We start from the raw sequence: 144,179 nt of genomic DNA, 5'->3' as shown, positions 1-144,179 counted from the left end.
CACGAAGAAGGCACTGCGTGAGTTCAACCCACAGAGTGTATAAAACATGGACACAGTCTCAGAGACATCATCCATTGGTTTCTGAAGGCATGTTATGATGAATAAAGATAGTGGGCCAAGGTGGCGATCCCAACATTGGATCTCTTGACTCCAGCTAACTTTTGGCTAAGCCAGACACTGCTAAAGAGGTGGACTTAAGGCCAAATCAAACCCAACCACCTGTCAGTCAAACCAGCCACACCCAAGATTATCCTCTATTTTCTCTAACTGTTAACCTTAATATAATACAAACAACTGAGTTATGACAAAATCATCCCAAGTAGAGTTGTAAAGAATAAAACAATCATTTATCAAGACTAAAACCATTTTTAGTACCAGGCTGTTAATAAGGTCTGGTCATGGGGTTTCTTTAACTTTTGGAGCCAGCCTCAAGTGGACGCTGGAGGAACTGCAGTTCTTTGCAAGGCTGCATTGGCTTCGTTGTCAACTCTAGAGTTTGGTGCTAGCTTAAACTAGTGATGTGCACATTTAGTCAGTTCCCCAGTTGGCACCAGAACTAGTAGATTTTCATTATTGAAGGCCCACATGCCGGTTATATGTTGTGTACAAGCTGTAGAAAAGGCCCTTGCCACTAGCCAGAGCTGTAGTTCCAGTTCATGCCTACTGCTTTAATACTATAATGCTCTATTACTCACTGACTGCATCTCGTAGCATGGCAAGGTTTGGCAGTATTTGATGTGGCTGCATCAGGTTAGACTTCCACTCAAACAGTCATGTGGACCTTATTCTGCAAAGAGGTCTGAAGGCTGGTTGCACTAGCCCTGCTAACGCTCACTCGCCACACTCAGCAAACTAATTTGACACAGTTCACCTGCAGACTGGGATCCCGTGTTTCGCTGTGTTAAATACTTTGTGGTCGACGTTTGACTGTTTTCAGAGTGCTCTCTTACCTTCAGACTGGTTTGTCTGCCGGAATTCAAATATCTGTTTCAACTACTAGCTTTAACTCCAGTTACATTTCCAACCGCTGTACTCTCCTTTTCTGATTATCAAATCTTGGCTTTATTTATTGTTTGCTTACGATTTTAGCTCCATTATCTTCATTTTACACTGATAAAATAGCCTCAGATGCAGCAGAAAATGAAACTGAAATACAGAAATTGACTTTAAGCTGCTGGTTTATAATTTGTACACACATTTCAACCACTGCCATTTATGTGCTCAGGGGAATTTTAGCAGGTATAGTTGCATATCTGTACTACTGTGCTACTGTTGTCAGAACATGCAATGGAAAGATAAAGATATGTTAGAAAGCTGGCAAAAAAAATAGGCCGGAAAGTGTCAGTCTCTGCAAAGATGAGGATAATGTTGCAGGAGTGGTTTAACAAGTTTTTTTGGACATTTTTGAGGACTTGTGTTCACCACTGGAATCCACATAGCTGCTGTGGATTCAGGCTCACTACAGCTGCAGTCTATTTCATGGAACAACCAGCAAACTTTCAGCTATCGCCTTGAATCAACTTGTTGATGTGAAATTGTAAACATTTCAAGTTAAAGACACAGTTTAACCTCTCTGGAGGACCCTTTCACCCTTCTCTGCCATCTCTAACAATTTGGCGGTCTCATCCTAAAACATCTAATTTAGCTTGCAAATGTACAGAGGAGGTGGAGGCGGGTTTGGGCCAAAGGACATAAAAAGGACAGGCGCAGCAGGATAAGAAGGAGGGAGCAAGCATATGTTGTAACAGATGTGTGGATTTGGGATGTGCATGTGAATCTTGTGGTACTCTGAGCCACTGGCATGCAGTTTGCATTTGGCTGTTAGCCTCAGAAAGACTCGACCCACCAACCAGCAATGATGTCAGGAAGGCTTTCAGAACTTGATACTATGAGCACTTAGATGTCACTGAGGGGTCACAACCTAATACAACTGAACACAAAAGGTGGACCATGTGTCTCCTTCTCCTCCTCCTGTTGCAAAAATACCCCCTTGGAAGGGCATTGGCATCTAGCTGGTGTCACTTTTTGTGACAGAATTCGTACTTTAATGATCAGCTGGTGGAGTTGTGATATTCTGAAGTCCTGTCCCTTATGCTAACCAAAGTCAGTTTTTGAAGTAGACACTCAGGCTTATAGAGCGACCTCTCTCACCATTCCTCCTCTGCTCCGTTAATCTGGAGCACACAGCATTTATCTGATTTACCACGAGATCATGTTGTTTTAACTTTTTTAATAGCATCAAATATGTTTTCAAAAATACACCTTTCAGACAATTGAACATTGGAAATTAATAAGCATGTCAAGAACGTATTACACTGACAGAAACCATGTTTGAAAAAAATTTATTTGCCATGTTGTTTGATTTTAAAGTTCAACCTGTGTCCCATATGTTAACATGGAGGAGGCGGGATTTATGACCTATACAGCAGGCAGTCGGGAAGGAGGAGCTCTGATTGTTTGGCTTCACTTTTGAGGACATGTTAAGTTGTCCTTCTTTTATACAGCCTATGGTAAATGGACTGTATGTTCAGACCACATTCACACCACATTCATACACTGATGTCAGGGACTGCTATGCAAAGCACTCATCAGTATTATTTAGTCCAACTCACACACCCTCATTCACAAATTGGGGATTAAGATTCTTGTTCATGTACACTTTGGCTTATGGACTGCAGAACCTGGGATCGAACCCCCAACCATCCGAGTGCACGGCGACCTGCACTACCAATGAGCCAAAGCCGCCAACTAGTTACAAAATAACAACTCCTACACAAAACAGTAAAGCTTTAACTTTATGTTTCCCAAATTTAAAAAAAATATACTAATGAATACATTTAGAGGGGATAGCTGTGGCTCAGTGACAAGAAACTTGACCCCAAAGTGTCCCTGGTGTCTGTGCCAGCAGTGTGTGGATACTGATGGGCTCTTTACATGGCAGCCTCTGCCATCAGTGTATGAGTGTGGTGTGAATGGGTTAATGTGTCATGTAATGTAAGCGCTTTGAGTGGTCAGAAGACTACAGTAAGTGCTTTATTATACAGTCCATTTAGAACACTTTATATTGTTACTTAACTAACTTGATACCCACTTTTAATGTAGTCATATTGTGTTTGTTTTTATTGGGGATGTTTTGTGTTTTAAGTGTGTTTATTGGTTTAAATGTGTCTTCTTGTGTAATGTGTTACGTCATGTTTTTAATGGCACATATTTGCACACGCAGGTCAAATACACATTTCTACATTTTGCATGCAAAAAGTAAACAACAGGTATTTTCTATTCTATTATCTGCTCTTCACTCCAGCTGCACATGAGCATTTCAAAGTTTGGAGACTGGTGAAATATGTCCTGTTTAATTGGAGCTACCGCTTGGAACGACCAGCCTTTGTATAAATATATAAATTATCAAAGTGGGAGTCTATCTCTGCAAGGTGCTACATCAAACAGTATCATCCGTGTTACACTAACATTTGGCACAGCCTGTGTGTTATGTTGCTGAGTACTGCCGTCATTACTTTTAAATATTTTCATAAAATCCAACCCCTGTGCACCCTGTTTGATTTACGCCCGCAGAGCACCCAAGGGGGAACACATCGAATACATCACAAGTCTAGCCGCATTTCATTGTGATGAAGCTAACTCTTTCAAGTAAAACTGTGTCACTCATCATGTCAGTGACTTTATCTCTCAATGCAAACAAAGTGGTGCTTTTAATAGTCTAGACATGAAAGCCAAACTGACAAACAACAGTAAGAGAAAGAGAAAGAATAACAGTGCAGATTTGTGCACGGAGGGGTGTGTCTCCTTGTTTCACTGCCAAGCCAGTGTTACTGTTTGTGTATGAATGTATGCGTGTGTCTTTCAGCGACAGTTGGTTGTTATCGCAACCAATGACTGAAGCATTATGGGAAAAACTTTGGGTTCACAAAAACACACCAGAAGTCTTGTGTGGAACCTCTGCACATTAAACAGAGATGGAGGGAGGAGGGAGATAAAGGGGAGTTAAGGGGGAAGGAAGGGGGGAGAGGAAAAGAAAAGAGAGATGTTTAAGATTAATAAGAAGCATGGAGGAAGAAGGTATCAGTCACAGCTGACCAGTCTAACAGGAAGCATGTTGTTAGACTTTGGAAAAAAGGGTGCGAGGAAGGAGACAGAGACAAATGAAGCTTTATGAAAAGTATAGAATTATTTAAAGTTAAATGTTAAACAAAAAGAGGCCAGAGAGGACGGTGACACAAAACAGATGGAGATGAGTGAAGAGAAAGAAAAGAGATGGAGGATCAGAGGAAGGAAGGAATACCTAGAAGAAGGGTGAAAGGGTACATTCTCAGATGGATGGATGAAAAGGAAAATGGGATATCAACGGAAGTACTGTTTTAGAAAATATACAAAGAAAGAGGTAGTTGATCCAAATAAGGTCAGAAAGGAATGAAGACTGGTGACAGATGATGGATGGGTCAAAAGGGAAAAGAGAGGAGCATGCCTCACTGTGCTAAACATGAGGAAACCTGCACAGAGGTCATCCAGAAAGGTTTAGCTTTGGTCAGTGATCGACTCGTTTAGCTAATGTTTTTGACCGAGTACAACACAGATGTGTGAGGACTGCATTTGAAAGTTTAACTTCAAAGTCTTCAAATACAGCAGTGAGGTCAACGGTCCAATAAGTCAAAACATGATGCAAGAAGTACTTCAAAAGAAGCTTGGCATTCATGCAGGGCACAAAAGTCATACGCTACAGCTTCAACTGACGGGGAGTCAAATGAATTTAATCATTGTTTCAAATCACTCACAAACCAAGAAGGCGGTCCATTTAACACATCTTCCCTCACAATGATCCTTGCCACACAAATGCTGCCCACACTTTGCTGCTGCTGATAGCAAAGCTTCCTCCTTTCCTCCTCTCTAATCTAATAGCCTAGTTTTTACCCTTGCAGGGGATTTTGCAATATGCTTCCTGGAAAGCCATCACATGCTGCTGTGTTAACCCTGACAGCATTTTAAAAAGCTGAACCTCTTGCACCAAACATCTGTATTTACTGTATTGGCTATAAAAGATCAAATCTATAACATAGTGTTCCTGACTGAACTCAGCACAATGAATTCATCAAAGCTGAACATGAGATCACATAGTCTGTGACTGTGAGAAAATCAAACTGGTTTTCTGAGTGTGGCTAACGTCAATGGAGCTAGCACCACCAGTTTTGGGTCCTCCTTGCTGGATGCAGGTTAACATCAACATATCTGTGCTGTGGTTGAGTTGTTATATTCCAGTTTTACCAGACACAGCCTACATACAACTTTAGATCCAAATACGGCACAACCGTGCTGGGCTGATAGATGTGCTTGTTTACATTCAGGTAGTAGAGCAATGTGGCATTATGGCAGGTGGCTGCACTACAGCTTAGACTTGGATACAACTTTTGTCAGGGCCTACAAACATAAAGATATTAAAAATTTGTTTAATCAACTAGTAATTCTGGTGACAACCAAAAATTGGTGAAGACCATTAGTCATATAGACGACTTAACACACAGACCTCCTTGTATGAAGACCTGGAAAGTCAACTTGGGGTAATATGTAAGAAATTAAATGGGTCAAACTTTTATAAAGGGTAGTAGAGTTGGCTTCCCATGTGAAACCAGTGGTCAAAATCAGCCTTTTGAAGTTTTGTTTTTTTTAGTTACTTAATGTACCGGTATTGGTATTCACATCAAGTATGTGTGTGTTAATTAAGTTGTAATGTGTGTTAGTTACATAATATATGTTATATGTGTATCACAGCTTTTCAAAACCACACCCATGATCCTAAACCTAGCCAAGTAGATCAGGTGTCTCAGTTTGACTAAACAACAAGGAAGCTTTCTCTTGATTATCTAAGCGATTTATAGGGATTTACTATCCCTTACCCTGAAAGATGGACTGTATTGTGCATAGGATTATCACTTTCTTGACCCTGAAGTCCTGCATGTGCCAAACTGAGGTAAGGCCGGTACCTAGATTGTCATATTTGGAAGCTTAGAACCACAAATCTATAAAGTCATGTGGAATTGCAGAGGAGGTTGAAGGTAGGTTGATTCCAACAGTCTACACTGGCCAATCAAAAACATCTGCTTTCAACTATAACTCTAGTGAGAAACTGGGTGAAGAGGAGAACGTGAAGTGCAAAAGCCACAAATCTAAAGGGTCCGAGCTTTTATGCATTTGAGTATCAGTGCTTAAAAAAAAATGTTTAAGCTGCATCCTTCACACCAAGGTACTGAAAGTGCTGATTTCTTAATATCATATTTCAATGTGAGCTTCATTTTCAAAAGTTCTTATTATGTTTTAAGGTTGTAAACTTGTAGATGTCCATACATGCACTGGCTGGCATTCTAAAAATATATTTACAAAGCATGATCCAGCACCAAGCACAGGTTACTTTCAGAAAGAGATTACAATCCATCATCACAATGAAAAGAATGCTCAGATATAAGTCCAGATGCTTTCCGTTTAAAACCCTCTATTGTTTGACATATTAAAAGCAGAGCAGCCAAAATAAAAACTGCACTAGAGATCAAATATTTTAGGTACCTCTATTCAGAGAAATGGGTTCCATCCAGAATACCCATGTCATCTGTGTAAAGGCGTATTAACTGTTCTCATTAATAATAGCTGGATATCTGTGTTGCAGTGTCCTCTTTCTTTGCAGCTCTGGTTGGAAATCTCCCGGGAAGCTACTTCATTGAAATAAAGCTTCAGTACAGCCACTCATTTTTCACGTTAAATGGGACTTCTGTACACTGCAATCCATTTCTAAACATTTTAGTAGATGTACTTTTGCATTAAAACAACACAGAGAAGCTACACTGGGATAAAGGGAGATCTGAGAGGTGGAAGAGGGTGTGTTTCTTGTTCAGGCCAGATTTTCTGAGAGCCAGAGAGAGTTAGACCGGCATAATTGTAGAAATTTAATACACAGAAAAGCTGAAGAAACAGACGTCACAGCACTGGCCACACACTTAAACGGACCAGTGATCTGTGGGAAAGTGCAGTTCAAAAGCACAAAAGCAGTAAAATTAAACATTGACTTACAAAGAAACCCTTAAAAGCAGCAATAAAGAACTTTTTTAACATCAAATCATTGTAAAAATTAAAGAAAAGTGAGCTCACTTACAAAGTTATTAGTGACCCTGGATCTTCATCCATATCTAAATACCCTCAATTCCCTGTAATTGGTCCGGATAGTCTGGATGTTTTGAGGCATATTTCATTTTTTGTGGCTGTGGCCAACAGCAAGCATCATTCCCGCTACTGCAGTTAGGATGCCGGCCACAATGCAGCACAACTGTGCCAAGATTAACAAAGATGAAAAGCTCTAAGTAAGTAATGAAAGAAAAGTCAAACACTGCGGCACATGAGGCAAATGAGGTGGCACCACTGCTGCTTTTTTTCTAGTGTGTCCAGGGAGGCTGCTGCAAGTTGCTTTGACTTGGGAATTGTTTGATGTGGTATTATGGAAATTAATAATTTGCATGGGCTGGATCCAAGAAAACAAACATCTCAAAGTCAGTTTTTGGAGTTGTTTCACCTGAATGTCTGCCTAAAGTCTCTCTCCACAGTTTTCAGTCATCTATCTTCTTTTCTCTCTTCTCCAAAAATTATGTAAGAGTTAAATAAACATTTCTGTTTTTTAGCTGTGGGTCATTCTGCAAAAGTTTGCCTTCATTCTACGGTTCAGTCTTATGATAATGATAATGATAAGATATGATGAGTGACAAGGCTAACTCCTCGTTAAACAGTGTCATAGTCGCACCTCAGGCGACAAATGGCCTATTATCTCCATACCCCACACACACACACACACACACACACACACACACACACACACACACACACACACACACACACACACACACACACACACACACACACACACACACACACACACACACACACACACACACACACACTTACGTTCATGTAGCAGGCACAAGGCATCAGGATAGAATGGGTATTTAAAGCCTTTGTCTGTTATGTGAGTGCATTTACTCATGCAGACACACGTGAAGACACGGAGGATGACGTGTACTCCGCCAAGATATATATCCAAACACACACACACACGCTTGAAACAGCACACACAAAGACCCAACGCAGTGATAATGTTGGCCATCAACTCGTCATTCCTTACATTCCTTTTGGATAGATAGATAGCCAGAAATAAAAAGGACAGTGTGTGTTTGTGTGTGAATGGAGACAGAGAGAGAGAGAAAGAAAACACAGATGAGAGATTTGGATGGGAGAGGTTGGGCGAGTTAATTGAGCTGCTCTGAAATGTCATTTGATCCATTTGGCCTCACAAAATGTTCTGAGCAGGCCATTATCATCACAGACACATATCTTCAGAGAGGGGATGGATGGATGAATGGAAGATAAGGAAAAGAGATGAATGATTGAGAGAAGAAAGAGGAACATTGGGCATTGTGTATACAGAATTTGTTTATGCAAATGTTGTATAAAGCCTATCAGATTAATATCCAATGATTATTTCAAAGTCAAATGTGAAATTATCCACATCTAGTATTAACTCAAAACATGGACAGATGATTGTGTCAGCTGATTGCCTAAAATCCCAAATGCTTCACTTGTAAGTGAAATAAATGGACAACTAAAAGGATGAAGACCACAGAGACAAAAAAGGGAAGGAAGAACAGAATTAGGGAAGAGATAAACAAGACCGAGACAAATTGATGAAACCCTTTTTGTCTGAACTAATGGACTAGATGAAACCACAATAACAGACACAGAGATGTGTGGTAGAGTTAAAGGAAATAAACAAGAAGCGTTTTATCCATATTGGCACTCATGTTGGTGCATTAAAAATCCATTGAGGTATTCTTTAAAGTGCCCATTTATGTCTGATTTTGCTTTGAGATAGGCAAAAGTCCACCTGGCCTACTATAAGATCAGCCAGTAAACCAGAGCTTGTGTGTGTGTGGTGTGTGTTGTGTGTGTTGTGTGTTGTGTGTGTGTAGTGTGTGTAGTGTGTGTGTGTGTGTGTGTGTGTGTGTGTGTGTGTGTGTGTGTGTGTCTCTCACCAGGTTGGAGCCTCCAGTCCAGTATAGGTAGAATCCATCTGGATCAACTTTTAGGGTTACCAGGGTAGGGTGTCCACTGTTGGGCTCCTAGACAGCAATAAAAATAAAGATGTTAGAAGGCCGAGCATACAAGAACAAAAGGGAGAGAGCATCATTCTTTAACCTGTAGCAGGGCTCTCAAGCTGCAGACAGACCGCGTCTTCTAATCTGTGGTCAGACTGCATTGGGCATGTGCATCCTTTTGTGTGGAACGTAACGTTGTTGCGTTGTTTTACCTGGATACAGTGATGCTATTTTTTGATTGGCTGTTGGGTAGCTATATTTCTTTCTTTCTTTTTGATTAGCTGGTGAGTGGTAAGCTCATACTCTGCGGGAAACCCACTTGATTCCTACCTGTTCCACAGTTTAAGGAAAACAACGCAACTTGGTGGATGTTGTCCTAGTAATTACTCTGCGTGAGAAATACAAAATGTGGCGTGTGAGCGTGTGAACAGGTTGAAATGTGTGTCTTATGCCCAATGCGTGAGACTTGAGAGCCCTGTTGTAACTAGCATGCTTGAACCCAATTATTCTTAAAAGCTTTATCATAATTTAAGTCATACTTCCACTGTTTATTGAAGATGTCTTGTAACACACAAACATTGTTAAAATGGCATCTGATTTTGCTTCATACACTCTCTCTGATAATCAGAGAGGGCTAATGTAAGCAGTTTAGAAATGTAAGCTAAATACATTTACTTAAAGGGTATAACTGAAAGTTAGAACAACTGAAATTGTCACTACAATCTCTCATTATGGGGGGAATAAAGAAAATATATGTACAAATCTGGGAGAGAAGACACCGAAGTCAGTCTGTAAACTCTTGTCACCTTGAGTTTGGGTTAGCATTTAGCTAAGCTAAAAACAATCTCATAGTACAAATGTTCTTTGTTTTCCAAGCCTTATGTTGTTTTTTTTCCTGAAAGCAGTTAAAAAGTTGAGTGCAATATAGTGTTGTCACATTTTTCAAAGATAAGAAACACTGTGTGCACTGTTGTTTCAGAAGTAGACAAGGCTGTACTGCTCCCTGTGCCAATGCTAACAGCTGCACTCAATTTCACACTGCTAAATTTAGAAGCAGGACACAAATTTTTTTTTAAATGAATGTAGATAAGTACATACAGGTTATTAAAGACTGTGTAAGTAAGTTTTAATAATGTAGCTGTTTGCAAATGTTTATAAAAAGCTGTTACTTGACAGTTTCGTTAGCTTGTCAGTTGAGAGGCTGAAGCACGTAAATAGTTAATTTCTGTATTCGTACAGACAGTAAGGGGGCAAATTATTTTTACAACTCATCAGTTTTGAAGATATTAAGGGTAGGATTGAATAATTAGGGCACGGCTGACTTGACAGACAGACAGACACTGTAGCTGTCAGCAAGGTGCTAAAAAGGCACGCCTCAAATATGCCTCTTCGCCTCAGGGTTAGGTTGACCGAGAATTAGGTTGAGTCAGCAATTCAAAAAGGGTAACCGCCAAACTCTGCTTAAGAACCAATGGATGATGTCATTGAGACTACATCCATTATTTCATGATGTCTTTATTTTAAGATGATCAATTATTATTTTGAGTGATTATTTTGAATAAGACGAGATACAAAAGCATTTGGCCAAATTTGTGAAGAGTTATGAAAATATGTAAGAGGCTGAACACATGGATACTCATTTTACAGTTGGGTTGAGACATGGCAACATGTTGGTTGGATTTGGTTCTGATTACATTTCTAGAATGGGCCAAAGTTATGATACTCCAAAGGAAGAGTACTGAAAAGCTATTAATGCTTTAGCTAGTCAAGCCTGAAAGCTTAAAATTAAACTCCTAATGAGTTGGTGACTTGTTTCTGCTTGATCAACTTGTAGAACATTTAACTGAAATTAAATGTTGACTTGTTGTTGCATCAAACAGACTCCTTCAGGGTGCATGAAGGGTACAGGCTCTATGATCTATGTTTCTCCATGCTTACTTTGACAAAACAGTTGCATATTGGCATTAAAAACTTAAACCTTTCTTTACAGGAGTCTAAAATATAAAAGGCAAAGCATAAAGACAATGCAAATGAAGTAGGTCAGTTATGGCAGTAATGGCTGGGGCTGCTGTTGCTTTCACTTTATTGGACTGTAGACCAACAGGAAACAGACAGTCATATTGTTTGTTTTGTCCCATGTAACAAAACAGCTGTTTTGATGCTGGGAACCATAAAACTTTGCGAGCATCAATAACTCGTTCATGAGCAGTATAGTGATGCCACAGGAGCCAGCCTCAATATGTCGTTAGCGTCATCACGTAGGGGTCAAATGCAAGATACTATGACAGCACACACACACACATAAGCACACAGCTATAGTGGATCTGTGATTTGTGGTAAGCACTCTGCTCCATCTGACAAACATATTGCCCAGACATCCAGGGGAACACTGATGATGATTTAGATTGTTTGTTATTACAGTGACAGTGAAGGATGACTCACACACACGTCATCAAGTGCACCAATATCAGCATCATAATTACCAGCAATTGGGAGTAGAGAAAGATCTGCCAGGCAACCCACAGAAAACTTTCTCACAAACATTCTATCAGAGGAAATGCAGTAAGATTTTAAAAATGCAACACATAAACAACTGAGCGGGGGACAACACATCTTTTAAAGTGGAGTGGAACAGCAGTATTAATCTGGCAAAGCATAAATATATATCTATATATGGTCACAGTTTTACATTTAACACACGCATCTACAAACAGACTGAGGGGTTGAATGTTTCGCTAGCTGAATGGATTCAAACTGCATATCAAATATGATCCAGCATAAAATAATTGATGCACTTTGAATTTCTCAATGATCTCAGTAGAGTAGGATCCTGAAGCAAAGACCAAGTGACACAGTTCTTAACACTTACTTAACTTATGTATATACTCACAGTAATAATGCTCGCCTTGAATAAGGGATCATTTTTGGCAGATTGGAAAAAACAGGTACAAAAAAGAAATCAATAATGTCTGAAAAATAAAGTTTGAAGAGCAAATACAAGTCTTACTGTTTTAAGCTAACCAGTCACATTTGAGTTAATGTGTACGCAGGGTTACACATCATACTTTCTTACCTACATAAACCAATAACTTGCAAGATAAAGGTCAGTTTATCATGGCACAAACGCTGAAGTGGGCATAGCTTGGCTCTGTTTGAATGTAACAGTACACGCTAACAACACTTACTAGCCCAACATACAAATATTTTGTTTGTTTTATCCAAACATAAAGGAGCCAAAAAATGTTTGAAAATCACCAAACCAAAAGACAACTGGCACACAGTCCTTAAATTTAAACTACACCTTGTGGTGTACCTTTAAACAGAGCCAGGCCACCTGTTTCCACATTGTTCACGCTAAAATAATATAGCTTGCGGTGAGTTTAGCAAGCTACCTCTTATCCATATTTCCTCAAAGCTGCTGTTGGTAGTCCTGGAATAAACATCAGTTCTGGGCAAGATTTCGAATGTAAACACTACCCCTCCACACCAGATCCACACCAGATCCCGTTAATAAGTACCGTTTTTTTCACCCCAATCCTACAAACTGCAGCTTTAAGAGATAAAATAATTATTATTTTACCTTAAAGCTGTCTCCTTGATTTATTTTGTCTCAGTCCCAGGAAATTTAAATTTCTAAACTAAACATACCTTAAGTTTAGGCTCCATGGTTGGCTAACAGGAGAAGGAATTAGAAGGAATGGTGCAGGTTTGAATTGGAAAAGGACAGAAGAGACAGGTAAAAAGATAGGGTTTCAGAAAGGAAAATATGTGAGGAAGATGGATAGGAGAGGGATGAGAAAAGAAAAGAAACAATATATCAGGAACAGAAAGAGAAAGCATACATGAAGAAACCTCAAGAAGCAGTAAAGGTTATGAGTAAAATTTGATAACACATGTCACTTCACTCTGTAGCACCAATCAAATGCAAAGATACCAAGTTTTAGTGCCTTACTTTCATAGAAATACCTATCAGTGCCAGGACAACTTGCTGTATAAAACTCTGACATATTTACTCACTGGAACCAGTGACAAAGTCCAATTTCATGCTTTGATTACCATCTTAAGGCTGTGACCTGATGTCAAATTCTCTTTTCAGCTGGAGATTTGATGCCGTGAAATGTCAACACAGAGCAACAGAGTGTAACTTCCAGGGATGCCTTAGACTGCAGCTTTTCTTTGTTTATCTTTTGTCTGGAGAACATGAGTTATTGCCAACATTTCCTTACGAAGAGCCAGATGTTACCAAGACACATAACCAACTTATTATAAGCGGGTACAAATGAATACACAACCCCATTTTATTAATCAGAATGACTGACATGGGGAATGAAAGCAAACAGGGTTTTGTTAGTGGTACTCTTCACTGTGGCTGTGCAACACACAGGAAGTTAGCCACATAATGCACCCATGTCAAATACTCATTTAATTTAGTTAAGATAATGCTCCAGACTACTATGAAAGTCAGAAAGATTATAGGTTTTTCCAAATTAGCAAATTATTATTGTTTAAAATGCGTCATGCATGTGGTTCCTTTGCATATTCACATACTAAATATGGCACAGATACTACCTACATCAAAGGCAACCAATATTATGAGGCTGCAGAGCCTGAGGCTGCAGTTTGATGACCACAATTCTGTCATCACCACACTTGTGTTGATGCAACAGTCAGGGTTAGAGTAAGACACTAAAAATGTTTATGTAGCCCACTAAAGTTTGACCCTTTGCAACTCAAGGCACCAGGATGTGCTGTCGCCAATAACAAGGGTCTGACAATTGCAGTCCCAGAAACACAGTCCTGAACCTGCAGCCTCTGGATCTGCAGACACGTACTACTCAGTGCAACAGTAGGAATAGATAATAATCCATCAAGGTCAGGAGATCATGTCAGCACTTGTGGTGCTTTAACAGCGGTCTAAAACTGTGTCGCTGCATACCTAGTAAACACTGCCAGCTCAAATGGCTCCCCTGATAAATCATGGGAGTTACTGTCACCTGTCTTTCAAGGGGGTGGGGATGCTAATACACACCATAGTAGCATATCAAAATATCCAATATATTGTTAAAGCAACTATTAGGATCCAACAGTCATCATGGTAGTGGATGTACCTTGGTGTCCTAAAGCGAATACAGTTAATCTCTGGTGTTTCTGAAACTTGATGTTCTAGAGGCATTCATTTTCATTTTCCATCAGAAACAGTCATATTTAAATATGTAATATGTAAATGGATCCAGAACTGGGTTATTTGGGGGGTGAAATTGATCAAAATCAAAACTGAAAAAAACCTCAAACAATTCAGCAGAAATGGGCAAAAAAAAGTATCCAGTGCATTCGTGCCTATTTTCATTTTTTGGTCAGATCAATTTATGTCCTGAATTCTCTTCTTACCATCTTTTGTTTCCCTCTTCTCTCAAGGGTACAGGTTATAAATAGACTGGAAACATCCAGGTTCAACTTACACTTCAAACAGGACAGGGATTTCCATTAGGAACAGAAACACAAACATGTATGCACAGTTACTCAGAGGAGTGGGATGTAAAGGCTCATGTGACCAGTGATATAACAGCATCTTCCATCTACTGTACCTGTCATGCCACACAGGCTGCACACACACACACACACACGCACACGCACACGCACACACACACACACACACACACACACACACACACACACACACACACACACACACACAGACAAGTGTGGTTGGAAATATTTGCATGTTATGCCTACAGAATTTTACATACCTAGCTGTAGTTCTGTAGCTTTCTAGTGCTTCACCATAGCACGCTCACACAGACAAATGCAAATACACAGACGCATAAAATAGGTCTCTTATTTGTTTCAATATTTGTGTGCTCTCTCATTATCTCCATGTGCATTCACAAATAGTCAACTTACGTTTTTCAAACCAGTAACTTTACATCGTTTCTGAATAAGGTAAATCATCTGGTTCCAGCTTTAAAAAATTTAAAAAGTTAAAGGATTCTCAGCTTTTTCCTTCATCTTGTTCATCTTGTTACAAATTGCAAACAAGTCATTCATCTTCTTCTTTGCACACATTCTCTTTGCTAGTCGTTGTAACAGCTCTGACAAGGGTCCACAACACTAAAAGGTTTGTTTAGTCCCAGCTGAAATGAGGAATAAATGTTCAAAGTTATCCAGGAAATCATTAGTGCATACCCTCCACACACACGCACACACACACCTTGAGTACCATGAACGAAAGTGTTTTTCTGTGTGGGAGACCAGTGTGTGTGGTATGTCTATAATTGGACCTCACCCCACTCCCTAATTAACCACCATATGTAGAAACCTTCTAAATTCTTCCCTCACTTCCTTCCTTTGTCAGCCTTTCATGTCTCACTTTCTCTCATTATCAATTACCCCTTCAGTTTGCCCTCTTCCCAACACTTGAATTGTGTTTTTCCTTCCTCATTAATGACATCCCCCTGTGCAGACCCCCTCCAGATGTCTTCACCCTCCAACAAATACCTTCATTACCTGACCATAATGTCAAACACACACAGAGTGGACGGACCACCCTCTGAGGCTGAGGTCTTATATGGACAGACACAATCTAATGAGCCCCTCTTTAAAAAGAAAACAACCTGATCTATAAACAGCATATACACATGTAGAAAGACAAACACACGGCTGCTCTGTCTCCCTACCAACACACTGTCCTCACCAAAAATTAATGTGTGTGTACACTTACAGTCAGGGGAGAGCCATTAGTGAGGTACTGATAAAAGTAGCTGCTCTGAATGCACCTTTGCTCTGCCGTATTGCGTGTGTGTGTGTGTGAGTGTGTGTGTTTGGCGACAGCTTAGGGGAGTGGTGTGAGAATGAGGGTCAGTGCACACTCAGAGTGAGCGTTGTGCTTTGGCAACATGGCAAAAGTTGATGACAGTCGGTAACCTTTGGACTCAAGAGAGAGGAGAGGAAAGAGGGAGGAGTGGGGCCATGAGGGTAAATGAGCCACAGATTACAAAACAGAAAGAGAGAAACTAGTGGCTTTGTCTAGTTAATATTGTTATATCTGGCATGTCAAATATAAGGAAGTTGATATCATCATTTACCGTAACATGAATCAATATTTAAGTGGTTCCTTTGGGTAAAACGTGCTTTTCCAGTTCATCCTCTTTCCTAAGTTGTGAGAAAACTGAAGTTTGGCCCAGCTTGTCAAAATGTGACACAGGAGGTTCTCCATTAGCGTCATATCTAGATACCATCTTTTTTTTTTTTTCCAGAGTAACTTCCGTGGTCTTTACTTTTATTGACAAGACAGCTGAAAGTATTAGAGAATGTGGCTAAGAGAGAGCTAAGAGAGAGTGGGGATGACATGCACCAAATGGTCTAAGTCGCAAGTGAAGCCAGTGACCGCTAGGTCAACGACGTTGCCTCTGTACACGGGGAAACTACAAAACCGGCTGAGTTAACCTAGATCTCTTGGATGATATCTTTGGCTTACTGTTGAAATGGTTTTAAAGTATGCTTTCAAAGCGTAAAATACTTGTCCACTTAGTGTGACAATCGCAGGCAATGGGTGGTTACACAAACACAGGACTTGTAGCGAGGAGATCTAGGTTTCTTTTTCATGCACAACCTAGGGAATTTCAACTTCTTTAAAACAATTACTGATATATAGATTTTTTTTTTAGATTTAAGGGTTCTTTATTGATAACACAGCTGAGGAAAGACATTAAATATAAGAAGGAGAGTGTAGGTTGCATTAGGAAGGAGCAGAGGTCAGAAGTCAAACTCTAATACAGCACAGTGTCGTCTGCATATGAAGGGTGCACACTCTAAACACTGAGCTACAACCACATCCTCATCATTGCTGTCTCATTGCCCATCTGTGTTTGATATATGATTCTGATCGGTACAAGCCTCATAAACATGGGTATCAATTCTGAACAGCTAAAGTGACATTAAGGACAACCTGATCACAAACATCTCTGAAAGATAAAAGTGGAGCAAGATACCATCTTGCAATCCAGGCGATGGCGGAAGAGTGGAAGAGTACATATCTAAGTTGCTGATTGTGACAAAGTAACATAAACCATAAGTGGTGGGATGACTGCAACAGCATTAAAAGTTTGGGCATTTGCGTAATTTATGTTCAAAGGTGGGTCAAATGCAATGGCCTTAAGAAGATGAGCTGATTGAGGAAAGGGATGTCAACGTAAATATCAAGTCCTGATCAAGCGGCAACCTCTGGTCTCAAAATATGAAGCCCATGCGAAAGTGTTATAAACTGGAATTGATCAAGCATCTGCTTGAAGCTGGCTGCAGAAACACCGGAAACCACATACACACCAATTCAAAAAAGCCGACCTTTACAGCATTAAGAAACATGTTTACAGCCTCGTTAAAAAAACAGCTTGGCTTTATGTAGCTAATTTCATTATTAGCACACACTGCACGGGGGTGAATTTTTTTTCTAACGCGATGGTTCAGAAGATATTCAGATTACAGGTTTTTGTCCAAATAAGGACATGACTGACTTGACTGACAGGCGGAGTCACATAGCTGTTGGCTAGGAGGCTCAAACCCCACCTCTTTACGTCACAATATGCCTGGTTGAGTTTTTTGAGCATTTCCAATATGGCTGCCACCGACGATTGGCTTCAAAACAGTGTTCAGGAACTGATAGGTGACGTCATGGATACTACGTCCATTTTTTATACAGTCTATGGTCCTGATATAAAAAGTCCTGTTCAGCTTATGTAATGCTACCTTGAATGGAAATTTTCAGTTTAATGTGAATAATAACAAATACGTGGGTATAACTTGACTGTCCATCAAAATGTTTAGTTTAATGTTAATTCGTCCCGAAAGGAGGCAAATCATTATACATTGCCAAGCACGAGTTACTAACCATCAAAGAATGGAGTGCCCATTTTTATAGCTGTATAAATAAATTATTTTTAAATCATTAAAATCATCTTTAAATCAATACTTTGTGTGGTCTCCTTCATGTCTACAGGCTGGGTAATCAGTGATACTGTATAGTGAGCGGGTGGAAACTTGTAGTCTAGCTCACCCTGTCAGGATTTTAATTTGCATAACCACTTGCTCACAATGCAATACCCCTTACTTGGATACAGAGCTTGAAAGTTGCAAGTGGGAGAGAAAGAGTGTATGTTTTTCTTATATTACCCTCATGACCTAACTGTATCCTGTTCTCAGTTGCTCCACCATCGAGTTCACTCACAGGATTCATTTAGACTTCATTATATCCAACATCTGACCAGTAAATTAACCTTGCAGTAGTTTGTGCCAAGATCAACTTTCTGAGTAACGCCCTAGTGTATTCAGGTTTTTTTTTCTTTTTTTAGATATCCTAGAGAATTCAAAGAAAGATATCTGCCTCCCTTGAATTTTAAGTATTTTGAGCATTACTGGACAGCATAATAAAACTGACTGAAAGCTCCTAATTAAAAGGAGAGGGAAAATTTAATGATTTGGGTTTTTCTGTCAGTCCTTTGTGTGCTGAGAAATCCTCCTTTCGTTTTCCTAAATGAACCATTAAAACCCTTAAGGCGTTGACAAATCTGAAAAGTAGGTTTTTAACCGTAATGAATGAAAAACTGAGGCTTTGGATCCTTTGTGTAAAAATGGAGGACCTTTCACTTCACATTGAGGAAGACAGAGGTTACAACGATGGACGAGATAAAGAGCAAGACAGAGAGGAAACGAAAACAAAAGAAGACAAGATACAAACCAAGACTAATGGAAGGAGGAAGAGAGAGTGAAAGAACGATGACAAAGAATGAATGAGGAAGAGATCACATGGTCAGATACAGAACCACAGAAATGATAGATGTGTAATGAGGGGACTGAAATTATGAAGAGGGTGAAAGAGGAGGAGGAGGAGGAGGGCTGGAGCAGTCCAGATGTCAGGCCCACACTTCACATGTGGCTGTGGTTGACCTTTCACCTCTCTCTCTCTCTCTCTCTCTCACTCTATCTCTCCATCCCTTGTTTCTCACCACTCCGTCAGGATGTCAGCAGTGTTTCTCAGCATGGCGTCAGACCTTCACACAAGCCTGCGCTCCCTCTTCTCACTCCATCTCTTAAATCAATCTAATAATGAAAAATTGTGGCTTTGATGCATCCATCTGATGCTGGACCAAGATAAACACTCTCTGAAAACAGGCAACAGAACAACTGGAATGAAACCTGAGTCTGTTGTAGGGTCACAATGACACAGCAGCTCTGCTTATAAAAGGGGTTTGTTTCCAAAGATAGAAACAATTCATTTTGATATATTGGCTGTCAAACCTTAGGTGTAAGGTACTTTCCCAGCAGTTATACAATCATCTCACTCTGGGTTTGAACTTTCAGCACATCATTTACAGTATCTCACAAAAGTGAGTACACCCCTCACATTTCTTCTAAATCTGATGCACAAGTAAGCCCGCAAACAGTTTGCTAAAGACAGCAGACTAAGGACATGGATTACTGGAACCATGTCTTGTGGTCTGATGAGACAGAGATAAACTTATTTGGTTCAGATGGTGTCAAGCGTGTGTGGCGGCGCCCAGGTGAGGAGTACAAAGAGTGTGTTACCTCCAGTCAAGCATGGTGGTGGGAGTGTCATGATCTGGGTCTGCATGAGTGCTACTGGCACTGAGGAGTTACAGTTCATTGAGGGAACCATGAATGCCAACATGTACTGTGACATACTGAAGCAGAGCATGTTCCCCTCCCTTCAAAAACTGGGCCACAGGGCAGTACTCCAACATGATATCGACCCCAAACACACCTCCAAGACGGCCCCTGCCTTGCTAAAGAAGCTGAGGGTAAAGGAGATGGAGTGGCCAAGCATGTCTGCAGACCTAAACCCTATTGAGCATCTGTGGGGCATCCTCAAATGGAAGGTGGAGGAGCACAAGGTCTCTAACATCCACCAGCTCCGTGATGTTGTCATGGAGGAGTGGAAGAGGATCCAGTGGCAACCTGTGAAGCTATGGTGAACTCCATGCCCAAAAGGGTTAAGGCAGTGCTGGAAAATAATGGTGGCCACAAAATATTGACACTTTTGGCCCAATTTGGACATTTTTACTTAGGGGTGTACTCACTTTTGTTGCCAGTGGTTTAGACATTAATGGCTGTATGTTAAGTTATTTTGAGGGGACAGTAAATTTACACTGTTATACAAGCTGTACACTGACTGTACACTGACTACTTTACATTGTATCGAAGTGTCATTTCTGCAGTTGTCCCATGAAAAGATACAATTAAATATTTGCAGAAATGTGAGGGGTGTACTCACTTTTGAGATACTGTATGTGGAAAGCGTCAGTTTGGACCTTCTGAAGATATTAATAACGTTCTTCTTTATCTTGAGAGCAAGGATCATTTAGGGCGGCTAACAGAGGATGATTATTATCAGTGCTGTGGCATCATAAAAACATTCCATGGCACCGTATGAAGTGACTGCTTACAAAAGACCAAAGCAGAATATATAAGGATCTGCTCAACAAGCCCCAACATGCATGAGTGCATGAGTACACAGCCTGATGCGTGGTCTCTGAAAAAGTGTTTTGAGTCCATTTTCTTACAAGTTTTTTTGAGGAGAGCCCAGGAGGAATATGTGGAAAAATACCAAACAATAACAATAATTTCATTTTAACTTTTCAGAATAAGATAGCCACACTGGGTGGTAGAAAATTGGTAGCAGTTCGCCATTTCTTTGATGAGCATTAACTGGTATCAAAAGGCAATCATTGATCCAGACCTCTAATGTAAAGAGGCCAACATGCGCCTGGGGTGTGCCCAGCGAGAGTGCCTGTGTGGCAGACACTCTTCTCAGAAAGTGCCCTTTCCTGTCTTTTTTCACTCTACACTTGCCTATGACTGAATCTGGCCTCAGAAAGGGGAAAAAAAACGTGTGATTTGTCATCTCTTGGTGATTTAATTTTTTGATACACTTAAGAGAGACAGAAAAGAAAAGTAATTTTGAAACTTCTCTGATCCCTGTATGACCATGAATAAGATAATGTCTTTTATCCAAAGACTGGAAAATGAAATATTTTATGTTTTTATTTCCCATTTCTGAAAGGACAATTAACTGACCAACAGAAACACTGATCAAAAATTCACTCATGGTCTGAGCAGCTGCCAGAAGAGATGGTCTTGACTCGGTTCATTAATTTATTACAGAGCTACTCGTGTATATTAAACATGGCACTCAAGTTATGCAATTTACTATTTTTAGAACAATTTTCAGTGGCTTGAACAGCAAATTATACTATGATTAAATAAAGTATTCAAGCCAACAGGTCCTTCTGTATGCCTCTTAATCATACAGTGAGTTTGTGTCGGGTGTAGAGCTGAGGTTTGATTTGAAGGCATCATTTGGGCGTGACTTTAGTATGCAGCGAGTATGGACATTAACATGAAATAATTCTGGACCTCACTCATTTCTGAACTCTGGTTACAGCACTGGTTATCATATATATCAGGGGTTCCCAAACTTTTCAGCCCATGGCCCCTCAAATAATGGTGCCACTGGTGCCACCAGCTGTCTCTCAGGGTGGATTACCATCGCTCAAAACCACTCGCTAGCAACAACAGACTAATCTACAAACAAACTCAAGAACAACACAAAAACAGGACAGCTAAACAACCATATTAGTTTGAATATAATTGAAAATAGGCCAGATGCAGAATAAAAAGATTATTTGCGTATAGGCTGTAGCAGTCATATCATTATTCAATTAATGATAATATATCAAACTAATATTTTTGCATCGATTTTTACAAAAAATGATAAAATAAGCAGTCTAAAATTATTTCTTTGTTTGTTTTTTGGAAGGTATCTTGCGATCCCTCTATCAGTATCTCTGATCCCCAAAGGGGTCCCAACCTGCACTTTGGGAACCACCCAATATATATCACATTTTCTTCTCATAGAAGAGAAAAGAGAGAGAAACGTAACATCAAATCCTCTGTATGTCTGTTGCATACTGCAGTTTTTGACAATAAAGAAGACTTTGAACTTTGAATATCATGCAGACCTACTTTTAGCATTGACTTTGTAGCAGACACTGATAAAAGCCTGAAATGCATTTGTTTCTTTGAGCTGCTGTCAATTTCTACAATAAAAGTTTTGAACTTATTGCGAGTGCTGACATTTTTTCAACTCGTTGTCCTTTTGGATCAGCACCGAATGACTTATTGAGTACTTTCGAGTGAGCACGCCATTGCTTTGTCCTACTTTTAGCATTCACAGTGAACTTCACAGAGCATAATAAAGCTGCATTAGTTTATTCAAGACGCTGAGGTCATACGCCCCAGCTGTAATCAGCTGACAGCCTGCTGATTAAATAATCATCCCTGATCAGTAACACCAATCACAGCACAATCACATAACAAGGCGGTCCTGTTAAATGCGACTTCCATCTCACTCATCCCCACTCCATACACAAAGATTTCCCTCCACTTTTCTAGTCTGAAGACTTTGGTCACTCCGTATACCAAAGGGGGGATTATATTTTGCTCCGTGCATAGCCTGCAGCATCAAGCATAAGTGTATTTCCATTTGGCAAAATGTTGTTGAATTTATCACAACAGTGTTCCAGACTGAAAGGTAGGTTAAATACAATTACATGCAACACAATATCAGCATCTACGCGCAAAGTGTCCTGCAAAATGTCCAGCATGTGTGCACTTAACAGAGTCTCTTTGAAGCAGATGAGGGAGGTGAAAACAGCAGGATCAAAAAATGCAAAGTCAGGATATTTTAGAAAAGAAGAACAAGTATCTGCTCTGAGTTTGGTTCAACAACACACGTACAGATAAACACTGAGGACAACAGCAGCTGAAAAGACTCTATGGTGTCCTTACTTGTTCCCATGATTATAGCTCTGAGCTCCTATAAGTGAAGTGCGGTGCGGCCTGCGAGCTCTGACAAAATAATCCCAACCTAACAACAACAACAAACTCCAAATGCAACATTTTGTGGCTCATTATGCTTCAGTCAAGTTACAGGCATTTAAACCAAATCCAATTTTCACATCTCATAACTCAGTCTCATTAAGAGCCACTCAGTCTGCCATGTAACTCAAATAAGCCCCGGTTTGTTTGTAACAAAAGGAGGAGATGTTGATGTCAGGCATAAATACAACTTTTTCATGAATTATATCAAGGCTATGACAGGAAACCAAGCTACTTAGTAGTCAAGCTGTCTGTCTCTGTTCGGTTAATTGGTTGTTTGGGAGGAATTTTAACTGAATTCCACTCGGAATTCTTCTAAATTGAATTGCGGCCGGGCTGCAGAGGGCGGAGCAGCAGCATGCGCAAGGAGGGAGAGAGGGAGGGACGGACGGAGGGGGTGTGAGAGGGAAAATGGCTTGGCTCTGGAGCCTCACAACAAGCTCCAACAGGAAGTCATTCAATGTGTATCACACAAATCCAGAACAAACAACACACACACACACACACACACACACACACACACACACACACACACACACACACACACACACACACACACACACACACACACACACACACACACACACACACACACACACACACACACACACACACACCCCTGCTACCACTGCTTTTTGCATGACTCAGAATGTGTGTGTCATCTGACTGGCTTACAGTAGATGACAGCAGCAACTCAGTGACAGATGAGGAAGGGATTAAGAAGTTAAGGGAAAAAAAGTTGAGAGGAAGGAGGAAAAAGATAGAAATGAGCCATGTAGAGGGAGGATGTAGAGATTGGGAAAGGGGTGAAATGAGAGGGATGGGGTCAAAAGTGTTGTTTTCAAGGAAACTGCACGGCACTGCCCTCAGGCATGCACTTCTGTGTGTGTGTGTGTGTGTGTGTGTGTGTGTGTGTGTGTGTGTGTGTGTGTGTGTGTGTGTGTGTGTGTGTGTGTGTGTGTGTGTGTGTGTGTGTGTGTGTGTGCGTGTGTCCCAATTCTTTCCTCAGCTTTGTCAATTCCTTAAAGGGATACAAAAGTTTTCAGGACGGTGGCGTATTGGTCAAGTTACTCATCGACAAAGATGGACTCCATAAACCTTGTGTCCTCAGTGGACAAGCACTTCTGAGCTTCATGTAAAGTTTTAAGGAAAGAACCTCTTTAACACGTCACATTAGTATCCTCGTATACCTTCTCAGTTATTCATGTGGCGCAATTTGGCTAGATTTCCGATGATTACTGTGCAAAAGAGCCAGATTGAGTCATGCTTAACTCCAAATGGATAACCACCAGTGTCCCCAGAGTCTGCTCAGAACCTGTGAACTTTTTCGAACTACACATCCTGGCTTTGGAATAATTTACCAGATTTGGAAACTCTGTCTTAATACCGGGCATTGAAATGTCTGGTAAGCTTTCTACTCTGTGGCATTGCTTCATGGGAACACTATGAACTTTCTTTATGTGACTCAGTATTGTGCTGCCTTACAAGCACTTCATTAATCACTCACGTAAGTCATTAAGTAATTGACTTTGGGATACAAGACTGTATGATTAAGAAAATAAGGTGATTGACCAAACTGACACTCCTAAGCTGCATACAGTGTTGACTCCAGGTTGCTCCATTCACATTGTGTATTTAGATTTGGCAAGAAATTAGTTAGACGACATGAGGGGGAAAAAAACATGCAAGACATTTTGTATCTTCAAGTTTTTGAAAGTTTAGGAAATGTGAAGAGGGCTTTGCACATCAACGTCATAGGACAGGTGCGTAGGAGAGGAGTGAGAGGCTTACAAAATTAGAATTACAACAATCCCGCACACTGTCCAACTTACAAAACTAAATGATTTTAATGGCAACGTTTCAGTTCTAGACCTCCATCAGGCAAAACAGGAAATGAAAGACATCTTTTTTGTGACAGCTCAAACTGGATTATCAGTGAAGCCTGTCTCATGTTGGTTGGATAACTGCAACTCTTTCAACAATTAACCCATCAGCCAGAAAACCATTCATCCCTGCAGCCATTAGGCTACATAACTCTCTAGCCAATGGGAGATGAGCTGACAGACACCTGAATTACTTGTTTTATGGGATTTTTATAATCTTATCTGCCAGACACCTGAATTTCCCTTCGGGGATTAATTAAGTACATTCTATTCTATCAAATCCAATCAAACTAGCACAGAGCTCAAGGTGTCATCTTTAAGTTGATTGGTTTGAGGGTCGCTAACTCACCTCACGAAAACCCACCCCCTCAGTCAAGTGATGTATCGTCTCACCATTCTCTCTCTCTCTCTCTCTCTCTCTCTCTCTCTCTCTCTCTCTCTCTCTCTCTCTCTCTCTCTCTCTCTCTCTCTCTCTCTCTCTCTCTCTCTCTCTCTCTCTCTCTCTCTCTCTCTCTCTCTCTCTCTCTCTCTCTCTCTCTCTCTCTCTCTCTCTCTCTCTCTCTCTATTTTCAACCTCAACCCAGTCGAGGCAGATGCGTGTCTAACATGAGTCTGGTCCTGCTGGAGGTTTCTACCTGTTAAAGGAAGTTTTTACTGCAAAGTGTTCTACTCATTGTGGATTAAGATGAGATAAGACAGTATCATATAAATTAGTGTTATTTTTAGAATTATATGAATGATTACAATAAAGCACATGCACATGCATAGATCAAAACACTTCATAAACAGCTGATTTAATAAAAGCCAAAGTAGTAATGAAGAGCTGTTTGGAAGCTGAATGAGTCACATCTCATTGCTGAGTTAAGCCAAATGAACTTGATCACTGAAAAGAGCCACAATTCCAATCAATACCTCAATCAGACTCAGTGATGAACCATCCTGCGACATGGCAGTGGGGGAAACAACATTAAAAGGAGTAATACAGTTTGTAGTTGACAGACGTCCCTATGATTAACCAAAGACGCAGTGGTCCATGGATATCGACAAATGACCAGACACAAGGTCTCCTGACAGTAAATGTGAACCTGATTTCAGAGCTGGGGGAGTAAAAAGTCCTGAAAGCTTACAAAGGCCACGATGCTTAGGCATATTGGCAAATTAAAGTAACTGAAGAAACAATAGTAATTCAAATTATCTTATTGAAACTTTTCAAATTATCTGGCTAACTGTATGCTTCAGCACCCCGTTATAAGAACACTTAGTTTGTCTTGGGTAGCCAACACTGTCTAAACACCCCCTCTATAGTCTGTACAGCAAAAGGATTATCATCCGATGGTTTATGATAATGCTGACAAAGGCTTTACAGTTACCTAAATAAACATGAGAGATGTTGCGTTATCAAATGAGTCAGTAAAGTACAACTTGAGGTACGATTTATCCCAAAAGTCAAACATTCCTACAACGAAAAAAGGCAAAAGCTAATTCCCATTTCAGCACCAGGTTTCCAGTTGTTTATCTGAGTTGCATTGTTTCATTTGCTCCTCTTTCCTTGTCTGAGGATTGTGTATTTCTATTGATTTCGATACCGTTATCGAGCCCTCTTTCCTATCAGAGTCTTTATTTAGTCCACTGTGGATACTTTTCTATCATTTGGTGGAAAGATGAGCAAACAATATGTTTTTACCAGAGCTGGTATTAATTTAAATATTTCTAACATTTTGTTTTCATAATAGTCATTTTACTGACTTTATCTTGAACACATAATGTAACTTCATGTCTCCTCCTTTAGTTGGTTAACTAGCTTTTATCCTGCTGATTTGAACACGGTCATATATTTTCTTGTAGGGAAGAGTTCCCTCACCCCAGCACAGGAACTCACAGGCACACACAAACAGAGGGAGATATAATGCATGGAAGATAGTTATGGCACACATTTCACAAGCGCGCCTTGACCGGTTCAATATTTAATTGACAATTGTTGCATAGCTACCTAGCGCTGACCCTGCTACTCAGTTGGTGACATCGCAGTGACTCCTTTCTACTGTAAGGTTACATGCATAGCCTCAAACTACAACAACTTTCAGTGATACATGGTACAGAAAGGTTTCAAATCCTTGTGAAGCTGGAACCAGATAATGTTTGCAATTTTACTTGGATAAGTACCTCAAAATATTTTTCGGATATTTAAAAAACATTTAATTTTCTGCACATCAAATACAATATTTCAGAAGTTACATTTATCTGCATAAAAGATACCAGAATCCAGATGTTTTGTCTCTGGATTCTGGCACATCAAGTCAGACTTCATGTGAAGATCTGATCGCATCCTGTGAAATGTGATGATAACATTTGTTGAATAACCTCTGTGAATAAATGCCTGCACTAGCTCCTCTTCAGGGAGGCATTGCTTCTTTTTATGTGTACGGATTCTGAAATTTGCCCAGTTTCATGCATCCTAATCGTTAGAATCTGAGCATCCCCAAAACACAAAAAAAACTAGTCTGGAAATCATTTCACAAACTGTCTTTTGGAAATCTGTCACTTTTCCCATCTCACCCACACTCCTCTTCCTGAATTGTGCTCTCTCTATCTGACTCTATTTATCCCTCATAATTCATGTGTTGATTTTCAGAGGGGAAATAGCAAATAGAGGAGAAGGGGGGATGAAAGATAGGATACAGCGTGCACATGTTTTTCAGTGTTCGCACACTAAATCACATCCATAAGTATTTCCTGGGAATTCCCTTTGAGAGAAAAGGAGAGGCAGAGACAGAGAGAGTTAGTGTGTGTGAAAGAGAGAGAAAGGAAATCAAAGGGACATGGTATTCACTGTTTGCGTGGCAAGAGCAGACACACAGGCACAAGATGCATTCAATACTTTAATATGTGTAGAGCTTTGTTGATGATCATTTAAGTTACTTTCAAACACAAATGCAGTGCGTTTTTCTGTGACTGTGTGTCAGCATGTTGGAACAAGTGTCAACACCACACCTGACCTCGTATCTGCAGGAGACACTGTGATAGCAGCTGCAGTGGAACTATGAACCCTCTCTAGCAAGATTTCAAAGATCGGCACACGCGCGCGCGCACGCACGCACACACACACACACACACACACACACACACACACACACACACACACACACACACACACACACACACACACACACACACATACACTTGCATGCAATTACATTGTAAATCCAAGACAGAGGTTTCCAAATGAGAGACTCAGACTTGCAGATCAGTCAGCTACTGAGTTAATCATTGATGGCTGCTCAGACACATGGACACACACACACACACACACACACACAGTTTTTCTCTGGAGACACACACACTTGCTTACAAACACACATATTTACATACACACAGACACACACACACACAGTATTATTGTTGTTAAGGTCAATGACACAGGCAGGCGCATGTCAGTAGTCCGAGGGAAATAATTTAAACTTTTGTTTTGACATGTTTTAAGGAGCAAAAGACAACAAAACCTACACAACTATGTCAGCTAAGTTTTGGCTAAACCTTTTATATAAGATTTAAGGTGTTATACGCAGCTAAGGTTGCACTTAAAGTTTCTTATTCCTAAAAAAGAAGCACTTCCCATTCAGACAGGTGCTTTGTCCTCTAATCCTGTGGAGAAAAGGGAGAGAAAGTACAGGAAGAAAAAGAAGCTAGAGGAATAGGATGAGAAAAGAGGGTGTTAAGACTGAACCTGAGCCTGAGCAAAACCGGCTTGACAAGAATTCAACACAACACACACATTCAAGCTGCCTGCTGGCAACTACAGGGGGATTTTCTACTCGAGTATCTGATTAAAACACTCAACCAACATAGTGGGCTCCTGTGTTTGGTGCAGGGTTAGGGGGCTACACACCTGCGGTTATACACACTGCCCGTGTCTCCATCTGTCACACACACACACAACAGTGGGCCTACTGTCAGAAGCAGGCTGTCAGCTCTCAAGTTGTCTTGTCTTACAAAGTTGATCACATCAGGAGAACTTCATGTTGTGATTCACAGCGACACATGTTTCAAAAGTCCTGTCAACAAACTTCTCACATGACATTCTCACCTCGTCCCATTTGATGAATTTCCCACCCTTCTTCAAGGTTTCGTGGACAGACACGGGTTTGAGCTGCAGCGCGTGGACTCCCGGCTTGGCCCCGGCCATGGCGAGGGACTCCCAGCCCGGGTGCCAACGCCTAAACCCCGGCTACGGCGAGCTGGACTCCTCGGAAGGAACAAAAAAAAACGCTCTTCCGTCCTTCTTCCAACCTCCACCCCGGAGCTTCTTCTACTTTCCGGGGAGAGGGTTAATTCAAAGCACGAGGCAAGGGGAAGTAAGGGGACACCGACCTTAAAAAGTTAGTGAACCTCAGCGAGAGTTTGAAGAACATGAGGAGTAAAATCCAGAGGACAGAAGTTTACAGCGCGCACCGCTGCTGTCTTGTCCGCGTCCACGCAACAACGCGGTGGCGCGCCTTCAACTCCCCTTCTTCTTTTGATTCATATATTTGTTTATTTATGCAGGATCCTTTAATCTCGCACTTGAGCCGACGGAGAGATCCCTTCCTTCCTTCCTCCCATCTGCTCGCCCCCTCTCCTCTCCTCTGATCCTTGTGCCCTCTCACTGCTCTACCAACTTTCTCCGCTTCCTCTCTCTCCTGTCGCCTCCGACGCGTTTCTTCTTCTCTCCTCCTCCTCCTCCTCTCCTCTCTGCATGTTTTCTGTGAAAAAAAAGAGAAGATTCCGCGAGGAGAGTGAGGGAGAAGGACAGCGTCAGATCGCGCTGAGTGAATGAGACATGAGAGAGGAGGGGGGAAGTCAGACTTCGTGCAAAAGGGGTGTGTGTTAATTCAGTTCCTCTGCTCTGTGTGCATGTTTCTATCAAATTTACAGCCTCTCTCAGTCTTTCCTTTATTTGTTGTCTTTTCAAAGTTGACATCGAAAATGTTGACATCCTTCTCACTTCACCACTCCATCTCCAGATGCATTCAACACTTCCAGTTAAAACTTAAAGGCGCACTGAGAGGTGATTTTGTGTTGACTTCTATGAAGCTCTAAAACTTGTTTAAGGCAGATTTAAAAAGAATAATTATCAAAATCAAAGTAGAAGAAGTAGAGATATTGATTCGTTTTGGAGAAATGCTAGCTCCTACGATACCCACAATGCAACTCTAAAGTGTCAGTTCTCCAACTATCATCTTTTCGTACCAAGCGGCAACCTCCGGTCTCAAACTATGAAGCCCATGCAGAAAAACTGTAATTCATCGAGAATCCTCTTGAGGCTGGATGCATTAACACCGGAAACCACATACACACTAATTCAAAAAGGACAATCTTTACAGCATTAATAAACATGTTTACAGACTGGTGCAAAAAACAGCTTGGCTCTACGTAGGTATTTTGTCTATCGGCACACACTGTACAGGGGTCAGTTTTTTTCTAACATGACAGTTCAGAGAATTTAAGATTACAAGTTTTGCCCAAATAAGGACATGACTGACTTGACTCCCGGACCGGAACACATTACTGTGGCTAGGAGGCTCAAACCCCACCTCCTTACGTCAAACTATACCTGGTTGAGTTCCTTATTTCCAATATGGCTACTGCCAACGATTGGCTTCAAACAGCTCTCAGGAACAGATGGGTGAGGTCACGGATACTACGTCCATTATTTATACAGTCTATGGCATTAACGTATTAATTAGAAACAATTAAAGTCAGAAATAAGCTGTTTTTTTAAATAGTGTGCTATTTTGTCCCTTTCAGCACACTGTAGTGGAGCCGCTGGATCTTCCTGCTTCCTGCTGCCACAGTTACAGGAAATACTGTCTACATTGCACCTTTAATCAGCACATTTCACTTTAAATACTCCCAGGTGGCTCAGTTGACAAGTCAGAAGATTATCACTTAAGTACTTTATGCCAAACAGAATTAAAATATCACCAAAGTTCTTCCAGTTTGAGTGACCACCTGCGAGCTAAGCAAACAGTTGCACTTAAACAGACTGATGCCAGCAGGTTATTGCACTAAATCAAAGAAGGTCACGGTGCTATCTCACTTACTTTAACTGTCCCTGTCCCATTAAAGTTACTAACCATAGACCTTTCTGGAGTCCCTGAGCTCCCTTGCCGCGTAGGTTCCTCTGAGTCGCTGCTGTAGACATCCTGCTGTTGTGGACGTTCCAGACTCCAGCTCTGCTACTATTCGTCTCATCACTATCATCTCTCTCTCTCTCTCTCTCATTCTCCTCTATCCCTCTCTACAACACCAACTCAGTCGAGGCAGATGTCTATCTAACATGAGGCTGGTTCTGCTCAAGGTTTCTGCCTGTCAAAAAGAAGTTTGTCCTTGCCACCTGTAACTAGCTAAATACTGCTAGATGCAATGCTCATGATGGATTAAGATGAGATAAGATCGAGTCCTGCCAGTAAGAGGGGACTGGATCTTATCCTGTGTTGATGTTGGGTCTTTGATAATAATTTAACATAGAATAGAATGCCTTTATTGTCATTGCGTGACTTGCATACAATGAAATTAGGAGTAACATAGTAGTAGTAGTAACATAGATTACGGTCTAGACCTGCTCTGTTTCTAAAAGCATCTTGAGATAGCGTTGTTGTGATTTTGCGCTATACAAATAAAGATTGATTGATTGATTGATTGATTGATTGATTGATTGATTGATTGATTGATTGATTGATACATTGATTGATTGATTGATTGATTGATTGATTGAATGACTGATTGATTGATTGATGAGAGGCAACTGACTGCAGAATTGTCAACATTGTGGAAGACTCAACTATGAGGGACGTCCTCAGGTTTATTTCAGGTGAAAGTTTTCTGTATTCGTAGATAGTTTCTTGGAGAAACCTTGATGGCTGACTCATCAGTTTTTCTTTGTTAACTTCACATTCTCTAGATTCAACAACATTTAAAGTTAATGAAGCTGTGGGTGTTTTTATTTGTCATGCTCTAGACTAAAATGTGCTTCACATTTGTGTAACAGTGTTATCCTTGAAAAAAGAAACATCGTATTTCACAGAATAAGCACTCTGAAACTGTCTCATGCCTCTAATTCATCGTTTCAGACCGCACTGGTGTAGCAGTGCAGAATTTATTTGAATAATGAATGTAAAAGTCAAGTTTATAAAGTACACTTGATTGCATTCATTTGATTCCCAAATCAAGACACTGGCACAACTTGCTTTACATTACAAATAGGGACTTAACACTGTTTTAAAATGCAAAATAATGGAATTTTAAACAGGTAATTATTTATGACTCACAATAAAAATTCAGTTATTAATCACGGTCAATCTAACTAATTGTGGGGTGTCTTTTTGATCAGCTTACAGCAGAACTTGATTTGACTAGATCCCAATGGACAGGTTGGCGCCTTGCATGCCAGCCTCTTGGCGTGTGTATAAAAAGGGTGAACATGATTCAATCAGGAGAGAAGGGTAAATTCAACATTGTGTTACAGATATGATGTGATATTGGATTACTGTCAGTCTCTTTGGTGCTTGAAATCTACAGAGAGATAGCGTGATCAAAGGGTGTCTTCCCTGCGCGGCAGAAAAATCTATCCCCCCCTGTGGAGTCCAGACACTGGTGGTGGAGTTGTGGGCCAATGATGTGTCCTGAGGCTGATGAAGACTGGGCGGTGATGAGAGAGGTGGAGGGTCACACACAATGATGGCATGAGAGAAGTGGAGGAAGACAACATCATGTTTTAAAAAGACAGCAGCAATATGTTAAGCTAAAAACAAGGATGTGTTTCAGTACTATTTGGTAGACGTGACCCAGTGATAAGAACAGCTGATTACTTCAGGAAATATGAGTGAGCATATTGAGCGAATGCAGCGTTGTGATGATGAATCAGCATGCAGAACTGTCTTCCTGACAGATCTTTCGCTGGAGCTCCATTAGTGTGAAGCACTTAAAGGCACTGTGAGGAGTTTTTGGCTGATCTTGAAATAGTCTCAGTCTTATGCTGAAACCTCTTCATGACCTACATAGTAGAATAAGATTATCAGCAACAAGATTGGTAAAAATATATATATTCATCGCTCACCCGCAAGTGACTATGTTTGAACTCAGCTAGTGAAGTTTGGCAGTGAGAAGTGGTTTAGTAAGCAGGAGGAGTATTTTTCTTTAGATAGTTTTCTTTTAATGTAATGTTCTGCTTAGGTTGCTACTAGAGCAGGATAAATAAAAAGACATGCATATCCTGTTGGAGTTTTGTTTTGGACCAAGAAACTCTGCAACCAAGGCTTTGCTAGACAAAGGAGAAAATGGCTATTAACAGGATTTTAATGTTGGAACTGGTGTTTGAATGCTTTCCTGTTTTTGGACAAAAGCTTTGTACTGCATTTTTACAATATTTGGAGATTTATTGGGACACCAGAGTGTGTATCATGACAGTGAGGCTTCAATGAGTAACAAACTGAAGTTGGTACATCTGGTCGCATTTTGTAAGCTAACAAGCAGTAATAAATCAGAGTTTACAAAGTATTGAAGTGATTACGTCACTTCACGTCATGTCATGTCATGTCACACCACGTCACACCCAGCACACCACGTCACACCACGTCACACCCAGCACACCACGTCAGTAATAAATTAGAGAAAACAGTTTTGTTGTGGTTATGTTACTTACATTACATGCTAAGCATCACCTTACGTTCAGTTATATTACTCACGTCACGTCAGTAATGATTTAAGGTAATGTGACGTCACGCTGACTTGAACAAAGAAAAATATTATTAATAAGAAGACCTTTATGGTGCGGTGTTGGCCTAGCAGTCTAAGTGTGCGCCCCAGAGGTCGCTGGTTAGACTCCTGGCTGCGACCCACATTTCCTGTCTCTCTTCAGCTGTCCTATCCAATGAAGGCGAAAAACCCCCAAAATATAACTGTTTAATATTAATATTCTTCCAAAACAAATGTAAACATTGGCAAGAGCTCATGGTGGAATACAGACTTCATCCCAGAGAAACACTGCCAATTTTCATCCTAAGGGTTGTCCAGAATCAACACAACATTGCAATAGATTACAATATCATCAGTATAGAAATGAAAATTTGCACCAGAGGCATTTTGATTCATTTGTGTTGTTGTATGTTTTTCAGGCATTTATGCCTTTATTATACAGGACCAGTGGGGAGTAGAGGTTGAGGATTATGTGCAGCAAAGAGTCATGGCTGTGAGTCAAACTAGTAACTAGTTATATTTCTATTATTGTATGCCTGAAATGCCAGTCATGTAATGTGTCTAAACTGTAGTTCAGCCACCCGCACCAGCTGGGCTGTAGCTTTGGTTAATGGTTACTGCTTTAATGCTATAGTTTTCTCAAAAAATAAATAAGCAGAGCTGACAGACAGTACCTCATAGCACGGTGCTGTTAGTTGGTATTTTGATCTAGAAAAAGGAGATAAAGTTGCATTTAGGATGTGTTTTGTTAAACTGTCATTGAACCACTTGAATGGAGCAATGCATGACCATCATTGCATGTTGATGTTAACCTGCAGCGAGGTGACCAATTCAACATTATTTACTAACAGACAGTGATACAATTTTTGTTAAATAAACTGTGCTCAATTTGGACTTTCCAAATGTTTTTTTTTACCTTTATACTTGGTTGGTTGGGGTCCTTTGGATAAAGCATTGCATCTGTTCCTTGTAGGCTTTGTATGGGAAGTCGAAATGTGAATTTTAAAATTGTAAACTCAAATAAAAGGTAACATTTTTGCCAAGAAATGAAATACTCAAGGCATTCTGGTACCTCAAATATGTACAGTACAGAGCTTTAGTGAATGAACTTAGTTATATTCCTGCACAGCTTACTGACTGTCATGCTGTGAGTTGGCTCTTACTTACTGTTGTTTTCTGCAGGGAGCAATGTTTAATTAAAGGGCTGATTTAATCCTTCAAATTACCTTTGCCTTTAATTGCTTTGAATTATTTCCTCTGTGTTGACAGTGACAGATCACTTGTGCAGCCTGTAACTTTATTAAAAACATGGAAGCTATTATTACAGCCAGTGCAATACTCAGTAATAAGCTTAGAGGTAATTTCAAGCAAAAGGAGATGGGTGGTCTGCAGTCAGATTGTCAAATTAAGGGTATATGTGTTGATTATTATGTAAAATCTTTATCAAATAAGCACAAAATAGAATATATATATATACAGTATATATATATAGGAGTAAAGGATTTGGTGGCAAGGTAATAGAAGCCCCTGAAAGTCATCAGGTAACTTTCCCCGGCCTCCATCAGATCAGCTGCAGGGTATCATGTTTAAGAGGTGTGAGAGCAAAGGAGTCAAATCCTGCTGCCAAGCAACATTACAACTTGGACTACTCATAAAAAAACGTTACGGGGCAACAGATTTTTTTGGCAAACCCCTGCCATTCTCCAACTCCTTAACTACACCCGTCTGGAATGTCTGCTATGCTGCAGCCTGCTGACTTACTCACTAGCGGTGTGTTTTTCCTTGACCGAAACTGTGAAGAGGAAGAGGAAATTCAAAGAAAACCCACAAGAATCACTAAGAAATAATCCATCATGTATACACAATTCCATATTCATGTTTAGATACCTTTAGTTTCTCTTTTACACGACCCTCAGGGGGTGCACACATCCAGCAGGAGATGCATTGTTTAACAATTCAGCAGCCAGACCGACTGCCAATGGGGTGATTGTGAGTTTGTGTTGCTGTGTAACCAAGTCCAGGCAGTCTTGTTGATTAATCTGTTCTTGAGGCATCACACACACTCACACACAACCTCTAGAATGACACCAAACAAAAACAAGATGGACACATCCATATCAATTCTTTAAACAGCACAGCACACATGCATGAACAAAGATATTGTGTTTCTCTTCTGCATAATAAAATGCATGCACACTCATATGCAAACTATCTCTTCTCTCTCTCACACACACACAATCGAATATCCTTTTTTTGCCAACAGTGTAATTTTGAATACTGCTTTTGAAGTGCAGGCACCTGTGGTGTCAATAGAGCGACTCCTCCCTCCCTTTTCGCTCTTCCTCTCTCCTCTCACAAATGTATTCCCCTCTCTGTCACAGATAAAAACACTACCTCACTCCTACGTGTTTTTCTACATCTCCTGCTCTCCCATTCCAACAGGTGTCCAGCTCCCATTCGTCAGTGAGACACAGCGTACATGCAGATCATCTGAATAATTATGAAATGAGGTAACACTTGCTCTCTGTAACAAGTGAATGTAGATGAGCATGCTGTTTTTTTTCTTTCTCAGAATCGTTGCTACTTAGATTTCTCATGTTCACAGGAAGTGGGTTTCTAACTGTGCCCATAAAAAATACCCACCTCGGAGGTGGCTTGGTTCCTGCTTCCCACCACCACTCAGATTTATCACATCCACATTACGGTGAACTGACTGTGTGAATATTTGTAGATGTGTGTCTGTACATGGAGGTGTTCCTTTCTGTGAACACTATGTTCTAAGCTGAATTAGTTCAAAAACGATTGTATGGATTGCTGTGAACTTTGGTGCAGACTTTCATAGTCCCCAGAGGATGAATCTTAATTTAATTTGAGATTTTCAAACACTCCCTCTGAATTCACCATGAGGTGGACATTTGTTTCATACACAACCTGATGACTATGGATAATTTCTGATTGAACCTGGTACACACATTCCTGGTCCCCAGAGGATGACTCCTTATGACATAGCAGATATCAAACTAATTATGTTGCCTCACTATGAGGCTGACATTTTTTGAGGATGAAGTCTCACTACTTGGCTGTATCCTGAGTTTTCATTTTGTGCCACCAGCAGGCACAAACATAACTTTTCACTTGATCCTTGAAATAATTTTTGATTATCATTCAGGTTTCGGGGAGCTCAATAAGCCAGAGGTTAAATTAAACGGCCCAGAGGCTGCATAGCGGCAAATGTCATTGAAGCAGCGCTTTGCTACATGTCATAATCAAGCATTAACCTCCGGTCTAAAAATATGAGTCCAATGCGGAAGTGCTAAAAACTGCAGTTCATCGAGGATCCGCTTGAGGCTGGCTCCGGAAGTACCGGAAACCACATACACACCAATTCAAAAAAGCCGATCTTTACAGCAGAAATAAACATGTTTACAGACTGGTACAAAAGACGAGTGTAGTCTGGATAGCTCATTTCTCGATCAGCACACACTGTAGGGGTGTGCATTCTTTTCTAACGCGGCAATTTTCAAAGATATTGAGATTACGAGTCCTCCAATGAGAGGCACAGCTGACTTGATTGACAGTCAGGAACACTGCAGCTGTTGGCTGGAGGCTCAAAGCCCTCCTCTTTACGTCCGACGATTGACCTCAAAACAGCTCTTCAGAAACAGATGGGTGACGTCATGGATCCTATGTCCATATTTTATACTTTCTATGGTCATAATCCATTCTCTCTTTCCAGTTTCCTACACTATCAGCTGTCCTATCATCTGAAGAAAGATACAACTCCCCAAATAATCTTTAAAAAAATCATGAAGAATTGGACCAAATGTACAGAAATGCATGACTCCCTGAGGATGAATACTACTGACTTATCTTGTAGCACCACTGACAGCTACATATTTTGTTTTTAAGACAAATGAAAACTATGTAATAAGTTGTCACGAAGTTTGGTAATGATAATCTTGTCTGGTCATGTAGTGAGTTTTAATTACATTTCCATCAGCTCCAGCTGTAATTTGTGTGCTGATTAGCAAACGTTTGCATGCACAATGCCCAAGTAAGATGATTAGCATAGCTCAAATGATACCTGCTAAACACCAGCATGTTCGCACAAGTGTAACCTCACAGAGCTGCATGCACAGCTCTGCACATACTTGTAGCTGATTGCATTTTAATGTAAAACACATTACCCTCAGGGAATTGTGTTAGTTGAGTGAACATTTCACAAACAGCTCTGTTGTCCTCGGGAACCTTCTATGGGAGACATAAAAAGGGGATGAAGCTGGTAGACGAGAAAGAATAAAAAGAAGCCAAAAAGAGCTGAATAAAGTGTAATTTAAAAAAGAAAGAAAGAGGAGATGGATTTAAGGAAACAGACTTGGAATTGAAAGGGCTTGGTAACAATGTGTATGTCAGAGGAGGAATGGGGAAAGGTCTGGAATACTTGTAAGCTGTTTGGAAAACAATCTCTTATTGGTATTTTAATAATAAGGGTTATGAAAAGGGACAAAAAAAGACAAGAGGGGTTAAAATTGAACAAAATGAGACTGAAATAGATGGAAAAGATTTTTTGGGAGAAAGACAAGACCCCCAGCTACTTCTCTCTTTCTCTCTCTTTCTCTGTCTCTCCCTTTCTCTTTCTCTCTTTCTCTATGTCCCTCTAGTAACAGCCTGATTTTTCTCTCCAACGCAAAGCCAAGGACTCACAAAGACACATTGTATAAAGACACACAGGCATATTCACTGTCCCTCCACGCACTGCCCCCTCTTTACACACACACACACATGCACACACACACATGCATGCACGCTCACAATCACACGTACCGTACAAACGCCAGTTTTAATAAGAAAGGCCTGACTCAGTCAACAGTAGCAATAAAAAACCTGATCAGATTACTCTCCACAGCGCAGCAGAGGTTTTGGACTAAAGTCACTTGACAGGAGACTGGACTCTCCAAAACATTGCAGTTATTGTTGATGTGTTTTGGAAAAATAAAGCTACCATGTGGGTGCTTCAGCAAATGCTGATTACAGATTTCCCCTGAAGAGACGTACACAGTTCATAGACAGTAGAGATAAAAAGGGCCAAGAGCTAAAGACCTAAAATGTTCTATCATAAAAGTTTATTTTATAACATCCTCCTTTTTCCAAAGGCTGCTCCAGCTGTCAGTCCTTTACCCTAAGGCCTCACAATACCCCACAAAGGGGACTGAACCCAATATTTTTATCTATTTTATAGTGTTACTGTCGCCTTATGGCTCTAACCATATCCTACACTGCTATCTAGTGGCTGCATTGGAGCACTGCCCTCCCTTCTGTACAGTACTGGCTGGGTTGTGCAACAGTTAGGAATGAGGATATGCTAGTTTCTGCTCTGCTTCAGTTCCCATCTGCTGTGAGAATACTGGGACTGCGGCTTCTCTGTTTATATGCACACCTGTCAGCAACAGAAATCTGTGTGAAGTGAAAATGTGTTTGCATAACTGAATCAGGGTCAGCCAATGTGTACATAGCAGCACACATCATTTGTGCAGCGCAGGCCAAAGCAAACTTAAAAAGAAGACGAAGGCTGGTTTAGATTCTGTAAATTGAAACCATGAAACAAAGTACTAAAACAGTTAGTTATTATTTGATATTTAATACGAAACCTGGTGTGAATCAGCCTAAGCTGTAATGACTTATTTGATTACAAGTTGTGACCGTTTGAAAGAGATGGAAGAAGTATTGTCTAATAAAATATAAAATTAAATTGTACACTAACTTATGGGGAGTAATGTCTACTTGAATGAAAAAGTTTTACTGAGACATGCAGTGGAAATCAAAGTGACAACATGGTCCCCATCTACCTTGTTTTTCTCCCTTCACCCTGAGCTGACAAGTCAGTGGAAACAACTCAACGGTTCCCCCTTGTGGATGGATGACTTTCCAAACTTCCAAAGAGCAGCAAAGAAAATACATCTGTATTTATTGGAGCAGTTCTTCAGATGAAGTCCATGTAAATTAATACAAATGTAAATGTGAGAACAAGGCCTGGTTAACAGTGTTAAGAGTAAAACTATACTATGTTCACACCAAAGAGGAGGATGTGGAGACCAGGAGGAAATTTCAGAATGAGTGTCTTCCACTTGTGTTCTTACTGTAAATGACGTTGTAGTGCTTAGCTTGCCTGGCAGTGGTAGAGACAAACCAAGTACATATTCAAGTACTCAGTAAGAGTTTGAGCACTTTTCTGAATCCAGTTCACACTTCTACTCTTCCAGGTGGAAATATGATACTTTTTTACTCCACCAACGATGACAGTTACTGGATATTTTACAACATACATGTCAAAACATATAATACAAACATGATCAGCCTAAGAAAAGTGATGCTTTTCTGATATCAAACTACTTAACATTATATAGGACGGTAAACATTAGATCCATGTTAACCAGCTATAAGAGTAAAGTTCCCCAAACAGTGATGCAACCATATTGTTGTGTGATATATCAGACGAGAGAATAATTTGCTGCAGATCATACTTAAATGAACAATCTGAATAAATCTCCCACCACTAATCTGGTATTAGAGATTATTTCTTGATACTTATATACTTTCAAATTTGAACTTTCATACTGATTTTTGGCATTTTATAAAGTTAACACATTTTCCATGTACTTCCTGCACCACTGTCACTTGACTAAAGGTTACCAAAGGTCACAGTGTTGAAGCATTGATGCAAAAATGGGACTTTTTTTTCTCATTTGCAATTCACAAATATTAATTAATATCACATTACAACGATGCTTTTGAGATTTTTTTTCCTGGCCTTAAGTTTTGTTTGTGTATGGGTTTACGAAAAGATTCAATAAATGGGAGCTCAGTCTTAGTCAATAGCAAATCCGCGTCACATATAGGTCTCCCACGGAGCTTAAGCTGGAGGATATTCTCTATAGAATCTAATAACATCCGTTCCCGGGTATTTACAAGCTTGAGGTTCTTAGTGAGATTATTGGAGCACATGACCTGACATTTTCTCACACACCATACTGTGTACTAGCCTTTTACCTTCTCAATCTCCCCCAAGGCCAACACAGTATAAATATTACACAGGAACTTTACTCTAACCCTCCTCTGTGTCTAACGTGGAGCAGCAGGAGAACCAAATATTAGTGACAGGTCATGTGAGTCCACTTTAGTTGGTGTGGTGAAGCATATGCACACAGCTACTTTGCATATACAGTTTTTTCCCGCTCACCTGATGACACACTGGCCTTGTACCTGGTGTTTTGTGTATTTCTGTAGCTGCTGAAGAATGTGTGTTGTGTGTTTTATATGCAAGGACACATGAATGTTTAGGCTGCTGTGTGTGTATATGTGTGTGAGTGTGTCTTGGTCTGTCTGTGCTTACTCAACTGTAAGTTTGAGACATGCTCACTGAATAATTCAGGTTTTTATGTCTTGTTGCTATGGTTGTCTTTGAAATGGCTGCTTGGGCCGGCACACACACACTAATATGAGCATGCTGACAGATGTGAAGACCCCAGAGACGGTCAAAAAAGAGAGAGAGACAGACAGTAAGACTTTACTTCTCTCTCTCTCTCTCTCTCTCTCTCTCTCTCTCTCTCTCTCTCTCTCTCTCTCTCTCTCTCTCTCTCTCTCTCTCTCTCTCCGCCTCCCCCTTCACTTCACACTCCTATTATTATTAAAACTCTTATTAACCAGCCAGGCTGGAGTGTGGGGTTCCCTGCTGTGACAGCACAATGGGTAGACTGTGAAAAAATGTGACTGGTTTCCTGTTAATGGAACACCTCCAGTGGTATTATCTCTGTTGTATCCCGAAATCAAGCATAAAAGTTAAATTCCAAAACAAAACCAAAGAGGTGAATCCAGCTGTTCAAGCTGCTCATGTTCCACTTATAACAAAAAATGTAAAGAAGACAGCCTTTTGGCAAACATTTAAGAAATACAAAACTATTTTTTGTACTTTGTGAAGTTTACTTTTTCTCAAACTGTGAAATCTAGGTGTGAACTGTTGACTGTATGCTTTTCTCACATTACAGAGGAAACATTTGGAATACAATACACCTAAATGCCAACAGTTTGAAGCATTTAGGGCCCTGAGAAAACTAGAAAATTAAGTAAATAATGTGTAAGAACAAAGTGCTGCAGAATGTGCAGTTAGTCTTGTAGTTATAACTTAGTGTAATGGTTTACCCCAAGCAGGCTAATGGTAAACAAATGAACAAAAAAATCAGGCCTATAGGCCATTGACATTTTTTTAAAAGTTTTTAAGGTTGGGTTATAGAATATAGCTATCTAATAAATTGTTAATTATTTCAAAGAAGATTTAAACAAACACTATTCTTCTTTTGTGTGTTGTAAGCTGTACAAAACAGCTAACAAATGAGCATATCCTCTTGGTGCTGTTACACTGTAGTAAATGGGGCTTTAGGGGGCCACATGTGGAAGTCAGGGCCAAGAAGGGGGTGGGGTTACTGTGCACGAGAAGGAAACGAGAAAAGGGGGGAGTGAACTTGTTTAAAAGTTTAAAAGGAAAATCCACATTTGATCTTTTTCTTTTTTTTCAGTCGCTACGTCTGATACGCTCGAGTCCAGTCAGAGTGCGCGCACGCAGATAGAGAGAGAGAGAGAGAGAGAGAGAGAGAGAGAGAGAGAGAGAGACGTGTGATTTCTCTTTGTACTGAACAAGAGTTGAGGCCGGCTCTGCTACTGCTGCCCTCTCTTTTTTATAGGCAGAGTTTGCATGCTGTAAATAGCTCAATAAGCCGGTTACACTGAACGTTTCATCGTACCGTCGGTTCTGTTGGTTTTGAGGAAGCGACCATCTACTGCCAATATCCCCTTTGAGCGAATTTGAGCAACAAAAGCATCAGGTCTTGTTTCTCCGGGGGCTTTCAAGTCACACATTCATCAGTCGAGGGCTTTTCCGTGCGTAAAAGCGAACAGTCGCACTTCCACAGACCGCTTCGCCTCTTTTCCGTCAACCCCTTCACACTTCCACACCTTACGGGGGCGAGTCTTTTTTTTCCCCCGACTGGATCAGCGACCATGGCTGCTGTAACAAGCCCGGAGACGAGCCCTCAACCCCGGGTATATTTCCAGACGCCGGCCGGCACCACAGAGGAACCGGAGACACCCGTTCGGAAGCAGGGACGAGTAACCGTGAAATACGACCGCAAGGAGCTGAGGAAGAGACTGAACCTGGAGGAGTGGATTATCGACCAGCTAACGGACCTCTATGACTGTGAGGTAAGGACCCAAACAATAACCGGCCACGAAACCAATCGAACATATCGATCAGGCGGCTCTGCTAAGTAATTGGGCTCCACTGTACAGCCCATAAGTCAGTTTATCAAGTCTGCAGCTTGTCTATCCCTCTCCTCCTAAAGCAAATTGTTGATAAAGCAACATTAAAAGGCCCTTTGTCGCTGCTTTTGGCCTAGCCTCGCTTCTTCTATAGCCCATAGTATGTGGGCCATATGTAAGTGGATGAGGTAATGTAGTGGAGAGTGTGCACATGTCATGAAACAAAGACATTCACATCTAAAGCAGTTTATGCAACCTTAATGCAGTCATCCGAAGGTGTTGGGGTTCCTCTCACTCTTCCACTCACAGGTTGGCTAAATGTAGCCGAAGAAGCTTTATAGCCTCATCATGAAACAGGCAGCATGTGCTCTCTGCTCTGATTGGCTGAAGCTGTTTTAAAGCACACCTGTGAATTAATTGAATCCAATATTATTGGCTGACTGAGTTGTACCACTTTATGTCATTCTAATGGGGTGAAACACATTGTTCAGACGCTTTTAGAGAGATGTTTTGCAACAATTATTAAGAAATTATTCTAATGAAGTAGTGGAATTGATTACAGATGCATGTAAGAAAACAGAGGGTAGATGTTTTTGGTTAATTCTGAAGGGATCCTGGTGAGAAGCGCCCCTATCTTTTCTCATGTCCTTTGATTGCAAACTTTTAAGTGAAGCCAAATGTTGCTGGTGGTGACACACAAAGCTGCTGTGGGCCAACACAAGATAAATGAGGTGACACTGATGAGTCAAGGTGGGGGGTCTCAGCAATTATACTTACCATAGTAATGACTGTGCATAACTAGGGCTGGGCGATAATTCGATAACAATAATTATCGTGATATAATTTTCCTCAATATAAACTTAAAAAATGTTCGATAAAAATGTGGTATATTCAAACCTGTAATTACAGCCCCCAACCACTGGAAAGAGATGGGGCGCTGATGTGCCTTATACACTAGTTAGTTGCCACCCAACATTAAAGAAAAAATAAAATCTACAAACAAAAACTTCACTAAAATCTCATCTTACACAAAAGATCTGCTTCCTGTTAGCACTGTCACAAATGAGGGAGTCAAGAAGCCTATCAGAGCCAACAAACCATTTCTTTAACTTTAACTCAGGGGCAAAAATCTGCCTTTAAATTTAAATGAAATAGTGATTTGATATTTATCGTGATAATTATTGATATCGACTGATATGAAAAATGTTATCGTGATGACATCTTTATCAATATCGCCCAGCTCTATGCGTAACTATTAGAAGTTCTAACTAGCTAATTTAATAGCCCCCCTGCACTCACACATCACACATCAAACCCTTGGTCATGGTGACACATGGAGATCCATGCAGTCATAATGTTTCCTGACGGCAGCTGTAGTGTAGCTGCTGGCGTCAGTAGTTGGTAAGCTCATGTCGACTCTACTGAGCTGGCATTGACCCACATTCTATTCCTAGCGTGAGGAATACAACAACTTAACAGGTTCAGAGAATTCCTGGTAGGCTAACTGTGAGAGAAAAGTTAGGAGTGCAAGAGGCTGGAAGCGATATCTCACATTCTCACACAAGGTTAGGCTGGTCTATGGAGGATGAAGAGTTTGACTTTGTTGGTGCAGAGTAACGCAGGAAGAGGGGGTGGCTTCTCTTGCTCCTATTCCCCCAATCCCGGTTCTCAAAAGTTTCTTCTTATCTTCAGCCCGGATGCACCTGTGGCTGCCAAGTAGCAGAGACTCTGTAGAAGGTCCGGTTGTTCCCACATTAACGCTTAGAAGTCGAAAGTAAAATCTCATCTGTAATTAATTGTAAGCAGACATTATTGCAAACCACAGTGAGCACTCTGGGAGGCCTGAAAGCTGATACCTCTTAAGCTCAAGTGTACAAACAGATCATTTTATATCTGAAATGTTGGTTTGTATACTTCTTTCATTGAGTTTTTTTACGCAGTTGATGATGAAGTAGCAGGGATATTCCAGAGACTGCACGCCAGCAGAGGTGATTAAATGGCCTAGAGGGGATTTTGTAATCAATGTGCTTTGATTGTCTGCCAATAATTGATTAAATGCATTATTATAGAGAGCCCTGCAAAGTCAAAAAGTCTGATTAAAATAAGCTCAGGGGAAAAGAAAATCCCTTCAGTGTTGTTTTTTATTTGACGTTTTAAAATTCACAACAAGATCAACCTTTTTAAGAGATGAAATCTTTTCAGATCTGCTTGTGATGTGAGTTATTTCATACTGCAGTACCGAAGCGCTGATAGCAGACAGAGCACATTTTCCATGATAAATATTACCCGGTGTATACCAGTTATTCATTGACCGATCCTGCATCCATCTTTCATTCACTGTTCCACTCAGTTTGTCAGTCACGCATGCTTTAATGCACTGATGGTTGATTGTTAGTATCTTTTCCGCCTGAGCAAACAAGGCCACATATATTCCAAAAAGCTGCACAAACAGGTGTTACAGTTACAACCAGACCTGGATTGCACTGATGTGTAATAATAAGATTGTGTGGAAGTCAGACTAAACTCATTCTACATGGAATAAAAATGATTAATGCCACATTTTCATCAAACATCTCTCACTCATCCATGGTGAAGATGCCTATTTTTTTGCTACCATCCAAAGTGGTTCCCCCTTTTTCATTGTCCGGATCCCGTCTCTGCCTAGACAACAAAGAGATTAATTTACAGTCGGTTCACTCATGGAGACACATTGGGCTCATTTAGACTGGGAAATGTGGAGCATGTGCTGCTAAACAGTGTAACTGGAGAGGTAGCATTAGCCTGTAAGAGAGCAGAGCGGGTATTGGGAGAACCCTGTTCACTGACAAAGGACCTGGAGCATGTGGCCTTGGATTTAACTCCTGTATTCTCTCTTTTTATCCCTACTTTGCTTCATCCTGTTCTTTCTTGTCTTGTTACTCATTCAATATGCACATTTTCATAACTCACCCGTCATTATGTGCTATCTTTTTAATTCTCGTCTGTCTTGGATGCAATTTTGGACTATTAATAAAACCACATGGAGTTTGTTCAACAGGGAATTCATAATGAGCTATTTCCCCATTCATATAATCCCTTTAAACATGCTGCAAGCAGTCAGCCAGTCATTTTTATGCCAGCCAGCTTGTCAGATATTCATCCAGCCACTTAGTCAGCCTACCAGTCAGAGTTGCTATGGGTAATAGTAAGGAGCCGAGTCTTAACATGATTCCATGGCAACAAGGCTGGTTAAATGTTTATGTTGGTTAACCATGCACTGGAAAAAAAAGATTGCGTCCATTTAGCAAAGAAAGCTTGGTGAAATTCCATAATTTCCCAAAAGCCTCTGATTGCCTTGTCTTTGTATGAGACATTATAATAAGATCTTTTCAGTTATTACAATAGAAGGCTTCTGAATACCTGATGTTAATGTGCCATTTGCTTTCTGGGGGAAACAATCCCTGCTTGGTTTTTGTAAGGACACCCAATATGGCAGTGATTCCAAACCAGCGTACAGCTGCAGCTGATAGGAGGAATGTGAAAAATGAAGAGTAGGTTGAGTAATTGGAATGCATGAATACATTTCTCACTTACATCAATCAGTTGGTTCATTAGCAGATTACTCTTTAACTGTGTCTTGCAATAAGAGTGCAAGAAAAACCATCGACTGTATGTAGAATGGACAGCATGCCTTCATTTCCGCCTATTGTGGGATGTGAAGCCAAGAAAATGCCTCAGTAGGCACTGACATAGTGGGCTGGTGCAGCCAAGGCATGCACAGAAGCAACCTGGCTGGAAGAGCTGATCCTGCTCCCTTTCTGCTAACCAAGACACGCATTTGACTTACTGCTAAAACACTGAAGATCCCGCAGGTGGGTACAGTCCACAGCAGAACAGGTTCTTGTGTTGATTTGAAGCTGATAATAACAGCTATGGAAGTTTCTATGTCCCAAATGTTGGTGTGCTTTTAGTTTTCTCTGATCCGGTGTAGTCAATCATCTTTTTAAAATCAAACAACTACTTAAAACCAAAATCAGCATTTTAAGAACTGACTATAATGGCAGAAACCATGTTTGAGAAAAAATGATTTGATGTGTGTTTTGGTTTTATAGTTTGACCCATGTTCCATCTGTTAACATGGAGGGGGTGAGGTGGTTTTTATGACCTATATTGCAGTTATTCTACAGGGGGAGCTGTAAATCTTCTGGCTTCACTGTCAGTTAACACTAACAGCATCCATTTTCACATATAGCCTATGAGAAAACCAGTTAGCTCGCAAGCTAGAAGTCTGATAAATTAGCAAAAAGTTTTGAAGGAGCGACAGGTAAATATCTTGTGTATTTGAAGTAATTTGCAATAAACAGTTAGTTTATACTAAAGTTAAATTTTCCTAATTTATAGAATTGGTAAAAATGACTCATACAATTTGAATTGTTTACTTCAATTAAATTATACAAATGATTCCTCAGTGTCCAATACCAGTAGGTCCCCCCCACACACACTCACACAGACCTATCCCATTAAGTTAACCAGCAGCAGGACGAGGTGCTGCTAGTAGCGGACACTGGCAGCGTCTGTCTCAACCTTTACGTCGGTGTTTCTGTGAGTGGCAGAGTGGCATGTTTGTTATATTTTACAGCCATGCTCAGTCTCTCAAAATACGTCTGTAGTAGTGTGAGATTCAGAAACGGAGAAAATCGCTGCGACTGTCACTAATGTTTTCTTCTTTTGCTATTTAATGCAGTTAGCATTCTTCTCCTTCTGTTACTTAATGCAGTTAGCAAACATCTTTAAGACGCTCTATAGCCACCGTCTAGCAGGAACACCGTATTTCGACCAGGCACCAGTAAAAACAATGAGACACTGTACTTTAAAATGAGAAAATATTTGAAGTAACTTCCATTTTTACGAAGTGTTCGAATATTCGAATATTCGAAAATCATTGCCCATTGTATTTGTGTTCTCTATTTTCTTGGTTATCTTCCCTGCAAGGAATAAAAACACTAGATTACGTATTGATTACTCATAGAGTAAGGAAAAAAGATGACTAACTTAAATGTTAGCTAATGTATTTTTTGGCTCCTTCATTGAAATGGAACCACAAAAAGTGAATAGAAATTACCCAAAAAGCAAAGATATGTGTAAGAACGGTTACTACAATGGTCACATAGACTCATTAACCCCAATGTTGTGTAAAAGTAATATAATAGTTAAGAGGAATTATTGATAAAAACCAATGTCTAATGGACAAATGGTAAGATAGCTTGATTATTGGTCTGCAAACATGCATACTAAACTGTCAATGAATGTTTGGATATTTGGAGTTGTTGGTGACATCAAGCTTAGCAAGATTTAGCCTCTCTATAGAAAGTAAAGCATGGGTTTCTATCTTCAAGTCTACTACTACACTTGTATTACAATGAAACATTTCCACTCCGACCACAAAAATTACCATCTCCATGGTAACAGTGCTGTTAGATTTCAATTTGTCAGACTTGAAGTATTTTCACTCAGCACTCTGGAGCTTAAATCAGTAGCTACACGGTTAACAGTAGAGCGAGTAGGCGGACCAATCCCCAAACTCCAGGGTCCTACGTGGCCACACACATACACAGACACACACACACACACACACACACACACACACACAAACACACAAACACACACACACACACACACACACACACACACACACACACACACACACACACACACACACACAGGGATAGGAGTAGAACAGACACAGGATTGGTGAGCAAGAATGCAATAAACGGGGGAAGAAAAGGGAAAAAAACCTACAGGGGATGGCAAGAGGAGAAGGAAAAAGAAGTGGGAGTAGGCAAGGATGTCAGAGTGGGAGAGAGTGTTTTTGTAACATGTGTCCTCTGCTATTACTTGCTGTACACACTTAACGGGGAGATAACAAGTTATATAATGGTAGTGACTAAAGTCCTCTTTTTAAACTGCTCTCCATAAGGCGCTGACAGTGACTTCTGACAGCAGAGTCAAAGAACAAAATGACCTTCTCACATCTGTAAATGCATTTTTCCTTCATGTGATTTTGGTCTGTTGTCTTCTCAAATGAAATACAATCAGAAAAGTGATATTCCCCGATAGGTCAACATGCATCCTGGAGTTTTATATCTGCATAAGTCACCCAGAGGAGAGTGTCTGAGAGGAAGCCTAGTTGTTGGAACAGCTGTAATTTCATTGCATGCTGCTCATGGATAAAGTTGGCTTCCATGCCTGACTTTACATTTTTAAAAGGACACACACACATGTATGCACAAAAACACACACACACACATGGGGTGTGAAACATGGGCTTGAACCTTCAACTGAAAGGTCTGAATACCAATCAGCATTACCCTGTTTCACTCTGTCCGACTACAAAGAGTGGTTGTTACACAGCGGGAGTGAAAGACTCCAGTGTGTCTTTGTAAACACCCCCATGCCAGCACACACATGCGCGCGCGCACACACACACACACACACACACACACACACACACACACACACACACACACACACACACAGTGTTAATAGGTTTCATGTGGTTGTACATGTTAGACACACACAGTCAGTGCTTAGGGATGAGTCAGCATAGACCGAGTGACTGACCATGTGAGGTTTTTAATACAGAATAAATCAACCAAGTTAGAGATAAAGGCCAAGAATAATTTGAGCGAGCAAGACTGAGCATGTGTTTGGGTCAGTGTGTGAGTAAGAACGGAAGGAAGTAAAGATCAGTAAGCACGAGGAGGCATGGATTAAGAACGATAGGAGTAAGAGAGGCAGAATGAGGGATGTGAGTCATTGAGGGGAATGTTTATGCATGTTGTTACAGGAAGTGTGTGAGAAACCCAAACAGCACGTAGAAAAATGGACAATATTAAAATTCCACTTTTACTCAACAGCACAGCTTGTTCGCTGCTTGTTGATTCACATTAATGACAGGCCTACATGTTAGCCTGCAGGTCTAGAAACCATTGCATGTCAGCTGGTTACAACAAACCATTATGGACTGCTACAGATGGGGTTAACTCTACCAGGTAGTTTAACCAAGCGGCAACCTCCTCTCTCAAAATATGAAGCCCATGCGGAAGTGTTGTAAACTGCAGTTCATTGAGCGTCCACTTGAGGCTGGCTGCAGAAACACCGGAAACCACATACACACCCATTCAAAAAAGATGATCTTTGCAGCATTAATAAACATGTTTACAGCCTGGTTCAAAAAACGGCTTCAGTCTGAATAGCTAATTTCTCTATCGGCACACATTGTACAGGGAGTGAACAGTTCAGAAGTTATTAAGATTACTAGTTTTGCCCAAATAAGGACATCAATGACTTGACTGACAGGCCGGGACACTGTAGCTGTTAGTAAAGAGGCTAAAGGCCCGCCTCTTTACCTCACAGTAGCTCGACAGAAGTTAGGATGAGTTCAGTATTTCCAGTATGGCTCCCATCAACCATTGGCTTCCAAACAGGGCTTCTGAAACAGATGGGTGACGTTACGGATACTACGTCCATTATTAGATGGTAGATTGTGCAAATCAGGCCAGTGACTTTTGGAGGGGGAAAAAACAAATGAAAGAAAGAGAAATCAAGTGAATCCCAGATATGTGTGATGTTATTGTGGACGGTGGGCGGAATGAAAACACTGCAGGTAAGCTACCAATCAGACGCATTCAGCATTACAGGCCCTGCCCCCGAAAGTCGTAGGACCTTTGAAAAGTACTACCCCCCTAGCAGGGGCCTTTTGGGGTGGAGATTATCTACCCCAGAACTAAATTTAGACCCTGGGTCCACCGGTCGAAACACACGTAGTTCCGGGGTAAAGTCCCTAGTTTCGGGGTAAAGTTCCTCTGGTTGAAAAATGCCTTAAGGGACTGAGCTGACCGGCATCCCCTGTAAACTTCTGACAAGTTCCTTAATTAAAAAATATCCCTAAAATTGATCAGTTTGATGTTTGAAATGTTTCATATGAACTAAATTAAACCCTTTTTGTTACAAAATGATGAATATTAAACCTGAGAAAACTTAAAGTTTGAAAAACAAGGATTTGTTTGATGGAAAGTCTTATCAGGTATTGTGAGTATGTACATTAACATGGGCTCTGTCATGTGTCACAGTGAAGTCGCTCCATACTCAACACAACCCTACCTTGTCAAACCTTTCAGTGTTATGTTTCACTTCTAGCCGAGCCTGATGAGCTTGTCACTCCATCCTCTGACTGTCACACTCAGTTAGGCTGTCGGTCAGGTTTAAAGGGTTTAAACAAAACCATTTTACCTCAATGATCACGAGGCAACAGGTGCACTGTTAGAGTGGGATGAGGAAATGCGGATGCTTGCAGCAAACATAATAGCAGACAGTAACTGGTTTAGTGTCATTAGACAGCTTACAAACATGTGTTATCCAATCATACCTGCATGCTAAACAGGTGAAGAGGCATCCAGTCAAAACTCTTGATATCATATGCCTCCATAATGCTTGTGATGTGTGATGTGTCAAGTACTGCTGTTCCTTGTTAATAAAAAAGCAACATACAGTTTGTTCATTTAAGCACTCCTCTTGGTCCTCGCCTGCTCCCTTTGCTGGTTTAATAATTGCATTTTCAAACTGTACAGATGCTTTTAATTGCTGTTTTGCAAAAGCTTGAGCACCCCGAGGAGGCATTTTAAAGGGAACATAACAGTGTTGTAGCTTGGTACTCAGGCCAGTGTTATTATGTGACTCTGGGGTGTTTTTAAATGAGCATTATTATGAGGCTTTGGTGATGTGTGTTTATTTACCTCAATGCCCAAAACATATTTTAACAATGAAACTTACAGCTACCGTCCAGAAGTTGCTGCGAGCGTTGGCAGCAGCTTGCATGCATCAGTCATTATCATGAAGTCTTTTTGCAAACCAATGCCAACTGCCTGCAGGTTGAGTGAGGTAACACAGATCCACTCAGGAGGGTATTTTAGTCCCAGGAGGTGCATTAGACCAGATGCCAGTTGAGCTGATGGTTACATGCAGGGAAGGAAAAGTCTGCATACGGCTTTGTTTACTGTCTCCGGTTGTGTTTTGTGTGTGCGTAACGTGTTGGTGGTGTAGGCCGATGCCAGACTGCACAAGCTGAATAATGCTGCATATTCAAAGACGTTGATGGATGATGTCAAAGCGGTGATTTTTTTTTAATATGAAATAGTTTTAGCTTTCACCAAGAGGTAATAAACAGTGTACAGGAACAGACTGTTCAGAGCTGTGGCACTGCGTTTGCACTCGCAGTGACCTAATGTCGGTCTCAAGCAGGCAGACAGACAAAGATAAAGAGGTTAGACTAGCGTTGCCAGGTTGGCTTCATATATCCTCCATGATGTCATCACTGTGTGACACCTCACTTAAGCTTTCATGGTATCACAGCGTAGGAGAAGTCACATGCCAAGATTCTATGTGTTGTCAATGGATGGGGAAGAAATACATCGGTGAAATGTGTTTGAACAGATGGACAGACAGCATGTAGGCAGACAGACGAATGCAGCAAGCTTCTATCATTTATTAAAATATGAGACAGTGTTTACATATTTTCAATGTATATCTTTATATATAATTAAACATGAGTTGTACATATTTACTTCAAGTCAAAGTTTAATTATGCAATTGACTCCGCCCCTGAGCAGGAAGGAACAACCAACCATATTTGGGCGTAGGGCTGAGCAACAGGAATTAGTTAAGTTACTGATTCATCAGGAAAGGAATCAGTCCCGTTCTCACTCACTCACACTCCCACAATGTCTGAAGTAGTTTGAGAAATCATTCAATGATTAAATGAAAAATCCAAAACAGGTGTTCACTTGTTCACGTCTGGTCTCTCTTCCATATTTGAAAGTCTGATCGGGATTTAAAAAAAGGCAGAAAAAATAATGAACAAATATGTACACCAACTTCTCTCCAGCCAATATTTGAGCCTTCAGGGGGTTGGTTTTTTTTATGTACAGAAAGATTTTAGTGGATTATGACTTAATCTACTTACAGTTGCCATGAACCTCTTTAGAATAGTTTAATCCTGCTTTTGGAAAAAAAGTTTGGGAATCAATGAATTCCATTGAAGCAAAAGATGAATGAGTTACATATGTGGATTAACAAAGCTAGCATCTGTTACCAGTGTAGTGCACTTCACTTGACTTTACTTGTTTATTTTATTGCAACACATTAACATTGAGAAGCAGATTATTAGAAAGCACCACCACCTGGGCTGAAATAAATGATGAATAATGACAGGACCAATAATTAACAAACATGAGTCAGTTACAAGCGGCAACCTCCACTCTCAAAATATAAAGACCATGCAGAAGTGTTAGAAACTTCAAAACAGCGTTCAGGAACAGATGGGTGACGTCATGGATACTTCGTCCATTATTTATACATGGTCTATGGTCACTTAATGTGAAGGCTGCAGCATTCATAAAGTTTTAGATTTTCACTTCAATATGTTGCATATGTATACTCAGCAGCTGAGAGTAAAAGTAAAAGCTTTGTTAGATAAAACATGTTGTTTCAAAGTAGTTTTAAAGGGACACTCCATATATTTTTAGGAGGGTTTGATTAAGGTTACCATTAATGAGTGTGTGAGCTACAGTGGATGATGGTAAGTAAAGCCCCTGTTTGGTAAAGCTAGCAGACTAACTGAAGCTAAGCTATCTATGCACTGGTGTGGACGAGATATGGAGCTCAACCTACACCACAACTCCAGAAAAATCTCCACTTTAAAATCTAAAACTATCAGTTTTAGTGAATGCTACATCTTCAGATATTATCCCAGCTGCATCTTGCCGCCCCCATCCCTTTCCTTTGGCACTCTGTTTTTGGGTCACTTTTGGTCAGAAAGTGATGCTGCTAGATCAAACTTTACTTCACAAGTTTTCAAGCATGCTCGAATCTTTTCTGGACTGTTCAGACTAGAGTGTCCTGTAGATGATAAAGACATTACTGACTCGTTTTAGTTTCTGTTAAAGGCTAATGGCCTCGATAGCTCTGACCAGCTGCATGAAATGTAAACTCTAACATTCCAGGAGCAACACAGAGACAAATCCAAGTCTGCAGTGACCTTTTTTGTGAAGAGGAGAATGAAATAAGCAAATCAAACGCTTGTTAAAGAGTACTGCTGTACCCAACCATGAAGAAAATAAGGCAACATAAAAAATGTTGCATTTATTACTGAACAACCACAAAAGTTTTCCATCTCTGTGTCTTGCCCATACACCCTGGCAAAAATAATTCCCTCACTGTAAAATTTAAAAGAATTGTCTTGTCTCTAACAGCGCATACCTCAGGCGTATGAATACAGATGTTGTGCAGTAAAAAAAAAAACACTAGTTCCAAAAGACGGGGCCATTTATCAGTAAGGTAGTATTGCTTTTTCTGCTGGGTGCTGGTCTTCAGCAGAACACAACTTAGCTTTAGTGTCTGCAATCTGCTGAATTGCCGTGCAATTCCCAATCTTCTGTTGATAATACACTAACGATCAACCTGTACCTTAACCCCTTTGAAAAAGTATTAATGATCTTATAAAGGGTCAGATAATGGTCCTGCTCAGAACAATGCATGTAGTTGCAAACACAAAACCCAGAAGACATTTTTTATAGTAAATTTAACTTTTAAGGAGGATTCGATTTATATTGCGGCCACATTTTCTCCGTCAGTTTTTATTTCTGTGTGATAATCAGCTGAAATCTGTCGCATTGTGTGCTTTTGATCCTAACACTGACTGTCTCAATCAAAGGAATCATTTATAAGATTATCCAATATTTTGCCATTGTTTGAAGTCAGGATTTGTGAGGATGATTGATCTCGATGAAAGATTCATAATTTCCTCTAATCCCTTTTGAAACCCACACTAATTACATCTCAATACCAGTTAAATGAGTTCAATGGCTCCACATATAAGCGTGGAATTCCCTTTTGGGGAGTGTGAGGAAATTAATGGAGAAGTTATTGAGTTGTAACCGGAAAGATTTTGAAGGATTGCCAAACTCCACTCATGTAAAGAAACTTCCAGGAAACATAGTAAAGTGTTTCAGTGAATTGAATAACAACTGCATAATAAATGAATGAATGGTGGAGCCCTTTGGTTGTTTTAAGAGTGCTTGCCAAGAGTGACATAATGCTAATCTGCTGTAATCCTTGTTTGTATGCATTCTGACTTTAATCTGCATGTAATCTAATCTCTCAGACCAATTGTAGTAGAAATGACTCTTCTGGCTTGTAACAGGGGTGTGTGTATGTTTTTGTTCTTGCTCCTTTTTTCTGCTTTTTTTTGGTTGAGTTTTTCACTTTAGATCGTCGGCTGTCATGGTAATTAGTAATTGATGAGATAGAGGGAAAAATCCATTTGTTAGAACGCCACAGGCTACTTTACCCACTGTTTCCAAGATGCATACACACATGGACACATATCGATATCAGCCTGGGCGGATGAGTTTGATCCTCTGATCAGTCTTCTGTTCAGGGTGCAGTAACGTCAGACACAAGATGCAGAGAAGGTGAGTGGAGGTGCAGGGTGAGAGTGGGCACTTGAGATGCTGTCTGGTTTATATATTTCACATGGATGCAAAGGGGATTTTGTAATTAGAGTGGGCTGAGCAGAGAGATTGATATTCAATGTGTGTGTGTGTGTGTGTGTGTGTGAGTGTGTGTGTGTGTGTGTGTGAGAAAGAGAGGGAGAGAGTGGCGGTTGGTTAAGTATTTTTATGCAAATCATCACAGCTGTATGGAAATGGAAAGCAAAGGTTAAAAGTTAGCAGTCAAATGCTTGTAAATCTTCAGCCCGTTTTGGTTATCAGACACACACGTTGTTTCAGACTCATCTCATTAGACAGGAGACATTACATGAGTGCTGATAAGAAAATACAGTAAAACTGGGACTGCCACCATAATGTGTCACTCCAGGATTATCAACAACAAAAAACAGGCCATCACAGGTGCTGCGACCTAACTCTTATTTTACAGGTAGCCTGATAAATAGATACATTTCTAATTATATAGATTATATTTCCTACCTGCCCCCTGGTATAATTTTGTGGTGAAGTCAGGTTAGCTCATGTGAGAATGCAGCAGGAAATCTTCTGGAAAATTAACTGGGGTGATACCATCTATATCATAAGGCTGGTGCTCTGTCAAGTTCTGATGCTCGGCTGAAAAATGATACTGTAGCATGAATCGATAAAGGCTGTCAGTTTGTGCTATTTATGAATGTTTTTAGGTCACATGCAGGGGTAAGTGTACTGTAAGAATAAGGCAAGCGTGTTTTGGTACTCTAATATGAAACTTTTCATTTATTTAAAGGGACAGTGCATATAAAAGAACATTTCAACGTGTAGATATGCCAGAGTGAGCCATAAGACTAATTTTCATCCGTAGCCCCCGGCAGGTCAAAACAGAGTGAAGATTTTTGGATAACTTTATCCCAATACACCAATATGCCCCATCAACAGTGTTGTGCATGAATGTGCTAAAATGAATGTGCACACTTTTAGGCGAAAAATGAATCTAAAGGCTCAGTGTCCAGCTCATAAACAACAGGAACATGATTGTAGTTCACTCTGGAGAGAGTGCAAGACTGCTCTTATTCCTGGAGGATCTGAGAGGTATTGTGAGTTGCCAAGAGTTATGAAGTACTGTGTTTTACGACACCTGAAGTCGGGTATTCGGCAACTGGCTTCGGCTTATGCTGCAAGCAATTCTGATATAGTTTGCGGTGAGCCAGAGCCAGCTCTTGAACTCTTATGAACAAAGCAGGGCAGATTCCAACAGGCTAACAACTGGTGTGGTAACGTTTTGTAATGGACAGTAATTCACTTCTTATATTTTTCAACTACTTCAATTGTGTCTGTGTGAACTGATCTTTGAGCTAGCTCACTTTTAGTGGTGGTAATGAGGCTTCCTGGGCTTTGGCAGCCAGCCGCCTCAAGTGGACACTTAAAGAACTGCAGTTTTTTGCACTTCCACATTGGCTTCATACATCAACAGATATTAATAATGGAGATTGCATGATTTATTTATTGTACTTTCCTTACCTATGCTCCTATGCTGACAAAACTCATATCCATACATGACTTTGCTGACATTTTTAACCGTTTCCTTCCGTCTTAGTTGCTAATGCAGCTTCTGTCAATCACAGCAACACTGAAGCTTCTGTTTTTGAAAATGTTGGTGTAGGTGACACTTCTTTGTTTTGCCTGCCCACGTCCGGCTATGGTCGCAGTTTCAGCCTATCCTTCACTTTCAGTCAATACTTTGCATGCCACTGTTGCTTTGGCTGGAAACATAGAAATAAGCGTTACCTCCAGTGTGTGGGCTGCTCTGAGGTATCACATTGTACCAGAAATAGATTACTGTTCAACTTTATTATGTAATAAAATAACTTTTGCATTTTTCCATTTTGATTGGACTTCTCATTTAGACTGAGAAAGAAAGTGAAAGCAGGGTGACTTTGAGCAGCAGCTGGGGCAAACTGGTGCCCTCGTGTAGTAGTTAGCAACCACGATCCAGCGGCTGAGCCCCAACCCCGCCAGCTCCGTGTGGTTGCCAGCACAAGTCTTCTCGGAGCTGGTTGTGACCCTGAGGGACCGGCAGAGTGTTCTCCCTGAGAGAGGCTGCCGCACAGACATGTCCAGTCAACACACAAAACGCACCCAACCGTTCAGTCAGACCAAACAAGCCAATGTGTGAATCATTCAGCCGTGGTTTGGGGCTGCTATGACTATGGGCAGCTTTTTTGGGGGGTCAAGGTTGGGTGACATTCATTTTAGCTTTCCAAATAGATTTTTGAGCTACATGTTTTTCAGTGCAGCCTGACCAATCCATATCTGCCAGCAGCTTCAAAATCAGCAAGTCATTCCAAGATATCACTTTATGAGCAGTATTTCCACTCTAGTAACAGATATGTTATTGTCCCCTAATTACAGTGTAAGACGCACCTAAATTACTGAGCTTGCACCCTAATTATAGTGATACATGTTTCCTGGCATCATGTAAAGTTATATTCTGTGCACTTGGAGCCTGTTTGCGTTGGCTTTCTCCTGCAATAACTCTGAAACAGCCCACACAGCGCTGGGACACAATAGCATGCCCACATCACAAGCAGCACACTCTGGAGCCTCTGTTTCCTTTTACTTTACATGACAGGGCCGTTTGCTTTTATCTGGAATGAGATAGCAGGAGGACTGACAGGGCTGCAGAGGCAAGACATATGGAGGCTGTAGTAGGAAGTGCTCATGTTGTTTTTAGTAGAACAGAAACATTAAGGAGCTTAGCATATCCCTGCTGCCACAGAGGTCATGCAGAGATGATCTAATAGGTTTTTGTTTTCAATATATGCACATTTTTCTTCATAGGGGAGCAAAACAAAAGGGATAGCCTTGAAATATTAATTTTAAGATTCACTACAGCAGAACAAATACAGCTGATAGAACAATGGAATTATACGCTGCATCCTGGCTGTAAGCAGATGAGTTCAGTTTAGCCTGCAGCGCTTTCTCTCTGTTCTTCATATTATCCAAAACAGGACATCATTTTCTTCCTGGTAGGAAGTACATCCAACTGATTAGATGTGCAGTAGAGATGAGGATCAAACACACACACACACACACACACACACACACACACACACACACACACATACACACACGCACGCACGCACGCACACACACACACACACACAGAGGTACATGCGAAGAGAATGTGCAGAATGAAACACACAAGATGCTATAAGCACATTCCAGACTGGATTTAGTAGATTTTATTAATTGTGAATGGTTGTTGATTATGGTTTGGACACACACACACACGCACACACACACACACACACACACACACACACACACACACACACACACACACACACACACACACACACCCACCCACACACACACACACACACACACACACACACACACACACACGCATTTACTACTACTAGTATAACTGCTGCTGCTCACTCAGTTGATTCAGTCATACTTGAGAGCTTCTCTATTACTTTAAACATATTTTCTCACACACACACACTCCTTCAACTTCTTCCCACAGATATCATCTCACCCCCCTCCCAAGGTCATGTGACCACACAGGAAGTAGCAGGGTGCTCTGGTGATTTAACCCTTCCCGTGCATTAGGGAGTCATTTTCAACTTGTAGAGGGAAAAAAAACATCAACCCACTTCTTTGGGGTCACACTTTTTGTGACCCACGCTCGCTCTGGGAGGAAGAAAAAAAGGTGTCAGAAAGGAAAGCCAACAATGTGTGTTACTGAAGGACCTGCAAATGCCTTGATAAGCAATCATGTGAGACAGCTGGGGAGGTGGAGAGAAGATAGAAAGCAGCAGGCGCTGAGTGACACAATGCATCCCCGATCCCTGCACCCAAACTGACCCCTCTGTGACTTCCCATCTCTCATGAGTGGTGTCATGCCCGCAGCAAGGTGGCCCTAAAGCTATGTAGTGCCCGATTACAGACACTGAGGTTGATTTATTTGAGAGCAGTAGAGAGAGGTAACTCCAACCAGAGAGGAAGGGCATCAAAGATTAAGAGACACAGAGGGAGAGCATGACAGGATGCAGGTTCAAGCTCAGTGTTTTTCCACTGCTTCCATGCCTGTCTCACGCTCTTTGTTTGTGTTTGTTGATGATATGAGAGCAGATCCAACGTGCAGATCAGTCACAAGGGTCTTATGAGTTACTGGGCAGACTTTTCAGCTTTTGATATTGTTTTTGACAATACAATGTTCTAAATGTACCATTTAAAGTTGTGTTTGAGTTTTGAAACCAAATCTCCCAGTTAGGACTGGGCGATAATTATCCTGATATGATTTTTCTTCCTATAAGTATAACAAATGTTCGATAAAAAATGTATATAAAAAAACTGTACTTACAACTTCCAAACCGCTGGAAATGGAGGGGGCGCTAATGAGCCTTAAACGCTAGTTGCCACCCAACATTAAACAGAAGGAGAAGACAGCATTGAACAGCCAATCATGTCGCAGGGTAAGGGGTAGGCGGGGCTTAAAGATGTGTGGAGTGGAATGTAAACACAGCTGAAGCGAGCGACAGCAACACTGAAGAAAACTCAAAACCTACCAGCTCAAAGCAGAGTCGTTAGTCTGACACTGTGCTGACTAACCTTACAGGCCAGTGCACTACTCAAAAACAATACTCTACTAAACTGATACACAAAATTTAATATATATTTGTTGTAAATTTAAATCAAATTATGCAAATAACCTCAATCTGAGAAAAATAAGAATCTACAAAATGAAACTTCACAAAAATCTCATTTTACACCAAAGACCCGCTTCCTATTAGCATGGTCAAAAATGATGAATTCAAGAAGTTTATCAGAAGACTAAATCCAGATACAAGGTAACAAACCATCTGGTTTCTTCAACTTTCACTCAGGATCAAAAATCTGTCTCTAAATCTTAATGAAATAATGATTTGATATTTCTCTTGATAATCATCGATATCGACTGAAATGAAATATTTTATCGTGATAACATCATTTTCAATATCGCCCAGCTCTACTTCCAGTCATGTATTGGATGTTGTCTCAAACTGCATTATATTTCTGGTCCATTTAACCAGTGTACATTTAACAAACAGGCATGTAAAAGCAAGAATGTATGATTTTGAATTCAAAGATGAGCTTATCGTTTCATCCATGAGTCATTGGGAGCTGCTGTTACCTGTTAAACCGCTTCCCTGCATCCTCAGTCAAATGTGATTCTGGGAATTGCTGCAGCAGCATGTTTCATTCCGCCATATTGAATTTGAGAAATGTGTTTTCGTTGGTTACACAAGACCTAACTGTTCATATTAGCTTAAAAGAAAGGATCACAAGAGTAACCGTCAGCTGTGGTGCTGTCTCTTCTCCTTCCTGTTTTTACCTCAATGTTATCAGACTTAGTCAACGTCCAGATATTTATCAGAATGTTTTTCTGAGGAACCAGCTTTTTTATCTGCCTTAAGCTGAGTTTCTCTGCTCATCTCTCCCCTTATTTGTCTTATTCTGCCCTTCAGCACACTTCAGTGAATGAGTCAGTCTCTCTCTGTCTGTGATGCCCAAACTATCCCCCTGATAGATCCAAATTTATTCAAAAAACTTACCACTTACCATTAAAATAGTGTCATGGATGCTTTGTTCTCTTAGCTTGCACAACCAGAACACACACTAACAGTAAAACCATTTCAGCTATGCCCGTCCAGAGTGGTTATGTGAGTCAGTTACTTTTCTTAGTCAGCGCTTGCACATATTTTGTACCTGTGTCATTCTGCCAAGTCAACCAGCCTAGGGTAACAGTGTTAATGGAGCCCACAAATAAACACACACTCAGCCACTCTAAAGCAAACACACACACACACATATATATATAAAAACAGAACACTTTCCTGAACTGACCTCAATGCAGAGAATAGGAAAGGCAGTGAAGCAGTGTGAAATGTACTCCACGTAACATGCAGATCACATGTCTCCACAACTATTCAGAGAGAAGAAGCAGAGGACATAAAAGAAGGAGCGAGTGACGTCTGAAGGAGCAGAGTTTTTATTCAGTCAAAACAAGCACACAGACACGGAAATTGGAGTGAATGGAGACATTGTTGTGGACACACGGCCTACTTTTCCTACTTCTTCCTCTTCCTACTTCCTCCATCAAGCCTGCTGCAGCCATCACTTCTCTTTGTGTCCAGCTTCCTTCTTCCTCTCCGCACACAACCAAGCCAAAACACTGTTTTTGTCTTTGTAGCAAGATGGGCGACCGGCCATCCCAACACTGACTATTTTTATCCTGGATTGTTTGTGAAGCAGCGTAAAAGCAAAAGTGGTGTTTTAATCACTCATCCTTCATCCTTTGTACGCCTTATTTTTTATTCTTTACATGTTTATAACTTTTTCACATTGGTCCTCTTTTCTCACGAGTTTACACACACTCACACACTCACACACTCACACACACACACACACACACACACACACCTGCACTTCACATAGATTCTACCACAGAAGTCAGATCTGTTGTGTTATCACCAGAAGACATGCTGTGTAATCCATGTAGGTGGCCTCTGTGACCTACTTACACATGAAGCATCACACAGCGATAAGGCAATGCTTTAAATCCATCTTATTACATCCACTACAGTCCTGTGTTATTTATTTCATCATGTCTATATTTATATTTCATATCGTCATTTTTCTGTGAGCTTGTGGGGATTTCTCAGATTTTAGAGTCACATCCCTTTTTCTCTTTTTATATCTGCACAGTTCATCTTTCACTGTGTGCAGCCTATAACTGTGTTATGTGTATCTGAGTAGCCACAAGTGAATCACCGTCACAGTGTTGGAAGGTTTTATCAGATTTGAGGTCACTCAGAGTGGCGTGAAATCAAGTCAGTCTGGGATAAAAAGTGTTGAAAACATGAGGAACTTTTTTTCATTCTTTCCCTGGAGTTACCCTGACTTCATCACTTCCCTTTCCAAGGGTGTTTACAGTAGCTAAGTTACCCTTTTTTTTGCAATACAAGTGCAATGACCTACTTGTGTGTGTGTGTGTGTGTGTGTGTGTGTGTGTGTGTGTGTGTGTGTGTGTGTGTGTGTGTGTGTGTGTGTGTGTGTGTGTGTGTGTGTGTGTGTGTGTGTGTGTGTGAGAGGTATCTGGCATTTGATCTGTCCAAGCCTGCAGTTGCTTCAAAGCCCGCTGTGAGAGTAATAGTACTACGACCTCTACACACAAGTATGAGCACTAATTTGCTCTCATACTGTCACATCTCATTCTGCTCTGTTCTGCAGGCAGCCTCCAGACAGACGGATGGACAGACAGACAGACAGACAGGCAGTGTGTCTGTCTGTTGCTCTCTGTCTGTCTCTGTCTCATTGTGGTGGCATGTGAATCATATTTGCAAGCTTTTCAGGAAGAGTGTAATTAAATTCAAAGACCGGTCATGGTAAAATTGGTTTATTTTCCAGTTTGATTTTGAGCTGATGTTGGTGACTCTTGAAAATGAGTCTGAATTGTAACCCACAGAAAGCGACAAACTAAGGGACAATAACATAGATAAAATGCAGTCAGTATACCTAAAGTCATCTCACTGCTACTGTTATTGATTTGTCAGTAAAGGAACAAATGTCTGTGAAAACACTTTTGTAACAGGAGATGTCATGATACTAGTTTTTTGTTTACCACCACAACTGTACCGTAACTTCAGTAGTGGCCGGTACAGAGATCCCTCTGATAACAGAGAGGTTAAAAATACATGTTGGTTACAACTGTTTCTAACAGCTGTCCACACCTCATCCTGTTTGGCTAAGTTAGGCTATCTGTTGGCTGCAATCCTAAGCTAAAAACAAGCTAACCATTTAGGCCAGCGGTGTCAAACTCATTTCAGTTCAGGGCCACATACGGCCCAATTTGGTCTCAAGTGGGCCAGACCAATAAAATCATAACTTAATAACCTAAAGAGAAGGACAACTCCAATTTTTTCCCTTTGTTTTAGTGCAAAAAAGTACATGTACATTCTGAAAATGTTCACATTTAATGAACTATCTTAGTTAGTGGTACAACTGTGAAATTGAATCACCACCAAAGAACACCACACGCCTGCGCGTGCAGTTTTCAGCACAGCAGTGAGTAAAAACCATAGTCTGTATAAGTAATGGACGTAGTATCTGTGACGTCCTCCATATGTTTCTGAAGCGCTGTTTTGAAGCCAATCGTCGAAAGGGGACATATTGGAAATGCTGAACTCAACCTAACTTCTGTGGAGTTAGCGTGAGGTAAAGAGGCGGACTTTGAGCCTCCTAGCCAACAGCTACAGTGTTGTATGCCTGTCAATCAAGTCAGTCATGTCCTTTAATAGGCAAAACTCTTAATCATAATATCTTCTGAACTGTGGCATTATAAAAAAAGCCACCCCCCGTACTGTGTGTGCCGACAGAAGAATTAGCTACTTTGACCCAAGCTGTTTTCTGAACCAGGCTGTAAAAATGCTGGTTAAATTGTAGCTGGCTCAAAGTTAAAGTCAAATATATTATATGATACAGATTAGTGAATCACTCCTTTAGTTGAACACGTAGGAGAGATTGTGTTGTAATGAAGAAGTTCTAAATCACTGGTCCTCTTCTATGTAACACACTCCTTTAAGGAGAGCCATATCTATTACTTGAAAGTGTTACATTATTAACTCTCACTGACTCGTTCAGTATATCAAATATCCAAATTGCAGATGTTTTTGGATTTCCTGGAATAATTCCTCGTCCAGGAAAAAACAGATTCACCTCTGTATACCTGCAGACCCCTCGTTATTGTTCCACACTGCACTGCTTTGTTTGGAATCCAGCAGTGTGTGCCAACATCTTGTATCCACCTTCCAGTCCTGAACACATCTGCAGCCAGCAGTGAAACCCCCTCCAGACTCAGACTAGTTCAGTAAGTCAGTCTGTTGGATTGTTTTGGAAACCCTCCCTCGTGATTCCCTGCTCTCTTTGTGTCTCTTCTCTGAAGCCTGTCTTCCGGCCTTTTCTGACATCGCTCCCTCCCTCCGTGCTCTCTCTTTCTCTCTCCTCTCTCCCCCTCTCGGGCTTCTCCTCTCAGCTGCACCCTCTTTTCGATGTGCTCTTTAACCTCTTACCTTCCTTCCTCTTGGCGTTCCCTTCCCCCCTTCACAGATTTGAACAGTTTGTCAAATCGTTTTCGAGTAAGCTGTATTCACTAGAAGTCAATGGCTCACACTTTCATGTTAATTGAACAGCAATCAGTGCTTGATTGCTGATTTTTGATTTGTGAGTAAAGTATATACTCTCTTTTTTTATGTCCGTAGTATCAAATATAAGATGCTCCTTAGATTTAAAAAATAAAACGATAAATTCATAAATTCACCCCGATGACTCAGAGTTAAGAGCGGACTTTCTGTTTCCACTTGTTTTCTTTGTCCTCTCGCCTTTTTCATCCTTTTCATCATTCTTCCTCAGCTTTTTTTCCACTGCATGTAGTAGCACATGGAGCCCACATGTTGTGCCGATCAGTCTTTGTGTCAGACTATGAGTGTGTGTATGTGTGAATGCTCCAATATGTCTGCAGTGTAAGCATGTGTGTGTTTCAGTGTGTGCACATCTTAGTGTCAGTCTTCTGGAGCTTTAATATTGAGTGTGTGTGCTTGTGTGTGTGTGTGTGTGTGTGTGTGTGTGTGTGTGTGTGTGTGTGTGTGTGTGTGTGTGTGTGTGTGTGTGTGTGCTTGTGCTTGTGCTTGTGCGTGTGCTTGTGCGTGTGCCTGTTTGAGTGGTGTGTAGGTTTTGTCCCTCGTCTCCCTCATTGTCGTTCTTCAGGCTTTTGTGTGTGTTTCAGTATTTTAGCACACTTTCTGTCTGTGTTGCTGCTTACAGCATGTCTGTATGTCAGCTTGTATGTGTCTCTGGTGTGTGTGTGTGTGTGTGTGTGTGTGTGTGTGTGTGTGTGTGTGTGTGTGTGTGTATTTTCTCTGCTGACAGTAAGTCTGTCTGTCACCTCCAGTCTCTATCTCACACACACAGGCTGTCCTGCTCCGAATTAAATCCTTACACACGCAGTGACACCCCAACACGCACACACACTCACTCTTCATCCAGCTCAGACTTATTAATGCCTATTTTTTAATTCTCTAATCCACATGTGTGTGAGTGTGTGTGAGGTGTGTGTATCAGAGAGAGTGTGTGTGATATGCTTAGGACTTAACACTTGAAAGAAAAACTACCATTTGGTTAATGTGACACTTTAACGTGCACACAGAGCATGCTGCGCCTGTCTGTCTGTGAGTTTGTGTGTTTTTGTGGGTTTTTTTTGTGTGTGTGTATGTGTGTGTTTGTGGGTGAGATGGGGTTGGGGGGCAGTTGGGCAGGTGCAGAGACAGCTGGTGTGGGCAACTCTAACCGAGGGGGAGGACGAGAGCGAGGGAGAGATTCCTAGAGAATGACATGAATATAGGGGTAGCAATTGAGCAGCAAAAGAGGGGAAACGAGTGTTTGTAAGGAAGAGTGTGTGTGTGTGTGTGTGTGTGTGTGTGTGTGTGTGTGTGTGTGTGTGTGTGTGTGTGTGTGTGTGTGTGTGTGTGTAATTTGTATGTGTGTGTGTGTGTGTGTGTGTGTGTGTGTGTGTGTGTGTGTGTGTGTGTGTGTGTGTGTGTGTGATGTTGCCAGTGGTGAACTACTTTGATAAAACACACTGAGTCAGTGTGCTTGAGTGAGACAGATGGAGAAACGCAGAAGGACAATGAAACTATTAAAGCACTTGTTATACAGCGACAGCTAAGGCGATATAAAGAAGTGATGAAGAGGGAAGGTGTTTAGAGAAACAAAGAACTGACAGTGAATTCAGTTTTCCCTTTTAAATATTTCATAAAGGCATATATCTCACGCTGGAGGCCAACATGCTCCTCAACTTCATGTAAGACACCATCAGTATCAATGCCTCTGAGCATTTTCATGAAATCTGCTTTTGTTGTTTGAGTTCGGATGACAAATTATAATTTGCCATACAGTCTAAAAATCAACACACTTTTGACCTGGGTCGACTGATGTAAGTTTGTCAGGGTTGATACTGATACCGATAATTAGTAGTTCATGAAACTGATATCTGATATTTGGAGCCGATATGCATTTACAAAAAAAATGAAACACTTCCTGCAATTTTTTTGTCAATTTTGAACATCATACACAGGACTTAACAGTTAACCACTTACAGTTACTGCACTGTTATGTCACACAGTCATGTGATGCCCAGCCAATCAGATAGTGTTGTGAGCAGGAGATCAGGTCAGACAGAGAGGTAAGTGAAAACCAAGCAGCAACCTCCGGTCCTAAAATATAAAGCTCACGCGGTAGTGCTAAAAAATGCAGTTCATGGATCGTCCTCTTGAGGCTGGCTGCAGAAACATCAGAAACCACATACACACCACTTCAGAAAAGACCATCTTTACAGCAGAAATAAACATGTTTACAGTCTAGTTAAAAAAACTGGGTCTGAGTAGCTATTTTCTCTATCGACACACACTGTACGGGGGGTGAATTTCTTTTATAACTCAGTATTTTTGAAGATATTAAACTTACTAGTTTTGCCAAATTAAGGACATGTCTGATGAGACTCACAGGCGGGCACCTTGTAACTGTTAGCAAAAACGCTAAAGGCCCGCCTCTTTACCTCACACTAGCTTAAACGGTGATTGGTTGTGTTCAGCATTTCCAATATGGCACCCGCTGATGATTGGCTTCAAATCAGCGCTCAGGAACAGATGGGTGACGTCACGGATACCACGTCCATTATTTATGCAGTCTATGGTGAAAACAGACCCAGAGGGCAGGACAGCAAAGCCAAAGTAGTTCAAGTCAATTCATTTTATCAGCCATCCATAAAATAATACGCCGATACAGATATCGGCCAAATGACAAATATCGGCCCCAATAATTAGCCAACGTCGATAATCAGTCAACAAATATTTTTTACATTTACCACGCAGTGAAGTCAGAAATCTGAGGGCAGGTTTTCAGAAAGGAACTTGCTGCACATGTCAGCTCGTGTTTGAGCGATCACACTCACATTTTGTTATGAAAGGATTCCAACATATCTCACGCTTGCCCACTTAACTTTGCACAAACAAGGCTATAAAGTCTCATTCAGCAGCCTAGCCCATCTCTAAAGACTAGAGATGCTTTGACTTGTTCAGTCCCAAAAAAACAACTTAACTATTTAAATGCATTTTACGTTTCAAGGGAGCCTAAGATCCTATCGTCTTATGGTATAAAATGTTCGCATCTCTTTAATGTAGCAGCAATGCCTCTCAATTAAGAGCTGAAATATGAAGTTAATACATCTATTGCTTGTTCGATGGATGCCTTTTTTGATCATCTTTCAAATGTTACCTACAATAAGTTGTTTTTAAGGGATAAGACAAAAGTAATTTTGAACCTTCAGGTGAGCTTTGCTTTCATTAACACATGTGGGTTTTGAATATTAATCAGGTTTCCTTTCTTTTTAAAAACAATAATTCACATGAACTGAGAATCATTCAATACTCATTTCCATCTTTGTGTTTCCAACGACCAGAAAGTCACATTTAAAATATCTTATTGCCTGTTTCTTTGTCTCTCCTCTCTTTTCTCTACCACATGTAATGCAATGGGACAACACTGCCCTCTAGTGTTCAGATGGAACCACTTGTCATGAAGTGAACCACATCATGCAGAGAGACAGAAATGCCTCTGCTGGTCTATTTTCAGACAGCCACAAACCATAAGCACAGACTAAGAATAGAAGGGATGATGAGGAATTATTTCCATATGTCGATGAAACAGATTCACTAACGCATACTGTATTATTTTCAACTTTAAGAGCACTTCAATATTTCGTCTAATGCACTCTTCTTTCTTCTGTTGCTATGTTTTATAGGAGGAGGCCATCCCGGAGCTGGAGATAGATGTGGATGAGCTGCTGGATATGCCCAGTGACGTTGAGCGGGCCGCCAGGGTCAAGGTAGGAGATGAATACAGACTAACATCAAAGAGTGCAATGTTGGAAACGCTCACGGTGAAAATATATTCACTGTCTGTTTTTGTTTCAGGACCTTCTGGTTGACTGTTTTAAACCTACTGAGGTAAAAGTCTTTTCCCCTCACATCATTTTTTACCTCTTTTGCCTAAACACTGTGACTTTTAGATCTCTGATTTCCCCTCCTGTGTTTTTTCCCTCCTGTCTCTCCGCAGGACTTCATCTCAGAGCTGCTTGACAAGATCCGAGGGATGCAGAAGCTCTCCACGCCTCAGAAGAAATGATGGCATCCCTCCTTTTCCAGCTGCTCCTCCTCCTCCTTTCTTCCCACCATCCTCTCCTCCACTCCAGCCCTCGCGTCTCGTCTTCCTACTGCATTTTCTCCTCTTTTTTTATTTTGAAGTCAGTTTTCTTACATTCAGAATCTTCTTGAGGAACTTCTTGTTACACCCTTTGTTCTTAACCCATTTCTTCTCCTCTTTTCTCTGCCTGGATCCAGCCTGATAAGTTGCTGTTTTTTGTAGTTTTGATGAACTTCCTTGTCGTTCGTCTTGACTTTTCTCTTCCAATCTATCAGCAAAGAAGAAAAAGTAAAGCTAAGAATGCAAGAGCAACCACAGAGCAAATTATTGGTCTCCATCCAGGCACTCTCCTTCCTTTTCTGTTTCACTCCTGCTCCTCCTTCACCCTTTGTTTGGCTTCACTCCTCTTCCTCCCACTCTGCTGCGTGCCACTCTTCGTCCATCTGAGGGGGAGGAGAGGAGGAGATGAGATGAGCTCTATAATTACTGAGAGCAGAGCGGCCGGGATTGGGAAGAGGAAGAAAAGAGGAGAGTCTGAAACAGCATCAGAAGAAAGGGATGAAGAAGGAAGCAGCCAATCAGAATGAAGCAGGGCCTAATCATTGCTGACGTCTCGCCCAATGAAGGTCCTTCTTTGTTGTAACCTGTATGATCCTGTGACCAACCAGGATTCCTTTGACATGTTCTCATCAGTTTGAGGGCACAGGGACATTAACGTGACTCTAGTTTTTTTATTTTTCACTTTTGGGGGTCCGTACAGATTTTTTCACATCATACCCCCGTAATCAAAGGCATTTGCTACAGTGGTGCATTTACAGACTGTCTTTCCTTATGTGTGTATCTTTTGAAAATCTGCACTATGTCATTTTGGGAAGGAAATTTGAACCTCTGACCACAAAGAATAATGTATGGTGTATCTTTAGTCCAACAAGAGGAAAAGTTGATCCCTTGAAATAGTGGTTGAACCCTAAAAAAAGTCACTGGCTGGCTGAAGTGGTCAGAAGGTCCTGCTAATTTTAGAGTTAAAAACTTGGAGGCTAGAGTAGAAGTAGGTGCTCTTAGGGTGGGTGTGCTGGAATAGAGTTTCAATTCTTTGAGGGGAAACATGTTTTTCTTTCTTCAAATGTTCAAGTGTGTGGTGCAGTTATAAGAGAGGCTCTTAAACAGCCACTGCTGTCCAGTCTGCACATACAAATGTACGTCTGTGTGTTGCTAAATGATACGTACGTGTGTTGCTACATAATGTACAGCAACAGTCATATTAGGAGTGTTTTTCTGGCCTGTATATTCTGCTGTTCAGTACGAAGATTTAGACTTTAGTATAGGACTGGTTCCTGTTTAGTTTATTTTTTCTTTGTAACACACATTGACAGTCAGACAGGGGGACCCTAACAAAGCTGCCTTGTTTTTTTCTTTGTATCATCCCCCTCTATCTGTCTCTTTCTCACTGTCTCTCCTTAAACCTTTGACATTTATTAGTCCAGCAGAGCAGTTCAGAGCGCTCACACGTACAAGGAAACACTGGAAATGTCTTCAGGGCTCCATGTTGGTGTGGAGACTTTGTGCTGTCCTCTGCCTGTCAGCAGACCCACTAGTGAGATGGGAGGAGAGGGAGGCAGCTATTCTACATTGAAGCTGTCTGGATGCATTCACCCTTCTTTTTTCCCTCTTGAGTCTCATTCACACACACACACAGGCTGCCCTTGGGTTGGATGAAACGGAAACACATTAGCAAATACAGCTGCCTCTTACACAGTCGTGAGCACATCCAAACACACACAAGGCACTGAAAGAGAGAGAGGTCCATAGCTGTCACAACATTTGTGTGTTTCCCACTGCAGCTGCCAATCATCTCCAAGAATAAGCCATCTGTCTCTGATTCTGAGCCAATCAGACTGGAGACAGAAGCCCACCAGCCAATCGGAGAGGCAGCAACATTTCCTGTGATTCCCGTGGCAAAGAGCTAACACCTGCGGTGACAGCAGACCTCCACCGTCCGTCTCTTTCTCCCTCAGAGCCATCACGCACATGCACAGCCATACACACACATCGGCCCATTTTCATCTTGCTGCTCTGTCATTTCTCCCTGACATCCCCCTCTCTCTCTCCTCCTCCTCCTCCTCCCACCCTTACTCATCCTTATCTCAATCTTCCTCTATCTTTTCTCCTGTTTCCTTTTCTTTTTTAAAGAAACAGATGTTGCCTTAGGTATTATTTATGTTACACAAACCAAATAAACGTGAGACATTCATTTTTAAAAGGTAACACAGACTGCGAAGACGTGTGTTACTGAGCAGAACTGCGGCATCCTCTGTCGCTCCTTTTTTTTTTCTTTTTGAAAAACAAATGAGATTCTCTTGGTTTTTTTAGAAGTGAGTGTTTAATACTTAGGCCTTGATACAGTGATTTTGTTTAGATAATACAATGTTCTTTACATTTACCATTTGAATACTGGTCTGTTTTTATTGTGATCATGACACTCCTTGATGCCAGGCCTTGGATTCTCATGTAGTTGAGCAAAAATCCATTCAGATCCATTTTGGTGCGATTGCTTTTGCCTTCTTGGTGCGGTTTCCAAATCAAGAGTGGTCTGCATTTGAGGGGGTGGGGGGCATTTAGATCGTTTGGATTGTTGGCAAGCTCAATCAGTTGCTGCATTTGAGTGGATTTTGATTTCTAAATCCAGGTTTGGATTCTACCTTCTTAGACTGTTATTGAGAAGTCTGTTTTTTTACTGTTGGGGAAAATTGCAAAAAAAAAAATCTATATACTGATTATCATCATTGAGGCTAAATACAAGAGCTAAACCATACAGATTGGAAGAATGTAGGGGATTTTTGGACAAGGATTAGATCAAACCAACAACAAATGTAGCAATATCAACAACAGGTCTTGTTTTTGCCCAATTTTGTTACACTTTTATGCAACTTTAATAAAAACATGTAAAACGAAATGTTTTGTCTTAGTTAATTCTCGCCTTCAAAAACCTCACACAGGTGCCACTTTAGACTCAAATGCTTCTTACTGATGATTATCTGTTACTATGATTTATGCTGAAGATGATTAGTGCAGTAGTTTGAAGCTTTAGTTGAACGTGCATGTTCATTATTTGTAAAAAAAAAAAAAAAAAAAAATATTTGAATGTGACGTCAGGAAGGTTAAGCTCAGTTATGAACAAAATCTTGAATATTAGTGTTACATAATGTAGGCATTACAGAGTAGCTGTAATAAAGTCGTGATTCATTTTGACAGCTTCACCTGTAATTATCCTGACATGCCAAAATGTCTGCCATGAAAAGAGCCTATTGTCCAAATGACATGAGTGCCAACATCATCGTTTGCATGGTTCTCTTAGCATCCTGCATTACTTTGGTGCCATCGTGTGGTATTCTGCTATATCACCACTGATGTGGAGCAAGTGAGGGGAATTTCCCTGCACGTGATGAAATCATACTTCATAGAGAGGTTAATATTAATGTGCAATCAGTTATGGAATAATAATGACCTTTAGCTCCATGGCTGCATGGTTTTGTGCAAATGTCTCTAATTGTATCAGTCAAAACTTCTCAGGGAGAATTGTGGGGACAAAGCTTGATCCCAGGTCTAGGTTTGGTAAAGAGATTCAAGGTTCAAGATTCAAGAGAGCTTTATTGCGAAGTGAGATCGCACACACAAGGAATTTGACGTGATGAATGGAACACTGGTACTTAAAAAGACAGTAAGGACACAACAAGACAGTAAGGACAATAAATATATAAACCTAAACACAAATCCAAAAATTCTAAATAAAAATAAAAATACTATCTGTATAAAGAAAGGTATAGAAGTACTTTTAAAGGCATGTAATAAGTTATATTAGCCTAAGCAAGAGTGCACGTGCATATAGATGAATATAATAATAAAATATGCTATGGAATAATTTACAATATTGTACATGTATGTGAAATATCACAGGAGTCTTTAGTGTTTTACAGTTTGATTGTTCATGAGGGAAACAGCCTAAATAATGCATTCTCCATAACAGAGAACTACAGCATGAGACATTCAATTTTGAGATAACATATTCCATAATATCATCATGATGCAAATGTTTAAAAAGTATATTATATTATATTATATTATATTATATTATATTAAATTATATTATATTATATTATATTATATTATATTGTATTATAAATTGTGTTTTTATTATTTATTATTGTTAATTATGATCTCATTTGTACTAAAAAAAAAACTAAATGCGCGGGATTTCTGCTGCAGCCTATTGGCTGATTCTTATGCTTTCCTTCAACAAACTGGATTGTGATTGGTTCATAAACCTGCAACTACATTCTGATTGGATAAACGCTGTTTGTTGATGGTCCCTCCGATTGGTCAGTCCAACAGTAGAGCTCAGAGCTGATTGGCTGATGTTGCGGGTTGTAGAGTCTGGCAAAGTGTCGAACTGAAGACTGAAGTAAAGAGGAAGTACTTTTCAAAATGGAAATGTAAGAAGGATAACTTCAACAGGCGAGCAGAGGGAGAAGGTGAGCGGACTTTTCTGTGTTTTCAGTGAAAGAGGACGATTTGTTTTCACCATCAGCATCGCCTGCCTGCCTGCATGGACGGATAACGTTACTTGTTAATCCTTGCACCGACTGTCTTCAACTGCAAGAGAGCTTCTGTGCCGATGCTGAACATGCTTAATAACAATTCAACGCTTGTTTTCTTTCCAGCCGAACACAAAATACATTCAGATGAATCGTGTATCATTGAATGTATGTGAATCATCCTAACTGTGTGATGATCCATACATCCCCTCGCTGTGTGGTGTGAAATGTTAGCTAACGTTAGAGCTGCACTTGACTTCACTGTGTCGTTTATTTGATATAAAAACGCGACAGCGACTCTCTTTTAAATCTTCTGGGTTTATAACTAACTACACCGTCATTAAAACATGCTGTAGAAACACTTGTGTTCTTTAATACACTCTTTATAAAGCTACTGTACTCCTATAATGTTACCCATCGTACTGTATGACATCACGGAAGCTACCAGTGGTCAAGTTAGCAGAATTAAACATCGGTCCGGTAAGGAAATAAATTAATAACATAATAATTAATCAAGCTAAATTTACACTCTGTTTATATGTGACTGATTTATTACGATTTGTTTCAACCGTAGAATATTTTTTATTTTTTATTTTGTAATTTTTTGATTGCTTTTCATTTTAAAAAGTCCAGCCATTTCCGGTCTCGTGCCGTGTGTTATGATGCTGACTTGACAAATGAAAAGTCGCCATAAGGTAGCTCGACGTCCCGCGGGCGTCTCAGTGGTATTCAGCTCATACTCTTTTCTGTCAGCACAGTAAGCTACAGTACGCAGCTACACCACTGATGATAAGTCGCTTATTTACCTTCAGAACAGCGTGTTTGTCTTGTTGTTTACTTTTTCTAGTTGTACCCAGCTGCAGCGTTACCATTGACCAACATCCCTCATGAACAAAAATAGATCAAGTGACAGAAAGCATGGTGCAGCGTGATAAGGCTGTTTATCTAAATAAGAAATGCACATTGTGCAACAAAAATGAAACGCAAATGTTATTACTACCATCCTTATTCTAATATGAGGCACACAACATGAGTCAAGTAGTTTTGTTAGATGTGCAGACATTTTTGGTCCATTTTTTTTTATAATAATACAATTACAAACACCACAGAAGTGCTCAAACAAATCCATATACTACAAAAAAAAAACGTGAATGGGACACATTACTCAATATATCAATAAACAAATATGGTAAGTAGAGGGTGCACTTTTTCATTTTACATTTGTGAATATGAAAGTCAACATATAGTTTCAGTACATTTACGATGAATTCAATGTAGTTTTTAACATATTTTGAATATATTGACAGTCTTACAATCAGTGATAATATTACAGTTAGTGTTGCTCAACAAATATCCGTCATTTGGGACCAGACAGTAGTGGAATATGTACAATTAATAAACAGATGCTGCAGTGATTCTGTTGCATCATTACCAAAAGTACAAGTCAGCGTGATATGTAAGAAAGTGGATAAGTATAGATTACATGAATAAATGTTGATATGTATTTCTTTAATCTTATTTGATATACAGAACTTAAAAGGTAATAACCAAGCCCGTTGACATAATTGGTCCATTTATTACCAAATAATGCAATTGTGAGAAGAAGAATAATGGCCTAGGCCTGCAAAAGATTAGAAAAAAATTCAATGTGAAACAACGACTTTCAATACAAATCAAACAATATTAAGTGCAATGTATTAGAAAAAATGTGTGATGGCATATCAGTTTGTATTTACACCATACCTGTATTTGCAACGTGTCCCTCTTCTCACAGTATCTCTGATATTGTAAATCCATCTAAATGTACTTATTTAGTTCTGTACATACTTTTCTTTTTTAATTGCTAATATTTTACTAAATGATTACTATTTTGTATGCTCCTGTTTACTTTATAGATTTGCAATATCTACTTTGCTGCTGTAACACTTTAAATTCCCCCATTGTGGGATGAATAAAGGAATATCTTATCTTATCTTATCTCGAATACAAAATAAATCCAAAAGTTTCCTTTTTAATCACTAAATTGGCTTCAAATTATGTGGGGAGCTACAAGCTATCTTGAGCTGTATCTTGAGTGGAAGCAGGGCCATAATACCCAGGCATCTTTCCAACAAGTAAAATGCATCAGGTTGTGAAAGCATTGTTGATATTTACATCAAACTATTTATCTTATTTGCTGCAGTAAAGTCACACTTGATGATGAAATTTAATCTAATCTAATGATAATATTGCAATTAATTGCGGCACTTATAGTAATATTTTATAGCACTTTTCTTTACAAAGTTACAAAGTGATTGACAAACTATTTTAAAAAACACATTAGAAATTAAAATAATATAATGCAAAGTTACAATACATTAAAAAATAACTAAACAAATAAAAATCCCCATTAAAAAAAAAAGCCTTTTAGAAAAAGTTTAAGAGATCTAAGTTGGGCGGTAGGTAGAACAAGCAAACCCCATCAGCTGACTTGAGAGCGCCTTCTAAGGTACACATCGGGTTAAAAGGTGAAGGATTTATGGAGGGGCCTGGTCATGTACGGCTTTAAAAGTTATGAATAAAATGTTATAAATCAATAAAGAAGAGGACAGGAATTTAATGCAGGTGAGCCAGGATCAGAGATGTCATGTTTGTTGAATCAGTGATGTCACGAGTAATGCCGCAGCATTACAGACCAAGTGAAAGGCAAAGAGGAGCCTGAGATGCATCGAGGGAAACTCAGTTTACAGAATGACAACCATGACTCATGAATAATGATGTTTTGTGGTATAAGTTTTGTGTCTCGGCTTGTTTCACAGCCATGCCTGCCCAACCCCCTGTAAGGGATCCGGAGGAGGAGATGGAGGCAGAAGGAGAGTCACATCTCCCTGAAGCCAACGGAGAGATGGAGCAAATAAGAGATCATGACAAAGGAGGTGGAGAGGAGACCATGGAGGAGAGCACAGAGGAGAGAGACAGTGACCTGGAGGAGAGTGAGGATGATGAAGAGGAGGAGGAGGAGGAGGAAGAAGAGAGCTCAGGTAAAATCTAAATGTACAGTTGACTGTAAGCAATGAAGGAGGAGGACACATCTTAGTTCATGTCTGTTTCTCACTGTGTCTTCTGTATTGTTCTCTGTGAAGAGATGGATGATGAAGATTGTGAGCGGAGGAGAGGAGAATGTCTGGATGAGATGTCTGATCTGGAAAAACAGTTTCAGGAGCTGAAAGAGAAGTGAGTTGAAGAAGAGAGGTGAAGACCGTTGAAACCCTGCATCACTGTGTGTGTGTTTTAAAGTCATGTCTTCACTCTGTGTTCGCAGGCTGTTCAGAGAGCGGCTGAACCAGGTGAAGGTGAAGCTGGATGAGGTGCTGACAGGGAAGGCCGGAGAGTACAGGGAACCACTGGCTGCACTACAGAACAGCATGCAGATACGGACACAGGTCGCTGGTAAGTACAACACAAATACACCTTTATTCTGAGTGAGTAAGAGAGTGGACAGAGCAGAGACCCAGGAGAGAGAGAGAGCGAGGAGCAACATAGTGGAAAAGAGCAGGACCACTCGAGGACTATAGCATCTTTTCATCAGGCATGCGACCTGACCACCTGGCCACACTGATGCCCCAGCATGAATCATTTTCAACAACATACGAAGAAGGAACAGATACAAGTCGATGTCATTGCAAGTGAGGGATAACAACTGAAAGGTGTTTCAAAGCTTGATCCAAAAAAAGGCGACTGGACTCGGTAGAAAGTCTTGAAGACACTTCACCTCTCCTCTAAAAGGCTTCTTTAGTTTTTAAACAGATTTTGGTAAGGCTAAAAGTTATTGTTGTACTATTAGTAGTCACATGGGGTCTTTAGTAGAGCCGGTGGCCTAGATCCTGAGACTCGTTCAGGTCATCAGTCGTATGTGGGCCGTTGGGGTCACATGATCCTTGGTGTGAGTGAATAAGAAGCCCATGCAGAAGTGCTATAAACTGCAGATCATGGAGGATCTGCTTGAGGCTGGCTGCAGAAACACAGGAAACCACATACACACCAATTAAAAAAAGACGGTGTTTGCAGCAGAAATAAACATGTTTACAGCCTGGTGCAAAAAACGCTTAAGGTCTGAGTAGCTCATTTCTCCATCGGCACAAACTGTACGGGGGAAACAGTTTATTTCATATTCTTATTCTTTTATAACGCGACATTTTCGAATGTATCAAACTTACGAGTTTTGTCCAAATAAGGACATGACTGACTTGATTGACAGACGGGCACTCTGTCGCTATTAGATGAACAATAATAATAATAATTGATAGGGTTTGCGTAGCGCGTTTCACAGTACTCAAAATCGCTTTACAGAAAAATAGTAGTAAAAATTAAATTAAAATAAATAAAATAAATAAAACAGAACAAGGACAGAGATGGGGCGGGAGTAGAGGTTATGTGTTGTAGTTTTTTGAACAGGAAGGTCTTGAAGTGGTTTTGAGTCAGAGTTGAGGATGTGTGGAGGGAGAGAGTTCCAGAGAGCCAGGCAGCGATGGCAAAGGCTCTGTCCCCCCAGGTGCGGTGCTTGGTCTTGGTGATAGGGGACAGGAAATTGGCATCTGATGATCTAAGACAGGGAGTGGGGTTTGAGGAGGTCGGTTAGAGGGCGAGGTTACTGAGGGCTTTGTAGGTGATGAGCAGGATCTTGAAGTGGATTCGTTGGTGTAAAAGGATTAAAGCCTGTTTTTTTACCTCACACTAGCTTGGACGAAGTTTGGTTGTGTTCAGCATTTCCAATATGGCCCCCACTAACAATTGTCTTCAAAACAGCGCTCAGGAACAGATGGTTGAGGTCACGGATACTACGTCTGTTTTTTACACAATCTATGGGCCTTACTTGTTTTGATAGAGAATTCAAAACGGCATTACATGAGGGTGTTTAAGTTTCAATGTCAAAGATGGGCTATAGAGTGGGATGCAAGGGTAAAGTTGTGGGCATTCACAATTTATTTTTCATTCACCTACAAATGTCTTGTTGCTATATGTTCTTCTCCATCTGTTTAAAGTTGCCTAGTTTCTGTTTGGCTCCATAAAATGTGGAAATCAGTTTACAACCAGCATGAATCAGGGTTCCCACGTGTCCTGGAAAACCTGGAAAACCTGGAAAACAGTTGACCAGTTTTCCAGTACTGGAAAACACCTGGAAAATGGGAGAAAAAGTAAAATGTCCTGGAAAATTATTCCAACATGGCTGCGTTTGACCTGACCCGGTTAACAAAACACATCCGCATTCATTGAAAGTTGAGTGCACGCTGTGCTGGAAAAGACAGCGACACTGCACAACTTTTTTCACATCTTTTCTCCTGCACTTCATAATCATGCATTCACAGAAAACGGGGGTATATTGTCTATTTTTATGGTACATTAACCTTGTAGAGTGCTCTTTTGTGACCAGTGGAGTCGGGCAGAGAGCTTGGGGGTCTGTGCTTCACAACTTTCTCTGCAGACTGAGAGCTCAATTACCGTACTCTAGCTCAGTTATTCTCAAAATGGGGTCCTGGGACCCCTGGGGGTCCGCGAACCATAGCGTGGGGCTCCGTGAAATAATTTGAATACATTTCTAAAAAACTATAAAATTGTGCTGCGTCATTACAAAACAGCATACACCATTGTTATGATACCATTTGGTGGCTCGAAGGGATATGTGAGTCTTGCTACTGTTAATTTTCTGAAAGCGTTTAAGATCCATTACTTGAAAAGTATAAATGCTGTCATGTTGAGTCCACAAGGAATGAAATGACCCTCTGTTTTAAAGTATACAAGTGGTATTTACTTGATTCAAATTGAAGTGTTATCTGTTTATCACTATGGTACAGGTCTGAAGTATTTACATTGATACGTTTTACAATACAAATAGTTCCAAGGGCAACTAAGAGTGCAAATGGTAGTAAGCATGTGCTTTAGTGATGGGAAGTTTGTTTTTTTTCAGAGAGCCGGCTCTTTTGACTCAGCTCCCAAAGAAGAGCCGGCTCTTTCGACTCCCGAACGGCTCTTAATTTAGGATCTTTTGTAGCCATATATTTTACCTTAACTTTGCAAAAACTAATGGTTTGTGTTGAAAACCCTTTTACATACACTGTTTTTATGAGAAGACTTATAATTGACCAATTTTGTGCATTTATTCTGTTACAAAATCATTCTCACCCTGATCCTAGGGTTATGATTAGGGTTAGGGTTAGGTTTAGGGTTAGGATTAGGGTTAGGGTTGTGATTAGGGTTAGGGTTAGGGTTAGGATTAGGGTAAGGATTAGGGTTAGGGTGAGGATTGGGGTTAGGGTTGTGATTAGAGTTAGGGTTAGGATTAGGGTTAGGGTTGTGATTAGGGTTCTGATTAGGGTTAGGGTTAGGACTAGGGTTAGGGTTAGGGTGAGGATTGGGGTTAGGGTTGTGATAGAGTTAGGGTTGTGATTAGGGTTAGGGTTCTGATTAGGGTTAGGGTTAGGGTTGTGATTAGAGTTAGGGTTAGGATTAGGGTTAGGGTTATGGTTAGGTTTAGGGTTAGGACCAGAACCAGAACCAAACTTGAGCAAACAGAACCAGAACCAGAACCAAACTCAAGCAAACATTATTAACGTCCTCAGGTTGGCATTGAGAAAAATCCAATGCCTCAGCTTGGATGGGCTGATCCGATTTCTCCTCTCAGTGAGTATTTGCCCGGTTTTCAAGAAGACTCTCTCTGAAGGAACAGATGTAGCCAGGATACACAGCCTCCCCTCCATCACCTGTATCCTATATCCTCACATGTGATTGGCCGCATGGCCGCCATGCTGACCAATCAAAATAAAGTTCTGCTGTGAGCAGAGCAGGGGCTGAGCACTGTGAGAGCTAAGCAGCGAAAGGAAAAAACGTAAATTTAGACAGTCATACCAGCTTGATCATCAATGAAAATGTCCTGGAAATGTCCTGGAAAATGATCTCTGGAAAAGAGTGGGAACCCTGATGAATAATTAACCCAGAAATAAGGGCTTGTTAGCTTACAAGCTTGCCGAGGAATGAAAGAAGAAGTAGAAACAAGTGGTTGATTCAGGCCTTACAAACCTGTGATCTGTACACAGTTGAAGTAAGAATAAATAGATTAACGATGTCTTAATTGTTTTTGTCTGCTTCTAAAAGTAACTACAGACACAGCATCAAAAGTCTATAAATAGCCAAAGTGGCATGTCCCTTTCTGTAACATCCTCTCTGTGTCTCTTATCACAGGTGTGTACAGAGAGCTGTGTCTGCAGGTGATCAAACACAAACATGAGTGTGAACTACAGGGAGCCCGGCAGCACCTGGAGGTAAGACTACACACAAAGTTTGGTGGGGGGTGCTCATACTTTGGCCACTGTGCTCATATATATGTGTGTGTGTGTGTGTGTGTGTGTGTGTGTGTGTGTGTGTGTGTGTGTGTGTGTGTGTGTGTGTGTGTGTGTGTGTGTGTGTGTGTGTGTGTGTGTGTGTGTGTGTGTGTGTGTGTGTGTGTGTGTGTGTGTGTGTGTGTGTGTGTGTGTGTGTGTGTTACAGAGCGAGCGGACGTTGCTGTTTGATGCCATGAAGTCAGAACTGCTGGAAAAGATAAGAAGACTGGAGGAGGACAGGCAGAATGTAGACCTCACCTCAGGTTTGAATCAAATGTTCATTACCCTAATGAGTAACAACAACACAGTAGAAGCTTGTGCTAACAGTTCTCCTTGTGTTTTTAATGCTGTACCAGTCAGCAAAACTGTCCATGCACACAAACACTGAATTATACATGCAGAACAATGCAAGGGTTGCAAACTGGAAAAACACACATGTAGGCACAAAATGTGTCATTTTTCTGTGTTGACATTCAGAGATCTACACACTATGTGCCTTTATCAGCGATTGTAACTGACAGCTGACTTTGCAAGCTAGAAATGATGATGACATTGTGAGTGAACTTCAGTGTGCTTGGATTCTGTTACACACGAAAACAGTGCATGACATATTATGTTAACAAGAGATGAGTTATGTGATTGTTTTATTTTCTCCTCTTCAGAATGGAGTGATGAGCTGAGGGGAAAGAAGTGTAAAAGAAAGAACCAGCTGGGTCGGTCGGAGAGGAAGAAGAAGGTCACTCTGGTTTCAGGTAAAAGTTCTTAGTTTTACTAAAGACTAGGCAATACAATCATCTTGATGAGGATCAACTATTACATGTTCTTTCATAAGGACTTCATATATTACCTGATGTGGATCAGACAGACGGTCTGTAACACTGCAGACACTGTTTTGGTCTGCGGTTGTTGCATGCATGTTAAGTGCTCACAGTGGACATGCCCACTCCCCTGTGTAAACATTGTTTGAGCTGCAAGCAAAGAAAGGAAATGGTAAATGGACTGTGTTTACATAATGCTCTCTAGTCTTTTGACCACAGTCCACATTCACACCACATTCATACACTGATGGCAGAGTCTGAGTCACATCAGTTTTTGACTAATCCTGTTCACAGCACCAGGGGTAGTTTTGGGGTGAAGTGTCTTGCCCAAGGGCACTATGGCATGTGCAGATACCCCAAAATGGACATACACTGTAAAATATTTTAAAAACCAGTTGAACTAAGGGTCAAGAAAGTGAGTGAAAGTGAACTTCTCCAAAGAAGAGTGAGGTGTTTACCAAAGTAGTGACTTTATCAATCAATCTTTATTTACATAGATACATACAAACGTTCTCTCAAAATGCTTTTACAAACACATCAGGTCTAGACTGTACTCTATGTTCAGTTATTAACAAAGACCCATCATCAAGACAGGATAAGATCCAGTCCCCTCTTACTTACAGGACTCAGTTTGATCTCATCTTAATCCACTATGAGCAGAGCACCTCACAGTATTTAGCTAGTTACAGCGGAAAGGACAACCTTCCTTTAACAGGCAGAAACCTTGAGCAGAACCAGACTCATGTTAGACAGCCATCTGCCTCGACAAAGTTGGGGTTGGAAAGAAGGATAGAGAATAAGAAAGAGACAGAAGATAGCGACATTATGTTAACTTTTTTACTTAAGCTCAGGGCAGCCTAACCCCCTCACCAGACACATTAGTCTGCCTAAGACCGCTGGAGGGATATTTTCCTGGATCCCTCTTTGTTTAGTGTTTTTAATGGTTTTGATCCATTTATGTTTTGGTTTTGTTTTTTCTTTGGAGGGGGAGGAGACTTTACAGTAGTTTTTTCTGAAGAACCTTGTGAATGTTAAATACTGGTGGCACAGGAAAAATCAAGATAAGAGGCAAAAAGCAGCAGTGCTGCCAAGTAACACTCTTATATCCACTCCCCTCTGCATTTACAAAGGTAACTCAAAATAAATAAACACAGATAGTGAAATCTGCAAACTGGATTTGTACGTACAGTAAAAAAGCATTCTCACTGCAAAATGAAACAACACTAACTCGAAAAAACAGAAGCTTTTGATGAGGAAACTGGTCTGTAAACAAAACCAGCATGATGAAGCAGAATATTTATTGGTTTATTTGAGGAGAATTCCCCCACTTTCTCATGACTGAATGGCACAGACTGTTCTGAGCTCACTGTCTAATTTTTTATAAACCCTGACAGTAATCAGCACGACCATAGAGGGCAGAATGGCTCTATTTATTCAAACAAGGCTTATACCGGGAAAAAAGAGACTTCCAAATCAATCCCACCTCAATGAATCATCCTGTAACAAGACGTGCTGTCATCGTGTATTTTCTTTAATTCTGTGACTGTTATTGTTTTCTCTTTTTGTTACCTTAAATAGGCTGACTAGTCTGACTTTAAAAACTTAAACCTGCTCCTTACGGGTCATAAAAGTTACACTCAAGTGGATAAACAGGGCCCGAGTGTAACTGGTATAACTTAAAGTCTGGGTAATTTGCAGCATTAAGTCAATAATAAGGCTGCACTGAGGAGTACACCTAGCTGGTGCATTCAGGCCCTTGAAACAGGCTCATTAAATAATGTCGGCAGCTCAGCTCGCAGCCCCTCTGTTCAGCAGTGTTGATAAGACAGCTTTTTGACCCAAATGGCTTTATTTAACGTGTGTTAATGATCTTTAGATTAAAAAAAAAGGCAACCTGTGCTGAAGAAAAGTGTGGCCCATGTTAGTACACAATATTTGAAACTCAATTACAACTTAAAAACTGCTCAATCTACTTTCGAAAGACAGCTAAAGACCTAGCTCTTTAGGAAGCACTATGCACTTAGCTAGACTGTTCTCCACTGTTGTCCCCAGTGGCAGATCATGTCTTCCAGCTACAGTTGACTCGCACTGTCCTGCTCTACTCTGGGAATCTTTGTTCGGCTCTTGAGTGACCCAGCACTTAGTACTTTGGTAATTATTGTGGTGATGACAAGTTAATTGTTGATGATATTTAATGGAAGGTCTTAAATTGTTTGGTTGCTTCATTGTAGATCTTCCTTATTTTATTAAGAAAAAAAAAATCCTTATTTACCTGTGCATTGCCTTTACACTGCTTGGCAGTACCTGCACCCAAATTGACTTGAAGAACTTTGTTACTCTTACTGATCTTGTTTCCTCTTGTCTAGATCTTTGCCTGTGTTGTTCTTGTTCTCGTATGTACGTCGCTTTGGATAAAAGCGTCTGCTAAATGACATTGTAACATTGTAACATTGTAACAATCATTATCAATAGAATCCTCAAACTGATGCATGATCCAGTTTTATGTGGTGATACTGGTGAAACTGTACTGATAGGATGGTAAAAGTACCATGATTAGTCTGTAATCACTTCACAGAAATTCCTCATACAATTCAGGTTGAGGAGGTTCTTCTGCGATGTGTTGTAGTTCTTCTTTCTTACTCAACGCCAGGCAGAAGGGAAAGAAAGTCTAAAACAGCAGCAGATGTTTTATTATCCCTCCATCTGTCTCACAGGGCCTTTCATTGTCTACATGCTGAGAGACATTGACATCCTTGAAGACTGGACCGCTATCAAGAAGGTAAACGTTTCCCACATTTCTCACTTATGTAGCAACCACTCTAAGAAATAAACCAGCGTAATGTATTAAGGTTACATTAATATTTCTGTAACTTCCTCTCTGTGCGCTCTTTAGGCGAAAGCAGCTCTCACACCACTAAAGAAGAAAGTTGAAAGTAAGTCTGTCTGTCTCACTAATATCTGCGTACACATACAAACACACAGTTGCAGTTTATGTCTGTAATGTTTTGTTTGTCTTTCAGAGCGGTGATAATAGGAGCAACTCCTTGAAGACCAGGGGCACAGAAACCAAACCAAACACACACATTCCCAGCTACTCGTACTAACAGTTCAGGTTCCCTGACCCGAAACTCAGCCGACTGTTGTGATGTTTTTACCTGCGCCTTTTACCCCGTCACCCCAGCGCCACACTGCTTGTTTGTTATCTATTAGTTATTTAAAAGAAGTCTTTAATAATATGACAACAATGTATTTATAGAATGATTTATAACGGTGATTAAAGTTTTAATCTTTTGTGACACAACGTTTGTGCATGTTTCTTTGGTGTTCTGGAGCCTGTGTGGGTTTGTCCGTGTGTTAGCATGACATCATTCATCATTGTTGACATCAAAATGAAGGTTTTTTTTGCTAAATCGACTATACTCGGGTAACTTGGCAACTCTAAAATATTCTGTTTGACGTCATAATTTAGACATGCATGTGCTTGTGTTAGCTGACCAGAAAATGTGACATACATGGGGGGGGGTCAGTGACCGGGTTAAGTCTGTGAAGGGCGCACTATGGGAAGAGGGGGCAAAACAGGGAGAAAGTTCAGCATCTTGACTGCCTGGTGGATAAAACTGTCCCTCAGTCTGCAGGTTCTGACCCGGAGACTGCGTAGTCTCGTTCCTGATGGCAACAGGCTGAAGAGGCGGGTGGGAGGGGTCGCCTGCTATGCGCAGGGCTTTTCGGGTGAGGCAGGAAGAGTAAATGTCATGGAGGGAGGGGAGAGAGGCACCAACATGAACACAGCATGAGTATAGGTTTGTTAATATCTACTTTCAGCAGAACATTTGTGTCCCCTCCTGACAGCTAAAGTTTTCCATCCACACCTGGCAGCAGCAGCAGCTCAATGTTTTGACAGTTTTTGTTCTTGTCCCCTGACTTGCTGGAGAACCTCCCTCAGTGTTTGCAGTGGTACGGTTTCTCCTCTCTTTAAAGTCCCTGATCCATCCAGAGCCCCACAGAGCTTAAAGTGTTGTGGTCTCTGGTGGAGCTTTTTGAACTCATTGTGATGGTAAGCTTTTTTTTTTTAACAGAAGAAGCACAGCTGTGGGATTTTAACTCTGCCTGCAAAGTGAATCTCCTGACTCACACTTCATACACAGGAGAGGAACACTAGAGGGCACTATAGCACACTTTTCTAACACTTCTCATACTCGGGTTCACTTGATCATGATTTATCAACCATACATGCTTTAAAGATGGCACCCTTACAAAGATGTGGACACTAAAATGCTCAAAAAAAGAACACAAATTACTAAAAGTCTTTTACACTATTACTATTAAAAGTAATGGCTTCTTAAAATGTGTGCGTGACATGGACAAAGTTACATTGTATGATATTAAAGGCTGTTTTAACCAAACCTGTGTTTTACACAAAGGCCTAATCCTTAACACGTTGAGAACTCTACACTTTGAATTGGAAACTGTAGTCTAGTAAAACTTTTTGCAGGAAACAAGCATTGAGCATGTCATACCTGCATGGTACATCACCAACTCACAGCTCTCAGAGTCACATTAGTTTTTGACTAATCCTGTGAGGCGGCTCTCACCTGCAGGTGTTCCTCATAGGTCTGCTGAGGGTCATTTCCAAGCTCGTGGTGACCACCTAAGGGTTTTTGATGCAGTTGTTTCTTATTTTGTGAAGATTTCTATCCAGTGCTTTCAAAAAACAAGCTCTCCAAAGCTAGGGTTTGGAAAAGGTCAACTCGTGTCCAAGTTCCATTGCAAAGAGAGAACTGAGAACAGTCTGTGGTCCTATTAGAACCTCGGTTCTGCATTGCTTTGTTTCAACATATAAACAGTTAGCTGTGTTTCAGTTGGCCACTGTACTAATAACTGGACTAGAATGGAGGCTAACCCTAACTGTGTCTGCATTTGTCTTTTCAACACATTTAAACTGAATTTAATTATTAAAAGGGGAGAATAAAGTATCCCAGACGTATTAAACACAACAAAAGATAATAGAAATGATCTGAATTATGCTACTATATGATCACATTTAGATGTTATCAACTGTTCCACCCTGTTTCATTGGATTTGTTTGTGAGCTACAAAAGTCAAAGACCCCAGATAGGGTTAAACAACTTAACCATTGAACATCTAAGTCGAGCTAAGAGTAGCTAAGTTTACAGTGAACGAAATAATAAAAAGTGTGAAAGTCAAACTGAGTAATAAGGTTTATACAAGCTTGAAATTAACAGGAGACACAAGCATTTTTAGACAGTGTTTATTTGACGTTAGGAGAAAGATTACATTTTGTGCATATTCACATAAGAACCTGTTTCATGTGGCCAAGGGTGTGTCCAGACTTTTCTGACTGGGGTGGCCCTGCTCGGGCACTGACTTAGGCAGGGCTAGCATGGATAGTGTGCACATGAATGAACAGCATTTATTTACCCTCTCTATCTACATTAATCATATCGTCTATAATGACAATCAGTGTATCAAACAGATGTTTTATTCTGGTGTATATCCAAAAAGAAGTATGTCCCCAATTAAGCTTGACTTTTCGATTAAAGGAGACATGTCTGACCTTTGTTGATGGAAGTAATAACTACATGTCAGTGTTAAAAAAAAAACAATCTTTCAAATACTTTTTTAAAGTTGGCGCTTCACATAGAATGTTTTTCTTCTACTCTCTCTCTTAGGTCACCCATCATTCTCTTCCTGCACAGCAGTTTATGATACATCTTTCCCTCTTCCTCATCTCCTCAGAGCTGCTTGCTGAGTTTACGTGCCTGCCTCTCCCTGGCTTCGAAGGCGGCTTTGGTATCCAACAGCTCATCCAGCTGCCGGCGAATCCGCGCCATGTCCAGCTGGGAGGCCTCGCACTGCTCCCTGAGGGCCGAAGACTCCACCCTCAGCTGCGTGGCAGCCATGGAGAGCTGATCGCTGCGCTCCCGGCACTGCATCTGCATCCTTTTGGCATCATTCAGGAGAGACTCCACGCTCACCACAACAGATTCACACTGATCCTGAGACATCTCCTGGAACACAGACACAGGACTGGATTGGGTTTGAGAGTCAAAACAACACACTCAGAGATGAAGATGAAAGTCACTCAATGCAGGAAAACAGAGATTTAAAACATGTTTGTGAGAGGTGCAAGGGCCGGGCTCTATCCTCTATGGTTCTGTATCATCTCACTTGGCAGAAAACTACAACTATCCTGCCAAAAAAGCAGATAACTGAATCAATAGGACACAGTCAGAAGTCGAGCACAGATCAACAGGTTTAAAAGAGAGCATTTGATCTGTGCAGTGTGAAGTAGCTTAAAGAGGCTTATCATAGCTTAGCCTAGTCTACAGTGTCCACTGCTCTCCACCGGCTGTCTCTTTTGTGCCTACTCCACCAACGAACTCTGATTCATTTCACATGTATTCTTTGCCTCAGATGTATTTATGCCTTAACTATTTCTAATTAATACAACAACGAGGGTGTACAATAGTCTTACCATAGGCTGCAAAGTCAAACTTATAACAACTTTTGTCTTCTGCGACTCAAGCTGCAGACAGTCCTTGATATCCTCCAGAGCGCTTTCTTGTCTTCCTTTACAGACTTCCTGTTGGTGAAATAACAGAGACAGTCACTCCTGGTGTTGATCCTACTTGAATTGAAGATAGTGGAAACAGCTGATGGAAGTTCCCTCACACTCTGTTAAGTGTTTTCCTCCCAGAGACGAGTAGGTTTTTCTTGTTCTTTTATTTTCTTCTGTTTTCCTCCTCCATTTGTCTTTCTCTACCTCCTGTATCTCTCTACCTCGTCTCTTCAGTTACCTTTACCTTCTACCTCCAAGCTCAGAGAAGGTCAGGTAATCCGCAGAGATTAAGCAGTTAAAGAAAGGGAAAGTGAGTTGTGCTGTAAGCCAGGAGTAAGCTCATTCTGTCTATTTTGATCTGTCGGGACACTGCAGTTAACTGTTTGAGTGGTGTCCTGCTCATATTTACTAAAACATTTTTAGAACAAACTCTTTATGTATCTGCAGTCTGTTACAAGAGGCTTCAAGTTGATTGATTTACGAATGGACATTTCAAAATGTGTCACTTAATTTCTGCTGCTATAGATTCCTTCCTCACCGAGGATAATCATTCTAAAAATCAGTCAGGCATGTGTCAGTCAGGTCAAGCTGAAAAAAACTGAACATAAAAAATGCTCATAATGGAAGTTCCTGTTTGATTCATGAGATTCTACCACAGATAAGCTTCTGATGAAAGGAACAAGGCCAACACTACTAAGATATTTATCTCAACTCAATATTGTTCATGTCGCACCTTTCGTACATAAAACCATGCAGCCCAAAGTTACCCAAGAAGGAATATTGAATTCAGTGAAAGATGTTAAAACAAGTGAAACTTGAGTAAGAAAAAAATAACTTTAAAGATAAAGTACTTGTCAAAACAATGATAAAGACCCTCACCAGTCCCTTTATTCAGAGTTTAGAATTTTGCCAACAGGGAGGAGGTTCACTTGTACTAGGAAGGCCAGATCTAGATAATTTGTGGGTTGTGGGTTTTTTTTAAACAAGCTGTATGGTTGTTGCCATTTCACATAGGATTGTGGTACCTTTGGTCTCATGTGCAGAAAAATTATTTAATCTACGGGAGTTATGTAGTTATAGATTTAAATTAAATGTGTAAACGTATATTTGTTTATTGTGTGTATTGCTTGAGTGTATATGATGCTTGTGGGGACTTCTATTGCAAACCAAATTGCCCCTTGGGGACAATAAATATTTTCCAAATCAAAAGTATTGACCAAAACAATGACACCACTCCAATGTAAAGTTACATTTAAAAATTAGTTATTTTGTTTTCTGCAAATACTAAAAATCTTAAGACAGCTTGTCATACTGATTATGAGAGGTAGTGAGTTCCATGTTTGGTGCATGAAAACTGAGAGCCAAGTGAGTTGTATTTATCACCCTCATGAGGAACATTTAGCAGGGAAGCAACACCCAAGTGACCCTGCTGGAGCACAAAATGTATGAAGATATTTCATATATGAAGGAGCAAGGCCACAAAAAGCTTTTAAGACAAGTAAAATAACTTTAAAATTGATTTAAGAAGAAATAGGCAGCAGCATTCTGGGTAGTCTGTAGTTTTCCGGTAGAGTTTGGGCATCCAGTTAAAAGGCAGATGCTATAATATATAGAGCTAGTGACAAAAACATGAGCTAACATTACAACACTTGTGATTGAAAAAAATGCGAGTTTTATTTTAGATGTAAAAAATAAATTTACAATTTAAACAATTTAAATTTGTAACACCTCTTGGTTTGTAAGGTTTGTTTTAATGCTTGTTAAGACCTGAAGCATTGAGGGAATTTTTTTCCTGCTGCTTTGGCTTCCATGAATAATTCTTGCTCATCCTTTCATTAATTTCAGAAAGACAGGCTATGGGGGATTGGAATGCATTCAGGTTGTTTGGTGGGACAGAGATGTAAAACTGAGTATCATCGGCATAAAGTGATAATTGACATAGTAATGTGAGATGATACGTCCAAGTGGAGGAATATATAATGAAATTAAACTGCTTCCTTGAGGAATACCATAATCACAACCATGAGTCTCTTACACATTAGTACTCATATTCTGTGAAAAGGATGATTTCTCAAGTCTGATAACACAAAAACATTTGAGTGTCATCAGCATAATTGTTGTGCAGAAGCATCTAACAAAAGAAGCCAACTATCAAGATGTTTGTAGAAGGCTTTGGTTTTTAGAGGATATGAATGCCATCATTACATCATATCATAGCCACTATAATAAGAGTGTGGTGCTAAGTACAGCTTTTCTAACTACTTTCTTATATTAGTTATCATTAAATTACAGTGAACTGACTAGAATTAAGTGCGTACGCCACAATAATGCAAATAGATGTGTGAAATGGGGCTGTGCTCGCTTTAAACCAGCAGAGGGAGACACAGTAACAGTAACTGTAACAGAGAAACAGTAAACACACCAGTCTGCTGTGTTTCAACTCTTTGGTTTATTGGTGTAAAAAAAAACAGCATCACTTCAAACCATGTGTTGAATTTTTTAACAAAACCCCCAAACAAAGGATGACATTTTGGTATTTGTAAAGCACCTGTGAGAGTGAAGCTGCTCTGGATGGTAGAAATAAAAGGGATGGTAGGAACACATTGGATTGTCATAATGATGTAATATCTTGTTGACTGAAGCTGTAGGAAGTGTTTCTTAAACCACAGGGTTCTTCGGTCATGTTGAAACAGAACCATCAAAAAATCAAAACACCAACATTTAAGACAACTTAAAAACAATGTTAAAAGAAAAAAATCATCATAAATACAAAATGAAAACACAAGTAAAAAATAAAACAGGTGATAGCACGTACAAACTCATGACAGATCATTAAAGGGTTAACAAATTGAACTTCAGGTTTTTTTTTTAGGAATGTGAAGTTTTGTCAGTGGCTTCCTTGTTACTTGTGCACAACAGGAAGTTCATTTATCATTCTCTGTGTCACTTTTTAGAAATAGTGAAGCATATTAAAGCAAATATGTAACCTTTTTATCTGAGATTGATAGGCTGCATGTTTTTGTTTTGTGCAGAGATGAGTATATTTTCAGTTGTTGTTTTTTACTGTATTGCGTGACTCTTGTAGGACAAATAAAATTGTTTGTCCTCACACTCCATGCAAATAGAAGTGCTCTTTACCTAACAGAGTAGAATCCAAACGCTTGGATCACCGTCTGAAATGTATTCAAATTGAAACACAATAGCAGCAATCAGCTGCAGCAGAATTACTATTTGGCACAGTGGCCAAAACATGTAGAGAAATACAAGTGGATGAAGAAAAAAACACCCTGTTTTTACGTGCTGCTAAAGAACACTGTAACATTGATACACTGACTTAATTCTAACATATGATTTGTAGTTATTGTGACATAAGCAGTTCACTGACTCAGGTTTTACTGGAGCTGTTTTTGGAGATGCATTTCCAGTCTGTGCCAAAAGAAACGGACAGTCTGTGCAATGAGTGGAAATCTTTTTAGAACAGAAAACATCTGCCATTCACATCAAAAACACACAAAAAAACAAGCATAGTGATGAAATAAAAAAGTGAATGTCCGCAAAAGACACTCTCCCGTTGTGTGGTTATGTAAACAAAATGTTACAGACACATAAAACAGATTTGTCTGCGCTCCAGTAGTCAGGTTTCTATCATAGCTTTAGTAAATTAATCAGGAAATGTGGGAAACGGGTAAATCTTGTTTGGATTATGTTTCAGTCTGCTTCTGAAAGACTCATAGAGGCTCTGAATCTGTGTTGGTATTAGAATACTGAGCTGCAGGACGAGGTGGCCGAGTGGTTAAGGCGATGGACTGCTAATCCATTGTGCTCTGCACGCGTGGGTTCGAATCCCATCCTCGTCGAGAACTGTATTTTAACTGTACCCATGTGGTGTGATAACAAGTAACTGTTAAGAGCTTCAGATAAAAATTGAACAAAGTGATAGTCACTCATAAGGCACCTAAAGTAACACAGCTGAGTACCCACTTCCCACATTATCATGCTATGTTATTGTTTTGTGAAGGTAATCTGTGACACCCGCTCTCACTGTGGTCGTGCAGGACGGTTGAAAAACGGCTCTGTCTCTGCTGCCGTCACACCCGGGTCACCAAAAAGCCCTCCTGCCGGCCCGCCAAACCCTCCAGCAATGACCTTTGACCCTAAACTCTGACGCCTCTGAATGAACACCAGGACCCCGATGATGACCCAGAAGAAGAAGTTGACCCACACTGCCGTCTGAGAGGAAGACGACACAGAACACACAGGTTAGAAATCTCCTATATTTTCTTTTTCAGAGTCTTGTCAGGGACTAATTCAAGTCTACTGACCTCTGCTTTGTACAGACTGTTGTAGAATCTTGCTCCTTTAAGTGGACTGACCCATTGCCTGTTCTGGGCATCCTCACATCTTGAAAAAGAGATAAGGATTGCATGTAAGAGAGTTGTTCAAAACAGGTTTTTAGTTTCAACCAATCAGCAGGAAGTAAAGTTGACAAACAAGACCTACTTTAGCCACAAAACGATTACGTAATATTTAAAATCAGAGAGATTTACTACACTATTGTCTAAGTTTATGGAGAACTATGATGCACATAAAACTAGCAGACATCTGTTTTCATGCACCATGGGAAAAAAATGGTAGCTGTCATGACAGAAAAACTAAAAGGTAAGTGTTTTTAAAGGTGTGACATGGTGTTGTGAAAAGACAGAGCAACAGAAAAAGGCCTGAAGAAAATCGACAGTTAGCAAACATGGAGTAAAGCAAACAAACACGTTTCAAAGGTTGTTTTTTAGTTTCATTTTGGGCTGTTTACATGACACCGTTTGGTTTGGTGTGATGTAGATGAGTCTGTGCATGCCTTGTGTGGGTGATCACTTATCTGTGTGTGTGTGTGTGTGTGTGTGTGTGTGTGTGTGTGTGTGTGTGTGTGTGTCCTACCTGGTGATGTTTGGAACAGTGGTTATGACCGAGTTGCAGAGCGAGTCGCGTCCGATCTTCAGCATGCACCCCGTGATGAGCAGGAAGAAGAGGAAGGCGCCGCACACGATCACGATCATGTTCATCCACAAGCGCTCCCTGTGGAGAGCAGAATCAACAGAGGGAGCGTGAGAATGGGAGGAGGGTTTTTATGAAGGGATGGAAAAGAGAAATTAAAAGTGTTACTGTGGTGTGACCTATGGCCTCTTTTTGATCTGTTTTTCCTACTCTGTTTTTCCCCTCTTGTGGTTCCTTGTTGCTGTTTCACTATATTAACTACCAGAAACACAATTGTTGAATTGAGATGGACTTTGCACTGACAAAATATGTACTTTAAAAGCAATAAAAAAATCAGAATGTCACCTTTATCTTCATTGTTGATAGTGTGGCTACTTGTTCCTCAAATTGAAGCGTTGACAAATAAGTGCATGGTGTTCCCTAACTCAAATCTCTAAATCAAATCTTTGTCATGTCACAAACTTTGTATTCTGATTCAGGACGGAAGCTGGAAGTTGCTGCTGCCTTTTTTCATCCACACCTATTTCTAACAGCCTGTTTGTCACAATGTGATTTCAAATTGTCACCTCAAAGACTCCAAATAAGACAATAAGACTATGGGAGAGTGTTATTTTGCTTTGCCTTGGTCAGATTTACATGTATGACATCATATGTGCAGTTACCTTCTGATTTCCCCATCAATGCAGAAGCTGTAGAGCCAGTACAGAGACAGTGAGAAACACACCACTGCCACCATGACTGATATGGCCGACACAAAGTAACACAGAGAGGAGGAGCTGGATGACTGGATATCGATGAGGCTCGCTGATCCATTGTAGTAGACAAGTCCATAAAGCATACACCGGCCCCCGAAGTTACCCTGACATGCAGAGGAGAGAGACAGGTTGTAATTTCATATCATCATTCCATTTTTATGATAAATGTGCTTCCTTATCAGTGTGAAACATCATAAAGAAACATGCTCAGTGAAAAATAAGAGAGAAAGTAAAAAGACATGAATTTTAGCATCTGACTTCTATAAAACAGTGGAGGGAATAATTAGGCACGAGGGCCATCAGGTCACATGATGAGAACAGTGTCTAGACACATGACTCTGTTACCCACACACACATGTTCACATCTATCTGTTCACAATTTTATCGTCCACTCATTTCAATTTAAGCTAAAACATAAAATTGAATGTCCAAAAAATGTAACTTTAAACTAAACATTATAATGTGTTTTATTTCCTTATTATTCATTCTAAAGCTGACAGAAAATTTTTAAGTGAAGTGAGAATGAATGACCTCTTTCGGGCCCACTACAGAGGGTTTCATATAGAAAAAGGCTGGCTATAGTTCCCTTTCTTTGTGGGATACAGTTCAAGGAAATGTCTTTGGAAGTCTGTCAATACACAGAGTTTGACAGAGAATTGCAACAACATTCAAAGTAAAAGAGAAAGTGTGTGTTCTTTTCATCTGCTAGGGATCAGCTTTTAACAATCAGCCTGACTTCAATCACTATAAAGTACAAGATAACACCTGGTGTTCTAAAAAAATGTTGATCTTTCATGCAAGGAAACAGCTGTTAATCAAGAGTTTTGACAAAGAGTTTTGATAGCACATTGAAAGGCAGATTGCATGTAGAATTGAAGGAGGAGTAAAACAAATAAACACACGAGAATAAAAATACAGAAGCCCTATTATTAATATTTCGTTTCAGCTTTTTGATGGAGTTGAAACTTTTCAGCTCAGACACGCGCACTTAAAAAAGAGAGTCTACCCGGAAGAGTATGTGTATAAACGGTGTGAATAAGTCTAATGTAATGGTCATTTCCTGATAAAGTCACCTGGACTATGGTGATGGAAGCGGCGGTGACAATCCCACAGACGAAGCAGCTGGCGTACAGACCCAACTCCAGCAGCAGCAGTCCCGTCAGCGCCATCGTCCAGCGTCCCGGCTCCTCTCTGGAAGAACCCGGCGTAAAGACGGCGTCAATACGACGCAGGGTTTCCGGTCAAGATTTTCAAAATAAATTGTCAAATTCTGTACAAAGCTGCATTATTAACTGGTAGCTTTTTTGTTTAAGTAAAATTATTGAGCATGTTTTGAAGAATCCGCATCAGAAACAAAGCAGCACAGTGTCAAGAAAAACCTCTGATGTCAATTACATCCTAGATTATCTCCTCCAAGTCATTTCCTTCAAAAAGGATCTTCATAGTAAATTTGCTTTTTTACTGGAAGATGTTGCATGCTCTTTGTAAGGTTTGTGGCATGAATTAAATAACAATAAGATTTTGCTGAAAGCAATAAATGTAGCAATGTACAGGCTACAGCAGCCCTATTCAATTAGCGGCCAGAAAGCAACTGCTGAGTGGTTGTGACATCTTTTACTAACACTGACAAGTGCTGCTCTTTTATTGTGGTTGTGCCCTATTGGATGTGGTAATTCTTAAATAGACATCAGTGTGTTTGTTATCTTATCTATTTGTTTTTCTTTTAAATGGTTAACTTTGCTCACTGTCTGCTAAAATGTCCCGCCCAGTGCATGTCCTTAGTCTGAAAACCCGGCCTGACCAAATATTTAATTGAATAGCCCTGGGCTACAGGCTACAGACTGCAAAAAAAATAAAAAATAAAAAAATAAAGGAATTAATAAGAATTAAATGCAAGTGATTCTGACCTGAATCTAACCATAAGTTACAAAAAAGATCATCCTTTTATCATTTGAAATGGTGTAAGTGCAGTGGGGAAACTTTAAGCTCCCCAAAACTCACCTGCCTTGTCTTTCTGCGGTCACAAAATGCACGTTTTAATTCTGAAGATGAAAGGATGTGATTTCCGGAGTTATTTTGGCTGTTTTCGGTCGGTTTCCTTCAGTTCTCACTCATCATCCAGTTCCCCCGAGGCGACAATCCTCATCCCTCCAAGATTCTCCCCTGTTCATTTCAAAAAAGCAACTGCCTCTTTTGGGTTTCACCACATATCCGTTTATAAATGTGTGAAAATCTGTATATTTGTCACACTGATGGGTGAGGGAACTTCAACATTGGTTGCCATTCATCAATTTTCTGCGGGTTGGGATATGCTTTAAACTGATAACACAAAGATAAAGTGAAAGTTGTGGGTGGAAGTAAGAAGGGACGGTGGATATATGATGGATTAACTTTTTATGGATGTAAATTAGAAAAAGATTACAATTGAAGAACAGTGATTTATGTGAGTTTACTATTGCAGTTTGTAGATGCTCATCAGAATAATGTACTGACTGACTGAAAGTGACTCTAACATGCAGGATTCATATTTCACAAGTAGGACATCACATGCATACTTGTGTGTAGCTTCTATTCAGTAGATTATCAGGTGGCTAGACTTAGTCAAAGGTTGAACTACTTGAGGATTTAAAGGCATGTCATTCTAGTATTAGTGCTGGCTGGTGTGGTGTGTGTTAGTGATGGCTGCTAGTGGACTCCATTCCCAGAGTGCTTAATCAAACCTTGTGACTCAAGTCATATGACCACGCTATTTTGATATATTTAACACAATTTGAAGTCTGATCAACCCACTTTGAGGTAGAAAACTTATTTTGGGCGTGTTGCTTCATCCAGGCTTGCAAAAGAAAAATGAAGAAATGTTAGCTTTCACAAATGAAGCAACTCGGTTCAAAGAGGGGTTGATATGTTGAATCAGTAACATCAACTGTGACTTCTCTTATGATGAAGAAAGGCTTGTGTTTTAATAGATTTGGCTCCTTTATTGAGTTTCAGGAGAGTAAATGTAGGTGTGATTAACAAAAATAGAAAGTAGTGAAATTATAATGAGGCTTTAAATATGTTTTGGAGACAGACAATGTCAGGTTATGGTTATGGCAGCATTTTTTAAGCATGAAAAGCATTGCAGTTGTTGAGTTTAAACACTTACACTGCATTGAATCGATTTCCTGACCACAAGTACATCAATTAATGCTACATCAATATTAGAGGTGACTATTTTATTATGACAAACTGCAACAAAGTAGCCCTGAATTGAGCATGGGTTACTGTTCTTATGTACAATATGATATATAATACAATGTGCTAAAATGTAATACAAGCATTATGATACATTTGATACAATGAGATATGATTAAATACACTACAAGCTATAAAATATGATACAATACAATATAATACAATACAATATAATACAATACGATGAAATATGTGTGTGACAATATACAACAAGATATGGCAGGATACAATACACTTATTTGTACCCTTAGGAAAGGTTGTCTTAGGCTCAAATGCTGCACATGTCTACCTCTACAATGGGTATCAATACATATATTTATCTTTTGATTATTTTTTTTAATGTTAAAAACAGCAAACAAAGGTCCATGCACTGTTTTTGTGAAGCACGTTTCTCGCTTTGAGGCCGCTCAACGCGCCTTCATTTCAGACCATTGTTAGATATGAAGCCAAAAGACTGCCTCCATAGGGGCTGTCATATAGGCCCGGCTAGAGTAGACATCACACTCCTACCAAAACACACATTTAACTAACCGATAAATTGTCAAAGATCCCTCAGGTCGATACAGTCCAAAGCTGAACAGGTTCTTGTGTTGATTTGAAGCAGACACTTGTGGCTATGGAAAGTTCAATGGCTCTTGTGATAGTGTTCTTTATGTTTTCTCTAACCATTCCTCCTCTGCTCTGTTAATCTGTTAGTCCTGATTGCTGTCAATCAATAATCTTTTTAACAATCAATTAAATGATTAAAACTAAAATGTGTAGAAAAATGAGCGCCTGGACATACATTTGAAAGCACTAACTATAATGACAGAAACTGTTTTATAGAAATTTGTTGGACGTACTTTAATATTATAGTTTGACCCATGATCCATCTGTGATCATGAAGGAGGCGGGCTTTATAACCTATACTGCAGCCTGTCAGCAGGCGGAGCTCTAAATCTAAAAGCTTCACAGTGGTTGAACATTTGAGCATCCATTTTAATATACAGTCCATTGCTTTTACACACTACATGTAACAATCACCCATTAACACCACATTCACACACTGATGGCAGAGGCTGCTGTGGAAAGTGCCCACCAGTTTTATCTGGTACCATTCACACACTGCTGGAAATGGGGAGCAATTCGGGGTTCAGTGTTTTGCCCAAGGACCAGTGGTGGACAGTAACAAAGTAAATTTACTTGAGTACTGTACTTAAGTAAATTTTTTGAGTATCTGTGCTTTACTTGAGTATTATTTTTAGGGGATACTTATTACTTTTACTCCACAACATTCAGAAGACAATTATTGTACTTTTTACTCCACTACATTTCTATCAATGCTCTAGTTACTCACTACCTTTGCTTTGAAGTCAGCTCATGAGTTTCCTTCTCTTTTCTGAAATCTGATCCCTAAGACAGTAAAATGTGTTTGTGTAGTTCTGTTTGTCTCAGTGGTTTAGCCGTACCTGTATATCGTGCGTCTCCACGGTTGAACGTGGAGCAAACACAGAGCATGTTTCACTCAGATCAGGCAGTTCATTTAGAGGTGAAGGTGAATGAAGGCTATAATTCTCCACCTGAGCACCCACGGCCATATCTTCAGCCCGCGTTAGAGGTTTTTGAAATGAAGAATGATACGTATCGTTTGAAATGTTCTCCCTGTTTCCCACTCTTCCCAAACATTCACTGTCCAACCTGAGAAAGCGTGTTGAGCTACGTAACATTTGTTTCATTCCAGATGAACATTTCAAACTAAGTTCAAAAATCACAGCCAAAAACAGTTACTTAAAGAACTTTAGTGTTATATGTGTCGTGCCCCATGTGACCAAGTGAAACCTTGTCATACAGAAAGCCTTCTTAAAGAGTATGTGGAGCAACAAGGCTTAAACAGGTTAACTGTGACATTCTGCAGCGTGTTAGTCAAAGAGGAGTGTTTTCTGCAAGACCCCTGTGTTTCAAATTTGATAGCATACCACAGAAAAGGTGCGTGTGTACATGTGTGTGATGCTGTCTCAGGTGCCTAGACTTAGTCCCGAGCTGAGCCTCTTACAAAGCCATCATCCAAGTATTAGTGTCAGTGAGAATGTGTGTATCTGTGTATGTGTGCGGATGTGGCAGTGTTGTTAGATTAAAGGCTTAAAGCATGATGGCATTAGTGTTGGCTACCAGGACCTGAACACCAGACAGCTTGTGTGTTTTATGCATGTGTATATGTGTTTGTGTGTGTGAATCCAGAGATCTCATCACAAGCGTAGTATCACTTTAATTCACTGATAAGTTGAAACATCAAAATTCACCAAAGTTTGAATGAGGCACAGATATAAAGAATACAATATTTACAATATAAAAGAAAGATCAGTCAAAGCAATGAGAGAATAATAAGAGATTACAAAACAAAATGTAAATATAGGAAACATGCACTTAAGAACACATCACAAATAGTTTACATGTGGGTTCAGTCCAACAGAGTTGTCTTATTCTGGATCAGTCAACAAATGTTTTAATGAACAGAGATTCTTCAAGAATATTATGATATACAGTAAATATAGTCATTTTAGTTCATTGTGCAACCAGCCTTCGTAGTTTTGCATTACTTTAGAAACACAAAGACAGAATTCAGTATTAAGTGTACATCACGGAAAGAACAAAACATTAATTATTCTATATAGTGTCCCTCTTGGCAGAACTTTAATTACATTTTGATTACATTGTGCCATCATGTACAAAAGCTCAATAATAACTTAATATTAGACAGAGAGGATGATATACAAGCAAAACAAATCCACTGACTGAAACGACCGCCCTGATCGTTTTAAACAGAGAAAACTCAGTGAACAGTTTCAGTAAATTATGTAGCATCTTTTTAACAATTTCTCTGTGTGATCTCTTCAAGATTTTTAAGCCTGATTAGATACAAAAGCATTCTCAGTCAAATGCAAACATGACCAATCTTTGTTGTTGTCGATGCAATTTGAAAAAGTTGTGTCTCTGAAATTTAAAAATGAAGAATGAAGCGATTCTTCAGGAACTTCAAATAAGCCCGCAAAAAGGCAACGGTTCATTTCTAGGTGACATAAATCATGACTGATGTTCTGACAAGCATCTAATTAAAAACTGATTAAGAAGTGAATTTTTCAGATGTGATTGTAAGAAGATATCTGTAAAACATTGATAATGATTAAACAGTAATAATATTACTGCTCTTCTTAAAAAGGTGTTGGTCCAAAAGCAGATGTATTTAGAGTGAGAACACTGCATCAAAGTGATAGTCAGAGTGCTTAGGTATCAAATCTGAGAAGGATGTTTAAGTTCTAATTATTATTATTTAAAGCTGCTGTGAGGAACTTTTAATTTATATCAATTTTGGCGCCCCATTGTGGAAAGAAGTGATACCTCTTATCTCTTGTTCTGTACATGCAAAAGTAGTGTTTTTAACAAAAACCTCACCCTGCTGCCTTTGAACAGCCAGATTTATCACTCAATGTGATTATTTGACATGAAAACAGATGAAAAAGGATGATTCCAAAGTCAAATGTCAATCATGTGGTCTGACACCTACCCCCACTGAGTGGTACAAGGCATTAAAAATGGCAACAGAGAAAGTATCAGTGTTGTCAATTATGGTTTTGTTTGCTTTTGCAGGTCATAAAGAGGCATCAGTGTTGGTTTCAGTCTGTTTCTCAGCTGGTGAAAAACTCCTCATAGTGCCTTTAAGTCTAAAAGCTATCTCAGACTGTATTCTGTATGTACTTCAGTGTGGCTTGGTAAAGGGTAGTCAGTGGTATGTTTGTTTACTGAGGGGTGTTATACAGAATTATTTAATACATGAATTGGAAGGTCCAAAGTATTGCAGAGGAATGCATATTATAATTCAGTGTGAGTGCTAACAAATTTTAACAGCACATTTTAGACAGTAGCCATCTCATGGTCACAAAATACACACAACGCTGTGTGTATTTCAGTCCATTCCAGCTCTGTGTTCACAGTAACTATTTATTTCATGACAGTTTTGATTAACCCTGTCTAGCAGCTCTGTGATTTCACAAGTCAACTGACTGGTGAAGAATTTCAGAGAGGAAATTCCACTTTAATTCGATGGCACGGTCACGTTCCTCAATAAGTGCAGTCACAAGACTCTTATCATAGCATACGAAGTGTGTCAGTCTACTATAGAGCCTGTGTGTCCATACATAAAGCAGGAATGTGCTTCTCCCTGCACTCCATGTCACGAAGAATCCCTTAAATGTTGTATCCCTTTTTTAAAACATAAAAATCATGAATGAAAATAATGCAGAACTGAATTGATTACCTCACACCAGCGTTCACTTTGAGGAACTTTAAATTAAATTCCCCACTCTCAGTGTGTTTTTGTTTTTCTGCATGCATTTGTGCATCTGAATACATGAACCAGATAACACGGCTCCATCATCAGCCGACAGGACAGCCAGGCAGTCTGAAGGCATCTGGAACAGGACTGTCGAGCTTACAGATAATTTTATAGATTCCTTTCTTCCAGCAGGGGTCGCTGTCTCTTCCAGTCCAAATGGCAGAGTAGAACTCTCTCAGAGCCACTTCTGATATCTCGATGAACCTCTCTGGAACCTGAGCACAAAAATCTGAAGGTCAGATTTGGGACTTCAAAAGCAACTCAGCCTATATGTACATAAACACTCATACACATAATGTGCTGAGTGAGGACCATCTCTGACTCAATAGAGAATATTCAGTGTTTCAGATTTTGTACAAACACGCAAGATTTTTTAAACCTCTTAAATTTTCAGTGCCTATTTAAAATCTTTAGGTGTCTAAAGATAACCTTGTCCACAGCAAGAATACACAATAATACTAATAGCCTCACTGTTTTCAAAATGCCTCTTTTCTGCTCAATAACTCCTCATTTAATTCTAAGCATGAATCAGACTTCAGATCTATTCCTTGCCTTCTTCTATTGAAGGCCTTGACTGATTCTTTATGTAAAAGTTCTCTATGATTACTACACTATATATCCCACTATAGGAAGATAATGGATAAAGATGAAATGAATAATCAAACCGACATGTTCTGCTGATGGGAAGATATAAGAAAAATGAGGCTACAATGCTAAATCAATGATTACCAAAAACACACGTGTGTGGATTCAAAATGAAAACTCACACATGTAGCTTTTGTTCTAGTCTGTAGAGTTAACATGTCTTTGACCAGTCTGCATGAAACTGATTGGACCACACAACTTTTTTGTCATTTCTAATGGCAAAGCATGAAGTTAACATGTAGACTACAATCACTTTACGTTACACCACTGCTCGCTCAGTTTACACTGTAGGAGTGTGAGGAACATGTTTAAACACTCTAACACGCAGGGCTTCATGTGGACATATCTGGGGTAACATGGCAGACAGCAGTAGGACTAGTACATATTTCATCCATATGTATTGGACATGGGTTACTGCAGTTTAAAGTAGTGCATAGGCTCCATTTGTCAAACAGCAGACTTGCTAAATTATTTACAGGAACGAATGAAGACTGTCCAAGGTGTAGGCACAATCCAGGCACCCTCAGTCACATTTTCTGGGCCTGTTCGAGCCTAGACTTGTTCTGGACTGGGGTGTTTAATACCTTATCAGAAGTGTGTGGCACACAGATTGCGCCAAACCCTGTGACAGCCATATTTGGGGTCGCTCCACATGAATGCAGGATTTTAGCTAACCAGGCAGCAGTGGTGGCCCTCGCTTTACTCTTAGCGCGGTGGCTCATCCTGCTTCGTGTGAAAAAAACACGCCACCTTCCCACAAGTGCTGGCTAGAAGACATATTGAGCCACCTCAGGGTGGAGCAACAAGGATACAGGATCCTTGGCTCACTCAAAAAGTTAATGAAGATATGGAAGCCATTTCTGCACTATAGGAAGAACCCGTGCTGATTGACTTCCACTTATTCATTTCCAATTAGTGAATGATTTACATTTATCCCAAATATTACCCTCTCCATAATTTGTATTATTATTTTCTTTCTCTCTTTCCCCCTCTCAGTGATGTATTTTAAGCTACTCAGGAGTAGGCAAGTGTGCAAGGCCATTTTGTATTGTGTTCAGTATGTTCAATATTGTGTCTGTATATGTCTAAATTTAATAAAAATACTCAAATATATAAACACTCTAATACAGAACCTGTCCTTTATCCAGCATGCTCACAGTGGAGGTGGAGTCAGTCGTCCAGGACTGTCTTTGCACCTGCACTGAGCCACTTAGTGTGTGGTAGCACAAAGGAAGCCCAGAACGTTGACTCACTTACACACGATTGGAGGCGTGACTTATTCCATTCAGGTAAGCTCTTAGAAAAGTACCTGTTCAAGGCCGGTTAGCTCAGTTGGTTAGAGCGTGGTGCTAATAACGCCAAGGTCGCGGGTTCGATCCCCGTACGGGCCACTAAGCTTTTCACAGACAGGTAAAGTGAAACCCAAGTAGTTAACAGATCATACGACATATATATGAAGTTGGCTAAACGTCATTAAAGCTCCTATTGGAAAATTGTATGCAGTAACCTTGTCATACATAATCTGATCCTATCTGTTACATAAAGAATATTACAAATTTGTTTCTTTCAATGGCAGGTGGCTACTATTGTTGTAAAATGCACATTGGTGAAAATAGAGATTAGTCAAATTAGTACAAGTTGAACCTTTGTGGAAATATCAGCTGAAGAGATGGTTCCTTTACATTTAACCTTATATTGCCTCCCTCTCCAATTTACAACTTGTGGTTGTAAGTCAGAGCTATGGAGAGGCAATCGGTTCTGGTTAGTCCATCGTTCATGCATCCATACCGATGATCCCGGGAAAGGGTAGACTGATCCCAGCTGTTATTGATCAATTCACAGTTCGAGTTTTTCTTTGCCACAGTAATTTGCTAAATGCTGCTAAGTGCGCTTCTCATGGTGGATTAAGATGAGATGAGACTGAGTCCTGCCTGTAACATGGAACTGGATCCTGTCTTAATGTTGGTCTGTAAAGCGCCTTCACAGAGCATTTGTTGTGAATTTGCGCAATTTACGCAAAATCAAGAATGATTGAAATTTTACAGATAGGACAAGTCTTGTCATAATAGCGGAATATTGCTCCGCCTACTTTCATTGAAATATGGCCGGTTAGCTCAGTTGGTTAGAGCGTGGTGCTAATAACGCCAAGGTCGCGGGTTCGATCCCCGTACGGGCCAATGCTCCTTTTGAATTGGACTTAAGGATCGATACAAAACAAATTGATGCTCAGGTTCAGGAAATATCTAGACTCCTTGCAAAGCAGCTCAATATGCTCCTGTTTGTGTAAGCTACATGTAGTGCATTATAACATTGCATAATTGTAGTAGGCCTGTATAAAGTTACATACATTTACAGTTTGAATAACTATCAGAGTGTAGTAGTTCAGGTTCATAGAGCAGACAGATCTAGAGGTCAATCAGAGTCCAGCCGGTCTGTAGTGTTACATCAGGACTGACAACCAACAAGAACAGAATGAATGAACACACCTGAAGTTTACAGTCAGTGTAATGTGAAATATGAATCTAGAGCTTAATCCATAGTATTTACTTTTTAATTATTATTCCATGATTTATGATCATTTTTCTCATATTATTGAATAAAAATGCAAAGTCCTCACATCAGTTGTTTCAACCAGTGTCAGTCTGTCTGTCTGACAGAGCTCAATGCATGGTTCACTGAACCAATCAAAGCCTTTTCATAACAGGCACCATTAAGAGCAAGATATATACATCCTATTTTTATATCATTCTATACCTTATGTAAAATTTATGATATACAAACATGTGGCCTTGAAGTGCTTATGTGTTTGTGCTCAGACTGCCGTTAAAGAGCTTATCAGACTCAAGGTCTCTTGCTGATGGAAAATTAAAGAATTATGCTTTCTCCATACTATTACATTTAGAATCATCCAACCAAGGACTGTAGCAAGCTGAAGGATGAATGGAAAATAGAGATGCTTCATGAACAGTGTCCTTACCTGATAGACATTACTTTTATTGTAGTGCATGTTTAGTATGCGGTAGAGCTCTGTGTCACGGCCCACTCTCATCTGTCTCTCATTGCCCAGACGAGGTGCACCTTCCCTGGGTTATACATACAGAGACAAGCATCCTGGTTTAAAAGTTAGCATTTGTTTCATCCTTATATAGTCCTTAACTCAATAAATTATGACGCGTTCTTGATTCTACAAACACATTGAAACAATGTAAGTTTTGCAGCAAATTAGATGAACATGAAACCAGTGCCAAGTCAAACCAACCGGGTGAGAGCCTCACGGACAGCCTGTCGTGCAAAGCGCTCCATCTGGATGTAGAAGAACTCTCTGAAGTTGCTGAACCATTTAATCATCTGGGAGGTCACACAGCGGTTAAACTAGATGATAGACATAAACACAGCAGATCAGGAAGTGAGCAGGTGAGGATGGCATGAGAGGAATACCTGTTAGATAACTTTCTATAGAATGAATATTAATTTTAAAAATGACTTCAAAGAAAGCATTGTCTAACTCAAAGAAAGAATTTCACTGGTCAGTAAAAATACATTAACATCACACCTCATTGTTACACAGGTAGAGTTTAAACTTTAATTGGATCAGATCGGATATAATCACTTTATGAAGACTTGTTATGGTGTCAGACTGAGGGGAATTTTGTCTTCAGTTCTTTTGAATCTTCAGATTGACAACCTGCCCGTGCAGCTGAAGCCTGTAATACTGTGTTCATGATTGTCAAAAGCCTAGTGAATCATTTTATGTACGCAAATGACCTGCCTGTTTTCAGGCCAAGAAGTGCTTGTCTTTGGCAAACACTGGCTAAATGCTCTGTTTTTTGGGGGTTGTTGGACATAACATCAAATATAAGTAAAAGTGTTTACTTGTGGCAGCAAAGATGAAAAAAGGCTGAAACTTCCCCAATATATAAATTGTGAGCTGATTGTACTCTTGATGCCTATAATAGGTTCAAATATCTTTAACAGTTTATCCCTGAAACACTGACTGATGATGACAACATGCTGCAAGATAAATGCACCAGCAGTCATCCTTTTGACACAAGTTTAATATGTGTTAAGATGTTATAAAAATATATCTGTTCAGAGTTGACTGTACATCTCAGTATACCGTATAATATACACACTTGGGGACAAACTGTGTGAAACAAGCTTGAAAAAACTACAAGAAGCTTTTAATAATACTGTTGCACTGTAGGCTACTGTAAGATAGGCATACAGTACAGAACAGTAGACTAAAGGCTTGGAAATATTGTGATGTTAAAAAAAAATCACCCTCTGGGATTTAACCCTCCTGTTATGTTGCGGGTCAAATTGACCCTTTTTAAAGTCTATTTTAGGCAATATATGCCTTCCAACCAGCTTAATGCAGCATAAAAATCTGGACAGCATGTGACAGAAGAGGTGTCTCGTGTTAATTTATCAACATCACTTCATAAAAAAATCTAAATTCAAAATATAAAATAAAATAAACACAAATCTATGTCATGTAAAACTATTGTATTTATATTTAGGTCTTTCTAATGTACATTAAAAAAGCTTTAACATGAATTTCAATGAAAAACGAGTGAGTTATCCTCATTGATCCATGATCTGTGAGAATTACAGAACACCAATGAACTAAATCTTGATTGAAATGGTTAGTAATGGAGTTAAAAATTTGATTTAAAAAAATGTATACTGGGATTTTTTGGGGTTCTGAATCTTTTGGATAATGAATATGCCCCGGGTCAAATTGACCCAGGAACATTATTGCTGTTCAAGAGAAAGGAACATAACAGGAGGGTTAGAAAAAAACACAAGATTCTTTAAAACACTTTTTACAACAGGAGCTGAACTTTGAATTAAATAAAGAGTAGTTTAAGTGTAGTTCGTGGCTTGCTCTTCCTCCAGTTTGAGCTCAATCAGATCTTTAACTTCTACCCTCACATCGAGAGTTTCAGTACACTTTTTGTCACTCTAATATCGCGAATGTGTGGGTCCATAATGCCGCTTGTTGGAGTATGCGCATGGCCGGTTAGCTCAGTTGGTTAGAGCGTGGTGCTAATAACGCCAAGGTCGCGGGTTCGATCCCCGTACGGGCCACTTAGCTTTTATGGTCATTCTAGTATTTGGATTTCATTACTCAATTCACCAAAGCCTGCATCAGTTCCAGTAGTAAACCAAAGCTGCAGCAAATCATTCTGAATAATCCCCAGCTAGAGTGAACACTACATAATCCACTACTACTACCAACTCTGAGTTAATAAATTGTGATGGTTGATACCTAAACTTAAATAAATTTTAGCTGAACTACTGTTCCTTTAACTCGACATTAGCAGTCGTTAATAAAATAATTAATACAATTATAAAATAAAATAAAATTTGTTTGAAATTATAAAAAAATCACAAAACAGAGTAGACTTTTGTTAAACTAAAATACCTTTGTATCTATTTCTGTAATTGCTCCAAATGATAAAGTTCAAGTGTTCTTTTCAATTAAATAATGTTACTATTTTTTTGATAGCACTTCTAATGATCTAACACACTCATATTTTAATATTTTAGCGTTGGAAAAACAAACAAATATGTCCAATATCAGTCAAGCTTATTCCAACCACAGTATACCTATCCAAGGGGCAAGCAGCAAGTATACACGTTTTGGATTCAGCGTTGTTTATGGCGGGACACATTGATGCAGCACGGGGATGGGGTACACACACCTTGACATCAGGGAAGTAAGTCTTCAGTGTATTGGAGCTGGGGTAGCGTGCGTAGAAGAACATGAGCTTGGCTTTCTTTAGATGGCAGGGAGACAAGCCCTCCTGGGTGTATACATGAAGCCAGTTAAGGATAGATGTGTTACACCTTTGACACACACTCATCAACACACACCTTTTATTCCTCCACTCCTCCTACATCATTGAAAAAAAAGGATATTCCTCCGGCAGTCAGGTAGAGGTCTCCTCCATCCATCCCTCCCCCTCCTCTAATCCCTCCATCTCCCCTCATCCCTCTCTCCCTGTCCCTCCCACTGTGAGCGTGGCGTGCAAGGGAGGGGTCCAGGTGACCGAGCAAGGGGAGCGGGGGGAAAGATGGGTGAGACGAAGGGTGAGAGGAGAACTCCAAAAAGGGATCGGCGCTCAAATAGTCCTTGCGGGACGGGGGAAGGTGGGAGAGCTGAGGGTGGTGGAGGGAGCGAGAGAAGAGCTGCTGCATGGAGTAGTGCAGGAGGGGGAGAGGGAGGGGAGGAGGGGGTGGAGGTGGAGGTGGGGGAGGCGGGTGGAAGGAAGTTGAGGAGGAAGAAGAGGAGGATGAAGATGGGTGGAAGGAGGAGGAGGAGGGGTCCTTGGGTTGTGAGGCTCCGGGTAAGAGAGGAGGGTGAGAGAGAGGAGGAGGGCGAGGTAGAGAGGGGTGATGAAGGGAGAGGTTTGGGTGAGAGGGGTTTAAATGAGTGGACAGAGGTGGGCCGAGGAGAGGGTGGGCTTTGCGGATGTCAGCTGACCTCTGAACAGCCAATGACATCCCCAGATCTGATGGATCGGTGCAATGCGGAGGCAGAGTGCTCCCATTACTTGTTTTTTGGAGCTGCTTCTCTTTTTCCTCATCTTGCTCTCCTCTTTTTTCCTCCTTCCCTCTCATTTTCTCCTCCTCTCTAGCTAAGAGTCCCATCCACATCCCCCTCTCCCTCCCTCCTTCGTTCCCTGTGTCAGACTGGAGGAAAGAGATGGCAGCAGGAGGAGAGGACGGAGTGAAATCTGTCATCTCGGTGTAAAGGCGGAGAACTCGATCGATGACTCGAGCCACAGCGCTGCCCAACTCCAGCTTCAGCGCCTGAGCAAACTTCTGCCCTCCCTCCTCACCCTCCTCTTCCATCCCTCCCTGCCAATCTCCCCTTACTAGCCCTCCGCAATCCAACCACAGCCCCGCTCCCTCCATCACACCCTCCAAGTGTAAACCCCCTCCTCGTCCCCTCTCGATCCTGCTCTCTCTGTCTTTTTGCCTCTCTTCTCTGCGTTTGTGAAAACTTTCAAAAGGAGAAACAGAAAGGAGGGAGAAAGTTTCTTTTTCCATCTCTCCAGCATCAATATCATCATCATCGTATAACCCTTCTGTGATCTCCTCCTCCCCTAACAACCCCACATCTCCCTCTCTTCCATCTCCCCCGTCTTTGTACCTGTTCCTCTTTTTCTTCTCCTCCTCTGCCATGTTCTTCTCCCCAAAAGCCCTCCATACCTTCTCCTGCAGGGCCTGCAGTCTCTCTCTGGCCTCCTCAAGCTGTTCTTTCAACTCTTCCCTCTCTCTCCTTTTCCCCTCCTTCCCTCCCTCACGCCTCCTGCCTCCCTCCTCTGCCTCTCCGTCTCTTGCTCGACTCTCTAGTTTCATCCTCTTAACTTTCATGACGTCTTGACCCCACTCCGCCGCAAGGGCTGCATCACTGTGCCTCTTTTTCAACAAGCTTTCCTCTCCCTCCATTACTCCTCCCTCCTCTTCTCCTTCTAAATCTTCCCCCACATGCCCATCTCGCTCTCCTCTGTCTTCCTCTAAGTTTGTGTCATCCAGGTGTCTGTGTGTGCTCAAGTTTGGGTTGAGATGTCCTCCAAGTCTTCTGGGGGCTCCACCTGGCTGGAGGAGGTGGTGGATGAGGGGGAAGCCGGGCGGTCTGAAGGCAGGAGGTGGACGTCCTGTGCTGGGCTGAGGGAGAACACCAGGGAGGTCTGTGGAGCTGCCGTGAGTGTTAGCAAACGCACGGATCTGTGGAGTGGAGTCGTTGAAAAGATCTGTGGGGGAATCCATCTCTAGAGAGAGATAAAGAGGAAAGAAGATGAAACAGAGTCACTGACAGTGTTTTGCATAAGAAACAGGGGACCAGAGAGGAAGCGCAACTTTTAGCTGCATTGATTCTGCTACATTCAAGGCTGTGCATTTCATTACACTTAAAGGATGATCTGTAGAACTTACAAATTTATAAGAAGCACTCTATATGAAAGAAATAGTCCTCATGGAAACTGATAAGTGATGAATCCTCATGAGGTTTTGGAGCTTTCTATTAATTTCTCCCAAAAAAGATTTGATGCTCTGATGCTTCAAACTCGGCAAACACCTGTGTGACACCTGGTGGGCTGTTAAACTTATGGCAGTCGTTTTAATGAGTTACTGAAGCACCAAATCAACTCTCTGATTCTCATCGTTTTAGTCTAATATTTGTGAAAAAATAAAGGAACAAGAACACCCGGTGTTATGAAAGAAAACTATCCATATGGCCTGCATTCGTAAAGATGTACTACTCTACATTCTTGTTCTCGTATGTACGTCGCTTTGGATAAAAGCGTCTGCTAAATGACAAGCAGCAACCTCCGATCTAAGAGTATGAGTCCAATGTGGAAGTGCTAAAAACTGCATTTCATCGAGGATCCGCTTGAGGCTGGCTCCGGAAGTACCGGAAGTCACATACATATGGATGGGGAAAAGACGATCTTTGCAGCAGAAATAAACATGTTTACAGCCTGGTTCAAAAGACGAGTGTAGTCTGGAAAGCTCATTTCTTGATCAGCACACACTGTGAGGGGGGTGAATTTTTTTCTAACGCCGCAATTTCAAAGATATTTAGATTACGAGTCTTCCAATGAGAGGCACAGCTGCCTGCGGGAACACTGTAGCTGTTGGCTAGGAGGCTCAAACTCCGCCTCTTTATGTCACACTGGCTCGACAGAAGCAATATGGCCGCCGCCGACTATTGGCCTCAAAACAGCTCTTCAGAAACAGATGGGTGACGTCACGGACACTACGTCTATATTTTATACAGTTTATGATATTTATACGTCATAGTGCAAATAATTAACCTTGAATTATCATAAAGATCTTATGTTACATGTTTGTAGCAAAACTTTGATCAGCCTGTTTTACAGTTGTATGAGCTCTCATGTCTTTTAGCATCATGATCAATGTTTGTATGATAATTTATAGTCTCAATGTGACGAAATGAGGTTAATGATAGAGACATATTCATTAGATCTGTAGATGAAAAAAAGAAAGTTTGACAACTATTATTATATGCTTTTGTAATATGCATTGTTTAATTTCTTAGTTAATCTCCTCCTTTCTTCTATAACAAATACCAATCACACGGATTACGTTTGAATCATAGACTGTATAAATAATGGACGTAGTATCTGGACATCACCCATCTGTTCCTGAGCACTGTCTTGAAGCCAACTGGCGGCTGCAGCCATATTGGAAATGCGGAACTCAACCAGGCATAGTGTGCAGAGTTTGAGCCTCCTAGCCAACAGCTATGCGTTCCCGACCAGGAGTCAAGTCAGTCATGTCCTTATTTGGCAAAAACTCGTAATCTTAATATCTTCTGAACCGTTGTGTTAGAAAAAATCACTCCATGTACAGTGTGTGCCGATAGAGAAATTAGCTACGTAGAGCCAAGTCGTTTTTTGAACCAGGCTGTAAACATGTTTATTAATGCTGCAAAGATCGTCTTTTTTGAATTGGTGTCTATGTGGTTTCCGGTGTTTCTGCAGCCAGCCTCAAGAGGATTCTCGATGAATTACAGTTTATAACACTTCCACATGGGCTTCATATTCATATTATGAGACTGGAGGTTGCCGCTTGGTATGAATCCTTCAAAATCATCAAGCTGGATGAAGCTGTTTTTTTTGGAGCAGCTGTGACGTTTCATCTTCACTCTGCTACTTTGCTCTGAAGCTGCAAGGTTCACTAGAGTAACACAAGCTTTGTAGCTTATAGTGTTCTCTATTGAAAAGGGAATCAAACGTAAAACAAGAAGTTTCTCTTTAGCATCTATACGTTGGAAAATGAATCATGATGTCACTTCTGCTTACCTGGATGGCAAAACAGGTGATCTACGACAGAAGCTGAGCCAGTTGCACTTCTATGGTGATAAGAATGATCTGCAGCGTCCTGGCAAAGAGCTGCAAAAGAAGCACACACAGTGACAATGTGGACAAAAATAAATTAAACTCAACTCTATAAAAATGTGTTTACAAATATCCTTAACCGTGTTTCAGACAGTTGATAATCTTTCAGGAATCATGAGAGAAAACAGCCTACTGCACACCAGACCACAATGTATGCACAGGCGAGAGGGAGGGTGTTGATGCAGGTCAACAGACTGGGGACTACGCTATGTGCTGGTGCTGCAGTAGGTTAACATCTGGCTCCTGATCTTTGTCACATATCATCCGTTTTTCCTGTTCCTTTCAACTGAGCATGCTGTCTAAGAAAGCATAAATGCAATGAAAACAAATGAGGCAAAATGGAGGGAGTTAACTGCATCCTGGCATTAGTTTTGGCGTGGAGTCAAAAACTAACCAGAGCTAAAATATTCATGTACATTTTTACTGAATAGACATGTTTATGGCAGGAAAATTAACAGGCAGGAGGTCATTATTTACTGACTGCATGTTAGACGGTTTCCCTATAATACCTGGAAATGCCTGAAAACAAATCACAGCACGTTTCTCGTCAATTTCACTTGATTTCACCATTTCACAAAGACAAAATCAAACATCCCCACGCTTTTTTTTGCCAGTATGTAATCTCCTGCTCTCAACAACCCTTTCCCCTTTTCCTTCCTCTCTCCTCTTTCATCCTCTCTTCCTCCCCTCTCTCTGTTATCAGTTCAGGCAGCTTGTTAAGCACTGTTTGATCAGAGTGTTTACCGTCAAACACACTCACACACACATACACACACTCTTACACAAAAGCGAAAGAGGCTTGAGAGAGGGCTAACAATGGTCAATGGTCCTTGGGGAGTGAAATGGAGTGAGAGTAGCATATACATATGTGGCTGTGTGTGTGTGTGTGTGTGTGTGTGTGTGTGTGTGTGTGTGTGTGTGTGTGTGTGTGTGTGTGTGTGTGTGTGCATATGTGAGATTGTGTGAACAGTCGTCCTACTTAGCTTTGATAACACCCCTAATCCACTTCAGATGGATACACTACCACTCGCTGAACAGAGAGATGGAGAGATGATAAATGGACAGATGTACGGGCAGACTAAAAGAGGTGAATTAGGTAGACAAAAATACAAAAATGTGAACACACACAGTGTTTTAGATTTGGTGCTGACAAACTACTTGACAATTTGATAGATAGATAGATAGATAGATAGATAGATAGATAGATAGATAGATAGATAGATAGATAGATAGATAGATAGATAGATAGAGTTCATAGGTCCCCTGTGCAACATGAAGAGAATAATCCTACTATAAATAGCTTAATATCAATTATTCAAATGCTCTCTCTTCTCCACCATAATACAGCCCAGATGGCAAGCCAGCCAATGCGCTTATACCAGGGACAGATTAGCTTTTCAAAGCCAGCGGAAAGCTGGACAAAATATGAACACTGAGCAATGAAATTGTAAGCTATTAACCGCTAGATTAGACTTTAGAACGGTACTGTTGGATTTCTGTATAGCTGTCAAAATCAAAAGAGAGGGAATGTAGAATAAATAAAGCAACACACAACTTATAGGCTACTGGCATGACACAGTGTGCGTCATTGAAACCAAACATTTTAATCTGGTGGAATCTGTGTTAATAGCATGTAGCCAGGGGAAAATGTTACAAATAATTCAATAAGACAGCTAGAGGTAACACATATTTGGGTTGCAGGCCCATTCACATTCATGCAATTGACATTTAACAGAAAACAAATTGGAGCGGCTTAAAATCATTTCAAAAGACAGATACATAAATGCAGATGAAAACAGTGCCAGTGATGGAAGCCCTCCATATAACTTAAAATTAAAGTTTTTTCCTATTAGCCTCATAACAACAATATTTATTTGTAATTTTCCATCATTTCATATTACAAAAAAAAATCTATCTATCTATCTATCTATCTATCTATCTATCTATCTATCTATCTAACTATCTATCTATCTATCTATCTATCTATTTTAGTTCAATATACTTCATTTAATGTTTGAAGCCGCGTGGCAACATCTGCCGGTTCTGCCACGCGAGAGGAATCCGCTTTGCCCACTCTGACGCACGAGCTGTCAGTGTGTGTGTGAGCGCGCGTGCCCGCGGTGCGTCCTGTGACTAATTGGCAGCGGTAGACTAATGTCGCAGTATGAAAAGAAAATAAACACTGGGAGAGAGCAGTGCGCTCTGGTGCACACTGACCCTCGCTGCTTGTTTTGAGAGGAAATTAAATTGAGAAATGTGAGGAAGAAGTTTAAAATGAACTCACTCTCAGTCACAGCTTCAGCGCTGTCTGTCCCCCGAAGCTTCCCACTCCAGTGTCCGTCACTGTGCGCTCTGCCTCGGTCAACAGTGTTCAGTTGGCATCGAGAGGGCCTCGGACATCTGTGCGGGGAGGAACATACACGCCACCAGCGGGTCTCCGGCTAGTTCCCGTTCACTCTGCTCAATTTGTGTCCTTCTTTGTTCCGAAACTCTTACAGTTTTTTACTCACACTCATCCACCGCCTCCTCTTTACTCTAGTTGTATCACTGTGCAGTTTTTTCCCCTCCCTCGCCAGTCCATCTATCTCTGGCTGGCATCATCCTCACGCGCTGCTGCCGGTGTGGAGTGGCGCGCGGTGGGCGGGCAGGCTCGAGAGCTGGCCACTTGACGGTCCGGTCCCTCCCATGTTGGCATTTCCCCCAGTACGTGTACAAAAACACACACGTACACTTATACACACAAGAGCACACTCATAGAATCACATTAGCCCTCCTGTTACCCTCAAATTCACTAACATCCTTTATCCTTGGGGTCAATTTGACCCCAGCAATTTAAACCTCCAGAAACTGATAGTTACCCAGGTTTATGTGTCAGGTAGCCTACTTTATGTTTCTCTATTGACTACCTAAATAGCCCTTTAAATTAAATATATTTCAAGCATAAACATAATTTAAAGCATTTAGAATGACTTTATTTGTAAAACAGAACATCAAACTGCAGCAAGTTTGTCATGCTCTCATTGGCTTTCTATGTTATCAAAACGTATGCCACAGGACACATCATTTAATGTCTTTGGAGACATGGAGGCTGGAAATATTATACCTCAATCTAAAGGTTGACGGTTCAATCCCAGCTGCTGCAGTCACCAAGTGTCCTTGGTTATAGTGACCTCAATATCATCCAAAACAACCAAAACAAATTTGAAATGTTGATATTTCTTATGTTATAAACAGCTAAAACAGCCTGGGGTCAAATTGACCCCAAGGAACACCAATGTGTACTTTTTTTTTTTTACAGGAAATTGCAACATATTAACATTTAAATTTATTGTTTTCCCAGTGGTCCCCATTAAATTAGGAAAAGTCATGAAATATGAAGCCAAAAAAATTATGTTAGTCATTAATCTAGAGACGTTAAACATTGAATGGGGTCCAATTGACCCCAAGGATAACAGGACGGTTAAAAAGATGCTAGTTTAAGTTGTTAGAAGCTGAAATAATTTCACATTAGTACAATTCTGCTAATTGATAGCAACAGTTTGTGGAGGTGCTAATTAATTTGCTCCACTGTGACTCACACTGTTAAGCCATATGGGTAGTTTACATTACATACATACACACAAATGCTGTTTAATCAAAGACACACAACACTAGTGGAATGCACTTGCAGCAGAATATTCTCCTTTACAGAAAGAGGCATATTCACCAGTGAGAGCCAGGTGGTCATTTAACCCTCCTGTTATGTTGCGGGTCAAATTTAAGGGTTAAAAGTATTTTTTCGGTCTGAAACTTCTTCTGCTTGGCTTAATTCGTGAAATGAACATATAAAATTAAAATGGTTGATTTCACATATTTGCAACCCCCCTTGCATTTATAGATATAGATACTGTTTGTGGGTCAATTTGACCCAGCAGTCAAGGTGGAGGATTAAAGAACACTATTGCACTGAATATTGATTTAAATGCTTATTAATGGAGTTAATAATAAGATTGAATAAATGTTTATTGGGATTTTTTTTGGTTCTGACACGTTTGGATAATTGAATATGCCCCGGGTCAAATTGACCCAGGAACATTATTGCTGTTCCTGAGAAACCAACATAACAGGAGGGTTAAAAACAGTTTTATCTCACCACAGGATATTTTTTAAACCAAGCCCAGTAACACAGTACTGACAATTATCACCATACAGTTTGTTAGATATATATTTTATTTTTGCCTTCTTTCAAATTGAAAGATAATTTTTGAACAATGACTGCAATATCAAGGTGAACAGAGATCTGTGTCTGAAAGTGTTGCATGAAATGGGCCACATTTTACTACAGCCGAGGAAAAATTTCTTTTATTTCATGTCATATCTGGTGCATCAAAGCATTTGAAGTGAGGTCTTATTTTAACGAACTGTAATGACTGACCTCAACCGTTGTTACTTTAATCATTTGGAACATTTGGTTTCCAGGAAAAGCAAATAGATAGATGCCTGACCTTGAGCAGCACTTTGTTACCTGTTGCTGGGAATCTTGCCCACAGTGTCTCACCATGAGACCAAGGCCAGTCTCCATTCCTCACTTCATTCTGGTCTCTCTTGTCATCTCTTTTTAAGGATAAATTATTTTCATCCATCCAATGCATCACCTGTGTAACCTTCTTCCCATTTCCTATCTCTCTCTCCCTCTGTCTCATCTCATCTCTGCCTTTCTCTACTTCTGATTAAAAATGGTTAGGCACTGACTGAAAGGTCGCAGTTGTTATGGAAACGAGGCTGGTAACAAAAGCTGGACACACGGGCACAAGGGGAGAGAAAAGGGAGGAGAGACAGAGAGAAAAAAAAAGGGAGATGTGTCTGAATAAACATAAACATGCAGAAAGGAGGAGAGGGCAGGAAAAGAGAAAGCGAGAGAGGTCTGAATAATAAAAACATATGCAGAGGGGGGATGGCGAGAGACATTGAGGTCACGAAATGATGGCTCCATCTGCAATAATAAATAACAAAAGATAATACCGGGTTTTTGTCATTCTAGGAAGGATGTCGAGCCACAAAGGTGTGTGTGTATTTGGACCGAGTGGGAGAATGCAATTGATAGATAATACATGGATCTGCTTCACAAGCTGGAGAATACTGAAAAGCACAAATTGTTCACAGAAAAGCCTCCCAAAAAGCCTGAAATTGTGCATGAGTGTGTGTGTGAGTGCGGGAACGTCATCTCTCTGAGGGCTCATATTATGTTAACCACTTAGACCAACATCAAACACTCTCTCTTGCTCGCTCATACACACACACACACTTCAGTACGAGCATGAAGGTGCCAGCCATATAAATAGGGAGTCCCAAAGCGAGGGATATAAAGAGAAAAGGACTGACGGAGAGAGACAGAAAAAAGGAATAGATTATAAATTCAAAGGAGGTACGGAAAGGGGTGACTAAAAAGGATGAGGGAAAGAGCAGGGTGAAAAAGTGGGAGAGGGCAAGAACAGGAGGGAGTGTGGACAGCTGGATATGACAGGATCAATAGATGGCATAAAGTGTATGTGCATTGATTTACTTACAGCGAGAGAGTGATGGGGGAGAAAAAAATGGAGAGGACAGAAAAAGCAGGGAGAGAGGGAGGGGATAGAGGAAATTATAAACTAGTCAGAACAGTAGTACAAAGTGAGGGCTGATGTGGGGTATAAAGACATAATTAATGCTTTATTTATCTATAAGTATATATAAACAGTGGGTCAAGTGATACAAATGGCTGCTCACTGGAATAAACCCACAAATTACTATCAACGACACATTTCAGCCTCTTTTAGCTGTTTTCTTTATTTGTCTGCCAACAAATCCAGCAAGCAACTGGTTTCTGCTAAAGAAAGTTCTGACAAACTCAACCTTCACAGCACCACAGAGACAAGCCAGCAAGAGACACGTTTAAAGATAACTAAGAAACAGAGACTGCAAGTCCTCCTTCAATTAGATTTATAGAAAATAAGATGTCTTATTTTCTGCTCCACCCCATCCCCCTGTTCTTTCACTGATTGGTACTATTGTGCTGTGATTAGTTGCCATCTATTGACTCAAACTCTGCAGTCAGGCAGCTTTTTCGAGGCCAGATTTCTTTTATGTTTTACCTCTGAGAGCAGGGTTTTGTCATTTGTGTTTGGTGTACAATTCTACAATGGCTTTAAGCAAAAACATACACGTTTCCTGTGTATTAACCAAGAAGAGTTGTGCACAAACCAATTGAAACTTTGATGATTTTTGAACAGTAACCACAAGTTGATTAGGTTAGGTTTTAAAATGAAATGTATCAGAAAAGAGATTGGTCAATCAATCAAATCAATCAATCAAATCAGTCAATCAATTTATTTATTTTTTTAAGTTATATTTTTGGCCTTTTTGCCTTTATTTGATAGGACAGCTGAAGAGAAACAGGAAATGTGGAGAGTAGAGAGCGGGGGAAGACATGTAGGAAATAGTCGACTGGCTGGGAATGGAACCGGGGACCCCTGTGACGAGGACTGTAGCCTTTGTATGTGGGGCGCTTAGACCGCTAGGCCACCAGCACCCCCCAATCAATCAATCTTAATTTATAAAGTAACAATTCCCTACACATTATCTCAACAGGCTTTGTAAAAAGAGCAGGTCTAGACCATTCACATTGTTTATGTTATTTACAAACACCCAACATCAGATGAGGTGAGTTCTAATCTCAGTTTATTTTAAGATTCCATCATATCCTTTCATAATCCACCACGCATTTAGCTAGTTACGGTGACAAGGAACTACTTCCTTTAAACAGGCAGAAACCTCAAGCAGGACCAGACTCATGTCATACTGAGGTCACACGCAGCAGTCTTCAGTTTGAGTTTAGTGAAAGCTCATTGCTTTTGATTCTTAGACTTGTAAGGTTTGTTTGACGTAAGACATTAAAGGCAAACCCTACGATGAAAACCATAAGCTGGATAATAAAAGATGGACATCATGGCATCTCCCAAAAGTGAAGCCAAAATATTTAGCTCACTCCTTGCTGCCTGACTGCAATATAGTCTAAAAAGTCTGCCTCCTCCATGTTAACAGATGGGACACAGGTCAGACTTTGAAATATAAAAACATGTCAAAGAAACTCTTAAAACTAACAGTTACTGTCGTTAAAATTTGTTCTCATCATGCTAATATGTGTTTGAATATATTTTTTGGGGGATGTTTGGTGTTAATTTGTAAATTGATGCTATAAATGGGTCCATTTCAAAACAACTGGATTAGGGGTTACACTGAATACTGCTAACTTCAGGGATCTTTGCTGATTGTATCTGTAAGTTTATTATATATTTGATAGTAAATGTGTGTTCTGGTTATTGGAAGGGTTGGGCTGCAAGAGCTATTCTCTACTGTGCAGAGTCTGGCATCAAATGTGTAAGATTTCATCTCCTGTTGCAGGGTATTTTGGCTTCACATTTGTGCAATGGGAGAAGGTCAAAACAACAACTTTATATGCAGTCAGTGGTTTGCTTTACTAGCCAATCACAGCAAAATAGTACAAGCCAATCAAAGCACAATAGCGCAGGATTAGGCTGCAGTCATACAGCGAATTAAATCACTCGTGTCAATGGCCAAAAACACTGGATCCTACATTACCCATAATGCATATCAAAAGTGTTACATCAGCCCAAGCCAAAATTACTCCAATGACATTACTGAGACATCATCATCTGGATTATATTTTTAGACGTTGGAAAGATCTCTCCAGAGCCAAATATGACATTATACAACTATGTTGTAGCACTCATTGTTACACAGAATGTAACTTTATGAGCGGAAATGTTGGATTGGCGCTCTAATTCCTAAACTGTACTGGTAGATATGGTGACATTTAGAAGTTTTGGTGTAAATCAAGCCACTATGTCACAGTGACACAAACACTTAGAGACAGACAACATGTGTACAAGCAGAAAGAGAGACACTGGTTAGAATGGAGCGTGAGTGTGAGACAGGCAGACAGATAGAAAGAGGATGACTGTGTTTATATGTGTGTGAGAGAGAGATGGGAGTATGAAAGAGAGAGAGACAGAAGTGTGTTCAAATAGCTCAGGGCAAGGTGACAGAGAGAAACGAGCGGACAGAGAGGGATAACAAGCTCAGGGGGGGGAATTGTGTGTGTGTGTGTGTGTGTGTGTGTGTGTGTGTGTGTGTGTGTGTGTGTGTGTGCTGGAGAGAGAGAAAAAGGAAGAGACAGAGGGTGGAAGGGGAGAGGGATAGAGGAAGTTAAGGGAATGAAAACAAAAGCAGTGTTTGTGTGCGTGTGTGTGTGTGTGTGTGTGTGTGTGTGTGTGTGTGGATGGCCAAAGGTGTCAGAGTGTACTGTTTGGCTTAATGATAACCCACTGGGCATGTAGGTCATAACGGTTTGTGTCTCAAAGCCATGACTGTATGCCTGTGTGCATCCATTAGCTGGAATGTGTGAGTGTGTGTGTAAATAGAAACTCAGTAGACGCACATGCACATGTAAAGTGGGTCTCTCAGAGAGGGTTTAAGAGTGTGTTTGGTCAGAGGTTGAAGAAGCAGTTTTTCTAGCGGGTGGGACTCAAATATACTTGCACACACACTCTCATGCTTCACCCACACATACCACAAACCCAGTTTTTGGGCACACACAAACACACATATACACACACCAACAGCTGCCCTACATGTCATACATGCACATGTGATCCACCATGTATGGCACTAAATTATGCACAAACACACACACACATCTCTTCCTTTTGATCTCTCATGATAACACACACACACATTGGCTCTCTCATACACATACACACACACACACTGGGGGAAGCTATTATGCTCTCAGGCTGGAGTGTTTTGATGGTATAATTGCAGTGACCAGTGAGGAGAAAGAGACAGAGGGAGGGATGGAGAGAGGGATGGGGATGGAGGGAGAGAAAAAGAGGAGAGTGCTGACACTCTCAGCATGCTAATGTTGCGAGGCTCTACCCCCCACCCCCCCTGCCCTCCCCTGATTTCATCCCTCCCTCTCTCCCTCCATCCACCCATCTATCTCTTTGTCTCTCCATCTTTCCTCTCTATCTCCCATCCTCTGCGTTTCACAGGTGCAGCACTAGAAAGAGGGAGAGAGGTGGAGGGATGAGAGGAAAAGAGGGATGTATAACAGGATAGAGCAATGCTATCTCTCACTTTCTCTGCCATCCCTCCATCCTCTTCAAGCTCCCCACAATGCTCAAAACAAAGGATGAAAAAAAGAGGTAAGGGGGGGATGAAAATAGAGGAAGAGGGAGGGTCAGTTTTTCCATCCCTTTATAACAATGGAGGGATGATCTCTGCTTATCCTCTAATCACATTCCTCCTTCTTTCCTCCCCTCGATCCTCTCTGTTATCTCTCGCTCCGTGCAACCCCTCTATTTTCTCATCTGGAGAGAGAAAGGGTAGCCTTTTCCTCTTGCCGGCCTCCCCTTTTTTTGTCGCCTCTCCATCTGTTTGTCCTTCCAGTCCTCCCTCTATCCCTCTCTTTTCCCCAGAGAGGGGATTCTGCTGTTTGGAGCTGATTTTTTTCCTCTTTTTTTCTCTCTTTTGCTCCCCATTTCCTCCTCTTTTTTTCTCTGTGCTGAATCCTTTCCTCTCTTTTGGACAGTTGAAAACACCAAAACTTGATGTGAGAGAGTAGGCCTTTCAGATATCTTCACACATGCATACTGGGACTGCTGCAACAGAAAACAATAGGTCTATGTTAGGATGAATGTAAATGTCCTGTACATAAAGATTTGAGATGTTATCAGTCAATTAATTCACAACCTACCCATAATGCAACTTGTTACTAATGTTTTGGAGACTACAGCATTGTAAAAAGCATCATTTTGCATTTTTACCTACATATTTTGCAGCAATGGACGGCTTTGGTACAACTTGCTGCGCTGCAAACAAGTTAATTTAATGAAGAAAAAACAGGATTAGCCACAGTTGATGATAGATGAGTTCATCTACATTGCAAGTAACAGATACCTCAACAGATTGCTGTGGTCGTTATTGAGCTAAACGACTGCATTGCTTTGAGAATTGCTCAGCTAACAAACCAAACATGACTTAACTGATTTATAGGTGGTCAACACAGGTTATGAGGAGTTTATGCACTTTTTATAATAACCAACATCACCACCTGGAGGTACTGCTTTGCAACTGCAACCCTTCAAATCCCTCAATTCTTCCTAGTAGCCAATATGAGAAAACCACATAAATACTACCACTACATTGGTGCATACATTTACGTTAATCGTGGTATCATAGTGTAGTTATGGCTATTCATTTAAATTGAATTGAGAGCCTTTATTGTCATTGTATGACAGCATACAGTGAGTTTACTAAGATTGCTACTCTGGGTTGGTGCATAGAAGACAAAAAGACGGGGCACTGGTGGCCTAGTGGTCTAAGCGCCCCACATACAGAGGCTATGGTCCTCCTCGCAGAGGTCGCCGGCTCGACTCCTGGCCACGACCATTTGCTGCATGTTTTTCCCGTCTCTCTACTCCCCACGTTTCCTATCTTTCTTCAGCTGTCCTATCATAAAGGCAAAAATACGGTGGCCCTGAAGTGCAAATCACAACGGCAATTCAGAAAACACTACGGCAAATCAGAAAAATTCAGAAAACACTACGACATTAACCAAACCGGAAGAAGTAGGTACCCTCGGGGGTACGCTTCAGTACCATGGGTGCCAGAGCCTTCAGCTGCTCAGCACCCAGACTCTGGAACTCCCTCCCCCCACACCTAAGACAGTCGGACTCCATAACATCATTCAAATCCCAACTCAAAACTCACCTGTTCAAACTGGCATATTCACTCTAACTGGACTGCACTTCACTAGTTTTTATTTTTTATTCATTACTTTTTGTTTGTTTGTTTGTTTTTATGATGTTTTAATGATGAATGTTTTTATTATCTGTAAGGTGACCTTGGGTGATCTGAAAGGTGCCCAAAATAAAATGTATTATTATTATTATTATTATTATTATTATTATTATTATTATTATGACTCGTCGCTGGTCTATCCTTTGACCTGGAAGGACATGGATTACATGTTTTCCAAATATGAGTGCCGCCAGCGACAACGTGCATGCTGCTATTACAGTATTTCTCAATTGCTTAAACACATTTCTTGACATCCACCACACTTTTCTCAACACTACAAGCACAAAGCCCAATTTTCAAACTACACTCACTAAACCACTGACACCATTCACCTACTTCTTCCGGTTTGGTTAATGTCGTAGTGTTTTCTGAATTGCCGTAGTGTTTTCTGATTTGTCTTTGTGATTTGCACTTCAGGGCCACCGTACAAAAAAGCCCCAAAACATAACTTTAATACAGACACACTTGCATATAATATGAAACATTCGCACAGATAAGCACATTAAAAAAAAAAAAGTAACTCATCCTAATACAATTCAATAAAGACAACATCCCACCCAGTATATAAATGTATAACAAGGTAAAATGCCAGAGTGAAGGTGCTGTAGTGTTGCTGTGTTGAAAGACGTAGTTAGCGTGTTGGGTGAGAGCATAATATGGCTGTTCATTTTGCAACTTGATTGAAGGTGACAACCTGTTCATGACTCTGGTTGCCTGGATTTTCAGTGACCTCCAGCGCCTGTCTCTGAGGGCAGAGGCTCAAACAGGTTGTGTCCAGGGTGGTAGCGGTCTTTGCCAGTGTTTGTAGCTCCATAGAGGTAGAGGGTGTTTTCAATGTCTTGGATTAAGGGAAGAGAACAGACAGTGATTCGGTTGTGCAATGATGATGAGCTTTTTTTTTTTTATCAGCTGCTGAGCAACAAGCATACCTGTGAGACATTGAGTCGGGACAATCTCTCTTGTGGAGAAGTTGAAGGTCACTAGCAGCTTTTGATGAAGAGATTTTCTGATACGTTGGTTCCCAGGAATTCGCACAGTCTCCACTCATGAGAGGGAGGGGTCCTGTTCTGCAATTCCTGAAATCTAAAGTGACTTCTTTGGGTGTTAATGGAGTATGTTGTGTGGATGGGTTTACAGTCATGAGTGTGAAGTGACTAAAGTACTGAATACAGTATTTTTTCCCTTTATTGTTAATGCTGTGTAAGTGATTGTAACTTTGATTTTTGCAGGTTAAACCAATTTATGGTCAAGTTACCGACTCTAAAAATGTAATCCAACTTTAACAAAGAATACAGCACTCTCATTGGCTTAAATTAAAATCATTTATTAACAAAACATTATTTGTGCAAAATGCAAATTACAGATATACATACACATTACTGTATTTCACAATAAAACATTGTAAAAGAAAGGCCAATACTTACTTAAGAGCAAGATATAAACAACGTTAGAAAGAGGTAAATCATCCGTAGATTTATAAGCTGAAGGTTATTTTCATTTCTCAGATATTTAAACTTTGTAAATACCTCGTACCTCAGGAGTGTGTTCATATGTGACTGTGTCTGTGTGCTTGTTTTGTACCTGAATTAGCTTGTGTTGCAAACAAGAAAGTGTCCTCACTTTATTTAAGAGTGTCAACAGACAGTACACGTGTACATGTATGTGTGATGTGTAGTATAAGTGTATGAGTGTCCCAGTCCTGAGTGTCTTTGTCTTTGATCTGCCTTCATTGTGTGTTAAACAGTGTGTCAGTTTCTCAGTGCATCTAAAGGTCCTGTGTGTGAGTGTGTGAGGGCGAGGAGTGCCTGTCCACCAACATCTCAGTGTGCTTTAGATACTGGGCCGTCCGTTTCATCACAGACTCCTTCCGGATCGGATCTGGGTCTCCTGGACAGACAGATGGACACATGGCAGAAGGATAAAGATGATTATTTATATCATTTACATACTGTTTATGAATAGCATAACTTTCCCTAATAAAAGAAAGACTAAGTCAAAACTCTTCTCCACCTTCTGCCCATGAGAAGATTTTAAGGGAAACTTTAACAAAGAGGAATATTTCAGGTTAACATAATGATACACATTTCATTAATCTATGTAGCAGCTGGGATTGTTAGCATCTTAAATCAATGACAATGGTGTAATGCATCTGTTATCTGGAAATGCTTACTAAAGAATAACAGTTTTTGAGAGTCCATTCAAACTGATAGTAGCCCAGAATTTATATTTTCATGATTTTGATTGTTAGAGCTTGGGGTATTTTGTGTTATAAGATATCTGAGTGCATATGTTTGAAAGGGAAAAGCTTTCTGGCAGCGGTGGGATTCGAACCCACGCCTCCGAAGAGACTGGAGCCTTAATCCAGCGCCTTAGACCGCTCGGCCACGCTACCACTTATCCTACTTACAATCACTCTCTGAGTTCTCCATGTTTATTTACGGACCACAGATGACCTTTTGGACTATCACATATTTGCAAAGTAAAAAATGACTTACTGAGGTTATTCTTCCTTTCTTTTCAAATTAAAAATAACTTTACTTTTTCTCACGGTCCATCACTCTTGTCCACATTCACTGTATATTCAATTGAAATTAGGTAATTTGATTGCATCAGGACAGAGTGCAGACCACTTATGAATGCATGAATTATCTAATTTGCTGTAATGTTAACTGAGTTGTGATGATTATAAGTATTTCACACAGCTGAGCCACAAAAAGAGGACAAAGTTCAGTCTGATAGACTGGGTGGATCAATACTGGGACACCACTTCTAACATATGTACTGTCTCTTTTAGTGATCATTTTGCCTTAATAACTACATACACATAAGATCAAGTAACCTTTGGGACGATTTTTAGATCCTTTGTTGTTGGTTTGAAAACATTGGCCCTAGAAAGCCTCAATGATAGTTTCATATCAGTATTTAAACCTAGAGAAGCCCGTGGCCTGTGCCATCTGGATATGACATGACCCGCATTACTGAGAGTCTTAACATGACTGACATACATATCTTTAACCGATGACTAACATGTTCTCTCCAGAAATATTCCTTGTCCTACACTTGTAAAGAAGCCCCACAGTAAGCACATAAGAACTGGAAAACTATTCTGGCAGCGGTGGGATTCAAACCCACGCCCCCGAAGAGACTGGAGCCTTAATCCAGCGCCTTAGACCGCTCGGCCACGCTACCCATACCAACAATGTAAAAAAGGATGGATAAGGAAAGTGACCTAATGAATCATCCATTGGTGACACACCAGATTTAAGGCTCTGCAACACACACTTTATCTCTGCTAAAGCAGGACAGTAAATACTGGGACCAAATTGCAGTGTGGCTTTTCCATGAGGTCACATGCTGACATGCCATGCATGCTCGGTTTTGCAGTGTCCACCTCCCTGCAAGTGTCCATCAGCTGTGTGCAACATAGTTCTGAGTGTAGTAGTGAGTGAGAAGCGTATCAGTACGTGGTGCAGATATAACAAGTCATTATAGTTAAATGCACAGTATAATTTGTGCTGATAGACCGTCTATTTTGCACATGGAGCTTGTCTTTTGCAATGAGCTCACGGTCTGTCACTATAGCAACAAAGCTAGCTCTAGTTCATAGAGTGATGGTCATGTCAGAGTCGATTCAGGTAAAATGACTGAGTGTTTTAGTTTCAGGACTGTGAGTAACAAAAAGGAAAGAACACACACACTTGTTATTTTTAACGTTCTTGAAGACTGCAGGCCGTGTTAGTCTTAAGTAGCTGAATACTTTCTGAAATGCTCCTAAATCCATCTCCTTCTTCCTCTACCCTTACCCATCTTTCTCATCCCTTCACTATCCTCTCACCTTGTACTCCAGTGATCAGTATATCCACTGCCGTCCTGTATGCAAGAATAGCAGAGCTGAATTCTCCTTTCTGCTCCCTCTCCATAGCAGAGGTGAGCTCCGTGGCAGCTTGGTTCAAGTAGGCCACGTCTCCTCCATCCAGGCTGGCTGGCGGCAGTGAGAACAACTCAGAGTAGTCGCAGGAGGAATTGGATTCACCTGAAAGAGAGAGGAAAAGAGCAAGACGGAGGGATTCCCAAGTGAGTAATTTCTGATCTTCACAAAGTGCGTTTGCAGAAGAATTTACTTGTTAGCGGTGGAATTCAAACAAACGCAGACTGGAGCGTCAAGGTTCACACAGCAAGTCTCAACATTACATTACACCTGCCACACAGAACTGCATGAACCATCATTACGCTCACAATTTTTCACTGATATAAATGTTGAAACTAATAAAAGCTAGATGTGTTATTGCTGATATTATGTCATAGTTCTCACAGTCTGTTTTGGCTTAAGCTCAAATTGCGTACAAAAATAAGGGAGGCAGTCCCCCTTGGATTTTTGGCATGTGCTGCTCACACAAGCAGAGCAATGCTTCTAACAGATGCCAGAATGAAAGGCAAGAGGTTCTGCAACCAACACTAAGACTAACTGCTTAGACAGACAGTGATAAGTGCATCATTAAATGAATCATGCCTTGAAGATGTGTTTCACCTGTGATTAACTTGATGTTTAGGATCATGCTCACGTTTGAGATGACTTTATTGCAAACAAGACAGAATCCAGTATACAGAACACAGCTAATCTCAGGTTTTGAGAGTTTGAGGTGAGTTCCTCTGTTGATTTAATCTGGAGCAAAGCTGAAAATACAGCTTAGCAACAGTGGTATTTGAACTCACTCCCATGGAGAGTATGGAGCACTAATCTGACATCTTAGACCCCTCAGCTGCATTACCATGGCACGCAGCCAATTTCTGCTGCATACTAGGTCAACGCACCTGCTAGTGTGTTTAGTTTACTGAGTTCAATGCATTAATAAAATATACAGTATTTAGTTGAGACATGTTCTCTGTTTTTAATTCCATCAGGCTTGTAAATATAATATATCATCTATCACATTAATCCCACGGCCCCTTCAAACTTTCTCTTCTTACAATTGTTATAAGTTCCTATTGACTCCAGGACTTAATCATTGACCAGCTCTGGGGAATGATATCAGTTGGAGGGAACGTTTTATAGCTTTATTATTTTCTCACACTTATGTTGCATCGGGTCATGTCAAATGTAAGCCTTCACTTAAACCCTGAAATCCAACATAAATCCTTCTTCAGGCATATTTTCACAAACTGGAAAAATATCAATTCAAGAAGGAGAAGTCCTAACAGATAACCTTAATATTTATTTTAGATCAGATTTGGACCCATACTTTGGAAGGATAGCATTTAAATTACCATTAATTATGAGAAACTTAAAGATTTCATTATTACAGTAAAAAAGAATCCTGCCTCTTTTTTTGGTGGCAGCTAAATTTGAACAGTATTTGAACAGTATTTGAGGCCAAGACTAATTTACCTACATGGACAATAAAGTGTTGTGTGTCGTGTCATGTCGTGTCGTTTTGTGGAGTGTCATGTCGTGTAGTGTCGTGTCACATGGTGTCATGTTGTGTCGTATGGTGTCATGCCGTGTTGTTTCTTGGAGTGTCATGTCGTGTCGAATCGGGTTGTATCGTGTCGTTTCGTGTAGTTTTTTCGTATCATATCGTGTCCTGTCCTGTCGTGCAGTTTTGTGTAGTGTCATATTGTGTTGTATCCTGTCATTTAGTGTAGTTATTTGTCGTATCGTATCCTGTCACGCCATTTTGTGTCTTGTGATGTAGTATTGTGTCGTGTCGTGTCATCTCATTTCATGTCGTATCATGTTGTGTAGTGTAGTATCGGGTTTTATCCTGTCATATCGTATCGTATGGTTAGGTTTCGTGTCTTGTCATGTAATGTCGTGTCGTTGTATCCAGAGTGAGATTTTGGCAGCGGGGGGTGGGGTGCAGACAGGCCTCATCTTCTTACCGCCCAATGCATGAGACTTGAGAGCTCTGGTATCATTGTACCGCACTGTAAAAGGCCAGGCTTTAAATAGACAAACTTCTGACACACTTAGTCAAATTATATTGTTTATATGTATCAGTTGACATTAATTTTCACCTTGTTTATGGCAGGGGTCAAAGACAGCCAAGTCATTATCAGATAGTGCAGGTGGACCTTCCTCTTTCGGGGATGGGAGCTGCTCCTCTGCCCCAGAGTCAAACAGGGAATCAAATTCTTCTTGGGACTCTTGTGATTGATGGTTCCTCGCTGGGGATGGAAATGGGGATGGAACTGCAGGCACAAACATGGAGTAAAATGTAAAAGTGAAGAATAACACTGAGTAAACTCATCTTTCATATTCTGTGTCACACCTATGTCATCCAGCTCTGTATCCACAAGTTCCTCTTGCTTGGGCTCTTCTTCTCTCGGGGAGCCTCCCATCTCACTGTAAGCCTCAGCTGCTACCTCAGGCTCTCCCACTTCTAATCCAACGTTGTTGCCCAGGTCTTGGGGTAAGGTCGGAGCCTCCCTCCCTTCCTCCTCCTCAGCAGGTTCACAGTCTGAGGCCCTCCGCTTGGGAAGGGGGATGAGAGGTGGAGGCAGGGGCCCCTCGGAAGACATGGTGGTGTGATCCAGAGGCCTGGTGACTTCACCGCCCTGAGAGAAGGTAGAAAAACAAGAGTAGAGGACAAAGGGAAGAAATAAAAGTAGCGCAGTGATATTATGAGAAAAATATGAACATGAGTGTGCCTTACTCTGAAGAAGTCCTTGAGCTGTGGACTGTTGTAGAGTGCAGGTATGCGAGTAGTAAACAAGAGCATGGCCTCTGTGGCTTTCCTCCTCTCCTCAATCACAGCTTCATCAAACCTTCCTGAAACAAACACAGACAATATCATAACTAATAGAACAGAAAAGAGACTAAATTGGTTATGTTTCAGGTCTGTCTCCTAGCATTTAATTCAACCTGTTGCTGCCTTTGTAGAGATGAGTTTGTAACCGCTTTTAAAACGTAAGAGACTGAGAGGAAATGTCATAAGAGAGATCCTCTTTCAAAATGACCCAGTGACAGGCTGATTGCATAAAGAAAGCTACATAAACAACAATGAGAGCTGTTACGATCTGACATTGTCAAACTATCTGTAGAGTACTGTGGGTGTTTTTTCTTGACTGTATCTTGCAAATACTTCTTTAAGCACTTTGTGGCTTTGTGAGCGGTCCGCTTTACCGAAGACTTGTGCGCGGGGGAAAGGCGGAAACTCCTCCTCTTTTCTGAACAGGTTCTTGTGTGTGTAAGCCAACTCCCCATGGAGCTTCTTCAGCTCTGAGAACCTCCTCCACACAACCACTTCCTTTACATCTTCGGGATGACGCTTGGACACAAACTACACATCAAATAGGAGAAAAGACTTCATTATTGAAATGTATGTGAAACAGTAAGAGTTGGATCATCATTTTAACTCACTTTCAAAAAAGAAACAGCCTGATGAATTAGTGGATAGTGTTAGGTTAATACAGTTTGACAGGATAGATGAAAAAGCAGCAGCTCAATAACAACCAATACAATGTTTTAAGCAATTTTCACAGATCATGAGAGTTGTCTGTAAACATGTTTGGTTATAAACATGAAGGGCAGGATGATGAAGGCTCAGGACTATGAAGATATTATCCTCATGGGTTTTGCATGCATGCCACTCCAGACCACGAGATAATGTTTTTGTCACGGGGTGCTGGAGTTCAAGAACAGGATCACAAGTTCTCCCTGCTTCACTTGAGTTCTCATTATGCACCACTACATCACATAAAAGACCCATTGTGTGTTTATGTGTCTGTCAAAGCCAGCTGCAGGGCGTTTGTGTATTTATAAGAACGGACATAGTACTGAGTCAAATTAGCAAAACTACTTTGACTGATCTTGCTGGTATAGGAGTCCAAGGCTACTTTATAATAAACAGAAATATAATGTACTTTAACGAGGGTAAAATAGATTAGCAGAGAGTTTATAATCATAACATCATAGGTTTTAATGCTGCATTGGAAAGATAAAGACTGAACACCAACCCTTGCTGTCACTTTGTACTCGGTGTGTCCCTTCTCGTGGGTACGTGGGTCGGTAACGCTGAAAAAGCGGTAATATTCATCTTTGGGTTTTCGTGACATATCTGTTCTTGGTCACAACACAGCAACCGCGTGTTTCGGCGGTGCAAGACAGAGATGTCAAAGCTTTATTAGCTCTGTTGTGATTTCCCTCCCCTCCACTCACTTCCTGGTTAGTGACGTTTACAAATGCGTGATTACGTATGGAGCACGTCGAGTTTTGACGTTAAAATGTTGCGTCGAGTCAACTTTATCCGGAGCTCTAGGAAATAGATAACCCTGTTGTACGGCTGTGACTTTATCAGATTTTTAGAGGCAGCAGATGTGAAGCATTACAGGTATCTGTTTATATGGGTTCGCTGGTTCCTGGAAAAACACCTCAAAAAGGTGAAGGGCAGGTGAGAAAAGTGCAGGACGAAAAACGGACCCAAGGTGTAAGGTGGGGTAAGGTGAATTACTTGAACAAGGACATACTTAATTATGTACATACTTAATTTACTACATACTTGTTTAAAGCTGCTGTTGGTAGGAATGGCGTAAAAAAAAATTTACTTTTTTCTGCTGGGTTTGGAGAAAAGGTCATAATGCCCATCTGTAAGTGGAGTAATTTGAGACTATTGCAAAATATCTGTGTTTTCCAATGCTTTTGTATCAAGCCATGTTATTATTCCCCTCATTCCCATTATGACAGACCAATCATAGCTAATCTCCAGTTCTCTGTCCTGATTGGTTATGAGTCCAGTACCATCATGACTGCACACGCCGATCTGTGTTGGGGGGCTAAGAGGAAATCTGGTTGTGAAGGATAGTGTTGACATTCCAAGTCCCTCTCTCTGAAAAGATGTTTACTCAGTGACTACCAACAGCAGCTTTAAGTACATACAGATTGAAAGGTAGCAGGCCCATACTGGTACATACTTAAACATGTACAATAATGATTCAGTACAAACTTGAACACAGAGATACTTGTGATACTCATACTCATACTGTGCTTTTGAAGAACACTATTCAAATGGTGGAACTAAAATCCCTACAAAAGTAAGTTCATTCAAGCCGCTAAGTGGTATTGAGGATAGGCCTGCTACCTTTCAATTTGATGGTTCTGGGTTCAATTCCCTCAATGTGTTGCAAATGTGAGATGGAAATGAAACTCTTCCCCCAATATGTGCGTGAGCTGTGCTTTTAAACTGCTACACAAAAGATTGTGACATGAAAAGACCCAAAGAGGAAAGCACTGCAAAGTTGCCCTGTGGTGTTGTGCACACTGTGCGGACAGTCGATGGGAGATGGAAATGAAACTCTTTCCTCACACTGGATTTTGAAATGTGCTTTTGAAGTACAATATCCAAATGGTGGAATGTTAAACTTCCAGAAGAGGCCCTGTGGTGTTGAGACTATGCAACATGTTGTGTTTTTTTAAATATTGTTGTGTTTTCTGAAATGTTGTTCTGTTTGGCCCTTCTTGGTACCATGATCAGCAATAACTTGTTTTTCTTAATGATTCACAAAAAAGTGTCTTATGTTTTATAAAATGTGCTATCATATGTATAGGTCTTCTGTACCAGTTTATTTTATAGCTGTAGGGACTACTGAAATACAGCAGAGGGCAGTAAAGGTTCATGTTATTTGCACAGCACAGTCAACTGACATGGAAAGGGGACACTACTGTCAACACAAATGACTGTAGCTTATATTTAAACGACTTTTTTTAGTTGAAAACTTCCTGATATAAATAATGTACATCTGAATTCAAATTTAAAAAAATAAGAAAACATATTTGTCTGCCTTTCTCTGTCAGAGGTGCTAAAATTAGAGAAGAACATGAAGTTCTAAGCCTATTTAGACAATGCAACAAAGAGCGCAGCAGCAAACACTAACGGGAATACTGAGGAAGTTCCAGCTGTGTATTCATATCAGGTAACAATGCTTTCCAGCTCATTCCCCAAAATGTTAAATTTTAGCTGTTCTCTATGAAATGATCATATAATGTTAAGAGAAATGTATCCTTTATAGTTTGATGTATCTACTTTGTTTTCTTTTAGGCTTACGCTGAAATAACAGGTTTCTATCAGACAGTCAAAACTTTCAGAAGGCCTTGAGACAGTGTTGATTATATTCTTGAGAAGGCTCAAAGGTCAGTGTGTTACTCTTCAGAGGTGCTGCTTTCCTTTCTGGTAATTACCTGTTAAATCGAAGGGAAAATGTGCTGCCTACACAAATGAGGTAAATGTTTAATTTAAGGCGAACAGTTTGGCTTTGAATCAGAATCAGAATCAGAATCAGAATCAGCTTTATTCGCCAAGTATGCTTGAACACACAAGGAATTTGACTTTGGTAAACTGTGCTCTCTTTGTACAAGGCATAAGAATAGGAATAAGAATAAGAACTACAATAAAAAAAAAAAATGAAAAAAAAAAAAAAAAAAAAGCTTGCAAATCACTAGCAGGTTCAGTGACAGATGCAAGCCAGACAGGTTAAAGAAAATGCTGTTGAGTATTTACCACATATATATTCTTTCACAGGTAAATGCTTTTACTTATGAACAGCATATGTATTGTGTAGGTAGGAACACAGATCCATACACAACACGAGATTATGATTAAAATAGCAGAGGATGGTTTCGATCCATCGACCTCTGGGTTATGGGCCCAGCACGCTTCCGCTGCGCCACTCTGCTCACTTCTTTCCCGCAGCCAGTGACCACACTTCGTGTGCGCTGAGCTGTTTGTAATTCTACCCACAGAAAGGAGTCGTCTTACATAACAGCTATTGTTTCCTGCTCAGAGAAAGGGGTGTCGGTAGGAGGAGCAAAGGGAGCTGAGAGGAGAGAACGTGGTTGTGAAAAGAACAGAACGACAGGATGGACATTAATGTGAGCTGGTTGAGAGGGATGTGAAATGCATGGTGGTTTTTGCTATGATGAGCTTATATCAATAATGAACCTCACTGTAAACTGTTTTCTAAAGGGTTTACTATATAATATCTGTAAGATGTGTTGCTGAAGAACAAATGTCTTTGTTTTCTCTCTTAAATAGTTTTTTCACTATATCTCTGGTTTGCATAAGCTATTGTGCTAATGTGAAGTAGTAATTAGTGTCTGCTTTGTTCATACTAGCTCTCCATTCATGCAGGCAAAGACTCAGAGAGAGAGGCCTTACTGACTGAACAGTCTGCCCTTTGTTTGTGGGGGGAAAACAGGTCACACATTCTCATGTAAAGAAAAACAAGAACAAAGACACACAAAAACACAACTTAATGCATCACATAATGGGAAAATTAAGATCAGAACGAGTTAAAGATATAAAATCAGCAAGGTGTGTATGTTTGAATTCAGATGTCACTACTGAAGAAAACAGTTTAATGACCACCTATAATAAAGCAGAGATAGCAGTAAGAACATAATGCCATAAAATTACACAATATGGCAAAGTTCTTTTGAAGTACGCCCACTATTACTTCACGTGTTCACAGAAAACTTTCTCTCTGTGAATTATTGCCAAGATATCAGCAGAAAGTTATCATTGGATTAGCCCTTTTTTCTAACCTTTCCCCTTCTACATGAATCCAGAAAAACATACTGAACATAACGTATGGACTTCCTTTTTCAGGAGAAAAGAAGCAGTTCAAAAGCTGGTCAAATCAATAGAAGTGCACATAAACATGATGTTTGATGGATAAAATGAAAGCAGTGTTTCCCTGAACTGCAGGGCCGGCCCTTTGCAGCGAACCTGAAACAATGAGATAAAAGCATAAGACCTCAGCCAAACTGGTCTGAACTGGTCCAGGTCTGCTCTGCTCTGCTGTTTCTTTTAGTTTTTTTTCAAAGCTCACGCTGTCTGGCAAAATAAACTCTGAGAGGGATCAGACAAGGATTTATAGTGAGGCCCTGTGTGTGCATTCATGTGTGTTTCTCCCTCCAGCCCTGCATACACTTATTACAAGACAATAAAGGGAACAGGAGGTATCACTAGAAGCTGAACCTTTCTGGGTTTTAGAGGAAGAATGTACTACAGCAATTATTTAGGTAAATTCTTTTAACAGTAAAAGCATGTCTGTTAACTTATGAAATGTAACTGAGTGTGTGTACTTTCAAGACACAGTTTCAGAGTTAGGAAGATCTATTTGTTGCTGTAGACTCTTACAGACTGCCATTTCAAGGTGGTATATATACGCCCCTGTTACTCCTCGTCTGCAATGTGTAACACAGAGAGGCAAAGTTGTTCCTCCTCTGACCCTCCCTCTGAGATAGTGACAGAGGCGTCATGGGGGGAAGACGTTGGCAATGTGTTTCCTTGGAGCTTGCAGCGTGAACCAGGGCTGTGTATACGGTATGTGCATGTCTGAGTGTGTGTGTTTGTGGCACTCCTGCTGTGTGTCTACAAGCCAGGCTTCTTGTGTGTCCACGATGCTGTAATGCAATATGAAATCACACACTGGGGCACCAATGTTACGCCATGGCAGGGTTCAGTGTGTAAGTATAGTAAGGCATAGTGATGATATAAATCTGCTCCAGTGCTGTTGCTGAATTGCAAAGTGTGTGCTCCAGAAAAGCTTGTGTGTGGAACTTCCCATTTGTGTCGCTTTTGGTGCCCCCTGTGGACAAAGTGTACCTCTTATCTCCTTGCTGGTTTTGTCCTGTACATTCGTAAGACACGCCAAGTCACATGGGACGACAACCATACTGAAGACCCTTGGGGGGCTAATATTTTTTTAGCTCTGTCCATCAGTCGATCTTGAACTGAAGAAGCATTTCTGAGGGGAGGTGAAACGTCTTCAAGAAATTCAACCAAGTCCTGTAATCTGATCAAGCTTCCAATTATAATGACCTGGATGACTGAGAACCTTCACAGACATATTAAAAATAACTATTCAGCAATAGTCAGTCTTGTTGCTGACAGTCTGGTTTGCTTTTGTAGGTCATATAGAGACATCAGTACATATCAGGTCTTCACCATAGACTGTATAAATAATTGACCTAGCCAATCGTCAGCTGGAGCCGTATTGAAAATTCTGAACTCAACCGAACTTCTGTTGAGCTAGTGTGAGGTAAGCGGCGGGCTTTGAGCCTCCTAGCCCAGGGTTTCCCAAACTTTACCATGCCAAGGCCCCTCAAACAGCATTAGCTTCTGGCAGGGGACCCCCTTTGCAAACCCACAGACAATGCTTCAAAATATGTAAAGAAACATCAACTTTTAGAATGTATTTTCTTACTTTTATTCATTTTTCAATAATTATTACATTTGTTCAGCATAGGATATTATTAAAAAACGTGTTTTCAGCACTGTATATTCCCACTGAATAATAAACTTTTCAACAAACTGTCGACAGATAAGAACAGAAGAAAAGAAATGCAGAAGTTGCAGCTGTCACACAAGGTGCGGTTAGGCACAATCGGAAACTTGAGAATCCAATGATTATGGCCGTTTGTGTTGTACGTTCAGGACAAATGGTTATAAAAAAGATAAAACTAAAATTAAAATAATTAGATTATATATTTTTTCCCTTCACTTCAATTTTCTGAGACCCCCCTAGCGCCCCCTGGCGTCCCCCACTTTGAAAATCACTGTCCTCGCCAACAGCTACAGTGTTCCTGCCTGTCAATCAAGTCAGCTGTGCCTCTCATAATGGAAATTAGCCATTCAGACTAAACTAGTTTTTTGTACCAGGCTGTAAACATGTTTATTTCTGCTGAAAACATAGTTTTTTTTTTTATTTGTGTGTATGTGGTTTCAGGTACTTCCAGAGCCAGCCTCAAGCAGACACTCAAGGAACTGCAGTTTTTAACACTTCCACATTGGCTTTAATGCTCACGACCGGAGGTTGCCGCTTGGTCTTCACAGAAGCTTTAATCTGATCACATTAAAATCACAGATACAATCAAGGTTTAACGACATGCGTTTCCTTTCTTCTTACTACCGCCAGACCTTCTCTAATGATTTTATTTGTATCTGCTCTAATGTTTTTGTTACCTCAGCACCACTGAAATCAGGCTTGTGTGTGTTTTCTAAGTATTTGAGTATGTAAATAATGATAATGACGATGTTCATGTCACAAATGATAGCATCTCTGTCCTCCAAAAACTGCAGCTGAACCAAAAGTGTCACGTGGTGTGCTCTTGTCCCTGTCTGTTCCACCACCTGCCTGAGAGAAAACAGGCAGAGCTATGCATCAGCTTCAACTTTGCCCTCCTTTCCTCTCTATTTCCCCCCCCTCTCTCTCTTTCTCTCACACCTAGTATATGAGTGTGTGTGCAGACATGCTTATGGGTTGTGAGAGAAGAGTCTACTTTTGTATTATAAACTCAATACTTCTTTTTTGTTTTGTAATATGTCTTTATTTTGTCACTCTTTATATTTTTTAGCACTGACTCCTGAAGTACCACATGCACAAATTCCATTGTATGTGTCCTGACTTGTGCACAAATGGCGATGAAGCTCTGCTGAACTCTGTTGTATTCTTTAAATTTGTTATTTTCTTCGCTGTGGCTAATTTGCAAAACACAAGCATCATCAGACTGTTACATAAAGCTTTAATTTGTTTTTCTGTGAGCTCTTGAAATCAGAGATGAGAGAAGTCGACTTGTGGGACAGCATGTGGGGGCAGCGTCTAGGAGGCAGTCTTGTCATACCTCAGTGCAGTGTTTACATTTAAACTAAAGGCCATGTTCCATTCAAAATTTTACAAACCCCTCAACTCATAAACATGTTTACACATCCCTGCCCCCTCCTGCCTCTTTCATTTCCTCTCTTTATTTAGGCTCCTCCTCTCTATACAACTCCTCCCTACTGTACTCTGGTTTGCTGACTGAGCCACTCACATGTCTTTAACCTTTTTCTTGTTTTTCCTCCTTTTTTCTTCTACCTGAAATGAATGCCTCTTCAAACATGTTCCCTCATCGTCTCCAGTCTGTGAAATCAGAAAAGTTGGGCAACATGAATATGAATGATGAATCACAGATATTTTACTATCAGCAATGTTTCCTGGAGCTCCAGGACACTGTGTTTGGATCAACCGACAGTCAACAACGCTGTTACAACCTGGCCCTGCCAAACACTCCCATCATCAGCTGGCTGGGATAAAAACAGAAACAGATGGTGTGTGTTTGAGTTAGTCCAGGAGGGTGGTAGAAAGCATGTTCATGAGTGTTAGCGAGTCTTTTTGAAGCTGGTTTTAAGGGAACCATGTCAATAAGATACAAGTTTTGAACTTATATTTGGTTGTCATAGGAGGAAGTGGTAAAGTTTCTAGGTCTTTGTCTCAGTAGCACAAGCTTCTGAACAGCAACATGTTTCTACACCTTCCAAAACTTGGCCTAATTATAGGTTGAATAAGCGGGTTATTACAGGTTAGAATGCTGCAGATCTACTATTAGAAAAACAGCAGCTAATAACCCTTCCACTAAACAGGATTTAAACCCCGACTAAATAACAGAAAGATCTGTATCTGGTTAGATGTTTTTGTGAATGAATTGAAACTTAACTGTCTGTGTTTGTGTGGTAAGTGTGGACCATGGGGCAAAAATCTAATCCCTCTGCCTTTATATTCCTTGAAAAACAAATAAAAGTTTGCTGGAACATCCTTTCATCCTGTGCAGACAAAATACAATTATTTCAGAAAACTGTCCATGAACCAAAATTTAAGCTAGCATGTTACTTGTAGCTCATAAAATAGCCTAATAAACAGTTCATAATAATACAAGCACTGAAATGGTTTTCATGTTTTTCAAGAGAAACTCATCCTTCACCTTTTACAACATTTTGAATTGACTGAACTTAAACGTAAAGGTTCAAAAAAACAAACACACACACACACACCCGCAGGTACAGTTACACTTGAGCTAAGTGGAAGAGCCTGTTCCTAAAGTTGACTGTCACTGCATAAAGATGTTTACCCTTTACTATATGCTACATGGTGTCAGAGGTAGAGAGAGAACAGGTAAGGTAAAGGAAAAGTGAGGCACTCTTCAACCTAAAGCACAAGGGACTATTAGTTCCACAAACTTCTCTTCAAGGAACTAAATGGTTCATGTGGCCCACTGTTGTCGAGGTTTCCACTGCAGCCTGAAGTCCAATGAAGATTATACAAATTAGGTAATGACATATAGAAAACTAGCCCATGGCAGTTATTTGGTAAATGAAGTCACTTGCACAGCTCTATATTCAAGTCTCTGCTGAACTTTAGAATAAAAAATATTTGTCACAGATTACGTAGGTATTAAGCTGTATCAATTATTCAAATAATTGAAATATTTGCTCTTGTGCAATCTCCCTTTCATGCCTCTACTTGTCTTACCCTCTGCTTGGCTGGTGTCTGTGTCTAAATTATTTTTTTTAACGTATTTATTTGACTCAGCCAACATCACAAAACAACAATGCAGCCATCAGACTCAGAGACAAAAAAAAAAAAAAAGATATTTGAAAACACCTAGTCCATAGTCTGAAAGTAAAGATAAATGAATACATAAATAGATAGTTCACAATTAAAGATAAGTAAATACAAACATACAAAATTCTGTTTGTAAATTAAGCACCCATTTTGAATAAAACTAAAATCCTTTTCTTAAAAGACCAACCCCTAAAACTGTTAGAACGCCCAAAAGCATCCCCAGATATGGAAAAATAAATGCACATGTTCGTACATTATTACAGCTGTCACACAGGAAGTGACAATTCTTTCAACCAATCAACGGATTGTAGTGTGTCTAGTTCTACCATTTAGTGCCAGTGAGATACACTTGGTACCCCAACAGAACAGAAGGGTGCCAAAGAAGTAGGATGGTAGGGATTGTTTTTTTTTGTGCCTAGCTTTTGACAGTGGAAACACAAATAATTGTTCATCTGACCAAACCGAACTGAACCATACTGCTTAATAGAAACACAGCCCAAGTAAAATGGACTCTTACTGAGATTTACAGCAACAAAATCCTCATCCCTTATCTACATTGTAAAGATAAATATATATATATATATATATATATATATATATATATATATATATATATATATATATATATATATATATATATTCTGATACCATAGACTGTATAAAATATGGACGTAGGTGTTTCTGCAGCCAGCCTCAAGCGGATTCTCAATGAAATGCAGTTTATAACACTTACGCATGGGCCTCATAGTTTGAGACCGGAGGTTACCGCTTGTCTGATACATATTGTATCATATTAAAAAAAGATCCTGAAAACTTACCAAATCACTTTCTGTACAAGTCACAGAGATTTTATTGGTGCTTTTCATAGAAGCACTGTAACGCTATAAAGGTCAACAACAGCTGAGGAAGGCTGCAGTGAAATCACAGATGGGAGGGCACTGGTGTTGGAGTAGCTGATCGCAGAGGGTCTCTATATCACATTACAAGTTATGATGTAAGTATTTTATGTTAGTTTGATTCACTCTTATTTTGTGTTTTGCATTCAAATGAAAAAAAAGCAGCAATACAAAGAGCAACTTGTCATTTTCAAAGAGGGGTCCACAAGCTATTAACACATGTGAAGAGTTGATAATGTGGGTTTTAAATTTTTAATGCTGCAGGAAAAAAAAAAGATGTCTCTGGACCGACTTTATGAGACTGATTACACTGTCTGTTTACAAACCAGCTTTCAAGCTCTTGCTAATGCAGACCTTTCAATGCAAACATCTTCCTCAAATTGTTCTTCAAAATATTTAAAACACAATGATTATACGTTTTTTTTTTTCAATTTGCTTAGTATATCAGCACTGAATTCAGGAGCTAGGGAAGTCAAAAAGTCATGTGAGTCCAACGCAGCCAACATGGGATTTTTACAAGTCAGCACTGTGTGTGAGACTGACCACGTCAGACTGAATGGATTACTCAGTGGATGTTACCCCTTGAAATGGAAAAAGAAATAATGCAAATAGGATCTGTCTGATAAACCTGAAGGGGAATGTGTTGGAAGTAGGGGTTAACAAGATCAATGTAGAACAGAGAGGCCATCTCCTCTAATCAAAGATAAAGAGGCCTAACCAGGAGCCCAGATAGATAGCAATCCATCAATCTAACAGTGTGTCATCCAGATGGCTTATGCAACTGATTGTATTATCTGAAGGAAATGATTGCATAACCAGACTGAATTTGCAAATAATCACCAATAATTCATAAAATAAGTACTTTATAGTGTATATATACATGTATATGTTTTGAGTGGATTTACTGCCTGAAAACTTTCTACATCCTCTATGTCAACTACCTGACATAGTTCACTGTTAGATTTTTTTAGTTTAAGCCGTCATGAATGAAAACAGGTATTAAGGGAAAAATAAAACTAAGGAATTTCTTGTTTTTTGCACAAACTGGGGCAAGGGGTACAGCTATCTTAGTCAGACTCATAATCTCATAATGACCTGAAACTGTGGAGTCTAAATTGTTGATTTGAAGCATTGTTGTAATCAGGGGCGTCACCAGGAATTCTGGGCCCCCTGAAAAGATATCTCAGTGGTACCCATCACCACAGTCAAACCTACAAAATATAACACTGCTGCTATAATGCTGGTTTATTTGCATTAAACAAAAATATATGCTTAAAACAATCCTGGTTAACTGACTCCAATCTAAGCTACATATCAATATTAATTTTTTATTTAATTTCTCTAAATGTAACTGCACAATATTGACCTTCAGACTGTCCACCTCTTTAAACAAGATTATTTGAAGCCAAGTGACTTGTTGATTAACAACAAGGGGGCATTTATTTGGTATAATCTAACCTCATGAAGTAAAATAAAACTCTAAAAACCTACAGTTTACTTTCACTCAGATTCAGCCACACTAGATGCTATAAAAATATGACTATTCCCCACTTTAGGCATGAGACGAGCATCTCACGGAGCCGGAAAGAAATTCCAGAAAGGAATTCTGAATGTTTGTTTATTAAGACAATTTTAGTTATCTTATTGCAGTTATAACAAAAGAAAAGAAAAGCGTAGCAGAAAACATTTTATTTCAGGCCCATGAAGGACCCCCCTCCCCACTTGGGCCCTAGGTAGTCAGTCCCACTTTTCCCCCCACTACGACGCCCCTGGTTCTAATCTATTTTATACAGTCTATGTTTCTAATGTTAGTCTGTTTCTGAGAAGAGAGAGACAGAGTCAGACAGAGAGGGGGGTTGAGAAAGAGAGTGAGATTAATGGGCAGTCCCTTGGTAGGCGGGGTAACCGGGTAACTACAAATACAGACTCAGCCTCAATGACAGGATTAGAACTCACACAGGGATAAAAGCGACACAGAGATCAAGACTAACACGGACGGACTACATATTGCTTTTTGACAGGTAATGTAGAATGGACTTTTTGGAGTTTGATGCCTCAAATCGAATTATACATTATTTAACTTAATCAAGGTATGATAATTTATAGGCGCGTGAGTGGAAAGTACAACGCTGCCTCGTGCGGATGACGTAGCAATGGGCTTAATTTCATCATCTACAAAGGAAGACAAATCTCAGGATAATGTCATTAGGCCTATTATTCAGGAGTCTCGACAGTAACTATATATGTTATTTTTTAACAAGTAGGGAAGATATTTCTGTTGATTTTTGCTTAAATAAGTGTTGAATGTTGACAAACCAGAAACAAACCGGTGTAAGACGAGTTGTGCTGCTTTGTCGAGAAGTGTAACCGTGCTGGAGTCCAGCAGAGGCCGTAAGAAATAGTTTATCAGTACATAATCACAGTCTATGACACCAGCAAGGGAAAGTGTACTCATGTCCTGATACCATACTGAGTAACCCTTAATTTGGACTCGAGGAGTAACCTGACTAAATGTATGGGAGCATTAGCTCGGGTTGCCATGCGCATGCGCAGACAGGCAAAGAGCAGCTTAGTAGCACATCTAGATTGGTAGCATTATGTGTTAATACACCGCCAAACTAATAGAAGTCTGAAAACATCCACAATTTTAAATCCATTAAACTCGTGTTATAACCTGGCAAAACGGGACATTGTTGAAGTCACGTTAACAAATGATTTATGCTCGTTTCACCCTCACGAAGAAGGTGTTTTTCTGATTTTCCCATCAGTCTATCTGGGAGTTGAGCTGTCGATGACACAGACCGCAAATGTTTCATCAGACAGAAGCTGAACACACGACTCGAAACTTAGTTTTACTAAGAGGTTTCCGCCCATTAAAGTGATTTTTGGCGGTAAATGCTAAAGACTTAGAATTAGAGATAGCAAAAAAGAATGTTTTATGATTTTACTGTCTTTTCATAGCTCTTTTTCAATTCCTTCCTCCAAAGTTTTAGCTAATAAATACTGTTTGCTTACTTTACTTAATTAAAAACAAGTCATTTTATCTCTGCCTGTGTTCGTAGACAGCTTTGAGAAGTCTAGCTTTTGTATTCACATTTTCTGCCCTACTTAACATGACCAATTTCTTTCCTTTCCTCTGTTGTCCTTCCCTCTCTGCCTTTTCATTTCTACAGAACACATACTGAACCATGAGTAAAGACACAGAGATTGACTTGAAGGAAGTGGAGCTCAATGAGCTGGACCCTGAGAAGCAGCCGATGACCGGCGATGGTCAGGCTGCGGCCGCAGAGAAAAATGGAAGTGTCAAGGTGAAGGTTCCCGAGGAGGAGGTTACCTTCACCGGCCTGTCCAAAGATGAGCTGATGAAGGTTGCTGGCACTCCAGGGTAAGAGCTACATACTGAATGAGTTGATTCAGACACCTTTTTAAAAATGAGGATTTTGTGGTTAAAAACAAAAAACATTTGGTTACACCCTCTAACTTATCCTTTGTGTTTAGATGGGTCCGAACACGTTGGGTGCTCCTTGTCCTGTTTTGGCTTGGTTGGGTTGGCATGCTGGCTGGAGCCATTGTGATCATCGTCCAAGCCCCTCGCTGCAAACCCATCCCAGCAATGAGCTGGTGGAACGAAGGACCTCTGTACCAGATCCCTGATGTTGATGCTTTCTCAGATGGAATTGAAGGTACAGTTCAATGTTAAAAAACAAATTTTTATTCCTTTTCAGCATCTTATGTGAAGGGTGACACTTTTCTTATTGCTGAGCACTTTATGGTTCCTTGTTTTTTGTGCTAGGTAATGCTGCTTTTCCCAAAAATAGGACTAGGATTATCTTTCCTAAGTCTTGGTTTGATAACTCACTCCTATTTAGAAGGGATAAATCATGTGACAAGGTT

At 40.4% G+C, this 144,179-nt stretch overlaps 7 protein-coding genes, 1 long non-coding RNA gene and 6 other non-coding genes across 16 annotated transcripts in view; 8 read left to right on the top strand and 6 right to left on the bottom strand.

Annotated features, from left to right (window-relative positions):
* The window catches only part of LOC117807805 (1-phosphatidylinositol 4,5-bisphosphate phosphodiesterase beta-3-like), an 89,378-nt gene extending 59,626 nt beyond the window's left edge, over positions 1–29,752 (bottom strand). The window contains exons 1-2 of the mRNA XM_034677207.1: positions 29,058–29,752; positions 9,078–9,164 (exon numbers count right to left, since the gene is read on the bottom strand). Coding sequence (XP_034533098.1) covers positions 9,078–9,164; positions 29,058–29,156 — 186 coding nt within the window. The 5' untranslated portion in view covers positions 29,157–29,752. The remainder of the gene's footprint in view (positions 1–9,077; positions 9,165–29,057) is intronic.
* Positions 29,753–42,223: 12,471 nt separating this feature from the next.
* On the top strand, positions 42,224–71,794 carry ppp1r14bb (protein phosphatase 1, regulatory (inhibitor) subunit 14Bb). Its single transcript, XM_034676997.1, has 4 exons — positions 42,224–42,958; positions 68,441–68,524; positions 68,613–68,645; positions 68,755–71,794. The coding sequence occupies exons 1-4, from the start codon at positions 42,758–42,760 to the stop codon at positions 68,821–68,823; spliced, it is 387 nt and encodes a 128-aa protein (XP_034532888.1). The 5' UTR covers positions 42,224–42,757; the 3' UTR covers positions 68,824–71,794.
* A 1,444-nt stretch (positions 71,795–73,238) lies between these two features.
* On the top strand, positions 73,239–84,907 carry brms1 (BRMS1 transcriptional repressor and anoikis regulator). Its single transcript, XM_034676606.1, has 10 exons — positions 73,239–73,370; positions 76,232–76,453; positions 76,556–76,646; positions 76,735–76,862; positions 80,649–80,728; positions 80,955–81,051; positions 81,451–81,540; positions 84,321–84,385; positions 84,500–84,539; positions 84,627–84,907. The coding sequence occupies exons 2-10, from the start codon at positions 76,234–76,236 to the stop codon at positions 84,632–84,634; spliced, it is 819 nt and encodes a 272-aa protein (XP_034532497.1). The 5' UTR covers positions 73,239–73,370; positions 76,232–76,233; the 3' UTR covers positions 84,635–84,907.
* Positions 84,908–87,365: 2,458 nt separating this feature from the next.
* LOC117806965 lies at positions 87,366–93,489 on the top strand. Its single transcript, XR_004629844.1, has 3 exons — positions 87,366–88,330; positions 92,242–92,445; positions 93,138–93,489. It is a non-coding gene; the product is annotated as an uncharacterized LOC117806965 (long non-coding RNA).
* tmem179ba (transmembrane protein 179Ba) lies at positions 90,617–95,121 on the bottom strand. Its single transcript, XM_034675975.1, has 5 exons — positions 95,004–95,121; positions 93,838–94,034; positions 93,119–93,256; positions 92,509–92,587; positions 90,617–92,416 (listed from the first exon to the last, which is right to left on the bottom strand). Exons 1-5 carry the CDS (start codon positions 95,097–95,099, stop codon positions 92,225–92,227), a joined length of 702 nt encoding a protein of 233 aa, XP_034531866.1. The 5' UTR covers positions 95,100–95,121; the 3' UTR covers positions 90,617–92,224.
* Positions 91,962–92,043, top strand: trnas-gcu. Its single transcript has one exon. It is a non-coding gene; the product is annotated as a tRNA-Ser (tRNA).
* A 5,495-nt stretch (positions 95,122–100,616) lies between the features above and the next one.
* On the bottom strand, positions 100,617–114,797 carry prox3 (prospero homeobox 3). 2 transcript variants are annotated; one of them, XM_034676134.1, is made up of 7 exons: positions 114,398–114,797; positions 112,018–112,107; positions 108,104–109,962; positions 107,887–108,000; positions 105,438–105,550; positions 105,156–105,261; positions 100,617–101,748 (listed from the first exon to the last, which is right to left on the bottom strand). In XM_034676134.1, the coding sequence occupies exons 3-7, from the start codon at positions 109,958–109,960 to the stop codon at positions 101,575–101,577; spliced, it is 2,364 nt and encodes a 787-aa protein (XP_034532025.1). In that variant the 5' UTR covers positions 109,961–109,962; positions 112,018–112,107; positions 114,398–114,797; the 3' UTR covers positions 100,617–101,574. The 2 variants fall into 2 exon arrangements, with proteins under 2 accessions (XP_034532025.1, XP_034532026.1); XM_034676135.1 differs by having other exon boundaries at positions 107,887–107,994.
* Positions 103,496–103,569, top strand: trnai-aau. Its single transcript has one exon. It is a non-coding gene; the product is annotated as a tRNA-Ile (tRNA).
* trnai-aau lies at positions 104,282–104,355 on the top strand. Its single transcript has one exon. It is a non-coding gene; the product is annotated as a tRNA-Ile (tRNA).
* Positions 107,196–107,269, top strand: trnai-aau. Its single transcript has one exon. It is a non-coding gene; the product is annotated as a tRNA-Ile (tRNA).
* A 9,523-nt stretch (positions 114,798–124,320) lies between the features above and the next one.
* On the bottom strand, positions 124,321–131,196 carry snx15 (sorting nexin 15). Its single transcript, XM_034677178.1, has 7 exons — positions 130,969–131,196; positions 130,136–130,292; positions 129,666–129,781; positions 129,282–129,567; positions 129,028–129,201; positions 126,848–127,045; positions 124,321–124,899 (listed from the first exon to the last, which is right to left on the bottom strand). The coding sequence occupies exons 1-7, from the start codon at positions 131,065–131,067 to the stop codon at positions 124,778–124,780; spliced, it is 1,152 nt and encodes a 383-aa protein (XP_034533069.1). The 5' UTR covers positions 131,068–131,196; the 3' UTR covers positions 124,321–124,777.
* On the bottom strand, positions 125,323–125,404 carry trnal-aag. Its single transcript has one exon. It is a non-coding gene; the product is annotated as a tRNA-Leu (tRNA).
* On the bottom strand, positions 126,120–126,201 carry trnal-aag. Its single transcript has one exon. It is a non-coding gene; the product is annotated as a tRNA-Leu (tRNA).
* Positions 131,197–142,005: 10,809 nt separating the features above from the next.
* Positions 142,006–144,179, top strand: part of slc3a2a (solute carrier family 3 member 2a) — a 5,931-nt gene continuing 3,757 nt past the window's right edge. Inside the window, exons 1-3 of one of the 2 annotated variants that reach the window (XM_034676490.1) lie at positions 142,006–142,306; positions 143,459–143,670; positions 143,784–143,968. In XM_034676490.1, coding sequence (XP_034532381.1) covers positions 143,474–143,670; positions 143,784–143,968 — 382 coding nt within the window. In that variant the 5' untranslated portion in view covers positions 142,006–142,306; positions 143,459–143,473. Of the gene's footprint in view, positions 142,307–143,086; positions 143,177–143,458; positions 143,671–143,783; positions 143,969–144,179 lie in introns of those variants that run through there. The other variant, XM_034676491.1, reaches the window with a different exon arrangement.

The sequence above is a fragment of the Notolabrus celidotus genome, chromosome 23 (assembly GCF_009762535.1).
Source record: "Notolabrus celidotus isolate fNotCel1 chromosome 23, fNotCel1.pri, whole genome shotgun sequence".
NCBI classification, from domain to species: Eukaryota; Metazoa; Chordata; class Actinopteri; order Labriformes; family Labridae; genus Notolabrus; species Notolabrus celidotus.
This window is presented reverse-complemented; position numbering and strand designations above follow the sequence as displayed.

Coding starts and splice junctions, on each gene's coding strand:
- ppp1r14bb (XM_034676997.1), top strand. CDS start 42,758: ATGGCTGCTGTAACAAGCCCGGAGACGAGCCCTCAACCCCGGGTATAT. Junction 42,959..68,440: donor CGGACCTCTATGACTGTGAG/GTAAGGACCCAA, acceptor TATGTTTTATAG/GAGGAGGCCATCCCGGAGCT. Junction 68,646..68,754: donor ACTGTTTTAAACCTACTGAG/GTAAAAGTCTTT, acceptor GTCTCTCCGCAG/GACTTCATCTCAGAGCTGCT.
- brms1 (XM_034676606.1), top strand. CDS start 76,234: ATGCCTGCCCAACCCCCTGTAAGGGATCCGGAGGAGGAGATGGAGGCA. Junction 76,647..76,734: donor TTTCAGGAGCTGAAAGAGAA/GTGAGTTGAAGA, acceptor CTGTGTTCGCAG/GCTGTTCAGAGAGCGGCTGA. Junction 76,863..80,648: donor GATACGGACACAGGTCGCTG/GTAAGTACAACA, acceptor CTCTTATCACAG/GTGTGTACAGAGAGCTGTGT.
- tmem179ba (XM_034675975.1), bottom strand. CDS start 95,099: ATGGCGCTGACGGGACTGCTGCTGCTGGAGTTGGGTCTGTACGCCAGC. Junction 93,257..93,837: donor ATTGATGGGGAAATCAGAAG/GTAACTGCACAT, acceptor TGCTCTCCACAG/GGAGCGCTTGTGGATGAACA. Junction 92,417..92,508: donor ACAGTCTGTACAAAGCAGAG/GTCAGTAGACTT, acceptor TCTTCCTCTCAG/ACGGCAGTGTGGGTCAACTT.
- prox3 (XM_034676134.1), bottom strand. CDS start 109,960: ATGGATTCCCCCACAGATCTTTTCAACGACTCCACTCCACAGATCCGT. Junction 105,262..105,437: donor GTCCGTGAGGCTCTCACCCG/GTTGGTTTGACT, acceptor TGTATAACCCAG/GGAAGGTGCACCTCGTCTGG. Junction 101,749..105,155: donor ATAAAAGTAATGTCTATCAG/GTAAGGACACTG, acceptor TTTTGTGCTCAG/GTTCCAGAGAGGTTCATCGA.
- snx15 (XM_034677178.1), bottom strand. CDS start 131,067: ATGTCACGAAAACCCAAAGATGAATATTACCGCTTTTTCAGCGTTACC. Junction 129,782..130,135: donor CCCCCGCGCACAAGTCTTCG/GTAAAGCGGACC, acceptor TGTTTGTTTCAG/GAAGGTTTGATGAAGCTGTG. Junction 127,046..129,027: donor TGACCCCTGCCATAAACAAG/GTGAAAATTAAT, acceptor TCTCTCTTTCAG/GTGAATCCAATTCCTCCTGC.